The sequence below is a fragment of the Arvicola amphibius genome, chromosome 1 (assembly GCF_903992535.2).
Source record: "Arvicola amphibius chromosome 1, mArvAmp1.2, whole genome shotgun sequence".
NCBI lineage: Eukaryota > Metazoa > Chordata > Mammalia > Rodentia > Cricetidae > Arvicola > Arvicola amphibius.
Genome location: NC_052047.1, coordinates 138828740 through 138972918, shown reverse-complemented (window position 1 = coordinate 138972918; position 144179 = coordinate 138828740).

Below are 144179 nucleotides of genomic sequence, written 5' to 3'. Positions count from 1 at the left end.
ATAAATTAATCTCAATAAGCATTTATTGGACTTTCATTAAATTACTAAGGAACTTGAAATATGGGATTCATAGGCATTATGAATAGTTGGAAATTATCAATGACTTATTGAGTGGCAATCCTCGATCATGCTTTGTGTTCAAGGTCTTCTGGAGTCCTCACAACAGCTCAGTGAGGTGGTTGCCTTATCAATGTGCAGTGAGTAAGCAAGAAGAGTGGTCCAGTGACTGCCAAGATCACACAGTAGACTTCCAGCTCACCGCCTTTTGGTGTGTAGGAGCTGCAAGATGAGTGAGACTTGACATTTTCTGAGCCTCACTGGGGACTGTGTGACTCCCCCACAAATATTCATACATGGTAAAATATTTTATCAGCTGGCAGTAACCCATGGAGAGCTTTTGCTTGGATGTATGTACCATTACTATAGAGATTCCTATTTCTACTGGGCACAAAGCAAGCACCATGTGACTCGAGCTTCTGTCTGTCTGTCTGTCTATATCCATTTACCATTTATCCGTAAATCCATCATTCATCTCCCATCTATCTATCCAGTTACCTACATCTATCATCTACCCATCTGCCATTTCTCCACCTGTATATCCATCATGCATCTATCCATCCACCATCTATCATCCATTATCCATGCACCTAGCATCTATCCACCCATCTATCTATTCATCTATTCAGTTATCATTCATTTCCATCTATCAATCATTCATTTATCTATCCACCCATCCTTCCTTCCTTCTATCCATGTATCTACTCAAATACCCAGTTATCATTCACTTATTTCCATCTATCTATCAGCCATCCGTCCATCAACCATCCATCCATCCATCTACCCATCCATCATCTATTTATTTCTATCCACCCATCTATTTTATTGATGAGGTGAGATCCAGGACATCATACATGATAAGCGTTCACTTTGCTGTGGAGAAACGCCCACATCCATGTCTATGGGTGGCTTTTCAGTGAGGGGAGAATCTTAGGGAGAGAGTTGGCTGAGTCCAGGAGTTCCACTGTGCATTTAGAGCTCTGATTCTTGTCAAATGTAAACCCAGTTACGAATACTACAAGGATTTCCTGTCTACAGACACCGTGCTTTATGTGTCTTTATATGACTATCTTTTGAAAACTCACAAATTTGAGAGTTGAGTGTGACAACACCCATTCTACAGGTGAGCAAAGTGAGGATGGAGGCTCCAAGGCTACCCAACTTGCAAATAACTGAACCAGGACTTACAAGTTGTTGATCCCCAAACATCGATATGTCTGAGAATATCCTCAGTTCCTAAAAGTACAAATTTATGGGTAGGGAAGGATAGGAGGAAAGATGGAAGAGAAGGAGGAAGGAAGAAGGGGGCAGGAGTGAGGGGGAAATGGGATGAGAAAGAAAGAAAGGAAAAAGACTATGTTAGCATTTTTGAATTGGAGAATTTAAAATCTTTTGGTGGCAAGCTACGACGGTGTATTGCTAAGGCTTAGGAATTTTACCCTGATATTTGTTCTTCAAATAAAAGAATCAGAGTTGCTGACTTAGTTTAAACCAACTCCAAAGACTGCAGAGTTGACTGCTGATTAAAAACGTGTCTTTCTTGCTCGGAGAAGGAAATAGCGAGTCTAGTTTCCCGGAAAGTGTTGCATCTTGCAAATTTGATTTTCATTTGCAACAGATGAGAATGTCAATGACTGAGAAAATATTACTTGATTATTAACAAGCTAGAAATAGTAACGGAGTCCTTGCTTTGGCATCCACCCACACATGAGAGATAAAAATAGATTAGAAGAAGTCTAAATATGAATTTAAAGGTGACTGTGGAATCATTACTCTTGCTGTTTTTCTGGCCTCCCCCTGCCAGAAATTCTGCGGACTAATTCCATGGTTTGATAGGTGCCTAGATGAATAGATTCTCTGGGTTCTAGTAATAAAAAGGGCGATTTAGACTTAGTGTGCTCTCCATTTATGCATGGAACCAGAATGTCCTAAGGAACAAACAGTGCAGCCACCACTCTCTTTTGGATACAGGCAAACATTTTGAATGGTCAGACCTGTAGTAACTTGTATCTTTCAGATCCTCATTACTTCATTTCCTCTCAGTTCTGCTATCTAGAATTTTTTTTACACCTAAATTTTCTTGATCGTTTGTTGCTTTGTACATATTCTAGAGCTGAAGACTTCTGGTGACTGAGTACTCAGGAGAACTGATAGCAGGCTGTTGGGGAAAGGAGGAGTCGGCCCATACTAACCTTGTTAGCCACAAAAAATGTTCAGACTCCACGCACTTCACAATGAAACTATCAGAATTCATTCGACTCCAGGCTACATCTGGCATCAGTGGAAATGGGGACTGGGGTTGCTGCATACACTCCAGGCTCAGACTTCCACAAAGATTAGATCAGAACATTTCTAAAATGGGATGAACATTTCTAAAATAAGATACACTGCACCAGTCAACACAATCGGGCAGGGCAGATACGGGATGAAGGATTGGGGAGGAGGCTAGAGATTCTGTTTCCATTGCCAGGGTCCACAGTGAGGTGACTTTACTGCTTGAATTCCTGTATGGCATCAAGAGGAATTCTCAGTGGACTTCCTTGTGCTATATTCCAGTGAGGGCTCAAATCTAGGAACTCAGCGTGCTGAGGTTTATGAAAGTGTTCACAAAAGGATCTCTTCTAGAATCTAAAAGGAGTCCAGCTCTCAATGGTTCAGGATAATGGTAGGGAGGTGCTGGTGGCCTCCGGTTGGAGGCACTGCCGTTCTGGGTGTCGTTTCCCTCCTCAGAGTTCCACCAGCCTGGAATACTCATCTGAAACTTCTGCCTCTCGAAAGGATGCCTTCACTCCGAATCAGCAAGCGAAGGTCACATTACGAGTGTGTTTCGGGGACGACAACATTTTGATTAGTTACGCAAGAGTCCCCCGGCTTTCCCCAGGATGTCATAGTCTAACATTTTCCATTATTTTAAGAAAACCATGTAAGTCGACACTGTTCTGCAATAAGAACTTGAATTTTGTGGCTTATTTTCTTTGCCGTTATGTGCCAGCACCGTGGGCATCGTTGCAGGGAATAAATGACTCTTCCCCAATAAACCAAATGCCTAAAGAAGCCCCTGGAGGAGGCAGGGATGTCCATAAAAGTTGAAATGGATTTCATAATATGGCATTCAATTTAGTGCAATCAGTAGAATTCAAAAATGCTCCAATCTTCCAAAAGAAAATACCTTTGCTGCTAATCAGGGAGGTGAGGTCAAGTTCTTACTAGAGGCAGATGCACATGGCTTCGTCTGTGCCCGGCAGTATTTATCAAATTATCTCCTCGCTTCCATTTAAGTCATTAGTTACCTGGAACATTGAAGAGCTCTTTTCTTTTCTTCTCACTCTCTCTTTAAGTTTGAAAAATTAGCCCCTTAAAGACAACTCCCAGAAAGCATTTATCAAAAGGCCAATTCTCTTTCGGTAGCTTATTGAGAAAAGGCACGTGCGCGCGCCCTTTTCTAGTCCTACCTCCAAGAGTGTCTGTAACAGAAGATAGTTCATAAGCGATGCCAGCCAGCTGACACCATTAATTGTTCTGCGGTGCTGGCGCCTCTGCGAGAATTAAAGCACCCGTGTTCAGCTCTAGGACGCAGAGCGAAGGGCTGCAAGGAGGCTTGATGGATCACATCCCGATGTGCAGATGCGACAGTTGGTGCTGTGTGAGAGGGAGAAATACCCAGAGAACGACCACACCTGCTCTGGGTCCCACGAAAAATCAGGCTAAAGACAAGCCCGGGTGAAGAACAGTGAAGGGACCCTCAACTCACACAAGCATTAGACTCAGAATTTCCACACAGGCTGTGTTTTCTAAGTGGTGTCCCTAGAAAGCCAGACACTCACACCAATGCTGGAAAGCACAGATTTGCCAACATAAAACTTAAAATCTTGACGATGTAAACCGAAGATTTGAGAGTTTATTTTAAATTGTGTGTGTGTGTGTGCTCACACATGCATGTTTTATTTTATACTTAAACTTTTAATAACATAGCCATGAAAATAACGGGCACATACCCATTGCAGCTCAATGGTTGCTCCCTTAACACATTTGCTGGATTTACATTTTGTTGCCTTCTTAAGCCAAATGGAGCCTTAAATAATTTTTTTAAAAAAGATTTGAATGTCCAGCTCCAAAGATTTTTTTTTTCATGATAAGTTGTGTTTTGATGAATGAGCAAGTGCCATTGTTTGGAGAAGCAACTCTTCCTCTCTCCCCACCCATGGTCCATCCCAGAGTCTTTGTGCAATGCCCGGAAGGGATGGCTTGTAGCTTCCCTTCAGCCAGACTCATCCAAAACTTTCAATTTGCACTTGTTACTGAGCCAAAACCAACCCTCAAGGATGTTCCTTAGCTTGTTTTGGTGTCACAGGAAGGCAGTGTAGTACCATGCGGTCATTTTCAGAGCCAACTTCGATACCCTCATTGACCAGAGTTCCCCAAACCTCCATTGTATTGTCTGTAAAACAGAGATAGTAAGACACAATTCACCACTGAATGCCTGGGATGGGATGCGATCATAGAAATAGACCCCCACATACACACACACCTTATCTTGGGCCTCCAACTTTTACCTTAATTTTGGAGAGGACTCCAAGGTGCCAGACAGAATCATCAGAGCTTGTATGGCCCTCACAGTCATTCAGAATACTCTTCCACTTAGGCATTGACCTCTTCATAAGAGCATTGACGCCATTCATCTCTCTTGCCTGCAGGACTGAAATCTGATTGTCTTAGTCTAGTCCCTGACTAGCCTTCCTCCAAAGCTCTAGGTCTCTGCAAAACATCTTCAGCACCCCAGTTCCACACTGTCTTTCTTCCAGCTTGTAAGGCATGCCATGAAAGTTCCACACTGCCACAGGGGGTTCCTAGAATGCACCTCCATTGAGGGTAGCAATGGACTTATTAATATTTTTCTTATTATGTAGCCTTTGCTGGTCCATTACTCACTATGTAGAGCAAGCTGACCTTGAACTCACAGAGATATGTTTCGCTCTGCTTCCTCATTGCCAGGATTAAAAGTGTATGCCAACACGAATTGAGCTTATTGATAAAGATCTCTACTCTGGTCTCTGATATGTAGCAGGTAGCAAGAACAAATATGAATGATTTATCAAGGAATTTTTTTAAGGTTTATTTATTTATTATGCATACAACATTCTGTCTCCATGTATCCCTGCACGCCAGAAGAGAGCACCAGATCTCATTACAGGTGGTTGTGAGCCACCATGTGGTTGTTGGGAATTGAACTCAGGACCTCTGGGAGAGCAGCCAGTGCTCTTCACCTCTGAGCCATCTCTCCAGCTCCTCAAGGAATTGTTTTTAAAAATTAATCAGCACTTGGGGCTTGGGAGAGGATAAAATGCCCGCTACACAAACATGGGGACCTGAATTCAGGTCATTGAACAGCCTCTCTCTCTCTCTCTCTCTCTCTCTCTCTCTCACACACACACACACACACACACACACACACACACACACACGAGTGCTGAATAAGACTGAATAAGATGTCACAAGCACGGAGCTGCGACACAATTCAGAAATGTTGCTGTAACACAGCCCAGGTGGAACTCATGGGGAGGATTGTCAGAAATGCTTCCTGAAGGGATTGGAATTCAAGCTGGGATAGAAGAAGGAGCAAGGCTGAGAATGGAGAAGCAGGAAACCAACCTAAGAAGAAAGTGGAAAGCTAGGAGGATGTCTTAGTTAGGGTTTCTACTGCTGCAACAAAACCCCGTGACAAAGGCATGTTGTGGGGGGAAGGGTTCGTTTGGCTTACACTCCCACATCACTGTTCACCACGGAAGGAAGTCAGGACAGGAACTCAAACAGGGCAGGAACCTAAAGGCAGGAGCAGATGCAGAGGCCATGGAGGGATGCTGCTTACTGGCTTGCTTCCCCTGGCTTGCTCAGCCTGCTTTCTTATAGAACCCAGGACCACCTGCCCAGGGTTGGAACCATTCACAATGAATTTATTCCATTATTGATGGTCCTCCCCCATCGATAACTAATTAAGAAAATGCCTTAGCGCCAGATCTTATGGAAGCGTTTTCTCAAACAAGGGTTCCTCCTTTCAAGTAACTCCAGCTTGTGTTCAAGTTAACATGAGACCAGCCAGAACAGAAGGAATGTTTGCAGATAGGAGGCCGTGGTTGTACCTGAGCCTCATGTGGAGGTTAAAGGTGAGTCAGAAAAGGTTCCTGAGGAAGGGAAGTTTGAAGACCGTAAGTCCAGGGATTGTTTCCATACAAGCTATTCATCTATGTTCAACCTAGACAGGACAGTTCTCCAGAACACAGAGAACACAGACAATGGCCAGCTCATTTTCGTTGGCAAGGGTAACCTTTAGATTAAGGCTGCAAAGAATGAGTATTGTTTGTGTGAACTATCTATGCATGTGTGTATCCATATATGCATGTTTGTGTGTTTGTATATGGTATATGTATGTGTGCAGATGTGTAGTGTGTTAGTATGTGTGAATATGAACATATATGTATCTGTACACACACATATACACACACACATATGGTACTTTAGACCATACCCACTGCAAGTGAGAGGATGCACCCCTCTTTCTACTCAGCATTCTCCCCTCTTATCTCTGTGTTCCCTTAAAGTTCCCCTCAGTGTCTCCCCTTCCATTAAAAAATACATATAAATTCCTAACCCTGTCAGCTCCATGCCTGAGCATTTGACTGTATTTGGGGATAGTATCTTTAAGTGATGGCTCTTCTAATGCTCCCTAACTAGCATGACAGGTGGGCTTATAGGAAGTGGACATCTGAACCCAGATGTGTGCAAAGCAGGTACTGTAAGACCCCCCCCTTCAAAAAAAGATCCCCCCAAAAGCACCCTCTACAAGCTAGAGGAGAAGCCCCCTGGAAGCCTATGTGACGCACTTATATTAAAACTGCGACAGGGCAGTGAGTATAGGCCTTCGTTAATTTACCTTTAATTTGCTTACTGTTGGAAATCAGACTCCACCTGCAAGCAGCCATTGCACCACACACAGGAGAAGTTCCATGGGAAATAGCCTCTGCTGTGACTCTACTGCCCACACTTGAGGACCACCTAGGGAGAAGAATCTCTCAGGAGGATGTCCTGGAGATTCTGGCAATGTCAGGGCAGCAACCACCTCGACACCTGGGTTTTCTCTTTTGGCTCCATTTGATCCTCCTTAACTGGGCAAGTGTGTTAAAAAGGGCCTTGGGCTGTCTATAAATGCAGCATTGGCAATTTCTGCCTTTTAAAGGAATCCAGTCTTTCCCCACGATCAAATCAGTCCCATCCTCCAGCCTCCAAGTCTTCACATGGATTTTGTAAATGTGCACACGCTCAAAGCAAATCTGCTTTTAAAAGCATCCGGCTGAGAACAAGACAAATCAAAATGGAGAAGCGAAGACGGGCTGCCGGAGCTGGCCTTCGTAGCAGTCGGGGCTCAGAATAAACTGCTCCATCTCCACAGTCTCCAGGTCACTCTCTCCTTCCTGGGAGTTTGTAAGCCAGACAGTTGCTAAGGGGGCAACTCGTCCCTATCACTATCACTGCACAATTTCACAGCTGAAAGTCAAATAGTAATGATTTTGCTTTGCCAGCCTGACACCACCTTGACCATAGGGAAGAAGTCCCTGGGCAGTGGAGGTGCCCTGCAGGGGATCGGGAGCAGTGTGGGTGCAGGAGACAGTGCAGCTGAGATGCACTCCGACACGGTCATAGAGGGCATCCAGGCACTCTTTTTCAATCAAAATTCCATACATTATGGTAACTAGAGAATTAAACACCACCACACAACCCCCACAGAATGTTCTCTGTATTTGCCTGCCTTCCCCAGAGACACAAAGCCAATGCATGCCTTATTTTGTCATAAACACACACACACACACATATGTGTTGCATACTCACATTATGTACATGCATACAAGATATTTATTAACAACAATAGTACATGCACATAAGCTAAATTATAAGCAGTTGGCTCTTACAATCCGAGAGGCACAGGGCCATGGGAGTCCCAGGGAACTGGCAATGTAGCTCCAGTCTGAGGCCAAGTTGAGCACAGGAGACCAACATCTCAGCAGTGTTACAGGTCTGTAGTCACAGCTATGTAGAAGATTGAGGCCGGAGGATGGCTAATATGAGATCACAGTGGGCAACATCGTGTGTGACTCCAGCTGGAGCCACAGAGTGAGATCCAATTATGAAAGAAATTTTATGTTCTTCAGTCTCTGTGTTTTATTTCCTCATGGGTAGAGGGCAGCCAAGGTCAGGGAAGGCCATCAAGGGCCTCTGTCTACCAGTCCAGTGTTAGTCTGCTCAGAAACACCCTCACAGACACAGCTAGAGTCTTGTTTAAGCAAATGATTGGTCTATCTGTGTCCAAATCGGGTTGGTTCAGGAAATAAGCCCAAGTGCTGGTATCCAACCAGTGTGCGGCACTTCTCAGCCCCAGCAGTCACACAATACCATGTGAGCCAGGGTTGGACCCCAGCTCTGAGACTGTTTCTTAAGTTCTACCCCGTAAACCCAGGCACACAGTATGCATGTTTACTGTCGCTCCCTCAAGAGAACTAGCTATTGTTTATGTCCCAACATTAGCATAGTCCTCACAGATGAGCAACCCGCAGACACTGAGTGGTACCCTAAGATCCCTCGCTAGGCTTCATAATGTTACAGAATCCTAGCCACACATGGATAGCTGTTGCATATCTGTTCTTTTCCTTTGCTTCTGATGTCTCTGCTTCAAGGTGATCCCACTCACCCTCTCATGGTAACACTGATGGCTAGTCAAGACTCTCAGCTCTCACACTGTGGCCCAGTACCCAGACTCTGAACCAAGCCACACTGTCTCTTGGTGGTGCCATCTAGCCAGTGGGCATCACAAAACACTCACGTGTAAAGGTGTTCCAGGTTTGTACAAGTAGTCAAGATTCCTGTCTCCAAGGTCAAGAACGCTCCCTCTGTACAGGCAGGAACCATCTCAAACTCAACAGTTTAGAGCCCCAATTTCTGACTTTCCCACTGTAAACTTAAAAGACTCCACTCACTGTAGCAGAATATTTTTTTTTACTATGCAAAGATGTGTTGCATTTATTTAACTTTGTAAAGATGTGTTGCATTGTGTTTATGCTGTGGAATAGTTGTTTAACTGTGTAAAGGTGTGTTTCATTTGTTTATGCTGCAGTTGTTTAATTATGTAAAGATGTGTTGCTGTGTTTTTTTTTTTTTTTTTTTACCTTGCTTGCCTAAGGCACCTGATTGGTCTAATAAAAAGCTAAATGACCAATAGTGAGGGAGGAAGTACAGGCAGGGAATCTGGGTAGAGAGAGTAAGGAGGAGGAGGAAATTAGGCTCAGGGAGAAAGTAAAAGAGACACCAGAGGCCAGACACCCAGATACAGAGGCAGCAGGAAAGGGGGATATTCAGAATAATAAAAAAAGGGCAAAAAGGCCTGAGGCAAACTGTGGATGGGTAGAAACAGATTAAATTAAGTTAAAATAGCTACTGTGGCAAGCCTAAGCTAAGGCTGAGCATTCATAATTAATAATACGTCTCCATGTCTTTATTTGGGAACTGGTTGGCTGCCCAAAGAAAATTGCAACTACAACCCACAGCCTCTCCTCTCAAGGGATACTCATCTTCCAGAGTGTGCTGTCCTATAACTTCAGGCATCTTTCCCCCAGAGACCCGTTCATACGGACCTTCCTTTCATTGTACATACAGCAGAGTCAAGAACAAGTGTGTTTCCACGTCTCTGTCATGGGAGATTGGCACTGACGGGACAGGACCCCAGGTCACACACATTCAGACCACGAGTCCTACCATCACCCCACAGACGTATAGAGTAGAGTTTTTAGGAGCTTATTGTCACCTGTCACCAGGTCATAGGGTGGGTGTCATGAATTCCATTCCTTCCTCTCCTAAGAGTCAGGGGCAGAATCTCACTTCTCCTCTTCTTGCCCAGCGTCCTCTACTCTGTACATCTAGCCTCAACTAACCTGGCCGCTGTCCTTTTCTCTCCCAATCTGCCAGGCCCGTGCCTATCTTAGGGCTTATCTCCAAATGCACCGGTACTCTCACTTCTCCCTGAACCCCATCCATTTTTTCCTATAGCCAATTTCACCTTCTAAAGGGTGCCCAAACATTCCCACTGATAGACAAGCTTCACCAGGGCAAAGATTTGTATCTGCTTCCTTTGCTGGGGTTACCCTGGCCAAATGTCACCTCTGCAAGGGTTACCCGGGCTTACTAAGTATGTACTGAGGTAGAGAAGGCGTTCTTCATCAGAAAGGGACATTGCAGCCATGGAGTGGGCAACTGTGGAATTTGTATTTTTTAGGACACAGGTCCCATTAGAGTCTAACGGAGGTATCCAGAGTTTGAAGTCCACCTGTCAGCAGGCCCCGCAGGGCTGAACTAAAGAGTAATGACAGTGGCATCAAGCAAGGCTGGTCCAGTAACGAGGGTGGCATCATGCCAGACTGGTCCAGATTCCCAGGGACTTGAAGCCTAGGGCTTTCTAGGCTGCTGGCAAAGAGCCCTTTGGACATTTTGTGTGTCTATGAATGCAGTTCTTCCCATTCTCCTTTGGGGAGACTCCAGGGCTCCAAATAGGAACAGAGATACAGCCTGCCTAGTACCAGCTTGGACTTTGTACAGGATACCAAAGAAGCCACTTTAGGATATCAGGGAGTGATTGGAACAGGGGAAATGATTGACCTAGGAATCCCTAACCTTGCCCTTTGAGGGGAGAAAATATGACTAGGGTTCCTCTCTATCTCTCTCATTCTGTGTCTCTATCTCTGTCTCTCTTGTCCGCAGCAGCAGACAATGGCAATCAGCCCTATTACAGTACGTTTTAAAGGACTGGGCTAGCCCCAAACCTTCCCAAGTGAAGTCTAAACTAAGCTCAGCTCAGCCTTAGCTGACTCTAAACACAGGGTGTGGCAAACTTGTAGGTCAGGTTTGTCACTTTTCCTCAGAGAAGAAGGCCAGGGCTTGCTTGCTCTGCCAGGGACATCTCTGGGTCAGATGGCTTGTGTTTGAAGTGCACCAATGGGGACAAGTGGTTTCTTTCTGATTGTTTCTTGAGAGAGGGAGGAAAAAAATGCATTCTGCTAATCAGAAGTAAGCTGATGTCGCACAGCAAGGGTGCTTTGTCTCTCTCCCCTGGGGCAGCTGCTGCATTTTGGTCGGGGCAACCTTGACTGCTCATGCTTCCTCTCAAGGTGTGGCCTACTTAGCCGAATGAGCCAAGCACAACTATAATTAGAATTATATGCAAAATGAAAAGACTGTTTAAGGAACATCTCTGGGTCCTCATAGTCCTAAGCATCTGTTGCCATGGAAGCCGGTGAGCAGCTCTGCAGTTCTGGAGTGTTAAGTGCCGGTGGCCGACCCGCTGCTATAAGGGCCCCTTTAAATAAAGTTGCCTTTTTTCTCTCTTTGGTTTCTGAATAAACATCAACCTGGGTTTTTAGTGCAAAATCCTGATTTCAAGGTTATTGATACCATACTAAATGAGTACAGTCTGTCCACGGTGCACACTGCCCGGCAAAGCCGGCAATGCTCCTGTCTCCTGAAGGCTTGACATTTGTCTTTCATCATGTTCTGAAAGGTCACGAGCTGCAGATGGATCAGGGTACCTGCCTGAGCTTACACTTACACGCAGTTTATTTTATTCCCACGCGCTTCTTAGGAGCCCCGTCGCCGGAATAAAACTGTAGCGTTTCCGTAGTCTCCAGGCTAGCTAAACTAGAGAGCTGTCAAGCTGCTCTCTCTCTCTCTCCACAATTTGAATTAAAATGAGAAGTAGATGCTGATTTGATATTTTAAAAGCAAAAGCTTTGAGTTTCGTGTTGGCTAAGGCTGACCATCTTAGAGATCACACCGCCGATGTCTTGATGGGATGATGAGATGGGGGAAAGGAGGGTGCCCAGAGAATCTAATCCTATTATGCACTTTCTATTTAAACCCAGGACTCTCACTGGCCCTGCTAACTCAAACACAATTCACCAATAACTGATTCAGAATCGATGGGACACGGGCGTGTGCTCATCTTTACCCGTCAATGTATTGTTTGTGTGTGTGTTTCTGTTGAAGAAATTCACTTATGTGTCTGAGTTTCTCTCATATCCCTCCTTTTTCTGTGATAGATACTAAATATATTTTTTTAAAAAACTAAAATACCTGTGGAGCTGACAGAGCGGGATGCATTCATTTTCCTTGATTTTGAAGTGAGGGAGAAGGCTAGCATGAATAATTCAAAATAATGCTGAGGCTGTTAGGATTTCGTATGGGAGAGGTCATCACAGTTGGGAGAAGTGAGCTGGGAAACCATTACTATTCCACGATCTTTGAATCTCAAGGTGACATCGTTATTATTTCTCTGTATCTATAATGCGGTGCCTCAATAGCTTATTGCTGTGTTTCCCATGTAGGGGAGAAAGATCAATTATATACAGACCTCAAAATGTGAACCATAAGCAGAGTGCCCAATAAAACTGTCATTAACAGTCCTCACCATCTCAGATGTGTGCTTCCGGGTCAAGTGGTTTAAAAAAAAAAAAAAAGATAGCTGGTTCGTTGAAAGTAGGAATGAGGAAGATTTGTCTCAAAGGGAGCTATTTCTTAGCCCAATAACAGGAATTCTCTAATCACATGTGTTAATTTCAGTATGTAACACGAAAAGCAGCCTCGTGATCAGCTTTGCTCCAGTGACCCTTATACAGAGGTTCCAGCATGCACCCCTGAAAGACAAGCTTGTTATAGGTCTGATATAAGCTGCAAGCATTCGAGTCAGCATAGAGCAGTCCCGTGCAATCATATCTAATTTATCCTCTTCTATCCGGACTCAGAAGGGTACCACAAAACAGCGCATGCTCAAGGGGTGTTTGTGGCACTTCCCTCACCGTTTGCTACCACTACCTCATCAGCAATGAATTTTGCTTTCTCTGGAATGGGATTAAAAGAACTACATCTACATTAAAAAAAATATTAAAATGGACCAGAACTATTAATACTGCAGGATCTCCCTTTTTCCTAACCCCATAGTGTCCTTACATGTTTAAAACATCTTTCTGACTTCACAGAGTTTTACAAGCCTTCCCACCAACTTTTAGCTTTTAATTAAAATGTTCCTGTTGAAGTCAGGGACATCACATTCAATTTGAAAGTGTAACAGTTCCCAGCATTTGTGATTATTTGTTTTTGTAAGATAGATACAAAAGCACTATAAATCTTTTCAGTTATGCAAAACTACTTTGACTTGACACCCACCCTGCTTACCCAATGGGTCCCACTCATTCCATGTTCTGCTCAGTGCTGGGACAATCTGGCTTCTAGAGGTGGTAGCTGAGGAAAGGTACTATTTTGCTTCCAGGTGATATGATAATGGTTCATTATCATCTGTCATCCACTGGCTAGTGACTTTCTGATTTGTCTCCCAAAATTTTATTTTAAAACGTATGATTTGGTATTTATTGTGAAATGGTGTTTTAGCCAGTACATGAAATATGCCGGTTGCAGATATGGTTGGCTGACTTCCGAAAAAGCATCTTTCTTCTCCCTCCTTTGTGTGCTTTTTCTTGCTTTTCTCTCTCTGTCCCTTGCTCCTTCTCCCTGCCCCACCCTGCTCTCTGTTCTCACAGCTTGTCTAGAGTTCTGAGGCTCCAGCTATCACCCTTTTTTTTCGAAAAATTCTTCTTTCATATATTACATCCCTGACTGCAGTTTCCCCTCCCTCCCCTTCCTCCAGTCTCTCTTCCCCACCTCCCCTCTTCCTCAGATTCACCCACTTCTGCCTTCCCTCAGAAAAGAGCAGGCTTCCCAGGGACAACTGAACACAGCATAACATGCTACAATAAGACCAGGCATATACCATCACATCAAGGCTGGATAAAGCAACTCAGTAGGAGGAAGAAGGTGCCACAAATAGGCAAAAGAGTCAGAGGTAACCCTTTCCCCCACCGCCACTGTTTGAAATCCCACAAGAACACCAAGCTACTCAGCAGAGGACCTAGGTCAGACCGGTAAAGGCTCCCTGATCTCTTTGAGCCCCTATCTTCCTTTCTGAACCCCTTGAGTGGTGGGACCCTGTGTGTGCACACTGCTGCACTGACCCTTCATATTCTTAGAACATCCACACCGGAGTGCCAAGAGCCAGACTGGGTGTTGCCATCTAAATATACTGAGCAGGAAGAAGGAAGGACCCAAGGTCCTATAGATGCCACCTCACCATTTCCCTTCTTTGTAGAACCATCCTCCTTACAAAGTCCTTGACTCACAAGGCAAAAAAGCCCAACCAGTCAATCAAACAAACAGACAAATCCAAACAATTATGATGTGGGATGTCCTTCTGTATGCTGCGAATATGTATAGCTTTTATTGGTTGATGAATAAAGCTACTTTGGCTTTATTCATGGCGGGGCAGAATATAGGTAGGTGGGAAAACCAAACTGAATACAGGGAGAAGGAAAATGGGGTAGAGGGGGAGAGAGGGGGGCAGCCCCTGAAGGAGCAAGATGCCAGATCATGAATAAGCCATGGGCCATGTGGCAATACACAGATTAATAGAAATGAGTTAATTTAAATGTAAGAGCTAAAAAAAATTAAAAATAAAAAAATGTAAGAGCTAGCTAGTAATAAGTCTGAGCCGTCAGCCAAATATTTATAATTAATATTGAGCCTCAGAGTGGTTATTTGGGCACTGGTAAGTGGGAGAGAAACTTCCAGATGCACAGGTAGCACTGGCAGAAGGGTCTCTAGAAGAAGGCCTGGCTAGAACTACCAAGTTCTGTGCTTAAAGCAGCACCCAGCTGCTGAAGGATGGGAGACTCAATGAGGCAACGTTCTCCACAAACTCATCTCTGGATGAGTCAAACATGCCAACGGTGGGCACTGCTTCCTGAAAAGAAACACAGAATCCTTTTGTTAAAAAAAAAAAAAAAAAAAAAAAAAAAAAAAACTTTATAGGAAATTAATGGTGTGGTACTCAGAGTCGAGACGATTTAAATCACAGATTATAAGCCCATCACTCACCTCATATAAGCACTTGTCTCATATAAGCCTCAGTGCCCCATCCCTGGGCACCCAGATGATCAGAAACTACCGCATCTCTGAGAATGAGCCTTTCAGGGAAGGTGGGTATCTTCCACTGAGCCTCACAAGCCTATATTAGGCTTCTATGGCTGTCATAGAAGATTACCACAAACTATGCTGCTTGAACCATGGAAAATGGTGGGTTTTTTTTCCACAGTTCTGAAGGCCAGAGTATGTGGTCAGGATGTGACAGGGCAGGAGAGAGATGTTTTTTCTCAGCTCTCAGTTGTTGATGGTGGCTCTGTAGTCCTAAGTATCCTCCGGCTTGGAGCACTGTCACCCCACAACCTAGGCTTGTTCTCACAGACTGTCCTTCCTGTTCTACAGAGAACATCCTCTTTTCAAGTCTCTGGGTGTAGATAATCTTGGCATCTAGCCAGATAAGGCCTAAGATACTGCCCTCGGGGCCCTCCAATTCTCTCCTCCCATTGGCTCTCATCTTATACTACAGAGAACATATTTTCAAGTAAAGCTAGAGAGGTGCCATGAGTTAAGGCTTGGGCATAACTTTTGGGGAACACAGGTCAAACTACCGTAGTCTCTTCTTGTCAGGCAACTGTAGGGTTCTTAGACAGTGAGGTGGTCACAGGCCCTGGTAAACCTGCCTCACCAGGCTTTTGAATGCCCATGGCTGTGTCCAATTGTCCAACAGCCCAGAGAGAGTTTCTAGAACACTTGATAGAGTCTGCACTTCCCCTGATCCTTTTCCAGGAGTGGCTATGAATCCCAGCTCCATTTGGAGCACAGTCAAGGGGAGGGGTAGCTGCAGGCCTGGGAGGGACAGCCAGGAGTCAGGTCCTGTTCCCACCCTGGGGGCTGCCTTTGAAGTTGGCAGTAACTCTCAGAGCAGAGGGACAGAGCTGTGGAGGGAGGCCCTGGCACACTCTGCTCTTCCTCTCTGTTCAAAGAGAATAGTCTGAGCAAATGGCTTAGCAAATAATGAATGAATGGCAGACTCTGGGCCAGCCCAACAGGAGACCTGCTTACAAGGGTCAGTCTTTCTACAGACTGAACCCCCTGCCTGAGGCATGCTGAGCCCGGGCATGAAACAGAGAGGCGAGGTGGCCCTTTCCTTCTTTTTTGTTCTTTATTTTTTTAACATTTAATTTCTACCTTGCTGCCCCGAGGATGCTCAGTGGAGGCACAGGTGGTGCACCAATGGTCAGTGCCAGCCATTGTCTTTTTTACTCACTGGTGCCTGCAAGAAACAGGAGGGAACGGTGCTGCAGGAGCCGGGATTTTCATGGATAGGGAAGGCATTAACACCCTGAAGGCTTCTGTTTCCAAGCTTTCAGAGCCTGTATCCCCCTTTGGTCCATAATCACAGCTAATGGGCTGGCCACAGAGGCATCAGGGGCATAAAATGGTCTAACACTACATTGACTATAAATAGCAAAGCCATAAGTGACATTACTTTGCAGATAAGAAACAATCACATCATTAAGCAAAGGTGTTTAGTGTATCAGTCACCCTAACTTTGATGGATTGCAAGGCATTTGTCTGTCACCAGCACAATGGAAGCTATAATGCAACTCAAGGGTTTAAAGAGAAAATTAAGATGAATATTGCTGCTAGCTCTTCAGTTTGCACAGATGCAAAAAGGGGTGGGCTTCCCTTGCTGCCTGCAGGGCTGGCCTTGGCCCAGCTTCCAGGCTCAGCGGGCTAACATACTGCCCTGGGGAAGTAGAGAAGGTAGCCCTGGGGGCTAGACACAGCCTGCCCAGGGCATGAGGCAGTGACAACCCTGAAGGAAAAGCTCCCTGCCCCCAACCTGTCTTTTCTAAAGGGAGTCATGCATTCCAAGCAGCAAGACTTCTTTGATTCCAGTCCTGACATCAGAATAAGCCTGGATGAGGTGACTGGCCTTATGTTGACCAGTGTTAGAGATTCAGATGCAGGCATGCTAAACGCAACTCCGCAACTCCGTAGCCAGCTCAACTTTAATCCCTTTAAGTCAGGCATCTAGCCAATTCAGGTGGTATGTGGGTTAAGTCAGGTTAAGTCACAGTCTCTGTTCTCCAGGACTGGTGACCCAACTGGGGAGACTCATGGTACCAAGTTGCCAGGAGAAGCTCCCGGATGAGGTGGCTGGAGTGCTGAGTGCGGCTTCAGACACAGCAGAACTCATAGGAAGTCCGTGTCCTTCCCTCTGGTTGGAGCAGTCAGAAAAGACATAGCAAGGTAGAAGGGGGGTCCCAAAGGACCTTCAGAGGAGAGTTTAGATCAGAGAAGTCACAGACAGAGGTTTTCCAAGAGATACTGTTGCTGTTACGTGTGCACAGGTGAACTAAGTTGTGTACAGGGAGTCCGGACATGTAACTTCTGTGAGGAAAGCCCACGGGGCTGTGGGGAGAGAAATGGCTAGTTAGAGCCAACTGAATGGACAGAACGTTTGGGCTGTATGGCTGGGACTGCACCTATTTTGACGCACAGAACTGTCACTGAGGACTTCTGACTGGATGAAGTGTGTCGTCTTAGTTGGAGGACATTGACAAGTGTCACAAGGGCAAGGAGGGCCTGGCCAGGGTGGGCATGAGGGAGGAAGATGCAACCTTTGCATCAGCTGGTGGCTGGTACACTGAGATGGTCACTGGCTGTTTGACACTTGGCTCTCAGAGGTGGGAAGTGCGTCAGGTGCTAAGAGAAAACCTAGCAAGATCCCAGCTGAGGACCTGGATATCTGTGTCTGAGAGGCACGTTTGCAAGGACAGGAATGGCACTAGCACCTTCTGTCTGTTTTGTTTTGAGAAACGATCTCTTGCAGCCCAGACAAGCTTTGAACTTACTGTGTTTTCCTGCCTCTACTTTTGAAGTGCTAAAATTACAGGCATACATCACTATGCCCCATTTTCAAAAAACAAAACAAACAACAACAACAACAACAACAAAAAACCCCCAACAAAACATGGTCCTAGTGATTGAACTCAGGGTCTTGGGCATGCTAGACAGACACTGTATCAAATAATCTATATTTCATACTTGTTGCATCTATTGAGACTGCCTTAAAGGAGACAGCAACATTCACCTGTGATGTGGGATTGCCCTCTGTATGCTGTGAATATCATTGGTGAATAAAGGAGCTGCTTTGGGTCTATAGCAGAGCTATAGGGGAACAAAGCTAGGTGGGGAAAACATACTGAATTCTGGGAGAAAGGAGGCAGAGTTAGAGAGAAGCCATGGAGCCGCCGGTGGAGACAGACATGCTAAAACTTGGCTGGTAGGCCATGACTTCATGGTGATGCTCAGATTAATGGAAATGGGTTAAATTAAGATGTAAGAGTTAGCAAATAAGAAGCTAGAGCTAATGGGCCAAGCAGTGTTTTTAAATAATATAGTTTCTGTGTGATTATTTCCGTTCTGGGCACCTGGGACAAACAAGTTGGCCTCCCAACAACTCACCCGTGCTCACCACTTACAGTTACTACTCACCTCCTTGGAGGTGAATGAAACACTAGCCAGTTGTAGAGGTATTTCACTTCATTTAACACAAAGACTGATCAATCTTGAATAATCATTAGACCAGTCAACGAAATCTTTAAAATTCATTATATGAATCAATAATCATCTAATCAATCAATCAATCAATCAGGAATAATGTCGACTCAGAGATAGAGGATTCAAGACCCCATGAAGGGTGAAAGAGCAGATGAAGTCACCAGCCCTCTTACCACAAGCTCCTTCCTGTCTGGCTCCTTGATACTGCCATTGGAGTCCCAGAAGGAGACTGGTCCTGTCCTTGCTATGTCAGCACCAAGACACTTCAGATTTTAAAGTCAGGGTGGCAGCACTATCTCAGGAAAGGATGGATGCCTCAGACTATCCTTGGTGTAGCCTGTATATTTGGATTATTATTTCTACGCCTCCACGATTTCTTAATGTCTTTCATGCCTTATGTGTATATGTGGTACTAGGTATGGAACCCAGGGCACTGTGCATGTGCTAGGAAAGCATCCTACCCCTGATTCACAGTCTCAGCACGTCTGTAGGTTATTTTATGTTGGCAACTAGTGACTTTGCCTTGGCAATTTGTGGCAATGTTTCAGCTACCATCCAGTGCTTGGACCAGTATTGCTAAGCCATTGGCTTGGCCCCAGGCCAGAGAGATCACTCTGCAAATGAGCCCAGTGTTTAAAGGATGCGTGGTGCATGCCCTGATCTCTCTACCCTGAAAGTCAAAGCTGAGTGCCAGAAATGGCTCTGCCTCTCGCAGGGAGTGTTCCACTCCTCGGTGGGGACACTGTAGTGGCTGGAGAGTGGGATCTGTGGAGGCGGTCACTACCACGCTGCCACATCTGACTTTCTCAGTTCTGGCTTCAGGATCTACAGCCGGGAAACAGTTGCTGGCTTCAAAGTCGCAGGCAAAGGTGTTTCTCACTCACACAGAGCATTGTGACCAGGATGGTGTTCCACGGCTGGGTATCTATTATTGTTTGAATGTCAAATGCCCCCTCCAGAGGCGGCTCATGGGTTTGAATACTTGGTCTCCAGCTGGTGGTACTGTATTGGGGGTTGCAGAACTTCTAGGAGGTAGATTTTTGAGTGGTAGAAGTGGGTCTCTGGGGTCAGGCCTTGAAGGTTTTATCCACCTCTTGTGGTACTGTGGTCTCATAGCCTCACCCATACAAAGGGAGCCACTCCCATTGCCCTGCATTTCCTATAGAGATGGGTAGTATGTTTTGAAACTAGGGCCCAAAATAAATCTCTCTTCCTTAAAGTACGTGTGTGTGTGTGTGTGTGTGTGTGTGAGAGAGAGAGAGAGAGAGAGAGAGAGAGAGAGAGAGAGAGTGAGATCAATGCAAAAGTATCTAAGGACGTACCCTGTAGCCTGTCTTCACTCAGCTGTCATCAATATTTGCTAGAATCTACCTCAAGAATATTCCTGGTTTTGATAACCTGAGCATTCATGTTCATCGGGAGATAAGCCAACAGGTCTAAAGAAGGGCTTGTCAGGTACACAGTCTTCAGGCTATCAGCTCTGACTAGTGGAAAGACAGTCTTAGTCTTCTGATTGTCCATGGTTCTTTGTTGTAAACCTGGTGAGAAGTCCGCCCCCAGTGCCTGGCCGAGTGCCATGCCCATGGTCTCTTGGGGTTGCCTCAACTTCGTGGTATCGAAAGGGCCAGCTGAAGGGCCTCTGGGGCCTCACCCTTCCCTCGTCTGTGCTGCCATGGGCTGGTGCCATGAGCCTCAGAGTATGGGTTTCCTTGCTAACGAGTTCCCATTAATTCATGGGGAAAAAAGTTCCACTTTTGTGACTTAAGAGGACCCTTTTCTTGGTGGGTGTCTTAGTTTCTTCTCTATTGCTGTGATAAAACATTATGACCAAGGCAACTTAGAAAAGAAAGCTTTTAATTTGGGACTCACAGTTCCAGAGGGTTAGAGTTCTTGATTATCGCCACAAGGAGCATGGCAGCAGGCAGGCAGGCATGCTCCTGGAGCAGTAGCTGAAAGCCTACATATGATCCATAAGCAGGAGGCCAAGAGAGCTGACTGGGACTGGGGTCAAAAGCCGGGCACCAGTGACACATCTCCGCTAACAAGCCATACCCGTCAGTCTTTCTCAAACTGTTCTGCCAACCACAGATAAAGCATTCAAATATATGAGCCCATGGAGACCATTCTTCTTCAAACTATAGTCATGGTGAAGGGTGAGGTAGCTGGTCACACTGTGTTCATTGACAGGAAGCAGAGAGGGAGATAAATGTTGTCACCCAGCCTACTTTCTTCTTTTTAATCAGCCCAACACTGATGCTCATAGGATGGTACCACCCACGGTAAAAGTGGATCTCCCCAGCTTAGTTACCCCAGTATGGGAACTTCTTCAGAGATGCTGATTCTGGATCAAGCTGATGGTCCAGATGAAGCATTACAATCTTGGTAAGTTAGTGCCCTGACAGATCAGAGAGCAAGGAGTCAGCTGAAGACTGAAAGGGACCCAGGAGGAGTGATGAACAATCAGGTATCCAAGGGAACTGTATTGTACTGTGTTCCAGCCCCTTAGTTCTTCCTCTGGAACTTTCCAGAGGAACTGTGGTGTGGATGCAGCACCAGCCAGTCCTCCGTTTTACAGAGAAACGGCTGATGTGAAATGCCAGATAGGAGGTTTCATCTCTCCATCTATCCCAGTGAAGGTTAGCTTTCCTTCATCCTTCTCCCTGGTTCCACAAGTTGCACTTCACATCTGGGGGAAGCTTATATTTATGTGTAATCGCACGGCTTACACTCCACTGAACAATAAAAGAACAATAAACTTAATAAAAAGCCCAAGTGATTGGGAACTGCTCTGGGAACAGCAGTCCAGTATGAAAGCTATAAATTCACTTGTGTGCTCATGACAATGTCAGCTAATTTTTATGAAAAGCCCATCACACAACATGGCACCCAACCCTGCAGTGGCTTGAGTGTCAGGCTTCAGACTTCCCCTGGTAACAAAATGGAAAATGTATCATAAGATGATGTCGCAAGCCGCAGATTCATCTTGAAACGCTCATTCCAGCCGGGGATGTCTCCTTGCTGACCTTGTCTCAGACCTGAACTTCAAATTAATCATTTCTTTTTCTATACTATTGCACAATGCCCGCTGGTACCAAGGCTGTGTGGGGGAGGGCGGACGCTAGAAAATAACAGCCAGAAATATCATCCCACGTGACAGACTTGATTGGCCCACATTAGTGAACCTAAGGTAGACATAATTAGCCCATGGAACAATAGCAGTCATCGGGAGGCTAGAAGCTTCGTCTGAAACCATTATCTCCGACAGTACACTTTTAAATAAACCATCAGGGGCCCATTTCTTACTGTACCGACCCAGCGGGAGTACACAGTTGCTCTATTGTCCCAAGAGATTATAGTGGATAAGAACTCAGGCTGCCTTTCCTTGTTTCAAAATAGACATTTGCCTAATCGTTTGTGATAGCCCCTAGCCTGTTCTTCAGACCTCACAGTATTTCTTAGAGTCTTGGAAATGAGTTTGGTTGAAAAAAAAGAAAAAAAAAAAAAAGAAAAACCTTGGCCAGATGATTGAAAGGAAAACATAGCCATCCTGGAGAATAATTCCGTGTGTAAATGAGGGAAGGCAGCAGCTATGGTAATCTAGTCCCAGACCTCAAGAGTTTGTAAACTCTATGGCCCTGAACCAAAGACTAGAGCCCATCCCTACTGGCTTCCTATGATTATAATCATTGATAGATAGCAATTTAACATTTACGGTCCACCGGGTGAGGAAGGGTGGGGCAGGGCAAAGATGAGGGAGTTCTGAACTAACCCAAAGAGACTTTCTACATGTACAGTTCCCCTGAGCAGCCTCTGCTGTTCATGACTCCGCTGAACTCAAGACCTGGGTATCTCTGGAACAGACGTTACGGAGTGAAGAGACAGTGGGGTCAGGTCCTCAAAGCAACTTTGAAACCCCTACTGGGCAACAGCCCAACCTGAAGGCCTTGCAAAATGGAGGGGATGGAAAAGAGGGGGAAAGAGGAGGACCCGGTACCCGGCACTACTTGGTGTTTGTTTGTGAAGGTTTGGCTGCGTGCATGGTCTGCAGACACCTGTGCAGCTGGGGACCTCGGCTGAGTGCCACAGACCCGGCAGCTTCATCTGCGTCATCTTGCTCTCTTCCTGTGGGAACAGAGCTATATCTGGACCTGTCTCCCAGAGCCTGCGCCCTGCCGATGACTCGTTCATAATTCTGAAACTCACAGGGCATCAGAAGAGGGCTCTACCAAGGTCGTATGGGAACCTCCCGGGGCTTCTAGAACATCGCAACAATATTCAGGGATCTGGCCTGTGGATTTCTCACCCTCTGGATCTACCAGGGCTGTGTCCAGTTTGGGGATGCCTAGGAGTATGTCTCCTAAACCCAGCCGGGATTTGTGGAAGGTGTTTCCACTCCTTCCCTGACTTTTCCTAATGCTGAAGTCTACTCCTTTCAGGAGCCACCCGAAACATCCAATTCTCTGGGACACCAACCTGGGTTCCTTCCAGGTAAAGAAGACTTGTCTACTGATTTCATAGGACTTGACTCTCGGTCACCTCAGCTCACGGAATCTCTACCAGCCCCCTACCCAAGCTGCGGGCTACCTCAGCACCTCTGCCCATTGTTTCTGGTACAGACCTTGAGGCTATCCTCAAACACGTTTTTTCTCACCGTGGAAAGAAATGCTGCTGACCACTGTGCAACAGCCTGCTGTTTTCCAAACAAGCTTTAAGTAACGAGAAGCTTGCTTCTTCTGAAAAGTAGTATGTAACTTACCAAATCAGGAGTGTGTGGCATACAATCTGATGATAAGAACACTCGGTGTTCATTTTTCTCGAAGTGCATTACCAGTGCACAAATACACATGAAACTACCCCAACTGAGGTTGAAAGTTACTACTAAATGAATCAAGTCTTGGTGTTTAGAGGTGCAGCCATTCTTCCCCCACTTTGAGGGTGTTTTAATACTTAAGGGTCGGGGTCCTTCCCATGATTAACTACCGGGATGTGCACAGACTTGAGCCTCGTTGTTGAAGGTTAGACTATAAGCATGTCTTTTCTGAGACATCGCCAGGTTCAGGACTTCTCATTCCTGTTGGGAACGCAGCTTAGTTTCCCTCCACTTGACAGTTAGCCTGATGGAGGGAGGAATCACAGGTCTCACTGTCTTCTTCAGAGCCACTTCCGTAATGTTTCCTGCGATTTTGCCAGCCCGTGGCCACTTGATCCTTGTGGGTCAGACACATATATGCTGCTTTGTTCATCTCCCAAGCTGTAGGTTTTCATAAGTCTTAATTTTAACCTAGTAAAATCTGCTTTGGTCTTTTGTTTACAAAATAGGCATTTGGCAGTAATTGTTTTAAAAACGAACATATAGAGAGAGATGGGCTCATGATTTATACCCTGTCCCCGTGTAATTAAGAGACAGCTTTTGATTTCAATGAAGTGACAATCACATAATGGATTTTGGAAGCAAGATAAATATGAGGAGGAAGTGACATTTATGAAGTACAGAGGGAGAGGAGCGGCGAGATTTATTTTGCGAGTGATAACACACTATGGGTGACAATCTTCACTTTTACGGTTACAATTTGCCAAATGATCTCAAACCTTGTTAATTAAAACAAGGGAGGGCGGGAGAGTGAGATGGCAGGAAGCCGAGGGGAGGGCTCTTGTGCTTGGAAGTAGAAAGGTGTTTGCTATTTTCTCAGGGCTGGCCCACACCTGGAGAAAAGTGATTGCACAGAAATATTCAAATGCTCAGTATTTTTACAGCTATTGTTTGCTCTTGTATCTACTGCTAGTTATTTAAAGCTGATTTATCATAGACTATCAACATATTTGCCCTTTTCTTTTTTCTTTAAGTTTCTTCTTAGTGCTTGGTTTTCTCAGATACTGAAAAAAACATATCAAACTGGTATGAAGTAGTAAGATTTTTTTTTTAACCAAAAAGAGCATAGTTAAGGGAGCCACTGCACTTCTTACCCAATGCTTGGCTCAATTTTTTTTAATTAAACTTTTTTTAAAAATCTTGCCCAGAGTAAGCACAAGGGTGAGGAGGAACAGAGACATCTATTTTGGCTCCAATCCAGACCAAACTGACCATGTGACAAGTTTCCTATAATTTGAAAATTTACAGTAAAAAAATGGAACCTATCGTATTTTGCCAGGCCTTATTTAGCTGTTCACAATAAAAAAGTTTTTATATTATTTTAAAGAAAACCATTCTTATAATTTTCAGCTCCACACGACAGTGAAATTTGTCATAGCAAATTCATGTTGAAATTCTCTATGTGATTTCTTCTGGAGTGGGAATTGCTTGTCTGCCAGAGTCTAATTGCCTACCATATTTACATCTGTGTGTATATATGTATGCATGCGTATATATGATATATAAACATATATAAATTATATAATGTATAACCATGCAATTATATAATATTACATATATTATGTATATATATATAATGTATTAAACAGACATGTATGTGCACATACATGCACCCAAACTTACTGTGGCAAAATAAAAGAAAAACATGAGTAATAATTTTGATATGGTTCTCTTAGTTGTCGCCTATCTTGTTTTAAAGCTTATTAAAGAGAACAAATCCTAATCAAGTGTGGTAGTTCATGCCTGTAATCATTGTATTTGAGAGGATGAGGCAGGAGGACTGCTACGAGTGCAAGGCCAGCTTAGTTTATGTAGTGAGCTCCAAACCAGCTTGGGTGCAGAGTGAGACCCTGTCTGCCATAAAACAAAACAAACCACAGCCAACCAAGCAACCGAAACATAACAGCAAAAAACCTGGATGCACACACATACACGTTACAGATATAGAGATATAGAATAGAGAGGGGTGTGGAACCAATCTCTGAGTAGATAGGCCTAAGGAAACTAATCACAGTACCAAGTTAGCAGGGAAAACATGACTCTTCTGACAAGTCAAAACTGCCTTGTTTATCTTTTGATTAACTGTTACGCATTGTAGAACTTGAATTCGAACATTTGACTTAGTGGTAGTGGCAAAGGCAGCTGGTTCTCTTTCAACATCTACAGCCTGAGTGCCTTAGAGGAAGGGGGCCACCCGGTAACTTCCAGCCAATAGGACAGGGAAGGTCCTTGGATGTGACGAGCAAGAGAGAAGAAGAGAAGGTAGCAGCTCCTCTCTCTATTAGCTTCCGTGTGGGCACAGCCAGGAGGTCCCTGGGCAAGTGGAAGAAGGCCACATCAATGACAGGTATTGCCGATTAGTTAGCCCTTACTATGCTCTGGGACTTCTTCCACATGCTCTACTCCTGTTATCTCAACATGGCCTATGAAATAGGTACTTCCTTTGTACCCAGGTTTCAGGAAGAAAAACTGAGGTCCACATTTATGACACATCTGGGGGACTCCCATATCATGCTAGAACTGAATGAAACTTTATTCAGGTAGCCAGGAGTCAAGGACCATGTTCTTCTGAGCTGCCACTGGATACTGTCTCTAGAGAGGGAAGGACCCTTGAGAAGAGACCTGAGTCTCTCTCTACACCATCAAACTGCCACATTAACCCTGCCTTTCCCAGCTGGGTCTTTTGTTTTGACTCTTTATTATGACAGGTAAACCCATGTCTTAACAAACAAACAAATAAAGCAATAGACAGCAATCATGATTTGTCCTTTAGGAAACTAGGCAAATATGTTGCAAATGTCTGCTTGAAACAATGCTATAAACAAGTCTCTAAATTCTTCTAAGTCTGCATTCCAGGTCTAGGGTAAGGTCCTCCAAGGAGGCACAGGTGATGGGGCTCAGCCCAGTCCCTGAAATCCAGGGCCCTCTTCAGAAGGAGACAGGGCCTGCTTGAGAGGAAGTTGTATGCCCAGTAGTTTAAAAATAATATTTATTTTTTCCTAATGGAAAGTAATGTGTTCTTCCTTTCTTGTCACTTCTGTAGATGTGGTGGGAGGGTGACTAGGTAAATTTCCATCACTGTGACTTTGTGGATATTATTTAGAGGTGTTTACTTTCATTGCATTTATTTAACTGCAATTTTTTAAAAAAATTTCCTCAAATTATGGATTGCTTTATTTAAAAAAATCTGCTGATTTTTTTTATTTGCTTCATCTTCGCTTGAGGAATAAAATTTGTGCATCAGGCCATGATTCTGTCCCAAGTTTTAGTGATAGCCACCTCCCCAGGCCCCAATTCTTCTGTATTAGTTTCCCAGGGATAAACCAGATGAGGAGAACACATGAAATAAATTGTTTATGATCCCAACTACCAGGCTTGATTTCCTCCATCACAGATGAATAACAAGCCTTAGATTTCATAGCAGTTCTTCCTACCTCAGCAGGATAAAAGTCAGACTTGTAGCTGATCTTAGAAACTAGAAGACATTTTCCATTGCCCCCGAGCTTCTCTTGTGGAGAAACCCAATTCCTTCTGGTTTTGGCTTGTTTTGTAGTATGTCTTTTTTCAGCCTTACCTGTGCAGATGTTTAGAATCTCCCCCTTGATGTCCAGTTTTCTAAATGCTGTGAAACCACACCTTGTACAGGGATAGGTGGATGTGTTTGGTGGGCAGGAACTTAGTGACCACTGGCCTTTAGCCCCAAGGACATTATTTTAAAGACAACACAACTCATTTGTTCTGCAGTCTCTTGGTCACACTGTTCCTATCCAACGTTAGACCTTGATTCAGACTCTGAAGTACCCTTTCTCTCTCCTGTTTTTCATCTCCTTCACATTTGTCCTGTTCTACTTTTCTGATTCCTTCCGTTTTTATCTTCTAAATCTGTGGTATTATTAAAAAAAAAAAACCCAAAAGACCTTTTGAAACACAATTTCAATTTTATACGATCTTTATTGTTTTCTAGCTATTCCTTTTCAAAACAATTTTGCACTATTTCATGTGGGTGCATATCTCTCATCTCTGAGAGTATTATTGTATTGTTCATATTAATGGCGTATTTGACACTGGACTCTGCTCACTCTGTTTCCTGAGAGTTCTTTCTCAAATCCTGTTTGTTTGTTTTAGCTTGAATCTTTCAAATTAGCCCCTCCAAATATGTGAGGCTTCTGGTTGGCTGGTGGGAGACGCTACCAAGCTTATTGGAAATATGGTATGTGAGAAGGACTTGTTGATGGTGACCTGGTTACCTGGCAACGTGTCCTACTGATGCTACTACTCTCTAGGCTGTACAGCTGTCTGGAGGATATCTTCTTTTGGGTGTGCCAGTATCTTTAAAGAGAACTGTCCATATAGTGGCTGGACATTCTCAGAGCATAAAAAAAGGTCAAGGAGGCATCTAGGCCCTTCTCAGTAGACTCAAATGTCCACTTTCGATCCACTAGGATTCAACCTCTCTGGAGAGTATTCTCTTCTGTGGTGGTGGAGAAGGGGCAGCTTGGTGGGAAACGGGCACATCTGGTTTAAGGAGTTTTAAAAATTCTCCCATTGCTTCCGTCTTCCTAGTTATTTACTGTACTGATGTTTTCAGCGGTAACTTGTGCCCCGAAATCTAAGCTTTTCTAGAGTCCTGCAGCATCGGGGAGCAATGTTCAGGAAAGCCAGCCTCAGCTCTGCAGCCCATCCTCTACGTTGGAACTCACCCGTCTGCGTTCTGTCGTCCACCACTTGATATCTTTTCTCATCGTCTGTCATTTCCTCTCCTGTTTTCTTTGTCCTTATTAGTTCATGACTTTCTAATTCCATTACTCTCATCTTAGTGGCATTTCAGGAAAGGACAGCGATAAACAAGGGTGTTTATTCTTCCGCAGCTGAACAGAAGTCCTGTTCTACATCTTCACTTTGATTTAGAACTAGTATTCTTAGTGAGGAAAAATGGTGATGACCTGAGCTTATTTTCAAAATCAGCTAAACATTTCTGCAAGTGGAGAGAGAATAGATAGATTGGGGTTCAACTCCCAATTTATATCTCCCCCCCCCTTTTGCTATGGATGAAAGAAATGCTTGTCTAGTGACTGAGAGTCCCTCGTTCTAGGACTAGCTGATCAGGGAGAAATGTGCATCTTTGCTGATCAACATTACATTCACACCTGTTCCAATTTGGCTTCATTTTCTGTGACTTTATCCAGATGACCCTTGACCATCAAGACCGAATCTTTAAAGAGCAGGTTTGTTTACTGGCACCACCAACCTATTCTGTGTGACTTCACACATCCGGTTTGGGACTGGTAATGTGAGTCGGGCCAAAAGTGCTCTCTACTTCAGACGGGGCTTTATTTGGAAGTCTTGGAGAAGCTTAGAATGCACAAGTGTTTCCCTGAAGCCTTTGAGACTGTTTCTTTGGTTCAGCCAGGAACAAAGGGCAGGTCCTTGCCCTCCTCATAGGGTGTGGAGGGAAAAACCAGGCTCTTCCTGGGGTGGGCATTCCTCTGTAGCCTGTTCTAGTAGCTTCCTTGGAAACAGCCCGACAAAACACACTTTGACTCAGCTAGTTGAAAGCTTTTCTCGCTGTGTCTGTGTTTGCAGGTATATTGTCACAGACCCGCTCAGTTCCAGGATCATTTTTATTCTATGAGAAAGTTCTTCAGCATTCCATGGGTGTGCGATAGTGTCTCCTGGTGGGCCTAGGGTTTAGTTGGTTCGGACAGGAAGTCTTCATTTGGATGTCCTGGAGGCTGGTGCATCTGTCGCTCCAGACACACAGCCTCAGTCACTGGCAGATCGAGGGTGGGGATGGGGGGTGAAGGGGCAGAAGTCATCTTTTCCCTGCCTGGGAACATGGGTCCCACCTGTGTCTCTCCCCACAGCAAAGGGGCTCCCAGGGCACAAAGAGCGCAGCTATGCAGACGCAAAAGAGGGAAGCGCCATTCTTCAAGTTCTCTGTAGTTGCAAAGGATTATAAATAACTTCGTTATCGCCCTGGCTGGTGGAAAGGCTGGAAGAATGGACTTCCCTCAAAACATCCATACACAACAAAGCAATGTAAGACACGAGCAGCTTCCTTTTATCAGAGGAATGTCAGAAAACAGGAAGTCTGATGTGTGTGTGTAAGCTCGGCCGCCTGTGTCACTTGGGCGTTCCTGCATCCCGAACGTCCTTCATTAGTCCTTTAATGTTGACTTAGAGTCAAGATGGCTGGGTTCTCCCATCAGAAGTTTCCTGGGCTCACTTGCCTCATCCCCGAGGACTCCTTGTCCTGACATCACTTCTTCTTTATCCTTAGCCTTATCCCTTTCATCCAGATGACTTACTTCTCCTTCTTCACAGAGTTTTCCCAGCCCAAGGCTGTTGTGAAGAGTCGACTTTACTAAACAGGAGAAAGTTAAGATGAAGTCTCTAGCTTCTGAGGTCATCAGGTTGTGAACTTCTCCTCAGATGTTGCCCTGACAGGGAATACCTCACTCTCGTGCCTCCCATGGATACTGCCTGCCACCCTGGGCTTGACCTTTTCTGCTTGATATAGCATCTTTATGCATTTTCTCTGCTCCCTCACAAAGCCCTGACCTCTAGAGACCTCTGGGCCCCTTTATGGATCAATTTAATCAAGAAATGAGTCTGTCATACTCCAGAGGGTGAAAGTCGGGCCACTGTGTTTCCTGTGACAGACTTGGAGCTTCTTACCACACTAAGTATGTGGAGAAGGCTTCTGAAGTCATGTAGAGTAGTGTCTACTGTGCCTAGGCTCTCTGGTGACGGCTTTTTCTTTTGTAGACCATGCTATAATACTATGCTATATGTGATCAGTAAACCCCAAGTCACACTCTCAAATGTGCAAGTCCGTGAAGATGCAGAACCTCTGATCTGAGAGGCTGCTATGGCTGCCATGGAAGAGCCAGGGAGACACAGCTTTAACTGAAGACTCATGCTCACCTGGACTTTGTTCTTATTGTTGTTGGTGGTGATGGCGTGTGTATGTGTGTGTGTGTGTGTGTGTGTGTGTGTGTGTGTGTGATAGAAAGAGAGAGGGAGAGGGAGGGAGGGAGGGAGGGAGGGAGGGAGGGAGGGAGAGAGAGAGAGAGACATACATACAGATAGACAGACAGACAGAGACACAGAGAGAACTCTCACTCTACGTAATTCAGGCTAGCTTTCAATTTTCCATGCTGCTGTCTTAGCCTCTGGGATCTAGTTTTGCAAGCATGTACCAACATACCTAGCTGTATCATTGTGTGAGTCTGTGTGTGCAGATGCACCACGTGTATGTTTAAAGGTTAGAGAATATTCTCGCTTTTGCTTCTCAATTGTCTTCTAGGTAGATTTTTTTTTCAAGATGGAGTCTTATTGGTCCGAAAGGCACTTGCATAGGCTAGACTGGTTGGTCAGGGAGCCCCTGGGATGTGCCTATTTGCAGCTTCCCAGTGCTGAGATAACATGCCCAGAAACCTCCTCTCCTTTTTTTTCCCTCTTGCTTAGATTCTGGGGAACTCAGGTTCTCATGCTTACAAGGCAAATGTTTTCTTTAAGGATGGAGTGATCTGCCCATGCTGTGTGCTCATCTTTTTAAGGGAAGAGTGTAATATGGCTTCCATCAAGCTGGCAACTGGCAAGCAGGCTTAGAAAGGTTACTTTTCCTCAACCAGCCTTCCAAGAGCCAATGGCTTAAGAAACAACTTGATGACACCCACATGTGAGAAACCATTCCCCATCCCAGGCTGCGTCCCCAGGCTGACCATGGTATTAGCTGTTAGCTCTTAAAATCCTCTGTGCAACCGTGGCTGGATAGGAAGAAGCCTGTAGTTCTCCTAAAGGACACACCCTTCCTACAGAGCTGAGGCTACAGGCTCAGGCTGAGCCCTGCTTGGGAGTGATTTCATTTCCTTCTTGCAACAGCTCCCCTGGATAGGCTCCACGATCCTAACACCCACGTTTACAGATGAGAGCACAGCCTGGAGAAGTCACTTGTTGAAGGCCACACACACAGTAAATGACAGGCCTGGGATTTAAAGAAGGCTCCAGATCTGTGCTGTGTCAGTTTCAAAGCCCTCTTCCACTCGGGAGAATGTCTTGTTTGCAACCCCTAATAACGAATTCATGATGGACCACAAGGGTTTACAATATTCCACTGAGTGTCTATTTGTATTCAAACTGACTCTGCTTATAGTTTGGTTTTTAGATATGTGCACCCTTGGAAGGGCAAAGATGAGAGAGAATGCTTGTCCCAGGAAAGTAGCAACAGGGCCAGTTGAACCTGTCCCAGGGAAGGCAGGAGACACCATTACTCTTTTGAAACACCTTGGCTCTCCTCCTGCCTTGTGCTTATCCCAATTTACAAACAGTATTTACTCACTGGCTTATTCTCCCACCCTGTTTCACATCAGACTGCAGGTTCCACAAAGACAGGGAGCCTGTGTACTTGATTCCTTGCCGCATTTCCAGCTTCTAGCTGTGGCAGCTTGCCAGTGGCAGTATATAATTCTGGTAGCGCGAGTCCATGAGCTAGAGACACACTGATTACAATTCATCTACTTCTCTTTATCATTGGATAAGTTGGCTAGAAGGAAAAGAGGACCTCCCGGGTCCTAGAAGTTAAACCAGAATGAGGCTATGCTTTAGGAGAAGTTGACTGGGACCTACAAGAACCATCTAGCCCAAGGCATTTTCAGTCTTAGTTCTGAAGAGTTAATTGTGGGCTGTGAGTTCATAAGTACAACAGCCATGCTCCCAGAAGACAGCAGTTCACAAACTCTTCCCCATCGTCCTGCCCTTCCTCTTCTAAGATGTTTTCCTGAACCTTGGTGTGTGTGTGAGAGAGAGGGGGGGGCAAAAGAGAGAAAGAGAGAGAGAGGGGAGAGAGAGAGAGATGTCCCCACAGAACTGAACACTCATGGTCTCTCATGGTCTGTTATCCTCATCCCATTGACTGGTTACGAGACTCTGCACTGGGGGAGAGAGATAGGGAGAGTTAGGGAGGGAAATGTGGGGATGACCGTGTTTCACTGGCTGCATGTATGAAGTTGTCAGAGAAGAAAAAAAAAACAACAAAAATATAGTAGGGAAGTACATGCAGTCATTGAATTTTGAGAATTTAAAAAAAGTTGAATCCTATTTTTCAGGTTATCAATGAAATTTTTTCACCATTTTTTTTTTTTACATTGATTGGTGAGCTTTCTCTTAGGCCGAGTTGCAAATATGATATTTTTTTAATGCCAATGAAAGCAAAATGAACTCAAACTACCAATGAAGTGTTGGGCTACCGTTTGTACCCAGAATTCCTCCTAAGTGAATTGCAATGCACAAAGCAGGTTAATAAAGCAGGAGAGAAGTGTTCTTTGTTGAGGTAATAAAAAGAAATTGTTCAGCATCAGGAGACTGACGTGTTTGTGTCACGTCTCCAGGGTTCCAATGTCATATCACAGAGTCTGTGGCCCCATGATGCCTAGACAAGGGACGGAAAGTCAGCTGAGGTCCAGGAAAGTTAACTGTTTTGAGATGTGTAAAGTCTTCATTCTGCAAAGCTGTATCCTTGGGTCTCACGGCACCCCACTCCTCAGCTTTGTTAATTAATGTGTGAAGAATAAACATCTTTGGAGTTCTCATCCCCAGATGAGGCATATACACCACTCCTCCGCAAGGCTTAGGAGCCGTCGTAGGACAGGGGAGGGAAAGATTGTAAGAGCCAGAGGTCAAAGAGGACCAAAGGGGAGCAGGACGTGGGGAACTGCTGGCTTAGCTCATAAACTCACAGGAACTGAAGTTGCCTGGACAGGATCAAGCTACTCAACACTCCAGCATGGAGTAGGGAGGGCCTCACCCGCTCCTACCCCTACCTGAGGAGCTACTGGAAGAGATGGTTTCATTGGGAAGACAGAGTCAGTTTTCTTTAAGGGTATAGTTCTTGGTAGGTCAACCTTGTTCCAGTGGAGAGCCCCACATTCTTGAGTATGTGGGTAGCAGAAACTTTACCCAGTGGGTTATTTTAAATATGTAGAAAAAAAGGACAGAGAGTTTAAAAGGGTGATGGATCTGGGAAGAGTTGGGGGAGGTGAAAATGATCAAAATATATTGTATGTATGTATGGATGGATAAAGTTTCCAGATGAGAAATAAAAATATTAAGCATATAAAAATGATCAGTGGCTAGGTGGTGGTGGTATAATCCCAGAACTTGGGAGGCAGAGGCAGGTGGATCTCTTTAAGTTTGAGACCAGGCTGGTCTACAGAGCAAATTCCACGACAGTCAGGGCTACACACAGAAACCTTGTCTTGTAAAACCAAACCAAACCAAACCAAAAAAAAAAAAGCCTTTGATACTTTAGTGTTTATTTGTTAGGAAAACACTTCAGTGCTAGGGAAATGTCTCAGTCAGCAAAATGCCAGCTGTACAAGCACAAGGACCTGATTTCAGACCCCGAGTACATACATGAAAAGTTAGGCATGGGAGCTCATATGTGTAACCCCAGTACCTGCCAGGGGCGGAGAGGCAGATCCCTGCAGCTTGCTGACCAGCCAGTCTAGACAAATTGATAAGCACCAAGTCCAGCGAGAGATTCTGTCTCAAAAAAAAATATGGTGGAAATTAACATAGATACCCACAGCCAACTTCAGGCCTTCACACATGTGAACATGCACCTGCACATGTGTGCGCACAGAGACATGAACAAATACACCGTACACAAAACAAACAAACAAACAAAACAAGCAAAAATGAGAAAATGTACTCATGTCTGAGGCCCTTCATGGTAGCAACCCAGGAAGGGGCTGGCTAAATAATTCGTACTGCTAGTGAGTGAAGTGCCCGGCCCAAGGCTGCTGATCACAGACCACTGGACTGTCCAGTGGCCTTGTCATCCAGCTCCGTCAGCTAGCTTGTTTTTTGGCATCCCCTAGAAGTTCTGTGTCCAGAGCAAATTCTTCCTCCTCCCCCTTGCAAACTTCTAGACTAGTCATGGAGGTTGAGTCCTTCAGGCCCATATCCCAGGGTTTGTCTGGGGTCAGTCTTAGTCTTGGATTGTTATTAAATGAGAGAGTTCTGTGTGTGGGGGTGGAGACTTTGCTCTTCAAAGTGTCCTCTTCTGAAAGATCTTCCCTAAACAAAGCTTTCATGATGTTATCGCCAGGGTAACCAAGAGGTGGAGGTTGCAGTTGGCATGGTTGGACACAGGTCACATAACCTTTGTGTGTCAATCTTCCTGATGAATTCTTTCCATATGGAAACAGTGATGGGAAGTGGTTGTGGGCTTTGAGTGTGCATTTGAACATCCCTGATAGAAAGATATCTATGCTTATGCCTTAGGTCCTAGACCAGGAGAGGGACCTGGGATTATGGCAGCCAGTGACTAGCAGCATCACTTATGAAGGGAGAGGATGCAGAGGAGTGATGTCATGGGACACCAGGCTCAACCCACATAGTGAGCAGGCTTGAAAAATAAGGATTTACCACATAATGGGCACTTAGCAGAGGGGTACCTGGCATTCTCCCAGTGTGTCTTGATCATGAGGAATGGGGACATCTCTTACTTCCCTTCCTGAAAGTATGTCTAGAATGCTCACGCCTGGCTCCCTGGACCACCCCAGTGGTGAATTTGCTGCTTCTTAATATAAAGCTGGTTCTTTCTGGTCATTGTGTCGTTTAATTTATGACCTGTCTTTGGGGGGCTCTTGATCAATAGACTTAGTCCCATCATATATTTCTTCCTTTCAGTTGCTCTTGGTTGTATTTTAAAATTGCACGGGGCTGCGAATGATGTCACTGCTTGGGCCAGTGAACCTGGACCCTAGCCACGGGGCTACTTGGTTTTAAAGGCCTCTCAGCCACAAATTAGTACCAGCTTCCCAGATACACTCCCTTTCTGGTCTCAGCTTCCACATGTGCATTAGGGTCAGGGATGGGCTCCTTGAAAGAGGCAGCGGTGCTGGGATGGGCAGTTTCTCTTGTGACCTCCATCTAGCCCTAGATTCAGGACAGTTAGGATTCCTGGGGTCAAGGGACTGAAGTCCGTGAGCCACTGACTCTGGCTTCCTTACCTCTCCTGGCACATGCAGGACAGACTGACGAAAACCTACAGTCCAGCATCCATGGGGTCCCTGTGCTTAGGAAACGCCCGAGAGCATCACCTTGCAAGGTCCAGACAGGATCCTGGTATCAGGAGTGTTTCTGTGACAACAGCTCAGTGACCCCTCAGGGGCCACAGAGAAGGGGTTCACAATGCCTGACAACCAAAGGCAACAAGCTAGAGCCAGTTCCTGTGATTCAATTAAATCATTGTTGGTATTTTCATGCAAATGAAGACAAGTTCTTTGGGTACACCCTCATCAGCTTTGTTGCACATTTAATAACCGCCTTGGCTCTTGGGCTGCAAACCGGATGTGTTAACTTGAATTGCTGGGGGTGGTCCCGGACCCTTTTGCTTCCAAGAGCTTCTGCTGACTGGAGCCAGGCAATTCCCACTGACTCAGTAATTCATAGGCAAGGTATTCTCACACCTCCCCTTCATTTTCCTCTCCGTATTCCACAGAGCAGACTTATCTCCTCCTATCAATTACAGCGGTATTAATTTATTTCCCTCTATCTCTCTCCCCGTGCTTGGTGGGGGTATGCTCACTTAAAATATATTTTCCCCCTCGCTGGAGGCTTTCGTGAAACACGGCTAATATTTGGCACTTGGGATTTGAGTCTCCGCATCTCACAAAGTTTGGATGTTTTGATGAACAAAAACAAGAGCGTAGAGAAACTGGGAAATTAGCAGCCGACAGAGAGTGTGCAAACAGGAAACAGTCTGATTCTGTGCACGGGAGCAAAATTAGGAAAAGAATTTGAAATTGTCTCGTGTTTGGGGGGGTGCTATTGTTTTCAAAGAATAATTCCATCTATTTTAGCATTTTCAAGTGTGATTCTGCGGGTAATGTTCTTCCTTTGATTGTGAATGATGTTAATTGAAAGGTGTGGCTTAGCCTCTGTTTTGGCATTTAGACTTACATCTTTTGTTTGAAAATTCAGAGCTCTGGTTTTCCTGCCAGCCTCCCTCCGTGGTTCTGTTTTGGAGACGTGATGACAGTCTTACAGTGTGCTTCCTTGTGTGTATGGTAACAGATGTTTACGTGAATAACAGACTTTTTTATGAAGGCATACACTTTATAGCCAAATACTAATTAAAAATAATTGCATGTAAGCATTTTTGTTTATTCCCTGTTGTGCGTCTTTAATCATTTGAAATCACCTGCAGTTGAAAATTGAGGCAAAGATTTGATACAGCAATTATAAGAGGCCATCTGACTATATATTACGTTGAAATAGACACATATTTGAGAAGGAAAAAAAATCTTAGATGAACTGTGTGTCATGCCATTCTGAAGACTTGTGTGTAGTGGGTCAAAATACTAATATATTACTTTGTCAAACTAATAGGATTTTAAGCCATCATTCGGGCACAAAAACATCGGCTGCATGAATAATATCCTATACCTGACACATTCTGTGCCTTAACAAGCTCATTACAAGTGGGTTTTAATTAGAGGCGTAACAGATGGTTCTCAATAAATATGGGCAGTGGCAACTGACTCCCTAGCTTTTTCTCCCCCCACCCCCTTTCAAAGATTTTTTTTTTTTTAAAAAAAGGCGTAGGTAATTGAGAGACTTAGAACCGTAGTTTGGGCTTAATAGTATGTGTTCAGTTAAAACAATATGCCGAGTGCCAGAAAGATGACTCAGATGATTGGCTGTGGGAAAGAACCTCTGGGTGGGAGATGCCTTTTCTGTGCCTGGTGAGTGTCCAGGCACTTAGCAGGGACAAGCTGAGGTGACCACAAGCCCTTCTCCAGGCTTTGTTTCTTGAGCCTTGCCTGTCAGCGCGTTATGAAGAATTAACAACACGTTTCGGAGTGGTCTTGAGCTGCAGCTCTGCGCGCTCGCACCGCGGTGACATTTAACAGACACATTTGAGCAGAAAATAAAGGGACGGGGAGGCTCTAAAAGCCACCTCGCCTCTTTGCACAGGCGTTTTACTGCTACGCGGGGACTCGAGAAGGAGGAGGATGAGGACACGCCGGGCAGAAGTTCCACTCCGAGAGTTTCCATTTTAAATGAAGCAGACAGGGCATTTTTGACCCAAGTGGAGTAAGAATTCGTTGAGTCTCCCACAGGAAGAATGTTGGGAGGTGAAATTCAGGTTTGAAAAGAAAGCATCTTTAGCACAGAGAAAATCTTCTCTAAAAGGAAAACACAATGAAATGGAAGTTTAGAAATGGATGTGTGAGAATTCAGAGAACCCTTTATTTCACCAAGTTTTCTTTCCTTTTTTTTTTTTTAAATTTGATTTTTAAAAAAGGACAAAAAAGAAGTATGGAAGGGAGCAAAGCAAGGAGGGAAGGGAGGAGAGCAGTTGATAGCCAGTTCAAGCTGCTAATGAATGCTGGTAGCGCTGAGGCTTCCTCCTTGTGTCTGACTCGCTAGTTCCCGGAATGATGGCATTGATTCCCTGGGAGCAGGCCTTTGCCACCTCAGAACTACAAAAGGTTTCCTAAGGAGCGGAAAAAGAACTGTAGGCTTGGGTGGAAAGTCTCCAGCTTTTCAGCATTAGAAATGTAGACGCATGGACAAGCGCTTCCATCGGAGGGCATTGTCCCTGGCCCCTTCCTGCCATCCCCCTGCCTCCTGTTCCGAGTGGCATGTCTCCAAGCTCACACAGCAGAATTGCGTTTCTTGGGATGCTCCTGCCTGGAAATAAGGCCACTTCAGGTATAAAATATTCCGCCCATATTCCCTGGGGCCAGGAACTGACATGCAGCAAGTCTTCAGACGGAAGCCGCTAGGCCAGCAGACGCGTGGAGGTAGTCACTCAGCTGCAGCCCGAAATAGCACCAGTGAGTGTGTGAGGGGTTTAATTTCATTAAGAATTTTTTTTGACAGCATGACACCCCAGAGTCTTGTTCCAGTTGTTTCTTATCACTTAAGGAGGGGTGGGGACTAAGGAGGTGGGAGATGAATCCCTAGGCTGGACTCGTAAATTTCCTTTTTTTTTTTTTTTTTAAATGTAAGGAGCATTGCTCTGTATTGCTTGGAAAAACGTGGGCACAGCCGGAATGTCAGCATTTGGGCAGGGATGGCTGCTGTCCTAACTCCAGAGATGGGGTTTGCGACTCTGGAGTGGCCTGTTGACATAGATAACGTGGAGAGACAGGCTGTGTCATTGTGTGTGAGTGTGGAATGAAAACAACCAAGCCTTCATTCAACAGATGGATTGAGGACTTGTCTGTCAATAAGCCACCGGCCGCTTTAGCTGTGGCGGGACCAGCTGGGCTAGGACATCGGTGACAGTGTAGTATTTCATCTGCTGAGCCCATCCTGGCCCCCAATCATGCCCCCTGTCCCGCTCAGGGTTGTTGACAAAGCTACATGGCTAGGGCTTGACAGATAACGACCAGTCCGTACAGCGGAGACAGACTGCCAGGCCTCTGGTGACCAGGAGGCAGAGAAGCCGCTGAAGTTATTTCTCACTCCCGAGATCCCTGCTTCGCAATGCCCGGAGGACCTGCAGTTGTCAAGGCCCCTAGGGCTCAGGGCTGTCACCCTTCATGCTTAACTAGTTCCTAGGGACTGTAGTGAAGATTAATAGATGCCATGGCCTTCATTGTCATCAGGGCAGAGATGAAACTCAGCCACACATTTGACAAGGCGACTGGCCTGGTGACTAAAGAGCGCTAGAGTGGAATTCAGGGGCCCGGACCTTTCCAGACGTCTCCACTGACTGCTAACCTTGCAACATCATTTATTTCTTCCCCATACAAGCCTGCTTCCTGCGCAGCCCTTCTGTCAAAAGGAGCTGCTTGAGCTGAGGAGGTGTACAGTAGCCCTTTGCCCACCACCAGTTCAAGCCCAGTGGTGCCCAGGAAGGACTTCTGAATTGAGTCTGAGATTTTTGTATACTTTAGTTTCCCAACCAACTACAGACACGGTTTCAGTACTAGCAGTGTGTCTGGTGACCTCATTTCCAATGTGACTGTGGTCCAAGCCAGCTTTCTAGGATACAGTTCCATTCTCCAGACCCGGGGTTCCCATGCCTGGGTGAGGTGTCTCTGAGCTCCAGTGAAAGGAAGGAAACAGAGGCTGGGAAGAGGGGGGAAGCTTCTAGGCATGTGTGCTTCACTCTTCATGAGTTCAACTTGACCACACACACACACACACACACACACACACACACACACACTTTCTCTTTTGCCCCATCACACAGAACCGCACACGTGACCTGATTTATCTCCTCAGTCAGTCCATGCAAAAGGAAGCACCAACAAATCTTTGCTTTTAAAAAAGACTATCATATTTGAGGAGGACTGAGAGTGACAGAGAAGACAGAATCCAGTCCCTGCCTGGGACAGCCTGTTTTCAGCATACACCCTTTCCCCCTTTATCCCAGACCAAGGTTATGTGATGTCACTGCCCATATGTGCTTTGTTTGGATCAGAGTTAAGTAGTGCATGTGCACACAGACAATGAACTGACAGTGGACCCCAGATCCAGAGACAAATGGAGAGCCTCTGTGTGAAGTACCATCTATCCACTCATCTATCCATCCATCCGTCCATCCATCCATTTATCCGTCTGTCCATCCATCCGTCCATCCATCCATTTATCCGTCTGTCCATCCATCCATCCATCCATCCATCCATCCATCCATCCATCCATCCATCCATGCACACCAGAAAGGAAAGCCTGTCTACATAAAACTGCGCAAGTGAGGCTGTCCCTGGGGCTGCTGAAGCATCCCACCCCCATTGCTCAGTCCCCAGCAAGGACTGCCTTTGTCTCCAGCCAGCTTATCCAAGATAGTTGTGCCTCACTTCAATTAAGCTTGAATTAATTCTCGCCGGTTTCCTTTACAAAACATTCAGGTTTTAATTGTTTCACCTAATTACCGGACGGTGACCCAGATCCGAGACCTGACACAGGTGATAGGAAACGGGGGGCTTCCTCACATCCTATTTGAGTGTTGTCTCAGGAGCGTCAGGGCGAGGGATAGTCCTCCTCTTTGCTCCCCACCAATCTGTGGGTCTGACCTTCCAGGCCCTCGAACAAAACGCAGTTTCCCTATCAGATACACACGCACCGTCTCGCTGAACAGGCCTCATGCGTAGGATCAAAATCAGCTTTAATTGTGCTCCCCAGCCTGACTGGGATAGTGTTCAAGTCAACAAAGAAAATATGTACTTAGAGTCACAACTTTTGTGTCTTTCCGAATTGTACAGGAGGCTTAAAGAATAGAGACCCACACACTGTGTGGATGCTAATTATAGCATTCATTTCTAGCTACATATTTGCATGCAAATATCAGCCTGTATAAATTTGGCATTGAAAGCACCCCAAGGCTCTAGCCTGGCAGATGGGTATTGGATCACAATGAAACTTAACAGTACCTGGGGGCCTTGGGGCCAAGCAGAGGCTCGGAGCAACAGGAGCGCATCCGTCTTCCCTCTTCCGAGACGACAGTGTAGGCTTTATACATTGTTCTGGCTAGGAAACATTTAAGAGGTGGTTTGGAAAAACACTTTGGGCAGAAAGCCAATCTCCCTAATATTCCGCAGACGGCCTGTAGACCTTGGAAAGTAGGACATCTCTAAATCACTTTATTTTGTTTTAAGTGGAGGAGCATCGACATAAGCCGGGGGGATCTTGAAGCCCACTCTGTGACTTCGTAGGGCCTCTAGTGGGAGGCAGGAGGCAGGTGCTGGAGGAGGGCTATATAAACCCAGGGATCAATTTCCCATCTTTTTGTCCAGGAGGAGGATGGCAAAGCTTTCTTGAACTTATCCTTTCTTACTTTGCAAAAGAGAAGTACTCTTGCAGAGAGCATGGTGAATCTTGTGCTTCTGAGAGATTGCGGCTGGGTAGCTCCCTGGCTGGGTAGCGCCCTGGCTGGGGCCTAGGCCATAAGGAAGCACTATAGCACCACCCCTTTGCAGAGACTGTGGGTTTGGGGAGCAGTCCAGGGCAATTGTTTTCTTGTTCAGCTGCACACAAGTACAGGGATGCAATTAAAATCAGGTGACGGGAGATTCCCAAGGAAAAAGAGCAGCAAAGGAACGAGGCTTCGGAAGACAGGAGAGTCCCCAGCCCCATGCAAAAGGCATTCATTGTGGGAGTGGTGGAGGGGGCTCTTGGACTAGAGCCTCTGAGAAAGAGAGTTGGATTATCTGCAGTCATAATTCATACACTCACACGTTTGGAAAGATTTCAATATCTGCCCCCATGTAAATGAGCTTAAAGGGTCCCTGAACCGTGAGCACAGCCTGGCTGGGCTTAGGAATCCTTATCCTTTAAGGCAGAAAAATGAGTTTAGGAAAACGAAACTCACTCCCTTACAGATATCCAAGGATGTGCGTTGTTAAGCTGCTTTTACGTTGTATTCTCTGGTTGAAAACTTCCTTGCCTTGAACTGGGTGAAAGTAAACATGTCTGGTTTTTCCCAAAGTCTTAGGTAAATGAACAAAACTGGGCAAAATATCAAACGGATATATTTTAATTTGCCACAGTTTCCAAAGAAGTTTAGGGCAGAGTGCTGAGTTCTCGCTGAGTCCACGGTGCCATGGCTGACCCGAGGTCCTTCTTCCTCTCCAGGGGCAGCCTGACCTTCCTCCCCGTGGGTCTTCTCACATTCCCATCAGTCTTCAAACCTCATCAGAAAGTGCAGAACACCCCAAAACATTTAGGGACAGTTCTCTTCTTGAGAGAACATCACACCGATCCTGAAGCCGGTTAGGTGAACGTCCCTCATTCTAAGCTGCGTTTGAATCCAGCCTGAGTATCATCCGAAGGAGAGTTGGAGTCCTAAACTCTCTTCACTAGGCATTGTCCTATCAGAGCTAGAGTGAGTGTTCTTATCTTCCTCTCATGGCAGATGAAGAAACTGAGGCCAAGAAAGGTTAAGAGGGATCCGAGCCAAGGGTTATGATGAGGTTGTGTGGGAGCGGTCGCCTTTTAGGAAGGGGACAGTACTTCTGAGATCTGGGATGACTGTGCCCTAGGCTAGCACACATGGTACCCGACCTAGCTTCCACAATCACTTCAGGATTGTTCCTGGTTCCCGGTCCCATGGTCGATGAACAGCATCAGGCTGGAAGGAGTCTAGGAGGACTTGGGAAAGACAGCGGATGACAGCAGAAGTGACGGCTGACAGCCCGACGAGAGGGATAGAGAAAAATCTCAAAGGCAAGCTGGGGACTGTGTACCAGGTAGTCCCAAAATAGACCAGGCCTGCATCGTTAAGCAGCTGGAGTTTCTCCCAGATCTTCTTTTGGAGAGGCCAAAAGCCACAGTTCAGCTAAAGCCCCCCTTTGTCTTTAAAGGCATGCACAGCACGCATACGGCAAATTAATTTCTTCGTCATCAGCACAGGAAATAGCTGGACTGTGCCTGCCAAGTGTGCCAGAAGGAAGTCTCCACCTTGGCTGCTTCCAAGGCCACAGCAATCAGTGTCACCAGCCTGTCCTCTGCTCAGGAATCTTCCTAGAGTTGCACCCCCGAATTTCATTCTTTAATTCCACAGGCCTCTCTTACACTTGGCTAGTCTCTGTGTTTCACCTTTACCTTAGTCTTCCAGGAAATTGATTTTTAGCTCTCTTTAAAACTGAAGGTAAATACAGTATTTTATTCATGCCCAAGTTGTCAAAAGATTTTCTTGGGACCCAGAACATTGGGTGTGACACAGGATCAATCATGGGTTCCTGAGGGTTTTCAAATGGTCCAATTTATTTCCTATTATAGCTCAGAAAACATATATTGTTTTGCTTGTCTATTTTTTTCCAAAGATGTGCTATAATTAAAATGGGAGTTGGGTTTGTTTTAGATCTAGTTGTGTTGCTGTTGTTGGTTTCTTTCACTCACTGCGTTGCTTTTGCACCTTAGACTCTATGCTGATGTGAGGTTACTGACTCAGTTAGTGGCCTTGGCCTACCTTTCTGAAACCCAAGTTCAGTTGCTGGAGCAGGAGGTTCTCCTGTCTTGAGTTCCATCAGTTCATGTGGCTTTTTAGGGCTTTAAGAGTAAAGTCACATAGACTCTTGGTGGACCTTGTCACTGGAGGCTCTGAGCCGTGGACACCAGCCTAGATAGGACTTGAGACCCAGGACCTGCTTGCAACAAAATTCCTCGCTCCTCCTCCGTGGTAACCTTGACTCATTCTTTCTGAAACTGAAATCATTGTCTTGGGTGAAGACAGTTCACTATACCGTCTCTTTGCCACTTATTCTAGTTTAGAAGGCAACACATATTTATTTAAAATCCCGGTTAAGAACAAATTAATTCCCACGTTTAAAACCCACTTCTCCACAGATGCTGGGTCTTTCCAGCTGTGGATATGGTAAGTAGAGTTGGCTGTACTTCAGCTCACCCATGCCATTTCTCTGCATACCCTCAGCTAAGAAGTTTCTGCCCTGTAGGACTCGGCGGTGACAGATCTGTGTTGTAGGGCTGTGTATTTTTGTTCTATCTGAGCTCTGGCTGACAATGGTTCTCCTTAGAGCCCAGACCGGTTGTTCTGGGTGACAGAGCTTTGTAATGTCTGCTTCTCACATCCATGGCAGCATTTGGTATTGTCGGGTGTATGTTTTTGTCAGTGTGGAAGGTGTATTGTTTCTCATTTTGGTTTAATTTTCGTTTCCTGTGGTATTAATGCAAATGAGTAACTTAGACCATGTTTAATTGACTTTTTGGCTTTCTTCATTTGTAAAGAACCCACTTAAGCACTTTACACATCTGTCTATTGACTTGTTTGTCTTTTTCTTATTGATTTGCAGGCCTTCTTTACATAGGTCGGCTCCTAATCGCTCTGTGCGTTAAATCCACCACCATTTGTCTTGTCTTCTGGATTTCTAAGTCTTTTTCAACCCCACAGTGCAAAAATAACTGGTTATGATTATTAACTTCTAAAACATTGTAATAATTTAAACATTTTGAATTAAATTTGATGAAAACATTGGAGACCATAAACACATGCTCTTATTTAAGTGAACAGCCAATTGCCCAATGGCATTGTCCAGGACTGTATGCTTTCCATTGATTTGAAATATTGTTGTGAAGCATTCACCAGGTAAGCACTTGCAGGCATATTTTTCTGAGTTCCGGGGCATTACCACGCTGAGTCTCTGAGACGGTATCATGACATCCCACTGTGATTTGGGTAGACATTAAACTCTTTATTGGTATACTTTCCACCTTTATTGGGGGTTTCTCTCACTAGCCAAAAACTTGCCACTTAGACTAGGCTTAGTGGGCAGGAAATTCCATATATCTTCCTGTCTCTGCCTTCTCAGTTCTGGGATTGCAAGTACACTCCACTGTGCTTGGGTTTCTGTAGGGTCTTGGGATCAAAGTCATATTTTTATGCCTTCAACAAATACCTTAGCAACTGAGTTCCTTTCCTAGCCCTGTTTTTTTAGTTTTTGAAGAATCATCAATGATGACAACTAAAGTATTTAGTATAGACAGTTTTTTCCCCAAACATTGTTAATCAGGATTTTTTCTGAAACTGCAGTTGCGAAACAGCCAATTTTCTGGGCCTGATTCTTCCTTCCTCTCTCTCTCTCTCTCTCTCTCTCTCTCTCTCTCTCTCTCTCTCTCTCTCTCTCTCTGCTTATGAAGTTAGTTTCTAGCTACTGAAGGTCAGAAGACATCTTAGTGGAGGCCTTGGTTAGGAGGGGATGTGGCCAGCCTGAACTTTGCTACCAGGATACAGTTGCTGCAGCCCCATGCCTGACTTCAGGAGAGAACAGCTGATGGATGTTAGGATGTTAGGGTGTCAGCACTCTGGTGAGAGTTTTGCATGCATCCTCTTTCCCAGGAACTCCTGTGTTATATGCCTGTCTCCCAATCTAGGAAATCCTGCAGAAGTCAAGACATTTGTTCCAGATGGGTGGCAAGAAGAGACCAGGTCTGCTTGGACAGGTGTTCGTGCTCTGATTCCACATCTAACTCTCCATCCTGACCTGCTAGCATCTTCTACTGAAGTGATTCTTGGCTGTCATTCCTGTATCTGGGCTGTATCTCTTCTCTGGTTGTAGAGGGGCAACCTCGGGGGGGGGGGGGCTGTTGGTGACTTTGATCTTCCAGCACTGCAGAAGAGATTGGAGGTGTAAACTCACAAATGCATATTATAAACTGACCAGTCTCTGCCACACTTGACTTTGCTGGAGCTCGTTGGAAACATAGCTGCAGCCATTGGTGTCTTGGGGCTTGCTATGTTTTCATAACTGACCCCCTTTCCCTCACGGCAAAGCTCTAGGTACTGCTTCTGTGGTGTCCAACTGTGAGGTGTTCATTGGGTGGCCCAGGGACAAATGTAAACTACAGCTGAACATCCTTTTGGTGTGACTGTGGCCTTCGAGACACGGTCTAGGCTATCATCTTGGTGCAACAGAATAATGGAGCAGGTCTTCTTAGTTTGTACAAAACCTCATGGCTAGTATCTACCCTTCATTTTTAAAGGAAGGTGCAGATGCTCTTTCATTCCACAGGGGTGTCTTTCCTCCAGGTTTTTTTTCAATTTTTTTTCAGGCACTTGCAGCTGTACAGGAGGAACTAATGCCTTTAACAGAAGGACACATTGGGGCAGTTGCTCCCTGATGCCCGGATGACTTCTGCTTCTATGAGGTTCCTAGTGAGGCACCTCCCTTCCCAGCTTTCCTGTACCCAGAATGGTCACTGGATTAAGTCATGACCAATGAGACACAGTCAGCATTTTGGGGGGATTTCTGGACACTTCTGCTTCTCAGAGAAGTAGAAGGTGTCTGAGGAAAATTTAACCTTTCTCCCTCTTTCCAGCAGGGGACAGGGGAGGACCTTCCCAGTCAGGGAGATGCCAGCCTCCACTCTGCAGCCCAGACTCTGCTGGAGTTGCCTTGTTCACTTTGGTGGCGCCCCAAGAACTGCTGTCCTCATCCCACCTCTGAGTGGAATGGAACTTTCCTGTCATGTGTGAAATAAGGCAGAGGGTGAGGCAGGAGGATTCTTCATGCTTCACCTGCCAAAGCCCCAAGATCTTTCCAGATGTTCTAGGCAGAAGGCACTGACCTCTCTCCAATGGTCCCCTTGCCTCCCCCACCCTGTTAGTTGTTTGGTCAACTTGACATGAGCTAAAGTCATCTAGGAAAGGGGAACCTTAATTGAGAAAATTCCTCTATCAGGCAACTGTGGGCAAAGCTATGGGGGAATTTTCTTGATTAATAATTGGTTATTGATTTGGGAGAGACCAGGCTTCTGTGGGTGGTGCCATCCCTGGTTTGGTAGTCTTGAGTGGGAGAAAGGAGCATGTTGAGAACCCAGTAATCAGTACTTCTCCATGGCCTCTACTTCAGTTCCTGCCTCCAAGTTCCTTCCTTAAGTCCCTGACTTGACTTCCCTCACTGATGAAATTGGATCTAAAATTTGTAAGATAAAATAAACACTTTCTTCCCAAGATGCTTTCAGTCAAGGAAACTACCACAAGAACAGAAGCCCTAATTACTTCACCTCCTCCTGCCTGGGACCCGTGCTGAGGAGAGCCTACAGAATCTCTCCCCTGAACGTGCTCCGTGGATACTTGTCAAATGGACAGAGACCATGAAGTGCCTCCATCTTGAAGCTCAGGCCATTTGTCCATCTCACCCATTGTCTACGCCACAGCCATTCCGCCACTGGTCCTGAGTGTGTCAGCTGCAGCTGTCAACTTCTGACACAGGAGCTCCACCCTAAGGCAGGGATCCCCACACCTGCCTCTCTGGAAAGGAACATTTAGTCTTGCCCTGAGCCTCCATCACACATGGTTGGCACAGTTATCCCCTTCAGTCATGGTCCTCAACCAACAGAGAAATGCCTGAGGGATCCTTTGGCTCTGGGATACCCTGAAGCCCAGCAAGGCAAGGATGCCATAACTCAGCTCCAAATCCTTAGTCTGTTAACATAATGTTGTGTCTCTCCTTCCTATGTACGAAGTGTGTGGTGAACACAATCTTTCTTATCCTTGTTCTCTAAGCCATGTGGTGTCACCACTCCTTACAGAGTAGGCTCATCATGTCAGCATTGAAAGTCATTAAGTGTTGGCGCGCGCGCACGCGCAAGCGCGCGCGCATGTGTGTGTGTGTGTGTGTGTGTGTGTGTGTACAAAGTTTCTCACTGACCTAGAACCTGTCAATTCAGCTAGATTGGTTGACCAGTGAGCCTGAAGGACCCTCTTGAGATCCACCTTCACGTAACACTGGGATTACAAGCATCCACCAATACAGCTGGCTTTTTACATATCTTCTAGGGGTTGAACTCAGATCCCCGTGTATGCACGGCTAACATTTTGTGGACTGAACTATGTCCCCAAATCCTGCTTATTTTTCTATAAGACGCTTGAACTTCCCCTATATTGATTTCCTCAAGGGTTCCGGCACCAGTGCCTCAGTGATTCTGAGGGACACCTGCATTAGTCAGCTCCTTAGAATAGGGCTAGGGGAAATGGAAAGACAATAAGATAAAGCTAGCAGTCATCATAGCATGGAAGCCCCATTCCTTTGATGCAGTCTCCCCTGCTCTCCTCCTGTTCCCTGTCTCTGGCTTGCATAACATGACCCCTTTCTTCTCTCTTCCCTTCCCCCATCCAGCCTCTAAAGGCTGAATTCTGGGGTCTCTGCCTCCATCCTGCTTTTATGGCTGTGTCTCCAGAGCCCCTCCTCTGAAGGAATCGACCTTTCCGCTGTCACCCTCCTTGTGGCCCGAAGACACGGTTTTCCTAATAGAGCGTTTCATAGCAGCAAAGTGGTTGTCGATAAACCCTTCAGGTCGAGCAAAGCCTGCGAGTCAAAGGCAATCCGCGCTCCTCATTGAGCACTGAATGGCTTGTTTCAAACTCCGGTGCCAGGCTGGCTCAGAGGAGATGGCTATTACGGCTATTAGGTCTTCTTGAGCTTCCTACAGTACATCTTATTAGCAGCTTGTGTAAGCACCTGCTTGTGGACCTGCCTTCGTCACTGCCCTGTTGACTGTAATCTTAGAAACCTGTACGAAGTGAATGAATTAACGGGTGTGAACCCTGCTGCGGCCCGAACCCTCAGACGCGGGCAGGCCCCGGCCTGATGTACCGTGGGACAATCACATTATAATCTCGTGATATTACTCAACACGACTTCAGATAAATGAATGAAAGAGCAGGGTGATGCTGGCTTCATCCCAGAGCTGATATGGTAGCTAATCAGTGTCCAAGCATATGCCATTACATAAATTATGAACCCAAGCTGGATGGCAATTCCCCCAGGGGTGTCAGCTGATGTCAGGCCACAGGCTAAGTTCTGAATTCTGAAAACACCAGGCCCTTTTTACTCTTCTAATTTCTGGAAATTACTCTCAGACATCTTTGGAGGCCTGGGGAATACACTTTAATCTGCTCACTCACTGTCTTCGTGGGAAACAACCTGGACTCTCTCTTTCAGAGACTTTCTCACCCTTGTCTTCTCCGTCCACTTACTGACAAGGTCTTTTCCTGGCCCTTAAAACCGGTGTGTGGTGAGTCATAAAGATTAGGAAATAGAGAGCCAGTGCAGAGGGGATCAAAGGTGCCAAGATACCAACCTTAGGACTCTATGAGTCCAGAGCCAGGAGCCAGGTCGATGGTGCCAATGGTGGCTTATTGGTCACAGTCTGAGACTGAGTGCAGAGACAGGGAAGAGTTCCCCAGAAGGGCTGACTGAGGACTGAATGGCAGATGGGTGGGTGGATAAGTGGCCAGCTGCTGACTAAGTAAATGAATGACCTCATGGTGGGAATGAGGCTTCCAGTCGTGGAACTGTCGCCTGGGGTGTTCACACCGTGTTGGCTGAGATTAGAAGTGCCTTCCCAGAGTTAGGAGCAGGTCTCAGTTTGAAACCTGCTTATTCACTTGGCAGCTCAGGCCCTGGCACAAGCGAGTGAGGCTCTTTGATTCTCAATTATTTTATATGCAGGAAGAACACATCATAGTCCTGAAGATGGATTGTGAAGACTTCACAAGCTAAGGGGGACTTTGCCAGTGACCATGACCGTCCTTAGCACTTAATGCACCTTACAAAACAGAGAACTCGTGTTCCTAGTACCATTGCCATTGCTTATCGGGAGCTTGGAGAGTTTGGGGGCTTGAGAACTTAAGAGTTTATTAAGAATTTGCTTAAGGATTGTTGTATTTCTTGCCTTAAGCTCCGGATGCAAGATACTATTAATGTCATGCTAAGATTCAGGCACAGTGGTGGTTTCTTTCTTTGGTATTCTAAGGTGGTCTAGAAAATGGTCTAGTTCATCTTTAGAGGTTGAGTGACCCTGCACTAAAAGGTTGTCCTATTCTGTGTCTGTGAGAGATGCAGACTGAAAACCCATGCATCATGCTCCAGCCAGCCCTTCAATGTCACCCATGATTGGTGTCTCCACACTTTTCCCACTCTCTGTTGAGTTGGGGGGGACGACAGATGATCTTTGAGGTGTCTTTCAGCTCCACAAACTTTAAATATTTAAACACGGGTTTTATGTTAATGGCCTCTCGGTACTGTGCACATGACTTCCCAAATTAAAAGTGTGTTTCAAAGGCCTCTCAAAAATCAAACTAGCCATTTGCTAGGAGCCGTGAGGCTGTGGGATGATGGAAGGAACAAAGCCAGTGGGGAGCTCAGAAGATTGGAAGGGGACAGAGTGCCGGAGTCACAGGGCAGAGCCCAGCGAGAAGGCAAATAAAATGGGGGACCGTAAAGAAGAGTTTGATTGAATCTGAGAAATCAAACCAGATGGGAGAAGAGACTCAACCACATTAAGTTCAAGGGAAAGAGGGAATGAAGGGAATCTGTCACGTCCAAAGACAGTAGTGACACCAGGAAGGAGCCTTAACATTGTAATGCTTTCTCTGCCTTGCCGAGGTAAATCCCTCTCACACAGGTGCGGGAAGCGGTCCTGGAGAGACCCGCATGTTCCTTGCTTGCCATGGGGCACAAATGAGACTTATGTGACACATTTTAATGTGATTTTAGAGTTTGTGTTTCATTGCTTTTTATCATACTAGGACGACGTTTAGAGCATTCACTGGTAAACTCCGTGCGTGTTGATTTCCCTTTTTCATTACAGTCAGAGAAGGCTGATGAATAGTGGAAGCCAGGAGCTGATTGGGTCCATCCTCACTTCATCCGGGTCACCACTGTTCCAGGTCTGGAGTTCAGACTGATGCTATCCAGTTGGCTTTGATTCTAAAAGTATTAGCGAATATGTAAGTCTCTGTGCATGGTCTGAAATACACCCCAAGCCAAATTAGTTTACCAAATGTATTTTGGGCATGACTTGCTAAAATACTCAAATAATGGGTTTTGGAGCTCTGGAGATTTATTAATACCCAAGAAGTAAGATTATAAAAACCATAAAGGATTGCTATTGAGAAAGACGATCATTTTAAATGCAGTCAGAGGAGAAAATTAGATCCTGCAGTTACCGCACCATCAATGAGAGTTTAACGAGGTCTAACCATTTATCGAAACACTGGGCAACCTTCAAAGAGTAAAGTGCCAATGAGCCTCCTGCCCGGGCTTACGTGGTCTAAGAGATCTTACTTGTTTAATTATGCTGACAAAAGGAATCCGTGAAGAAGTTGACCCACATTCAGGTTGAGAGCCAGGGTGACAAATTAGCATTTGTATTCTATAAACATGCTGTATCCTTGTGCCACGGTTTGTACAAATCCAATATGCTAGCCCACATGGTGCGGGGTGTGGGATCAGAACCGCCCTGTTCAGATGCTGCTGTGGGGTCCGGCTGCGGCTCTTGTCTTGGCCACAGTGCTTGATTCTAGAGGGACTTCCCTGAGCACCCCACCACCACAGGAACAGTTGGTTTCTGTTTATTTTCAGGCTGTGGCTAAGCACAGATAATTATATTCCCCAAAGATATTTTTTCTCAGATTTTGATAAAGTCAAAACAGAAATTAAACTGGAATTCTGTAGCTGATGGCATTTATAGTAGTTTTTGCTAACATAAATGTTATGATATTTTTAAAATGAAGAAAATTGGCCTTTCTCCCAGAAAGGCGATACTGGGAGGAATTGGCAGATCTGTTGAAGTGCATACGTATATACAATAAAAACAAGCGAGATGGCGGGCTCCCTTCTCCTGCTGCCTCTTCCTAACACACACACACACACACACACACACGCACGCACCCACACACACTCATTCATATAACACATGTACTACATAGACTGTACCACACTAAATATAACACGCCACATGTCACATACATACACATAACACACACCATATCACACATATGACACATTTTACTGTGGATGCTCAACACTGAAAAAGATCTCTCTCTCTCTCTCTCTCTCTCTCTCTCTCTCTCTCTCTCTCTCTCTCTCTCCAAAGTTCAATTTAACAGAATTTCTTGAATCATTGTCAAAGCCAACTCTGGCATCTGAAAATATGGAGTAGAAACATCTCCCAGTGATCACTGAGACCTCAGTTGTTGATTTACTTGGACATGGCTATGCTTGTTGCTGGTGTCTTTTCAGCAACCTCAGACTGATTTTTTTTTTGGATCTTGTTACTGTATGTTCATACAGCCTTAATTCCCCTGAGAATTCAGACCAAGGAGACAAGCAGCTTGAGTCATTCTGATGAGTTTGAAACTTGCTGAGAATAGAGCTGACTTGTTCTTGCCTTGCACACGTGTAACTGTGTGTGCTGTTGGATATCTAATTACCTTGATGGTGGCAATCATCTCCCGATGTACACTTACATCACCGTGTGTACTGGAGGCACAGGTGATGTATACTTGTGGATTGCACTCCAAAAAGCTAAAGGAGAAGAAAATGAAGTTCTAGCAACTATTTAGAGAAACATTTAAGCTAAATTATCTGACTGCATTCATGAAGACCAAGCAGATCATACACATCAATTCATCAACCCTGAAGCTATCCTGGGGCACTTGCCAGGCTCCCTGGCAGGGCTGGGAAGAAACCGGCATAAATCTGCTCTCTGGGAACTCATTGCCTGGCATGGACACCTATTGAGAAGCTAGATTTCAGTGGGCTCTGGGAAAGGGATGCTAGGACTACGTGGGAGCTTCCTGAAGGAAGTGGCCTTCGGCTTAGAGCTGAAAGGAGGTGACACACCCAGCTCGGGAGGCAGATGGCAGTTGGGGAAGGAAAGCAAGATCCACACACAACAAAGAGGCTAGAGAGAGCAAGTGCAGGGAGGGCCGAGGGCCACAGCGATAGGCTGCACAAAACCTGTGGGACAATTCACGTTCTGCAAAGACCTGGGTAAAGACTAAAGCAGCCAGTAATTGCGATTAGGAGACCCCATTTGCAGAGTTGATAGTTTCTCTTCAGCTCTCCTTCTAGAGATCCCAGAGCCCAGCATCCTGTCCTGCCAGCAGTATTTCCACCCCATTCTCCCATTGCTGGCTGGAGGAGCTGAACCTGTTACGTGACAGGTTTCTCCTTCTCCTCTTCTCCACCCTGCTCTTTCTCTCTTTCCCCTTCCCTTTCCCTTCTCCCCTCCATGACACACCTGAGCATGAGTCATATTGTTGGGCCTGGTGCATTCTTTCCTCCCTGGAACACGCTTTAAAAGGAAGGATTAGGCTAAAGGATGTGGGAGTGAGCCATGTCAAGGCTCTATACAGCAAAGATCCTTCTCTGTTGACCACATGCTGGATGGCAGCTTGGGAGGGGGTGAGAAGCAGGAAGACCAAGGTGGGGGACTAGGGCCATCCATCCAGAGGACAATTCAAACCTGGGCCCTCCACTCCCTAACTGTGCAACCTCAGGCAAATTCATTTTGAGAGGTCTGTTCCCACTCTCCCTCGCCCCACATGTAATATATAAATATATAAATATACATATGTGTGTATGTATATGTATAATGCTTTCTAGATCATAAAATAATCCTCACTATTAAAAGAAACAGAGCCAGTACAATATCAAATATATGCATGTAAGTAACATGATGTAATATAATAGTACTGACTTTATTATTTAAGTTAGAAAATATAGAATAAGCATGTTGAACAGTAAAAACATATACATGCTCTTTTACACAGAGATACACAGAGCAAAATAAGCTTACCAATAGAAAATAAAAAATGAAAATACATCTCACAATTATTTTAACAATAGCAATGTCTTAACACGCATTAGGCAATGAAGGATGGTATAGTCTTGGGAGTGTTTCCTATTTGTGCCCTCTCTGGATGATAATGAAGTGTGTATGCTTCTATGGAGATGGACCACAGTTTCAATAATACATTGTAAATACTCAGTAAAATACAACTAGAACTTTGGTTCCCAGCCCTGTGTGGGTTATGCTGCCCAATGGAACCCCGGGGAAACTCGAGTGGCAAAAAAATTCAGGAGGGGAACGCCCAGCTCCCATTGAATAATTGTCGCTGTCTCTAACCTGTTTTCTTCGCGCGACTTCCATTATGCTGATTGCCATAAACAGGCATTACGCGTGAGTACAACGTGGGGAATAGAGTCTGGGGAAAACCATGTTTGAATATTTGTTTCTGCGTTTACATGCTCCACTGATGAATGAAATGGTAAATATTTAAAGCCTGAAACTCTTTTCATTTCCTCTTCAAAGACCCACTCTGAGCCTCTCTGGTCGACGGGCATTGCAGCTCCCCGAGTCATTAATCACTCTTTGTTTAGGCCAGGCTTTATTGTTTGGAATTGTCCAGCTCCTGCTCTGGATGGGAGAGCACCAAGGCACGGGGCTCTTTGTTTCTTGCCTTGGTCCCGCGGACGTACCTGGAGGCCCCGGGTTTTCAGGAAGAGGGGCTCCTGGTGATTGCTGGGCATGATTTAGAAGTCACTTATGCTTTTCAAAACACAAAAGGCCAAATGTAAACAGATCACCTGCAATTAGGCAGCTTGACGGACACCTCCTCATGGCTTCTGAGAGACGGCCAAACCAATAGCCACCTCCTAGGAGCCCCTCCCAGTTAATTTTAAAACAGATATCAGAATCAAACAAGGAATGTTTTATCGGTTTACCGATTATTTCCCAAGATTTATTTATGCACTGAACAGGGGAGGGGAATCGATCTGATTGTGCCACGTGGAGAAATAAAAGAATTATCAGAAACACTTGATTTTTTTGCAATTTAATTCACAACTTATGATGATAGAGTTAACCGTGGGTCCTCAGAGGCCCTGAGATACAATCCATCATTAGGAGGTATTTAGAAGAACATTGGAAAACCTTGATAACGTATGGTTTTGTGACTATGCTAATGTGATTTAGGAATAAAAATATAATAACTTTCACCCCCAAATCATATAACGTGAAATATCTTCTGTCAGGGAGTGACTTGTGGGATGCATTCTGCACATATATATGGGTTTGGACAGTTCTTTATAAGATGTGTACATTTTTATTTCCTTTACCAGCATACAGGTACTAAAAAGGGTTTTATTTGAGGCATACACTCCAGGTTTACAATATGATATTGAAGTGTATACATCTTCTGGTAATAGCAACAACAACAAATGTTCCTCCACTATATCCACACTAGTGACAAATCTGCCAGGAAGTGACTAGTTGATACGCCTTTTTATTGCCGACGCTGCCTTGTTTTCTCTACTCAGAATAAAGAAAATCACAGGATCCTTACAATAATAGCTGGCAGCAGGTAGTTACCGGGAAACGCATGTCCCCGACTCTTCACTTTGTAGCATCCATCCGATGGCAGATTAGAGGCAGGAATCTGCAGGTCGGTGACAAATACATGGGTAATAGCATTCAGCTTGCCTAACTGTAAAAGTGAATTCACTGGTGCTCTTTGTTTGATTGTCGACCTGACATGTCAGATGAGAAGGGCCCCTTGGATAACCTGCCAAAACAACAGCACAAATAAACGCCAGACACCACGGCTGCTTGATGTAGAATTACAAACATCGGGCCCATCATGGATTCAAATGGAGCGGCTATGTAAAAGCCCAGTGGCACCCTTGGGGTGGGGCTAGTGGGAACAGAGTGCCTCTGGATACCAAGGCTGCTCTGTTTTCCTTGGGTGAGATGGGAGCCCGGGCTCTGCAAGCACGACGGCAATATTTAGCATTCATTGGTTTTCTTATAAAATTTGTCTGATCGTCTGACGTGACGGGCTCCGACGCGGGAGAGACCGCTTCTCAAATTGCCTCCTGTAGCACTGCTTGATTCCAGCGAGCGGCAGTTCTGGGCAGGAAATCTGTCCGAGGCGTGCATCCTGCCGTGTGGCTCTTTCTTGATGTGAGCCCTTTGCGTTGAGACCGAGCCCCAGCTTACAAGATAGGAACTGTGGGAAAGGGGTGATATTTATCTCCTACGTTGTTTTTAGGTTCAAAGGCAGACTTACCGGGGTACTCATTACACGTCCGTCTTGTGATAAAAATCTCTACCACCAGTGATAAGCTTCCCTGGGCTGGAGTTCATTTTGTCTCACAGGCTGCCCAGACTACATTTCCTTCCCTATCCCGGTTCCCCGTCCCCCTGCAAAAAACCCCCACTCAAACACATTATTTCTTTAAGTACTGAAAAATAGTCTTCTATGATGCTTTTGGAAATTTTGTGCCAACCCGTGTGTGGTTTTGAGCACCCACTTCAGCATAGGTAAGCTAATTAAATTTATTAAATTTATTTTTATTGTTTATTGTTTGGCACAGATGCGCAGGTATGAAAGCTGCAGTGAGAATGGGTCGAGCTGGCTTGTCCTTGAAATGTCGCATTTCTGCACCTGCCTGACATCCTGCAGGCGGGACGCTGGGCCACATCACTGTGCAGACAGATTGTGAGCTGGTGTTTCACGCTGTCCACATGCCCCCTGCGCTAGCAGCTACAGTGTGCTCCAAATGACCTGCGCACTAAATGTGAGTGGCGCCTTCATCTAAGCAGTCTAAATGACGTTTTACAGGAAACCCAACCAACCGGGAACACACTTAGAGAGACCCTATCCACAACTGTTTGCCCCCCCCCCCCCATTCCTGTTCTGTGGTTTTGGAAATATACTGGATATTTACATTTTTGTCTTCTCTGTTCTTAGCCCCTCAATGAAATCGCCCCCTCCACGAAGTTTTAAGTGGTTGGAGGAAATTGTGTGCACCTGACTTCTTTAAAAGTGCAGCAGGAGGCTGCAGATTTCTGGGTCAGCAATCATCCCAGGTTACGTGCGTGGGTTAGTGATTTTTCCAAAAGAACACAGGTGGGGGGGGGCGCATGTCGAACATCTCTACAAATTTCAGTTATTTTAATACAAGTAGTGGAATGTCAGAGTATTTCCGTATGAATGGAGGCGTCTCTCGGCATCCCAGTGACTTCCTTGTTTAGCGAACACGCAGCTCATTGGTCGGAGAACTATGTTTAGGTCTCTGCAAGGAGGTTATGAGAGCTAATTTTTCCATTGCCAGTACTGGTGATTAAATCACCTTGTTTTTGCATCATCTGAGCCAATCATAGGATGAAGTATTTACTTTCCCCGAGCACAGGAAATAGATGGCAACAATTAAGCTTATTTTAACTGTAGTTATTAGAAGCATAGTCAATGGCAAACATAGCGGAGTTGCGGCGTGCTGGGGGTTGGGGGGGGGCGACACTCTCTACTGATCTGAGCAGCCCAGGAGCTGGCAGAGCAGGTGCCGCTGTCCTCTTTCTAAATTACATTTCAGCAAGTGAACGTAACAAATCCTCCTGTGTTACACATTTCGCTGGTAGCGACTTATACTGGCATTATTCTGTTCGACCTCATTCCTGCTAATCACCCTCCTACTTTTAATAGCTGCCACCATGGGTGAAACAGCTTACTGCAGTATTTCTTGCTGAAAGAATGCCTGTCAGCCTATTGATGACAAATTAAAATTAATAAAGAAGATCGGTGTTGAATTTGAGGGAACGGAGGAGCCATGGCATCCACGTGATGCCCGTGGCCTCTGGGGCGCTCTGTGGAGAATAATGTTTTTGGTGTGCGTGTGTTGTCTTGAAAGGAACGCTAAAACTGCCAAATCTCTGCCTGGAAGACTTCCTGAAATAGGAGCTGTATTCTTTTAGCCCTCATCACATGTAATTTATCCCTCAGAGAGGCATTTCCCATTCCGCACACCTTAGCTCTTGCTGTAATAATAGCGTGTTTCCAAGGTTCTACAATTTTATTTACCTCGGTGAGAACCTTTGCAAGAACAATCACACACACATCAGAGTCCAGGAAACACAGTGGATAAGTTCAAGTTGAGCACGGCGGCGTCTGCGATCTGTCTGCCTCTGCTGCAAGAGGGCTCAGCTGCCTCCTTTAAAGAACCAGCCTTGCTGTTTGTTGAAAAAACATTTTGTGTTTTAGGGTCATTCTTCTTTCTTTCAGAAAATGCCTGAAATCGCAGTGCATTGGTCTGTTCCAGGCCCCCAAAAGGAGGAAACACAATATTTCAAAAGACTGGATATACAGTAAATAAATATGTTTCCATAGCTTACTTATGTCTCATGTCTACTTGTAAATAGCATGTTCATTTTTTTAAAAAAAGCATCTTGCTAGGAGAGCGGGAGCTAGTGGAAGGGGTGCCTGCCATCTGGGAAGGCTGATTGTAGGTACTGAGAGCTGCAGACACCGACAACAAGGAACCTCTCTGCAGCTGCCAAGACTAGTGTCTCCAAGTCAGGGGACACATTTTTTATTGGGGACACATTTCTTATTAAAACTTATTTTTAAATTAATGTGTGTGTGTGTTCGCGTGCGCGTGTGCGTGTGCATGTGTGTGTGTATGTGTGTGTGTGTATGTGTGTGTATGCACGTGTGCGTGTGTGTGTGTGTGTGTGTGTGTGTGCGCGCGTGTGTCACAGACAGCTCTCAGGAGTTGTTTCTTACAGGATCTAGGACTGTAGCTGGGCTGTCAGGCTTGGTGGCAAGTGCTCTTATCCCCTGAGCCATCTCACTGACCTACAGGGCAGAATTTTGACTGTATCCAAAGTTTTTAGTAGGGGACCGAGCTGTCTTTCCCCTAAAGTGGTAGCCCCTCTAGGCAGGGTCAAGGTACAGGTAGCGGGCAAACCACTATGTGAGGGCCAAAGATAGGCCGCCCTGGGCGAATGAGGTGAAGGTAAGCTAAGGTTGCCAGATTCCTGGAGATGTCGAAGAGCCCCACAGTCATCACCACACCATCGAGGAACAGAAAGGAGGCATCATACGCCCCATTGGGTCGGGGGAGGAGCCAAGGCTCAGATCCTCTTGTGGAGGCCCATCTAACCTCTTGCGGGGCCCGGATTTCTCCATGCGTCCCCCTGAGAAGCCTCACTCACACTCCAGTTACAGGCGTGGGGTGTGAGTGACCCTAGTTCACAGCACGAGCCTCTGAGAGGCCCCTGTGCGCATGTCTTCATTGCCCCTCTCAGAGCCTTCGTTGCTCTCCTGACGCCCTGCTCTCTACCCTAGTCTCTTGACCTTCTCCCTGATGCTGAGGCCTGTGTAGCCCAGCTGTGCACGGTATCCTGCAACTCTCCCCTGGCTGTGTGTTGGTCCTGAGGATCCCCTGGCTCACTTTCCGTGGGCAATGTACACGCACCATCACGGACTGGAGTTACTTGAGAGGAGATAATTAGACAAGATCTGGCCATTCTGGAAAGGACCTGAGTACACACATGGACTTGACATCTCTGCTTTCCTTTGTCTTTTCGGGCAGGAAGGATTGGGACTGCTGCCGGCCACAATATGGCTCTAGGCACATTGGATTTAGGATACACGGACAAAGAGAGAAGGAATACAGAGTTCTGATATTCATCAGCCACGGTCTCACACAAGAATTTGAAAGCTTTGTTCCATTTCTGTGGGTGTTTGTGCAGGGGGCTAATTAGAGAGACTTGATATTGCAAAGTACAGCCCAAGACAAGCTAAGAATCGTTTGCTCTTCTCCCCCCTCAAGTGTCTAACGATGATGCAATACGCTTTCAGTGCCATGGCTGTGCACCCCTCTGCTGGGGACTGGGCCATCCATTGAACAGGTGTGCCGTTGATGCCACCCATTCATCTCCTTCCTGAAGTGTGAACTGTTGTAATGCAGGATTAAGAGGGCTGATGCCTTGAATAATTGAGAGGAGGGCCTCCGCAAGTCACAGGGCCGACAGCCACTAGTCAAATTGCTCTGCCTCTGAGTTGTAAAATAAAAATAGAGAAAATGAGAAATTAATTCAATTAAACATTTTCCCACCCACATTTTACCTTTCCTTACCGCTCTGGGGAATAATTTATGAAATGTATATCGCCAGAAGAGTTATTTTTTTGCCATTATTTTTAACTTAATGAGTATATCTTACATATTCGAGGGAAAGAACAAAGGTTAAATTTTACATTAACGGCACATTGCTACATGGCATGCAAATACCTCTATGCAAATATAAAGTCCCCAGAAGATAAATGTGTTATATTTTTAACCAGTTAACTATGACGGTGAAGTATCGTATGGGTACTCAGTGGCTTCATTTTTATATCTTTCTTGTAAATAATGCATAAAGTATGCAGATGGTGTCAAAATATGATTAAGCTATTAGCTTTATAGTTTCCATAGTTAAGAATGTGTTCAACGTGGAGCGCCTAATAACTCATTTCTAAAGTCGGTGACCATTATGAAATATCTCTTGTTCAAGTGAACGTTATCATGTGACATAATGATTTTGCTTAAAACCAAGTTAAATGAGGAGTAAAATTAAACAATATTGCATGAATTGTGTTTGACTAATTTTGTGTCACATTATATTAGCCAAGCTTTCAGAATTCATGTTAATGACAAATAGTGTAGGCCCCCAACATACTTTATATGTCTACACCACCGCCCTTGAGTCATTAGCTCTTGAGTTCACTTTGTAGGCAGTTTTTGTAGCCACTGGCTTTTCCTGATTATTTTTGCCTGTTAAAAAAAAGACACAATTTGGAAATAAATTTTACACACAGAGTGGGGACTCAATTTCAATAGTAAGGATTTGTTTATTTAGCTTTAAAATTTTTCATAAAAAATAAAAAAAACCAACCAATCATTTGAAGATACCATAACGCTTTTTTGAGAGGGAGGGAGGGAGAGCAAGAGAGAATGGTCTCAAAAGGACTTTCTTGTCACGTGATTTCAGGCTTAACTAAAGCCTGTTCAGAGGACAAACGCTCATCCACTTTGCAAGCCTGTGACCTCCTCCAAGGATAACAACATCTTTAAGCAGTTATTGCCAGGTTGACCTCTCAGCTTTGTGATGTCGGAGGTGGCCTGGCGCTGATATTGGTAAATTTGCTGTGATTTGGCCTGCAGGCTTCCTGATCCTACCTGCTAAGCTGGAGGGGGGGAGGGGGGTTGGGGAGAGTGATGTCAGCTGGACTCAGCTCTGCCCTTGCAGGAGCAGGACTGACTCCAGGAGCAGCGGAGGGGAGCTTGCTTGCGTAATGTTTACATGCACCGCCTGGAAGGAGAACTTGACCTTTATACGGAGCAGTGGTGACCTCCACGTAGTCATAACTAGGATCTTTGCTGTTCATATAAAGGGATTTAAAGTGTGGGGAAACACCATGTATGGAGTAATAAAACTGATCAAGTATGACACAAACATCATGTAGGTGTCGAGGCTATTTCCCCAAATGTTTGCAAACGCACAGGCCTTTGCAACACTCGGGCTGGAGGGATGGAAGGCAGGCTATTTGTAGGGAATGTGGGCTGCTGAATCAAGCCCCAGCTGCAGGTTCTGCGAGGGCTTGCATGCCTCGTCTTTAATGATGCAGCACCTAACAGGCACAGTAGCGGGAAAAGGCATTGACATTCCCCCGGGGCCTTAGTGCCTCCTCAAACCATTAGAAAACTCTGGAATGGAGGAGTTCTACAGTGTCTGGATGGATTTCACTTGCAGCTGGGCTCTAAAGCATTACGCTCAGACTTGTTTTTGTTGCCGAGCGAGGTGCATTGTCTTTGGGTGCTGAGGGATTGGAGTGACAACCAGACAGTGGGGTTAGGAAGCAGGTGCTTGAATGAGCTCAGCTGCTTAGGTAGCAGAGGTGCTCCCTCAGGCAGAGGTGTGCCCTGTGCCCTGCAGAATCTCTGGCTCCATGCGGGCTGAGGGCAGCACTGTTGAGTGGCTGATGAAGGATTTGAGGAGTTGAAGGAGAATCATTGTGACAACTGTATCTCCTGCTCAGGATTCAGTGTCCTGTGTGCATCGGAACAAAACCTGACTACTTGCTATAGACTGGAAGACGACAATGTGGGCCCCTACAGACAGGGAGTTTGTGCGTTTGTGATGGCCAACCACTGTCACACACTGGCTCGCTCTAGAATTACCCTAAAACGTATCTCTGTTGAGTGTGTCTGAGTGTGTTTCTAGAGAGGTTTCACTGAGAAGGGAAGACTCTAATGTGGGCATCATCATCCCACAGGATGGGATTCAAGACCAGCAAAGGAAGAAGAAATGGAAGTGGGGGAGGGTCTTGCCCATCTGTTTCTGTTTCCTGACTGGATGAACTGTAGCCAGCCGCCTCAAGTTTCTGCCACACGCCATGGCGGTCTTTGTCTTCAAACTGAGCCACGGCAGGTTCCTTTTTCTTTATAGTGTTGTCTTGCCAGCTTCTGTGCCACAGCAAGGAGAATGCCACTGCCCCACGGTGGCATGGAGAAGGGTCTGAGGAGGAAGAGTTGTTGCATTTGTTTGGATTGTCCGCCATTTCTGTTTACTTCTTCCTGCACACCTCACTTTTGCATAATTTCTTCAGTGGGCCCCCAGATTTAACCTGGCTTTGATTTTTTACAGTTTATATCTAAAAATTGAGACCAACAGCAGAAAAACAAAATATTCCCTTAGCTAAGCGCTCATACAAACACTAACATCAGTTAACATGAAAGAAATAGCTTAAAATCATATGCATGATTATATATGTATATATAGATATACACACACATATATTTGAGTGACTTACTTGGACATATAAGAAATTTTGACATGGAAGATTTCTTTTATTTGTTGCTCCTAAATGTAATGGATGCTTTAAAAAAAAAACACTTGTAAAAATATGAAGGTTATATATGGCCTACAGTGTGCATTTATGATTTATACATAAGGAACTCTGATAGAAACCAGTATGTTTTTCACGTAATATACCTTAGGATAGCTTCTCCTCTCGGCATGAATACATGCATGCCTCTAATTTTAGAAGTCTGTCTTTGTTATTATTTTCTTAGCCAGCCCTGGATTGTTAGCATGCCCTTCCTCCGTGTTGGCCTGGGGTTTCACTCAGTGGCAGAACACTTGCCTAGGCATGTGCAATGGGCTTGACCCCAGAGCTGCAACAAACAAAAAATATGAATTGTTTCTAAAGCTGCTGGAGGTTATGAGTTCAGACTCTTCTGGTATGTGGGTATACAGAGATCATAATTGCTCTAGTTGTGACTTGATCCATCAATTCCACGTCCTCTGCCTCCTGGGGGTGGGTCCGTCCATGCCGCAGACCCCTAGGACTCATGAATAGAGTACAGCCTTCACTGCAGCCCAGATCAGGCATGCCCACTAATGTGGGTATTGTAGACAAAGGAACCCTTCCTTCTTCAAGCTGCTTCTTCTCCGGTATGTTGTTATAGCAAAAAAGTAAAGTAACTCCTACGTCGTTAGACATAGAAGCATCTAGAAGGGATTGGTGGATGGCATATATTCAAGTCTTGGAGAGATGACCTTGGGCAAAGCACTTAACTTTACAGGTTGTAGAAGTCTCCTCTAGAAAGGAAAGAACTTTAGAAGAAGCCATGTGTGCTCACCAGAAGGCTTGGAGGAGTCTGACAATTCCTCCATCCTGAGATTTCTAATCTTGGTCCACTTAAGAAGTCCTGTGTCTGTTTTGTGCCCCAAAGAACATTTACAACTATGGCCACTGAATGTCACCTTAAGACAGAGTCCTGGAAACCTAATCTGGGGTCCATCTCAGGTGACTAAATTTCTCATTGTTACTGCCCCCCACAGCTAGATTTGCTCGACACAGGAGCTTCCCAGTTCTATTTTATTAAAGAGATCATTTTTAATGTTAAAAAGTCGTGTGTTCACTGTGAGACAGTGGGCCAAATGAGGTAAAGGGTGAGATGCCTCTGACCCTGTACCCATTCTCTGGAGTGATGGCCAAGAACAGCTCAACATGTCTTTTCAAGCATCCCCATACATCCACGAGTCTCACTTAACTATCCACCTGCATTCCTAAGAGCTTTTGCTAGCCTGGATGGGCCCTTTAGGCTTGCTGCCATTTTCTCCTCTCTCCTTGGAATGCTTACTGCTCTCATGAAGCTCACAGGTATGCAACTATTCAGTCCACTGTATGGGAATCTAGAGGAACTTTGACTTTCTACCAACATTGACATCACTGGAACCAATCCACCCAAGCTCACCCGAGATTGTTTATTTTCTTGTGAGGGTTCCTGTCACCTGATGTGGGATTATATCAGGAGAGCGTAAACCTTCAGCATTTTGTGAATGTTACAGAACATCCTCCAACATAGCATCTACTCAGAGCACAAGGGAACAAAAATTCTAGATCTCTGAACATTTACCAACATTAAATTTGATTGATCTTCAACTCCCTGACAACATGGTGCACACACTGGGATGTAGCTTGTGGCTCTGCCAACCTCGTTCTGCTATGTGGGTCCCTAAGGTGATGATGTCTGTCTTTTTAATTGTTTTTGTTGATCTATACATTTTTCTCTGCTCCCCTTTCCTCTTCTCCCCTCCCCTCATACCCTCTCCCATGGTCCCCATGTTTTGAATTTACTCAGGAGATCTTGTCTTTTTCTATTTTCCATGTACTTTAGATCCATGTATGTCTTTCTTAGGGTCCTCTTTGTTGCTTAGTTTCTCTGGGATTGTGAATTGTAGGCTGGTTTATTTATTTATTTTTGATTTATGTCTAAAAGCCACTTATGAATGAGTGCATATTATATTTGTCTTTCTGGGTCTGAGTTACCTCACTCAATATGTTGTTTTCTAGATTCATCCATTTGCCAGCAAATTTCAAGATGTCGTTATTTTTTTCTGCTGTGTAGTACTCCATTGTGTAAATGTACCACATTTTCCTTATCCATTTTTCAGTTGGGGGGCATTTGGGTTGTTTCCAGGTTCTGACTATGACAAACAATGCTGCTATGAACATAGTTGAGCACATGTCCTTCTGGTATAATTGAGCATCCTTTGGATATATACCCAAAAGTGGTATTGCTGGGTCTTGAGGAATGTTGTTTCCTAATTTTCTGAGAAATCGCCACACTGACATCCAAAGGGGCTGTACCAGTTTGTACTCCCATAAGCAATGCAGGAGTGTTCCCTTTACCCCACAATCTCTCCAGAATAAGTGTTTTTGATCTTGGCCATTCTTACAGGTGTAAAATAGAATCTCAGAGTTCTTTTGATTTGCACTTCTCTGATGGTTAAGGATGTTGAACATTTCCTTAAGTTTCTTTCAGCCATTTTAGATTCCTCGGTTCTCTGTTTAGGTCTGTACCCCATTTTTTAAAATGGATTATGTGTTCTTTTGGTGACCAATTTCTTGACTTCTTTGTATATTTTGGAGATCAGTCCTTTGTCTAATGTGGGATTGATAAAGATCTTTTCCCATTCTGTAGGCTGCCGTTTTGTCTTGTTGACCATGTCCTTTGCTTTACAGAAGCTTTTCAGTTTTAGGAGGTCCCATTTATTAATTGTTTCTCTCAGTGTCTATGCTCTTGGGATTATATTTAGAAAGTGGTCTTGGGCTGGAGAGATGGCTCAGAGGTTAAGAGCACTGGCTGCTCTTCCAGAGGTCCTGAGTTCAATTCCCAGCAACCACATGGTGGCTCACAACCATCTGTACTGAGATCTGGCATCCTCCTCTGGCGTGCAGGCCTCTGGCGTGCGGGCATACATCAAGGCAAAATGTTGTAACAAAATAAATAAATAAATCTTTAAAAAAAAAAAAGGAAGTGGTCTTCTGTGCCAATGTGTTCAAGTGTACTTCCCACTTTTTCTTCTATGAGGTTCAGTGTGGTTGGTTTTATGTTGAGGTCTTTGATCCATGTGGACTTGAGTTTTGTGTATGGTGATAGACATGGATCTATTTTCATTCTTCTACATGTTGATATCCAGTTGTGCCAGTACTATTTGTTGAATATGCTTTCTTTTGTCCATTTTATAGTTTTTGGTGTCTGTCCTTTTCACACTTTGGTCTGAGATCTTTTGGGCTTCACGCCAGTTCTCCTGTCACTGTTCCTCTCTCCTCACTCCTCACAGTTCTGACTTCATTTTCTGGGCTCCACTTCTGACCTGCACGTGTGCCTCAGCATCACACTCTTTTTTTTTTTTTTTTTTTTTTTTTTTTTTTTTTTTTTTTTTTTTTTTTTTTTTTTTGGTTTTTCGAGACAGGGTTTCTCTGTGGCTTTGGAGCCTGTCCTGGAACTAGCTCTTGTAGACCAGGCTGGTCTCGAACTCACAGAGATCCGCCTGCCTCTGCCTCCCGAGTGCTGGGATTAAAGGCGTGCGCCACCACCGCCCGGCAGCATCACACTCTTGCACGACTGGGAACCTGTCATCCACTTGCCCGGTCTTGCCTTGTAATACTGGCACTTAGTAGTGTTGTAGTTTGCTTTCCTTTGGCTGAGATTAATGTCACAACCCAAAGCAACATGAGGGAAGAGGGGTTTATTTCAACTTACAGCTTACAGTCCTTTATCAAGGGAAGTCCTGGCAGGAGCTCAAGGCAGGAACCCGGAGACAGGAACTGAAGTAGAGACCATGGAGGAGTGCTGCTTACTCAGTTCTCAGCCTACTTTCTTATATATCTCAGGCCCACCTGCCCAGGGATGACAGTGCCAATAATTGATATGGGAGGCTGGGGCCTCCTGTACCAATCTGCAATCCAGAAAATGCCCCATAGGTATGGCCACAGGCCAATCTGATGGAGACTGTTCCTCAGTTGACATTCCCTCTTCCTCAGGTACGTCTAGGCTTGTGTCAGATTGACAAAAGTAACTATGAAAATACTTATTTGTTAAAGGAGTACACAAAGAGATGCAAAACTATCAGGACACAGATGAGACAAGACTTGAAGCCTTTGACTGTTGTGACCACTTGGTTCCACATGCATTCCGATATAACCAAAAGGATGAACTATTTCCCTTCCCTCTTATAGAACCAGACTGACGTTTTGGAACATACCTGACCTCACTTAAAAATTCATATGTATTGATATTTATAAACAATCCACACAAACTAAAACTTTGATTTAACGGATGGACTTTCTTTGGTTTACAAAAAAAAAATTGTTTATTGTGTGCCAATAAAGTTAATTTCCAAGGGAAGCTGTGTTGTTTTCTAAGACTATAGATACTGGGCTAAGAAGATGGTTCAGAGGTTAGGAGCATCTGCTGCTCTTGCAAAGGACTGGAGTTGGGTTGAGTTTCCAGAAGCTTCGTGGCAACTCACAATGGTCTGTAACTACAGTTCTAGGGACCCAATGCCCTCTTCTGGCTTCCAGGCACATTGCGCACACATGGTGCGCATGTCTACATGCTGCCAAACATTCATACACACAAACTGATAATTTAATACGTAAGAAAAAGACAGCAGATGCTCTGCATAGCTTCCCATCCTATGTGGACAGGAGAGTGCACAGGAGCCGCCTCCAGGCAATCTGGGAGCCTTGCATCTGCTCTTCTGCAGGATCCCCTGGATTTGAGATAAACTCAGAGGATTTGAATAAGACTTTAACTTTAGGAAGCTGGATAAATGTGTAAGAAAAGGCAGTAACTGTGATACCTCTTGACTCAGCAATTCAAACTAAAAACCCGTCAGACTAATGCGTGCACTAAAGAGTGCACTGTAAAAAGTCATGCTCACGAGCAGAGGGTCAAGGGCTACAGAGATGGCTGGGTGTATAAACCACTTGCCACCCAAGTGTGAGGACCAGGGTTTGGATTCCCCAGAACCTATGGGAAGACAGATGTGAATTACCTCTGTAGCGGCAGCACCCCTACAGTGAGATGGGAGGCTTAGACAGGAGAAGTTTAGGAACAGCTAGCCTGAATTATAAGCAACAAACATCAAAGAGACTCCATCTCAAAGAAGGCATAGGGTAAAACCAAGAAGGATACCAAGGTTGTCTCCTGGCCTCCATGGGTTTGCCTTGACATATGTTAACCCACACTTGCTCACCTATAAAATATGAAAAAATCAGATGACTGGTTTATTAAATTGTGATATAGGCCTCATGGAATTAATGAACTCAATATAAACGTGTATACGAATGCATGTGAGTATAGTAGACATTATTACTATATACATATAATATATAGTCACGTGCATATATTAGCATAAAGCATACACATGTAGCGTAAAAAACAAGTTATAAGCCATTATACAGCATGTGACTCACTTATCTAAAGCCCATACCAGTTTGTATCAAATCATATTAAGTCTTAATATGCAGATTGGCATATAAAAAAATCTCAATCATAGTTACCGGTTAGCATTTTTTTTTCTTATCTAGATTTTATAGCCTTTCTATTAGAACATTCTGTTAACTGCAAAATATTAAGATTGGAATGCTAAGTGTTCACCTGGTCCATTACCAGCAAACGACTCCACGTGTTGGCAGCTGTGGGGTTGGAGTAAGGTCAAGGGCCATTGGCTCCCCAGGGTGGCACGCATGGAAAGAACTGCAGGTATCTCTCTCCTTAGTCTTCCACTTTCCAGCCAGCGTGGTGTCTTAACATCTTCCTTTGCTGTACAGTGAGTGTCTCAACAGAACACCTCTGCAGCCTCCCTGCCAATGGCTCCATCCTGACCTGAACTCTGCCCCTCTTGGGGGCCCAGCAAAACCCTGCCCCTTGACCTAGCTGCCATACCCCAAATCTCTATTGCCTCACCCTATTCTGTCCTCCTAGCCACAGTGGGTAAAGGTGGAAACAGGACAAGGGAGGCAGGAAGGACCCACAGGGAAAGCAGGCTGGAGCTGGGATTGGGCTCTATCCTATGTTCCAGGAGCTGGGGCACATCATGTTGGGCCCAGAAACAATGGTTACTAACCAAGAGTCTCAGGATGCACTTTAACCCTGCTGCAGACTCACCTTCCAAAGAACAAAGTCCTTTGGGGGTTGTTATTGTCTCATTTGTCACTGTGCCCCGAGGTTCATCCTTCAGAGCTGCCATGAGCAACGTCAGGAGCACAGACCTGATTCAGTACTGCTCTGGTCAACACCTCTTTGCAATAGACCTCCAGGTGACGCTACCATGACTGTCAGAATGACAGCTACTTCACAGCCGAAGCTTGACTTTTCAGTGTTGTAGCCCGTGTCTTGAGAAGTGCCTCATGTAGCCCTGGCTGACTTTGAACTCTCTATAGATCTGGGGATGGCCTGAGACTCCTGATTCTCCTGCTTCTACCTCCCTAATACTGGGATTATAAATGAATGTCACTATTACAGACTGAATTTCGCTTAAAAAAATCTTTCTTACTCTTTTTCTTCTTCCCTCCCTTTCTTTTTTTCTTTCTTTTTTCCTTCCATCACCTATCCCGTCCTTCTTCTTCCCTCCCCTCCCATCTTCTCCTTCCTTTCTTCCTTACTTCCTTTCTTGCTTCCTTCCCTTCTTTCCTTCCTTCCCTCCTCCCTCCCACCCTCCCTCCATCCGTCCTCTTCTCCCACCTGTCCTCCTTGTATGTAGATGTGTGAGCGGGTACATGTAGGCTATGGTCCATGAGTGAAGATCAGAGGACAATTTGGGGATGTCCATTCTTTCTTTCCACCATGTGGGTCCCAGAGCCTGAACTTAGAATGTTGGACTTGGTGGCAAATTCCTTATCCACTGAGCCATCTCCCTGGCTCCTGCATTTCAAACTTGCAATTTGAATGTTGCAGAAAAGTACCAAGAGGTCCAAGTTCCCCAGGTGCCAGTGGATAGCAACCGTGGTGCCTGAGGGCATCTTCATGGCATTGCCTAACCACAAAGTGTTCCCTGATCTAAACTTGCCCCCCTTTACACTCTGCACAGTACCTGCCCTTGAGTGTGATGGGTTGCTTTTATAGTCTGCTCACACTGTGAGCTAGAGATAGCAGAAACTTGGCTTTGTTTTGTTTTGCCATTGTTTTGCAGTTAGAATCAAGAAAGGCACATGGCCTTGGCCATTCTTACAGGTGTAAGTGGAATCTCAGAGTTGTTTTGATTTGCTTTTCTCTGATGACTATGGATGTTGAACATTTCCTTAAGTGTCTTTCAGCCATTTTAGATTTCTCTGTTGAGAGTTCTCTGATGACAACTTATGCTGGAGTGGGAAAGGGAGCACTCCTGCATTGCTGGTGGGAATGAAAGCTGGTATAGCCCCTTTGAATGTTAGTAGAGTGATTTCTCAGAAAATTAGGAAAAAACCTTCCTCAAGACCCAGTAATACCACTGTTGGGTATATAGCCAAAGGATGTCCTATCATGCCACAAAGACATGTCCTCAACTATGTTCATAGCAACATTGTTTGTCATAGCCAGAAACTAGAAACAACCTAAATGCCCCCCTGATCAAAGCATGGATAAGGAAAATGTGGTACATTTACACAATGGAGTACTATATAGCAGAAAAAAATAACGACATCTTGAATTTTGCAGGAAAATGGATAGAGCTAGAAAACATCATTTTAAGTGAGGTAACTCAGACCCAAAAAGATAATTATCACATGTACTCACTCGTAAGTAGTTTTTAAACATAAAGCAAAGAAAACCACTCACAAATCACAATTCCAGAGAACCTAGACTACAATGAGGACTCTAAGAGAGACATACATGGATCTAATCTACATGGGAAGTAGAAAAAGACAAGATCTCTGAGTAAACTGAGAGCATGGGGACCTTGGGAGAGGGTTGAAGAGGAGGGGAGAAGTAGGGAGGGGAGCAGAGAAAAATGTAGAGTTCAAGAAAAATCAATAAAAAAAAGAAAAGAGAAAGGTACATGGTACAGAGGCTTTGAAAATCTGCTCTAGGGATCCTAGGTGTTCTCATATCCCTTTTAGGGGTCCATGAGATCAAGTCTTTTTTCTTCACATCAGGTCAAAGCTATTTTTTATTGATTCTTCCTTTCTCTGCTATGAGTCTGTGGTAGAATTTCCGGTAGTCTCCACAGTGTGAGGTCACAGGAAACTGAATGTGGAAGTGGATACAAGGACCTGCGTGCCTCTCTGTGATATGCCGTATATTAACATGTCAATTTGCGCTTTTACTTATTCTAAAAATTTACTTATTTTAAAAGGAACTAACGTGGAAGCATTCTTTAAAGTGTCAGTAAATGTGAGTAGACATAACCACCAGACAAAGGTTCTCTGTAGTTCTGGAAGATTTTGAAGTACATGAAGTGATACTAGGAAGCCAGGAACTTTGAGAGCCGCTGGTCTGGGCGGCACTGAAAAGGCTTGGTAAATAGAGAAGTCTGTAGCTCACCTGAAATTATGGCTATTCTAGACGCATCTACCTTCTTACGTTGTCGATACCTTTTTTAATATATAATTTTGTCTTTTGCTTTTTTTTAAAATTTTCATTGAGCACGTGAACAGTTTGCCAGATCTCAAGGAGGGCTGCATTCAGGAAATACTTTTGGGAGAGAATTCTGCCAAGCAGAAAGAGCAAAAGCAGTCAGGGAGGCTGAAAGGACAGAGAGCATGACCTGAGCAGCCAGGGAGGAAGTGTGTTTCAGAAGAAGGCACACAGGTGTATGCACTGCAGGATGTCACTCATGAGGGTGGCGGGGAGGAGGGGGCATGGCATGTCCGTAGACTCCATAGCAGGAGATTATTCCTGCATTAGGGAGACTCGAATTGACTAGCTAGTGAACCCCTACCCCACCCTCACCAGCAGCGATGGTTACTCATTATTATCAACTGGATGGGATCTCATCACGTAGGGGACACATCTTTCAACCGGTTTGTCTGTGAGGTTATTTACAGAGAGTTTCAACAGAGGAGGGACACCCCAGGGAGTTCCAGACAGAATAAGAAGGAAAAAAAGAAAAGAAAAAAAAGGAGAAAGCCAGTTGAGTAGCAGGATTCATCTATCTGCTTCCTTACTATAGATGTCATGTTACCAGCTACCTCATGTCCCCACCACGATGGATGAACTTGTAGTTCCTCCAACCATGTATCAAAACAATTTTTCTTCCTTAATTTGCATCTGTCAGGTATTTTGGTCTTGGCCATTTAAAAAGACCCCCACACCAGTTTTGTCTCCAAATCACTGGTCAGCAGGCCTCCTAAGGCTGACGGCTCAGCTTAAGCCCTGAAACCTCTGGAGACTTTGCCAGTGTTAGCTGCAACTCCACTGGAGTCTGGCCAGGGCTGGCTCTGTCAGAAGGTACGGGGTAGGCTGCTTTCCAGGAATAAAACGAGAGCCTTTGAACTGGGATCAGGCCCGATGGACAGCACATCTTGCTAAAACAGGAACATCCTGTGTTTACACTGTCTGATAGGGCAGCAGCAGGCCCGGAGCAGCTTCTGAGCTCTGGAATGGCTTCTAGTACAAGTTAGGACCTAAATTTTATTGTGGATTGCCAGTTCATTAGCATTAAATTTCAAGTATGTGGGACTAATGGCCTTCCTGTATTGGAGGGCATGGTGCCCTGAGTGTAGAAACAGTTTTCAGACTTGCTTCAGTACAATAAGAACATGTAAATTTGATACTGGCTTCCTGTGACCACTCTTGCGTGTGTGTTTGTACATGTGCTCATGCGTGTGTCTGCTGAGAAATCAGCATGTGTCATCTTCAGTTGCTCTCTACCTTATGGTCCTTATGGTTTGAGACCAGGTTCTCTCTCTCTCTCTCTCTCTCTCTCTCTGTCTCTCTCTCTCTCTCTCTCTCTCTCTCTCTGAATCTGGAGCTCACTGATTTGGCCAGCCAGCTCAGCTACAGTGACTTCTCTTTCAACAGCCTTCCTTCACAGTGCTGGGGGATGTGTTCCCAAGCCTGACTTTCGGACACATTGTCACACTAAAGTGGTTGTGTCCGTCTGTTTCTCCAGCAGACTATTGAGACAAAGTCCAGCAGTGAGGGGTTCACAAGGAAGGCTGTGTCTATTAAGTAAAGTTTTACTCTTGTTCCTTCCGTGAGCAGTCTATGTCACTCCAAGAGGATGCCTGGTGAGCTGGGCCCCTGCACTGGGGTGCTGGATAAAGGCACATCGGGACTACCACAATGACCTCTCAGATCTTTTGGATACAATGAGTTTGTTAGGTTGGAGCCTCTGGCTCACTCCTACACAGTCTAGATAACACCCTCTTCAAACGCCACCCACTCAGAGAGCCTCCCTGGTTCCGAATTCAGTCTAGATAACACCCTCTTCAAATGCCACCCACTCAGAGAGCCTCCCTGGTTCTGAATTCTTAGCCTACTGTAGCTTATTCTACTGTAGCTTCCTCCCGTATAAGTTGCCAACTGCCCGTTTCCACCTAAACATTAGGTTTTTGACAATATTTGGACACAAACCAGCTTCTGATGGGCACGTTATCATCCCTTGCCTACAACACACAAAATCTCCCTGCTTTCATGTGTGTTGCTTTCGATTATTTCAATTATTTCAACTATTATTATATTATATTTTGGCTTGATCTGGCTTACCGTACCATTGAAGAAAATTATTGGAGGGTGGGGGGGAACCTATTACCATAGCATTGGGTGGTGGACAGGTAGGCCCTCCTTCCTCAGACACAGGCCAGTGAGCAGTGTTGCTCAGTCCCATTCTTTTGCCTGATGCTACTCTGGAGCCCAGTGGATATTTGTGTAATAGGTAACGGTGTACTACTAATTGGTAGTAGGCTACTAATGATCTATTACATATAATGTCATATCAGTATACTTTACATAACTTGAGGAATATGCACAACACTGTTTTTACAAAACCTGAAAAATTTGAATTTCCGAATATATCTCACCAGAGAGGTGCCAGGAAGGGTTTGGTTTGTGCACTTGGGTAAGCTCTACCCATTTGACCTGCAACTTCATGCCCATCATTCTTGAGCATGACACAGCACCCAGCACCTGGCAAATGCTTGCCTGCTAGTGTTTAGCCCATTTGGTCTGATATCACATGTCTGACCAGTGTCTAGCAGATAGGATAGCATGACCTGCTGGAGAGAGCTCTCAGCTGAGGCCGCTGTGGAGAGAGGCCAAGGCACTTGGATCAGAGGAGCATTGTGGCCCCACTCTACTAGGGAGGCATCAGTAGGAAGTATTCATAACAAATTCATTAATAATCAATGCCATGCTTCAAAAGATTCAACCTAGTTGGTGCCTATATAAAGGTGCATGCGCACGGGCGCGTATGCATGCGTTTATGTGTGTGTGTGTATGAAAGCAATGCTCATGGGAACCAGAAAAGGGCATCTGATCCCCTGGAACTGGAGTTGTCAGCAGTTGTGAGCCACTGTGTGGGGGTTGGGAATAAACCTAGGTTCTCTTTAAGAGTATCTAATGCTCTTAACTCCTGGGCCATCTCTCCAGCCCCCAAGAATATTTAAGAAGGCTGATCAGGAGCCAGTATGGAAACCAGAATAAAGGGGCTGGCTGCTGGAAGAGATGCATGGTATAGGACTCCCAGATGATTCAGGACAGAATCAAAACAAGATGGTTATGTTCAACTTCAATTCAATGAGAATTTTTTAAGTGTAAGAACACCCTAGATTTTGACTTATTAAAATAAAGTACTGGGATATTCTTATGATAGAATGATCTATATTTTAGTTGAGATTCAGATATAGTAGCTCTCTCCTTTTTTTTCCTGTCCTTTTTTGGGTTATGAAGAGTTGGCAAAGGAAGCCAGTTCCTTGACCCTTCATGAATAGCAGAAGACAAGAGGTAGCAATTCTGAAGGATCCCAGTGTCTAAATACGTGAGGGAGGAGCCTTGGATGAGGATACCAGGGCTCTGTTCACTCTAAGATTCCCCAATGTCTACTCTTCCCGAGGCACAATTTTTTTTTGGTAGAGGATTCCTTATTATACTCATGTAGAGAGGACTCAGATGCATTAGGCATACACCATGCTGGTCCAAGGCCTGTGTGGCCAACTAGGTCCATGTACGTCATCATGAAGGCAAATTCTAGGGGTGGAAACACCTGCAGAACAGGTGGCAGACTTGCCGCAGATCCAAAGTTGCTGTGAGCTCTGCCTAGGTTGAGAGACTGGGCCCATTACTCACAGACAGCAGGGGTGCAGTTGCTGGAATTGTTGCTGTCCCCTCTGCCCAAAGCACCTGTGCATCAGGCTTAGTCTGCACCAAAGCCATGCCAAGCCTGTAGAGGCTGTCTCTGCTCCATTGATTTAGCATGGTGATTGTTTCCTTTGCCCTTGTTCTAGAGAAATCTGTACAACCGATATCATTTGTCTGAGACCTGAGTTTGGCTTGCCTTTTTTTGTGGCAGAATGTAATTGCAATGTTAAGTCAAAACTAAACCCTTGGCAGAGGGTGTCGCCTGTCAACCCGTTCTAAGGCTGTCCTCAGAGTCAATTTAAATGTTTTTGCAAGTTACAAGTGATGAGTCTAGGTTGATTTTGCATTTGGTGGTAATATCTTTCAGAAGTACCAATGTTAAATTGATGTCTTGTGACATGGAACAGAACCTGAGGATGTCTTCACGTGAGTTACAGAAACTCAACCCACCGTGGGGACCTGAACCCACCCAAAGCACCAGAGAGCCGACGGCCACTGTGTTTGTATGAGTCTCCCAGGCTCCATAGACAGGGCTGCTCTCTCATTCAGGGAAAGAATGTGTGCTACTGTCTCCGCCCCAGGCATGAATCTAAGACAAATGAACAAAAATCTCATCTTGTATCTTTTGGTGATGCTCAGGTCCATCGAAAGCCACCTCCGAGACACCCCCAATGCAGCATCCTCTCCTGACCTACGCATTTGTCACCTGAGGGCTCAGACTGGCCCTACCCATACAATGGAGAAAAGAGCGTCATCCTTTGCTTCCTTAGATATGTAGGCTGTTGTCCCTGTCCGCGACTACCCAGCCCAGGATGGTAAATGTGGCTCCCAGGGATAAATTACTGTGCATCCTGCACATCCACAACCATGAAGGGGATGGAGATGCCTCCGACGTGTGGTTTTAAAGCATTGAAGCACTTCGCACGTGTCCAGAACCTGGCGGCAGTGTTCCCCCATTGGGATGTGGTGACATTATGATTGAATGGCCATGCCGGTGTGAATAGGAAGTAAAATGCCTTTGGAGGAGATGCTCACCATCTGAAGTGTCTCGGGGCACAGTTTCTCTGAAAAAAAAAGAAAGAAAGAAAGAAAAAAGAAGAAGGAAAAAAACCAGGCCAGGCTTGGAGAAGTAAGAAGTAGGGAAGCCCAAGCTCCCTCCCACTTACTATCCCCTCCTCTGGCTGTCCTTCTGGCGGTATGGTGCCTACATGCAGGGGTCCAGGATGTCTGCCATACTTCACAGTCCATTTTGTTAGCAACCAAACACACACCTTTGTACCAGGGACCACCACGAGGGTGTACAACCTGAACTTGATTCTCAGTCCATATCCAGCTAAGCTCATCTTCTCGCAGTCAGTGCCAGCCATTTCTGAGGGGGCAGGGGGTTCTGCTCATCCTTCCTCGTAGCGGTTCTGCTATGTAGCTATTGATATTCTCTTTAAATCAATATTTTTGTAACTAAAAAATAAAGTAGAAAGGACAGCGGGCCCATGTAAGTTTTCTTCCCTTTACTGAGTTGCTTCTGCAATGAACATCTGGCCTTGTGCTGGGGGAGGGGGAACACACGTGGGTATGCATTCATCACAATCCTGTACTATTGTTACTATGCAGATATTAACCAGTGTAGTTGACAGGAGACCTCAGTCGTGATGCACATCCTACAAGTTTAGACAACTGTGTGTCTTCTTCTATCCATGTTTTCAAGTCGGACATGGTGATTTCATTGCCGGGTGGCTGGGTGGTGGTGGCACACGCCTTTAATCTCGGCACTTGGGAGGCAAAGACAGGTGGATCTCCGTGTAGGCTTGAGGCTAGGCTGGCCTACAGAGTGAGTTCCAGGACGGGCTCCAAAGCTATTGAGAAACCCTGTCTCAGAAAACCAATAAATGAATACATAAATAAAATAGAAATATAATAAAAAGAATCTGTGGTACATGGTCCAGTCATTCTGCCTTCCCCTACCTAGGCAGCCTCTGAAGGTTTTCTGTCTCGCTCACTTTGTCTTCTCCTGAATGACGTGGATAGGACTGAAAAAAACTCATTCGGTCTGGATTGGATCACATGCACTCAAGGCTTCCTACTATCTTGGGTCTCACTACTGCTAATTTCTTCTCATTGCTGAATCTCTCACTGCGGGGATAGACCCCAGGTGACCGGAAGTAGGCTTTTTCATTTTTTATTTTACGGGTGAGATGGATGGATTGTCTCAGTCCTGGAGAAAATAGAAAATGGAATTTGAACCTAATGCCCAGGCCTTGACCCCAAATTACCATTGTATTTCAGTGTGTCATTTCTTGGAAAAATCCAAATTGTCATTTGCTGTTTATTTTCAGTACAATGGTTGAGTGTCATTCAGTGGCCATTGTGGGTCTTGGCTTTTGAGACAGTGTCTCTGGTATCCCAAGCTGGCCTCAAAATTGCTATGTAGCTGTGGATGACTTTAAACTTCTGATCTTTCTGCCTCCATCTCCTAGGATTACAGACATGCACCAGCTGTATGCAGTGCGGGGAATGGAACCCAAGGCTTCATGGGTGCTAGCCAAGCACTTTACCAACTAAGCTATGTCCCAGCCCTTGTATGACTTTTGACACCATATCTCCATGTCAGACCAGAAATCTCTAGGCAAAGACTGGCCTTTTCTGCAGGGCAAAGGTGCACAGCCACTGTGCATGACAGGGTAAAAGTGGGGAGACATGGTGCGTGACCAAGAGATTTTAGTTTAAGGGAAAGACCTTCCGCTTCACCACCACATCCCTGGGACCTGTGCCGTCTGTGAATACCTGGACAGCAATGACACAGTAGTGATGACTTAGTGGGGACAAACAGCCCATCTAAGAACAGTGCGTGGTTTCCTATTGCTCCCATGTGAAGTATCTAGGCAGAGACTGCTTCTGCTTGCTAAACCCTGAGAGGGGAGAAGTGGCTTGGGAATACTCCCTCTCCCTTCTCAGAAGAGTTACAGAAATCTTTCTCCAGCGCATCCTCTCTCTTCATCCTGCCTAAGGCTGACGTGTCTATCACTTCGGGTGTCCATATCAGTGTCTTGGATTTCATAACCCAGGATAGACACAAACACTTCTCTTTCTCTGCCTCCCCTAGCCTGGGCTAAGCCTCATATTGCTCATACTGGTAGCTGCTTGTGAATGTCTTATGGTGTGCGTTTCCCTTGCTTTGCTCAGCCACCCAGATTTAGCTATTTAAGTTTCCCTCATAAATCAGCCTCTCTGAGCATCTTAATCACTGCCTTCCATTTGTCTGTAGCTCCCTGCCCTCCAAGAAATAAATTACCCGCAATTACTTAAAGTTAGTAATTGAATTTATTTTAGTGGTCGAGAGAAAATTTATCCATTTTGCTAGTAATTTGTAGTCATTTTTAAGTAATTGATAGTAATTTTCTAGTAAATACTAATTAAATGTTTCACTAAGTAAAAGAAGTATAGAGTAATGTATTCACTAAGCATTAGTTTTTCCAATTTATCTTTATACCAGCAAGTGATTTAGGTTGAGTTGATAGAATCCACTGGAAATTATCTCACATGTTAAGCTTTTTTAAAAAAATGCAGTTGACATGGAGAAATACAGGATACCTATTCAGTAATCAGTTTCCATGGCCCAGATTGGGAAAAAGAGGCAGAACAAAACCATGCAGTTCATCTAGAACTAGAGATCTGTCAGTGGAAGTATGGGGTGGGGATACCAGACTTTAATCTTTGACTCCCTCCAGCCTCTGAGGGGATAGTGTTCAGTGCAGAGGCCTGAGCCCAGAGCCTGGAGTTCTGGCACCTTGCTGGATGCCAGGGTGGGCACAGCTCTAGTATATGCCTTCCTGCTTGTGTTGGGGGGTTATGATAGGTGGGATTGTTCATGTTTAGAACCATGTGAACTTTACTTGCATTTGGGCCACAAGGAAGAAGAGCTTATGTTTCAGGTAAAATTGGCACACTGACCACAGCACAAATGTCTGTTTCATTGAACAAACCTATTAAATCCTGCTGCTTGGCAGCGCTTAGGTTTTAGCCAGTAATTGTTGTAATTTTTTTCCTTTGAAACCAAGCTGAGCCTCAGTGAGCCCATGGATGTAGGGAATGTGATCCGTTGGGGAACCTTCACAGATACACTGACCTCTGGGGTCTGTTTTTCTGGCTGGGGGCTTGAAGCATGTTTGTTGGCTTAAAGAGAGAAGTGGTAGTTCTTCCTGGGACATGCTCCCACTTAGGAGATTATGACCCTCAAGAATTAATAAATTAGAGGGGGGTTGGTGTAATCAGCAAGCACTGAGGGCAGAGCCATACAGCACTGCAAACCTTTCTCTCTGCTTCCCAATCTGGGAAGCCAGCAGCATTATAACTTCTTGCTCGATCTTGCACTCTGGTTATTTTTAAAAGCAGGATAATGTAACTAAAATAACTTTTCATTTTTTAATGCAATACATTGTCATGAAGAATACTTTGAAATCTAAATGAACAGACAACACATCGAAAACATACACTGCTTCCAAATGTGATTAAAATATCAGTATGTTTTGTTAATTTCTTCACCCCTATAGGTTTGTTTTAATTGCACACAATAAGAATAAAAGGCTTTAGTTTGCTTCGTTTTTCCATTTGATGATGATAGGACAGTTTAGAACACTGTATAATATAGTCTATAGGTGGGAATGTAGTTTTAATGATTGCATAATATTCTGTCAAATGTAATTATTATTTGCTTTGCAATTCTACTGAGGGTTATTATTTTACATTTAGACTATTATTTTACATTTGCTTTACTATTATAAGGAACATTTCTCTGAAGGTCTTTATAAATTTATTTATATATTTGGATTTTTTTCTCTGGTTAAATTCCCAGGACAAAATTTTGAGGTCAAAGGACATAAATATTTTTAGGCTCATATTATATAATTCCACACTGTCTTGTAAGTGCCGCTCAGGTTTCTCCTGACTCCAGCAATATCTAGGGTTTCTCATTTTACCTCTCCCTCTCTGCTTTGGATAGTATCATCACAGATTTCTGCAAGTTGAATGGATAGAGAATTGGGCTGCATTTAATACTCACTTTAAAAATTAATCTTATAGCTAAATATTGCCCTCATATTAAAACTTGTGATTCTCCACCTTGGGATTTACTTGTTTCTGCCTGTTTTCCACTAATCTATAGGGCCTTCTAACTTTTTTAATGTATATATAAAACGTTATTAACCCTCAGCCACGTCTCTGCATGTCCTTTCTTCTTTACTGCATTGATTTCTCAGTTGGCTTTCAAACTCACAGCGACTCCTAAATGATTTGGGGGACAATGAAGTCCTTTAAATTTCTTCCCTTCCATCAAATACTAAGTTTAGAAGAACATGAGCCAACAAGGCAGAAACCTCTGCGTAAAGATGCTGGGTGTGTGCACACTCTTGTCAACTGGGGCTGCAGAATGCTTTCTTTCCCAGCCAAGGAATCTTTCTATGAATTAAACATGAAGCTCCCTCCCCTCACGGTGTAAACACGTGCTGATATACCTCTTGTCCCCGTCACAAACCTGAGGGGAGCTCTCTCTCTGATCTCACATAAAACAGGTGACTCTTCAATTAAACATAAACTTTCAATTATAGCAAAGCCCACTGGGGTGAGGATCTCAGGCCCCCTCCACACCCACAGCTGGGCAGAGCCTGGCTGGGGCCACTCAGTGTCCAGCTGCTGCTGGCAAGGACAGGCTCCCTGGGCTCTTGAGGGTGTAGGCTTGGTAGCTGCACATGAACCGTGGCCTGGGTAGATGGGCCCACAGCCCGCCAGGATGCCCGCTGGGCAGAACCAGAACCTTTGAAAGCCTGGGAAGAACACATTGCTCCCACCTCTGCAGCCCCAAGTCAGTTCAACTCAGCATGAGGCTCTGTGGTTACCTGAGAACATCACCTTCTAGGGAAAGATCCAAAGACTGTAGTAAACATGGGGTCACGGCTCACTCTATTCAGGCCCAGCAGCCATGGGAAGAGATACATGCTCTTCTGTATAAGAATTTTAAAAAGTATATAAATTTAAAAAGTTTCAATAGTCAGGGCTAGGATGTAGCTCATTTGGTGGAGTGCCTGCCTACATACACGAAGTCCTGGGTTCAATCCCCGGCATTGCATAAACCTGATATGGAGGTGCATGCCTTTAATCCCAACACTAGGGAGGCAGAGGGAGGAAGATCAGAAATTCAAGGTCATCCTTGGCGATGCAAAGGATTCAAAACCAATCTTAGATACATCAGAGTCTCGTAATAAAACAATAAGAACTTTCAACAGTCGAATAAAGCTAAATCTGCCTAGAATTCTTTCTACACACCATACCCCATCCCAGGGTCCTTCTCTGAGGGTATTGCTGGTGTCATTTCTGGTGTCATTTCGATGTGTCTTTCTACACGTTATGCTGTTCCTTCATGTGAAGATGTAACTGCTTGCATGAGCCAGCATTTGCACAGGAAGGTGTGTGTGCAAGCATGCACATCTGTGCTGTGTGTGAATGTGTGTTTAGCACAGGGATATGTGTTATGTAAGTGTTCGTGTGAATGCATGCTGCAACTTGCTCTTTGCAATAGCCAGCATGGACACCTTTCTCCTTCAGCACCCCCAGCTCCACCTGGCCTTGCTGTGGCTTCCACAACAAGGAGGTACCTGGATGGGAAGGGGAATGAACATGTTTTGGTAAAAACAGATGCATAAGAGCCCGTACTCAGACAGTAGAATCCATGATCGAGTGTTCTCTTCCCTCGTGCATTCTTCTTGTCTCTCCTCGTGAGTCTAAGGTCCCTTCTAGCTGTGTGAGTATAAGGAAGACTTCTGTACAGTGTGGAATAAACTTCATTAGCTGTTCAGCACTTTGTCTTACTGTGGGCTCTTGGATGAAATCAGTGACATCCCATGCCATGCACCCAAGGAAAGAAGCAAATAGGCCAGAGGCTGGAACCTGATGGAAGAAAGACCAAGGGGAAGGTGATACTGTACTAACCCATTTCCTTCCCTGACTCCTCTGACTCAGTTTCCTCGTCCTGGTGATGGGAAAACCTCATGTCATTGTGAGAACCTGTTATGAAAATCATGTCAAAATGTGATGACAGTAGTTCCTGAGATGAAGTCATCAAGTTTAAATGCCCGAAGTGAGGAGAAGATGAAATTGACTAGTGACCCCCACAAAGCTTCCCCTACTCTTGCTGCCGGAAACCGTTCTTCAAAGCACTTTGAGTTTTTCTTAACCTGCTCATTTAGCCATGTAGAAAGTTCCAGAAGACATACCTGTTCACAGTGTTCTCAGGAAGTCACCTTCATTTCGAGGTGAGGAGTTGGGCTGGATGAGTCCTATAGACCTTCAGCCAACTCTGAGAGGTCCTGATGATACAAAAGAGATTTCACAAGGGAGACAGGGTGAAACCTCACCTGTGGCTCGGTGTGTCACCCCAGATATTCTGGGGCAGCTGTGGGTGTGTTCTTAAGACAGTGGGGTCCCCTGTGGGTGCTCTCAGTCTCATTAATGAAAGCATTGAGAAATGGATCAAGAGAAGCTCAAGGACAATTTTATAAGGTTTAAGAGAAAAGCACAGAACAACATATAAAATCCTTGGCATCTACTAGGAAAAGAGATGGAGCGAAAGCCATGTCTTTCGAGTTAGGCATGGCACAGAAAGAAAGATGGCTGGTTCAGAAGGGAAGCACTTCCAAGAGTGGAAGCAAGCTGGTGAGCTGGGGGAAAGAACTCCTGAAACACCCAACCTGCTTCACATCCCATTCTAGGCTTAGTCTTTGGTTTGCTCGTGTTCTGTTGGAGGATGCCTGTGGAAGCGAAGGATTTCCAGTCTTCCCCTCAAAGTGGCTTTTTTCCACACATAAATCTTTATTCATGTATTATATGTAATTTGTATGTACACCTTCATGACAGAAGAAGGCATCAGGGTTGTGTGCCTCCATGTGGGTGCTGGGAATTGAACTCAGGACCTTTGGAAGAGCAGCCAGCGTGCTTAACTGCTGAGCCAGCTCTGCATCCCTCACATGTGAATCTTGATGAAGAATTTTTAGTTCCCATTCTCATATCACAGGCAGGCTTCACCCAGCAGCCCTGGATGGGTCAAGCACCTTGGGGACCTCTGCCTTTAGTGTAGAACCTGGGAAGGAGCAGAAGAGCCACCTTCTTCTTGGGGTTTCTGCAGACATGTCATACTCAAGCAGGCTCCTTCTATGTACCTCACAGCTTGCTCTTGCCCTGTCAAAGTTTGCCTGTCTCCTGGCCCATCAGCCAGGGAGCCTTAGAAAGGTAGGGCTGAGGGTGGGGGTGGGGAGCACTTGCTGAAATGTGTAGTACCTGCTGTTCCCATTGGAGGCACTCTTACTCCAGTACTCTTGGTGTTCTTATGGTAATACAGAATTTTAAAGAACTATGGTGTGTGTGTATGATGTTCACATTTTCTTCAAAATATTCTGTCAATTTTAAAGGAAATTCTCTTAGTTACCACACCATGACAAAGGCGACTTAGGAAAGGAAGCTTTTAATTTGGGGCTCACAGTTCTAGAGCAGAGTCAGACCCACCCTGGTGTCATGCCTCCCCCAACAAGGTCACACCTCCTAATCCTTCCTAAACAGTTCCACCAACTGCAGACCAAACGTTCAAAGACACGAGCCTAGGGGAGCCATTCTCCATTCAGATCACCCCAGAAATCAAATCAGAGTCAAGGAGAGCTGGTGAAATTTCTAAAGGGAAAGATGTTGAAAATCCAAATCCACGAATGTGACATATTCCCCAAGTTTAATAGACAAATATACAGCCTGAACTCCCACGAAGGCAATTTTTTTTTTTTTACAAAAAATGACATCATAGCAGGAAGTCTAGAACAAAAGCCTGAATAAGACTTCAGCGTTTAAAATTCAGTGAAGCTCATATACTACCGCCCGACGCCTGTTTAAAAAGATCTACTTCTATAGAGAGCTCCTTTTTAATTAAGAAAGACTAATATCAAAGCAGGTTTTTTTGGGGGGCGTTTAAAATTCGTGTTTAAACTTCTCACAGATTAAGTGAGCTTAAACAGTTGCAAGTCCCGACATTAACAGCATTATAAAACACATTAGAGATTGAGAGGATAAGGTGCAACCCCGCTAGGTTAGCACCTAACTGCTATTTGCTGTTGTAAAGAGTACTAATGGCGCAGGGACAAGATTTATCGGCACAAAGACATTCTGCTTACCATTAGCTTTGTCGTTCCATTAATAATGACTGCTTATGAGCCATCTCCCTGGCATCTTTGTTGTCCTGAAAACTTAAAACTCACAGCACAATTCTTTACGACGTGTTACATTGCCCCCTCTGGGTACTCCTGACCATTATCCCATTTGGTTATATTCAAAACTGCGGCCTCCAGAGAGAGCATTAGGGCGACCTTTCACCTTCCAATATTCCTGGTTCAAATGGCGTAATAACATGTAGTGAATATTTACAAGCACACTTATACTATAATAGAGTACTGCTGTGAACATTAGCACATATTTTCTGCTCAATCAGGCTTTGATGTAGAGCTTGCCGTGCACCCCAGAGAACAGGCAGTCCCCAGTAAGCCATGCTAAGGAAACACCCTTGAAAGGAACAGAACATAGCTGACTACAACAGATCAGCAAGGCCCTAGCCCCGGCCCCAGCTGAGGCTCCAAGCTCCAGGGGAGGGGGGAGATGGCCCACGTCCTCTCAGACCACTCTTGCCTGGAATTCTGGGTGGGGCTGCCCAGGCTTCTCCAGAAAAAGGGAATTAAAGGCCATATTACCCTGGCACCAGGTGGTCTGGTGACCTGAGCTTGGGCTTTTACATTTTTTTAATTAATTGTTTTCAGAACTGGGGACTGAACCCAGGGCCCTGTGTGTTGTAGGCGAGAGCCTTACCACTGAACTGCACCCCGAGACTAATTAAAAATTTTATATTAAAAAACAAATGAGAATCCCCTGATCACAGGATAAGTGGTAAGGTCCCCCTCCCCTCCTTCCCACATCAATACAGTCTCTTTCTTTAGCTACATCGCCTCCCCAGCCTTATACCTCCGTATCCAGCTTTCCTTTGATTTTTTTTTAAAAAACTTATTTTGTGTGCACATGTGTGGGAGGTCACAGGATAACTTGCGGGGAACAGAAAAGTTCTCTACCACGTGGTTCCCGGTCATTGAACTTAGGCTTCAGGCTCGATGGTAGAGTTTTGCCAATGGAGCCATCTTGAGGGGGCCCTGTCCTCCCTTAGTTATAATAGTCTGCTTTCTCTTAGCCACTCTCCTTTTCCAGATAGTTTATAAACATCCCAAGGGACTTCCTAGTTCCACCCCTGCATACCTGTTTCTCCTCATCTCATCTAGCTCCGGTTGGCTCTTTCCATGAAACCTCCCACCCTCTCCTGTTTGTCTCCCAGAAGCCCTGACTGACCCATTCTAGATGCTTTTCCAAGGCCACAGGATTCTCTGCAATTAGAAAACAAGACATGATTTGGCGACAGGGAGCTTTGTCTGGCTGGTTCTGTTATGGGCAGCCCTCACACTGGAAAAGTGAAGTAATTGGGTTCCTGGACACAGCAGTGTATGTACAGTCTGTCTGTCTGTCTGTCTGCTTATAACCTACTCTCCCTTTGTTGCAGAGCAAGCACAAATAAGAGTATGGGAGTTTGGGGTGATTTCTGCCTCTCAGATTCAAGAGGTTGCGGCTGCCAAGCAGACTCCTGTCATTTAAAGGAGGCTTGTTTGAAGGTCAGTTACCCCCTAGTAACTGTATGGCTGTCGGGTCCTGCTTGACACGGGGCTCTTCGAGAACTATGCTGAGATTTTCAGGTGCTGCAGGGCCCACCACCCTGGTCTCAGACGTGTGCAAATCCACAGTCAGTCTCAGACTCACATGAAGATGCGGTCTCCTGCTCCTGTGGGGTTTGTAGGGTGTGTGTCCCGATTACTGCCTGAAAGAACAAGAATGTGCTACGGTCAGGGGAACCAGGTAGACATCCTTCTCGCTGGTGTCCAGCATCTCGTAGGGCGCCCATGCGTGTTTGATGAATGCCCTCATCTTGTTCATCCCAGTTGTGTGGTGAGAGTTGCCAGTGTGAATGACAGTCTAATGGGACAGACGACAACCTCCTCTCCCGGGAATGGTTATTTATGGTAGGAGAATGTTCGAATACAAGTCATTAAACAGATTTAAATTTACCACAGGTTAAGCCTGAAACAGCTACATACGATGAAAGCCCGAAATAGTCTGGTTAGTTTAGCATCCATGTGTCTTCTGGCTTTGCAGCAGGGTCAGCTGGAGTAGGGCGAGCCATCTCTACTCTGTGGGGATTAAACAAACCCTTCAGTGGTGTCTGTATTTTAGAAAAGTATTTTGTCCTCATCTGATATAGGACACTGCCTGTGTTGACACCACCCCCAACTACTGTTTATTTTAATCTTCCTAGAGAGTGAGTTTTCACTATCATCCGGTCAGTGCTTGTTTATGAGCCACAGGCTACCATTAGCACTTGGATGAAAAATGTAATGTGGATTTTCAGCAACTCAGAGAGGGGAACATCCTCTTCTGGCCTGGTTGCTGAAGAGCCAGGCGCTCAGACCCATGAAGACATGGCCTCCGGTTGCACAGTCAGCAAGCGATCCACAGAGCCATGCTTCTGATAAGGACAAGCACACTTGGTTTTTGATATCTTAAACATCATCTTTATGGCTTTTCTGTAGTTTGGTGTGTGGATGTTGAAGGGTGAGGATGTGTTTGGGTGCACATGCACACGTGAATGAACATGTGTGGAGGTCAGAGATCCATCTTAGGTGTCTTGACCTGGGAGTCTCCACTGTGATTTCTGAGACAGGGTCTCTCACTTAGACCTGGGCCCTGCTGATATGTCTAGACTGATTGGTTGGCGTGCCCGAGCCTCCTGTGCCCGCCTCCCTAGAGCAGGCATTACAGACACATGCCACCAAACCTGCCTTTTTATGTTGCTGCTGGGGATTAAACTCAGGGCCTTGTGTTTACATGGCAAGCCCTTTCTGTTTTTTCCCCTAGCTTTTCACATAACAAAGGCCCCTGAGAGTCTGCTCATGCTTTTATGAATGTCTCTACACCAATGCACATTCCATCAGCTCTAAGAAGACTCAGTGGGTTAAAAAAAAAAACAGATGAATTTGGGAGGGTACTGGGGATGAGTAGGGGAGAATCGAAGGTGGAGGGGTGGGAATGGGTGGTGAATTTGATAATTGACTTTTTAAAACCATAAACAGTAAATAAAAATTTAAAAGAAAAATATCTTGAAGTCTGAAAGAGACAATTATGGAAGTAAGTCTTTCTTTCAGCCCATTTGTATTTAAATACATAAGAAGTGTCCAATCATGCCACAAGGACACTTACTCAACTAAGTTTATAGCAGTGTTAGTCATAATAGCCAGAATCTGGAAGCAACCTAGATACCTGTCAGCTGAAGAATAGATAAAGAAAATATGGTATATTTAATTTTAAGCTTTGAAATACACACACACACACACACGCACACACACACACACACACACACACAGAGAGAGAGAGAGAGAGAGAGAGAGAGAGAGAGAGAGAAAGAGAGAGAGGATGTTGCACCTTTCCCCTCAAAACCCCTAGTCACACCTTTCTCACTTCTCCTAGGGAAAAAGGATTTCTTTGGCTACCTGTGTTCTGAGGTTTCAACCCATCCTTGCTTACTGGCTCATTGTTCTGGACCTCTGGTTGAGGGAGAGCACCAACGTACAATTGTATAATGGAGCAGCTGCTTACCTCATGGCAGTCAGAAAGCAGAAAGAAACAAGAAGAGGCTAAGGCCAAGGCATGCCTTTCAAAGGTAAAGTCCCAGCAGCCTGCATCCTCCAACACCCAACGCCCCATCACACGTCTAACCACCCACTCCAACACACGCAGCAGTGCCACAGTCCATGAATGAAGCTAGTGCCCTCGAGATCCAGAAACCACCAGCAGCTGGGAACCAAACCTTTAACACACAAGCTTTTGGGGGCTGATGTGGTATTCAGACTTTAACAGGGCACAATGGGCTTTAGAGCCGGAGTCTTGAGCATCGTGATGAAATAATATAAACTAGACATCTTTCATCTTTACGTGAGAGTTGGCTCATAATTATTCTATTTAATGTGCATGAAGGAGACTTTCTTCAGTCATGCCCGTGTGTCAATGTGAAAAGGCATTCTATCTTGGCGAGTTGCGGGAGGCATGCCTCATTGGCTGCATGCACCCTTCTCTTTCCTGCCCTGTGTTTGTTAAGAGCCAACGTAACTGCCCTCCATGCCTAGTGTTGCCAGACTCCGGCAGTATTCCATCTTCTGCAAGATTGGGGATACCCCCTCTGGAGGCTAGCTACCCTGCTGTGGTTTTGTCTTCCTGTGGGTAGCGTTGTCCTGGAAAGGGCCCTATGGTGAGTGTGTCTCCCTCCTCCTCTCAAGCTCTGCGGTCGCAGTAGCACTTAGCTCTGCCCTGCATTGGGACAATTACACGCCTGTGTGCTTGGCTGTGCTCCTACAGAACCTATTTAATGACACTGGATCGGAGTTTCATGTAATTTCCGCATCACCACAAAATAACTTCTTAAAAAATCCTTACCTCCATTTAGAAATGTAGCATGCACTCTAAATAGAAATGTTGCCGGGTCACACAGAAATGGGCAGTCGGCTGGAGTCACCGTGTGGACAGTAGCTTGCTAACTCTTCTCCTGACAGAGTCTGTGATCTGTGGCTACTTCAGGATAGCGTAAAGTCGTTCTGGTTCTGGATCCAGCACCGGTACAAGCTCTAGTATTTCCATTCTGATGATGTCCCACAGGTAGACTTCTTTTAAGATGAAAGGCAAATTGTTTTCTAGTCTTCTGTTGCTAGTTCTTGCTAGTTCCCGGAGAGAGGATGCTCTATATCCCGTACAGTAGGAAGATGTGGCTGTACTCAGAGATCAGCTTCTCCAATGTAAATGGGGCCCCAAGTAATTAAGTTCAGATATTTGCATTATGAGGGGACTAAGCATGGCACCTCCTCTAAATACCCCCCAGTAATTCTGCAGAATCAAATGGCAGGTGTTCTGTCTGGTTCTTTAACCTAGGATTCAGAAGATGTTCTTTTATGTGCATATGTGAGTGTGTTGTGCCTTTCTGAGCAAGAGAGCCTTGCCTAGCTCACATGTGGGGAGGAGAGTGGGCCTACTTCCCTAGGGAGCCCTTCTCAGAGCCAGCTGATGATGTGAGGTGGTGACCAAGCTCTGTTAGTCCTTCTGTTTCCAGGGATGACCTTGACCCACGTGTGGAGCAGACTATGGCTTTTCTCTGCTTTCTTCCCTTCCAGAGTTAAACTTGAATTCCAGTTTGAATTGTTTTTCAGTGATTAATATAATATAATATATTTTAATACTAACATATGTGTTGTTTAATCCGAATCTCTCAGCTGAGTGGGTCCTTGGGCCTTCCTTGCTGGTTCTGGGCACACTGTCAACTGTGAATGGCTGCTTATGGAGGGGGCATTTCTAGGGGCTTCCTAAGTCTCCCTTCAGATTTGAACACTTTCTCTTAGCTTCTACCTCCCCGTCTGCACTTAGACTTTGGATGCCTCTGGAAGGAACCACATAACACGCTGCCGGCATTTGCTTTGGACGATGGCACATGCTTTTGAGAGGAACTCTGGCTCACCTAGGATACACTGGTGGGAAGTGGAGGAGAAGAGAGTACCTCTCCCGTCCCACTCAATCGGCGTTTTGGACACTCTGCGGAAGCGCGTGAAGCAGTGCGCTAGAGCGCTGTGGGTCTGAACGCCTGGGACCCCTGCCCCAGGGTAGTTAGGAAAACTGCACGGGTCTGGATAACAGTGGACGTGGACTGGCTAGGATTTGAGAGCGGCACTTGGCCGGGCCATTTGTGAGAAGGAACAAAGGGGTATGAGAAAGGTTCCCTAAAGAATGCACCCTAGAAAGACCTAAGCTGCATCTTGATTCACTTTTCTCTAAGGAGGGGCTGGAGTCACCTCTGATGATGCGAGCTGAGCCCGTCAGTATTTCCAGACTCTCTTCAGGAGCCCAGCTGTGGGCTTCCACAAAGGGCAGGCAGCTAGGTGAGTCAGTCTTCCCAACCCCCTTGCCCAAGGCCTCCCCTGAGAAGTTTCTGAACACAGATCATTATTGATATATTGGAAGTGTCTTCAACCATATGAGGTGGGGGCAGGGGACCAGGACGCCAAATGGCTGATGTGTCCACGAGAGTCATCTCCATGATTGATGCCCAGGCCTGCTGCCAAGGCAAAGCTCGGCCATGCCCATTCATCTCCCCTAAATATGGATGCATATCGACGTATCCGTTAAATGACGCTGGCTGCAGAGCACAGACTTGGATTAGAGAAGACCCTAAATTTCTCCTCTTAAAATATGCAGAGAAGAGGAGTTCAAAATACCAACTGCTGATGAGGTCCGAGGGTCTAGAAGGAATTGACAAACATCTTGGAATTCAGAATGAATGCTTTAAACTTTAGGCTCCTTTAGCAATCAATATGTACACAAAACTCTCATTAATGTTCACAGGGGTTTAAACATACACATCAACAGCAGCCATTTATTTCCAAAACTTCAACACCCACTCCAGTGCAGGCCCCATTCTGGGGGAGGCAGAGAGACATACAGATGAGGGCTCTTTGCTGTGAATCGTAGCCCATCAGAGCTGAAGTGATTTAATTGCAGGCTTCCTCACGGAGCTCCGCTTTCACCTCAGGTTAGCACACTTGGATCCACCTCCTGCCACAGACGACAGCAGCGGAAGGCTGACCCCAGAGTTCTGTAAGTCCCGACACTCACTGGATCCCAGGCTGGGGTTCAGAAGGCTACGCACCCCCTCCCGACATCGCTCTGAGCCTGCCCTTCTACAGTTTACAAGTAAAGGACGGGAATGGTGACTGGCCCCCTGCCATCCCCAGACCACCGGCATGCAGCCATTAATTTATCATAAAAGGTTACCACTTTGCTTCCCCACTCTGTTATTAATCAGAGAGCTTCAGCAGCTTCGACTCTGACCTATACATATGTCTCCTGTTTGAACTGCTTCGTAAACACCGCCTTCTGGGTTACAGGGAAACGAGTCTGGTCCCTCCTCTTTGACTGTCTAGGTTGTGGCACAAAGCAAACAGCCGTCTCCATGCAGAAATCCAGGTCCATCCTCAGGGACAGCTTCTGTCTATGTTTACAAGGTGCCCATGTAGGCTCACAGGTCCCAGCGTGGCTTTCTCTATGAAAAGCCACTTTTAGAAATTATAGACTGCCTCAGATGCTCCAAAAGAAGAGAAAATACTGGCCAAATCTCCCCCTTTGCTATCTGATCAAATTCTTTCCCCGAGAAGAAGCCAATCGGTGTATTCCTCTGGAACCCAGCTCCCCCTCCTCTATCCCAGAGATCACCCTAAGAACCACTCTGAGGTCACCATTCCTTGGCAGATCTCATAGTTTACATCGTACTCATGAATGTTATCTGAGGGTGGCTTGCTGGTTTAAAGGCATGCTACTCATGCACGGGATAGCTTTGTAGGTCCAAGGATCTGCCTCGGAACCCTCAGAACCCAAGTGAAAAAAATTAGGCATAGTGACTTGCGGCTATAATCCCAGTGTTGGGGAGGCAGAGACCAATGGGTCTGTGAAGCTCATTTGCTAGCCAGCCCAACTGCAGAGACCCCTGTCTCAAAAAAAAAAAAAAAAAAAAAAAGATGGACAGCTCCTGAGGAGCAACCTCCCAGGTTGGCCTCTGATCTCCACACATGCATGTACACACACACACACAGATGCACACACACACACACACACACACACACACACACCAAACAAATAGAAAAAACTCATCTCTAGATATTGTCTCTAGTTTGGCCGTCTTAGGCAACTGTGACTCCCGATAATTGATTCTATCGCATTATGTGATGGATACCGTCTCTCCTATTTCCTACTGATGGATATCCAGCTTGGGTTCATTTCTTCCTAATAACATCATAGTGTAGACTTGGGCGTGAGTGAACTTGCTTCTTGCCGACTTTCATGCACGGAGCAGGCGTTTCTTCAGGAGCCTGCATAGGTTAAGTTGGGTGGCTCAGTGTCCTCAGCGTCGCTAGGCTGTTCTGAATCACATGTTGTCCCACATTCACACATTTCCATAGCAGCCATCAGGATTCCCGCGGCCTTGTTCCCTCTAGTAATTAGACATCAATTGTAACTCCTCCCTTTAAAAATGTTGCCAATCCAAGTCCCATCTCTTACTTCTCAGGACAGGGACATCTGGCCTTTGGTTGTTATTTTAGTTTCTTTAGCATACCAACTGCTTATATTAGGTGCTTTGGTATATTACCTTCTAGTTCTTTTTTTTTTTTTTTTGTGAAGGTGTCTACTTTTAAACTCAGAAGAGGGTTTTTTTAAAATGATCTATGTATATACGAGTATAGTAATCTATTTCTTTTTTTCTTTTTTCTCATTTTTTTTATTAAAAATTTCCATCTCCTCCCCTCCTCCTCCCTAGTAATCTATTTCTAATGAGTATTGCATACATTTTATCCAAGCCTATGGGTTTTCCTTCTACTTGTGTGTTTTACTGTTTCTGGAGGCGCACATATTTTTAATCAATATTTTTAAATCAATTAATTAATTAGCTGTGTTGATGGAGATGGATCACTTCACATGGACAAAGTGTGTATTCTGCTTCTGAGCTATAAACCAGTCCAATGTTATCCAAATTACTTTTTTTCCTCTATATTCTGTACCTTTTGTTTAAGTACCTATCTTTCTTTCATAAGACTCTGTTAAACATGTCTATTGAATATTTTCTTAAAATCTTAAATTTTTTTCTATTTAAGTCTGAATCTATCAGTGTGGCCTTTGGAAGTATAAAGTAGTATCAAATTTATACTTTCTTAATAGTAACCGACCGCTACAACTTCATCCTTTATTTCATGACGTTCATCGTATTTTATTGTTAAATTTACCCACACAGAGCAGAACACACATGTGTACACATTCAAAAAAGGCAGTTACATAAGATCACAAACACGGCCCTACTGAACAGAACATGCCGTTTCCTCATCCCTCCCTGAACCCACTTCCTTCCCTCCTTCCTCCCAACTGTTCCAGTAACCCATCTCTTGTTCTTCACCAGAGTACCCTCATCCCGTCCCCATGTGTTCCTATGTAGCCTTTAGTTTTGCCTTCCTTTCCACTTCATATAAACAAAAGCAGACTATGTATGAGTGTTGACCCTTTCTGTCTGATGGGCCTTTTTATCTTTCCGTGCAGTGGGAAGCCCATTCTTATCTAACAGGGCTTCCTAACAGCCTTGAGGCTGGAGAGGCCAAACACCCATGGTTTATTTCAAGGCTCTCTTGACTATTCTCGACCCTTCTCTCTTTCCTTTGAATTTAAAGATAAGCCTGTAAAGTTTCATGAAAAGCTCTGTTGGTATTGTAATTATAATGACATGGACTCTGAATTCAACTTGGCAGGTTTGATGGAGATAGACATGAAGTTTCTAATTCTTATCTGTGATTATTTCCTCATTTCTTTAGGGCTTGCTTTTTATGTTCTTTGAACACATTTCACATCCCCTTAGTGGATCTCCTGCAAATATTTTTTAGATTTACTTCCAGGAAACTAGACTTTTGTTTCTATTATAATTGGGAACTTGGTATTTATGTGGTATGTGGATGTCTGGTGACGGACATGACTTTGTGTGTTGATTTGGACATGAGCTTTCTACTGCTGCTGTCAAACATATCACAGGCTTAGTGTGTGAAATCCAGGGCGGTGTATCATCTTGCAGTTTTGTAGGCTAGGAGTTTGGCAGGTGACTTATGAGGCATAAACAAAGGTTTTTGGCAGAGCTGTACTCCCTTTGTGGAGTCCCGTGAAGAAGCCCTCTCTATATCTTTTCTGCTTTCTGGAGCCACTATATCCACTGGCTCTTAGATCTCTCATCCATCCTTAAAGCCACCTCTCTTCTTCCTTCTCCCACAGGTGAAGTACTAATGGGATTAAACTGGATTGACCTTGGATGATCCCAGATAATCACCACATTTTTAAGTTCTTTACCTTGATCTTACCTACAAAGTCCCTTTGCCATAGAAGTGAGCAGACACAAGATGTAGGCAGAGACTGTTCTGTTCGTTCCCAGCTGTCCAGACCTGAAATAATCACACAGAAACTCTATTAGCTGCAATATTGTTTGGCCAATAGCTTAAGCGTATTTCTAGCTAGCTCTTACATCTTAACACATTTCTATTATTTTATATTTTATCACAAGGCTCGTAGTTTACAGTAAGGTTCCTGGTCGTCTGTCTCCTTCAGCAGGTACACGGCGTCTCTCTGACTCCGCCTTCTTTTCTCTTCTCTCTCTGCTTGGAATTCCCACCTTACTCTATTATGCCCTTCTGTAGGCCAAAACAGCTTTATTTATTAACCAATAAAAGCAACACATATACAGAAGAACTTCCCACACCAACTACAGATCTGGGAATTAGGATGTAGGCATCTTTGAGTGCATTACTATGCCCGCTACAGTCTCATAACTGGTTATTATAGATTGGAATATTTTTCTATAAGACTTTCATAAATTTACAAATGGACTATCACCATCTTTTCCCTCACTATTTCTCAAGCATCAATTATTTTCTTTTCTTATTGCATTGGCTAGACCTCCCAGAACAATTACAATATTTAAAGGTATTTTTCCTTAGATTCCTCTTATTATTATTATTGCTATGTGTGTGTGTGTGTGTGTGTGCGCGCGCACACACACACAAATAAATACACATATGTCATAGCATACATGTGGGGGCCAGAGGACAACTTGCTGTCCTTCCACTGTGGGTCCCAAGGGTTGAACTCAGGTTGTCAAGTTGGTACAGCCAGGGATTTTACTGGCCAGCCAACCCATTTGCAAACTCTTTTTCTTTGCCTCAATCAGAATTCTTAAAGTCTTATATATGTTGTAGCTTTTTAGTAAGGGGCTGTGTTATTGCTTTTAGTTTATAAGTTATAAATTGTGATTATGGATTTAAAAATCATATTTTTGATGGTGGCAGTTTGAAATTAATATTACATTTTGAGGCTACATATTATTAAATTTTTTTGAAGACTTTTACCATATGACAGTGTCAGTAGGAGTGCTAATACTTTTGTATTAACTAGCATTTTTGTTATAATAAAGTAGGTATCATACCTTTCTTTCAAATAAAATATGCAAGTAATAACTTGTTCTTTATTACCAAGTTTTGGGGTGGTTTTGACATTGAACCTCGTTAAGTTAAATATATCTAGATTTCTTAAAAATTCCCAACATCAGCCAGATAACATGCTTTTATAATGTGTAAGATTTAACTCATTAGTATCGACTAATTAATTAACATTTCTATTTTTTGTGTACCTTGTTATCTTATTTTTGTTAATACTATATTTCCTAGTTTATTTTCTCTTTATCCCTAGGCCACACCATATTTATTTTCATTCTTTTTATCCTTTTCATTGTTTTCAAAATCAACAAAATATTTACATAGTTTATGTTTATTTTCATTCCTTTAGACATAGATTACAGCTCTATTCTTTTGGCAATTATCCTTAAAAATTTTAAGATATTGTAGCTAAATATTTTTTAGCAAGGTCTATGATTGCTTAATATCTGTATTTAATTCCCTTCCCTTCCTTCTCCCTATGCTTTTTCAAAGAGTTTTCGACTATGTAGCTCTGACTGTCTTTGAACTCACAGGGATCTGCCAGCCTCTGTTTCCTGAGTGCTGGGATTGAAGGTGTGACTACCATACCTAGCCAATATAGTTCCTCTCTTCTGACCAGAGTTGAGACCTTGGCAGGTGTAGAATATGCCCTTACCCTGTGTATTGGTGTTTAGATTTTGTTTTACAACTTTTATAAATTAAATATTAAAAATTCTCATTTTAAATTATTGACTGAATTTACTATTATGTTTTATTAGCTTCCATGTTGACTTTTGCTTTTTACCCCCTATGAGCCTCTTCCACACCCTTTTTCCTTCCTGAAATAGTGTAGTTTTAAAGCATTTTAAATCAACTTATTTTTAAGTGAGGGTGTGTGTGTTTGTGTGTGTGGTGTGTAACAAGCACATGTGCACAAACATGTTGGGTGCAGGTGCCTTTAGAAGCCAAAAGATGATGTCTGACCTCCTAAAACCAATCCTCTATAAGAAATAGAAGCAGTCTTTACCACTGAGTCATCTCCCTGATATCCCCAGATTTCAATTTTTATTTTCTTGCTTTTGCTCTTGACTGAGAGTTGTGCTGTTTGGTTATAGTTGGCACACGCTTGTTCTGGGCACTCTACGGAGATCTCCTGTTGTCTGTGACGAGTGCATTGTCTCAGTAACTATCATTGTTTTATGGGCATCTCCTTGTCTGTCTGCTGTGGCAGTTGCTTGTTTGGGGTGTGCGCCTGTGTGTCTTCTTTGCTCTCTAGACATAAATAGTTTTATTTGTTCTGATGGGTTACTATTGAAGCTGTCTTTCTTCAGTTCTGTGAACTTCTTAGGTACTACTTATTTAAAATCACCTAATACCTGGAGTAATTTCAACTCTTCTATGAAATCCCTTCTATACTCAGGACCACATTCCTGTTGGTGTTCATCTCTTGCTACGTATTAAGAGCATTTTTAGTGACAAGGAATCTCCTCTTACTCGGCGTCTTTCATAGGCTTCTCTTAGTTGATAGGCTTTATCTTTTTGACATTTTTAACTGTACGGAATTTGTGCAGACTTTTATCTTGTCGCCATTTCTTTCTTAAAATTATTTCTTTTACGTGTATAGGTCTTTTGTCCCTCTGTATATCTGTACACCACGTGTGTGTGCTTGCTGCCATGGAGGTGAGAAGAGGGTGCCAGGTCTCTTGGGAATGGAGCTACAGATGATTGTGAAGCCACTATGGGGATGCTGGGACTTGAATCTTGGTTCAAAGATTTAACTATGGAGCCATCTTTCCAGCCCTCAACATACTTGTTTGAAAGCTCCTTTTACATTCCTCTACAGATGCTACATTAATTTCTCTTTCTTTGAGGGTGCTTTGTTTAATGTGTTTAAGGGTTTTAGTGTATCAGCTTCTTTTGAGGGGAAAGTTCTCTCTCCCGTCCCTCTCTCTTTGAGTGTGTGTATGGGGGGTGGTATATGTATTCGTATGTATGTGTTCATGTCTGAATGCAGACACAATTACTGCATGCATGTGGAGCTCTGTTCTCACATTCCACCTTGGCTGAGTTGGGGGTCTCTCATGGTTCCCTGATATGTACTCCAAGCTCACTGGCTTCGAGATTCGAAAGCTGCTTTGGTCTGTATTTTCTGTCTTGCCATACGTATGCTGTGATTTCAGATATATCATAAATAGATTTCATCATATTCAGCTTTACATAGTTTCTAGCAATTTGAACTCTGGTCCTCATGCTTGAGTGGCAAGTACTTCGTCCACTGAGATATCTCCCCACTCTGGAATGATTGGCTTTTGTGGCTTGCATGCACAGTCTGTTCCTCCCCTCCCCTCCCCTCCCCTCCCCTCCCTCCTGTCTTCTTCTCTCCCCTCCCCTCCCCTCCCCTCCCTCCTGTCTTCTTCTCTCCCCTCCCCCTCCCTTCCCTCTTCTTCCCTTTCCTTCCCTTCCCTTCTCTTCCCCTCCCCTCCCCTCTCTCCTGTCTTCTACTCTCCCCTCCCCCTCCCTTCCCTCTTCTTCCCTTTCCTTCTCTTCCCCTCCCCTCCTCTCCCTTCTCTCCTCCCCTTCTCCTCTCTCTGTTGTGTTTTGACTGTTACCCCATCACGGCCCACATATCTATGCAGAAGTGAATCTTATACTCTTCTTTACTTATACCGGGTATTTTGCTGATATACGCAGGAGGTTACGAAGTCCGTTTGATCTCGCTCTCCTCTCAGCCAACTCTTAAGGGTGACATCAGTCTCACCAGACCCTCTTTCAGTAGTGGGGGTCTTGGGACTGCTCTTGATTTTCAGGACGCTCTGGAAGGCCTTAATTGTTTCTAGTCTCTGTCTGGCCTCAGGAATTTTACTCTGGAGGTCTCTGCTTGTTTGTAGGCTAGGAATATGCTGTCCTGCAGCCTCAGCACCTCCTTCATATTCCCGTGTTGTGCACACTAGCACCTCAGGCTGACTGTGCCCTTGTGGTTTTGTCTGGAGTTGTAAATGTTATTGGCTTTAGCTCCGTAAGGAAGGTAGAGCTAGCTCCCTCAGCACAGAACATCTCCTCAGTTCTCCTTCCGTTGTCATCCTCCTGGTGAAGTCTGATATTAACGTTGTCATTTCTGTAGGGAAAAATGGCATAATTTTAGCCTCTGCCATTGCTACATTCCTGATGACTGCCTACACCTGTCTGTATTTAACTGGGTCTGATTTCTAGAAGAAGCATGTGTGAATATGTTGCATGAACCCTACACCATCCTGATTTAGGCTTCAATCATTGTCAACTATTCACGGGTAGATCCACTCCAGACGCCTCGGGAGGCCACTGAAAACACACTTCCTGGATCTCCAGTCTCTCTGCAGAGTAGTGGGCCAGTATGGGACTAGAGCAGTTTTACAAGGAGTTAAAAAAAAAATAAAAAGCAGAAGCTGAGTATGGTGGCAGATACTTCTAATTCTAGCATTCAGGAGCTCGAGGCAGGAGGATTGCCTTAAATTCCAAGGCAGCTTGAGGTACAAGGCAAGACCCCGCCTTAAAACAACAACCCGAAAAGCAGAAAGGTCTTGGGATAACTACCTGGACTCAGCTTTCTCTCTTCCAGAGACTTTGCCAACCGCTCAGCCCGTGGCCTCCACACTGGGGAGAACGGGGCTTGTCAAAGACTACAACTGGGTCTTTGAGTAGGCAGGTATGTGCCATGCCAGTCACAGCATATTGTCTGCTTCCAGAGATTTTTCCTACTGTAGGTCTGAGTGAAGTGTCCTGTGACTGCCATGACAAGCCACCACAAGCTGAGGCTCAAAAGGAAGCGACTTCAGTTTATGGTCAATGCTACCATCTTTACCGACCTGCACTAACATAGGCAGCGTTTTCCTGTGCTGACAGCTGCTCCCAAAAGATCTCTCAGAAACTTAGTATTAATTGTAAATACCCAGCGAATAGCTCAGGCTTATTACTACCTAGCTCTTATATTTGAATTAACCCATATTTCTTATCTACCCTCTGTCATTCGATTTATGACTTGTTACCTCATTTTCTACATGTCCTGCTTCCTCTGCATCTGCCGTTGCCTCTTCTGACTCTTCCAATCTGCATCCCAGTTCTTAGTTTGGTTGTTCCACCTATACTTCTTGCCTGGCTCCTGGACAGTGAGTATTTTATTAAACCAATTCTTTACAGTGTTGAAAGGGTTATTTCATAGTCTACTGAGGCAAAATACCATGGCGTGAAGGAAAGTGCTACTGACCTTCTGGCGACCAGGGAGCAGAGAGCTGACAGACAGGAAGAGATCTGACTAAGTGTACCTTTCAAGGGAGTACTCCCAGGCTCTGTGTCCTCCACACAGATACACTTCCCCGTAGCTCCTTCAGCCAGAAATCCACCAATGGACTGATCCATTGAAGAAGTCAGAATCAACACGATCCAGTCTCTACTGTAAATCTACACAGTGGAGACCGAGTTTTTGCCACCCTGGCCTTCAAGAGTCATTTTTCAATTCAAACAACAACCCTATCTTAAGGTATCTTTGCAGGAAGAGGCCTGGGTCTCTTAGGGAGCTCTTAACCACCACAGGCTTTTAGGGTCTGCATGCATTCCAGACAGGATTCTGTTGACTGCTATGATCCATTCATGCCAGATTAGTGATCCCACTGCTTTGGGTCTTCAAGTAGGACATCTTGATGCTTAAACCCTATTTCCCCCTCTCTTAGAATGTGGGGTTTTAAAGGTTTTCTCTGTTCTCCTGCTCCTGGCTTATAGCAATCCAGTGAAAGCTGGAACTATGGCCGATGAATTTGGGGATGCTTGCAAGGCACATTGCAGGGGTGTCCGGGTGTATCCTTGGAGCAGATGTGTGGCTACCACTCAGTGAACATGACTCCTTGTTTTCTAGTTGTGGTGTTGTTGGCTGTTGAGGATGAACACTAAGTCAGAAAGTTTAAGGTTTCTGATAGAATGTCCTTTACAAATGGAGGTTCTGCTACATTTATCCACCTGGGTGGGTACCATGGAAGCATAGAGTCTTCTCTTGTCAGGAAGAAGTGAGGGCAGCAGGACCCCTCTGAAATCCCTTTGAGATGTGTGCCACAGCCCCCTGCACCCTTGGACGTCCCCCTGGAGATACAGCCTGTTCTCCGAGCTTCAGTGACCAGAGCAAGCCTGTTCCTTGAGCTTTCAGTGACAGAAAGCAGCACAGGGTCAAGGGTCAGGGTGCACCCTTTGCTTGGTCCCCCTTTTCCTTCTTCCCACAGCATAGACCTCTGAGGGCAAGGTCCCCACCTATGAACAGCAAGTGTGTGTGTTACTGCAATCCATTCCTTCCAGAGACACTAAACTTCTTAGAGCCTTCTCTTCGGAAGCCAGGCAGTAGCGGCTCCTCCTCTGAGGATGGTGTGGGTTATTCATTGTGTAACCCTAGAGAAGGGTTCATTTGATCGCTGTGTTTTACACTTTTCTCTGCCGAACGCCGGTGACTTAATTAACCTACTTGCAGATGTAGAGGTGGGAAGATACTTTCCCTGCTGCATCTCCATCTCCTCTTCAAGTCATCATGCGCTTAAATTGCAAATCCCCGTGAACTGTAACCCGGCGTCTTTTGGCTCTTGGTTCTACATTTCCCTGTAGATCATCACTCTTCCGATGTGTCAAACTTAGAGTGCGAGTCTGCTCAGAGAGAATATAGCTATATTAAACCACACAGAAACTGTTCAAATGCTCTTCAGGCTATGGCTGAATATTCCTAAGAATGGCCAGACTGAGCTTGTGGTTAAAGTCAGGGATGCTATACCCAGGTGTTGGAAAATGTGTGTGTCCACTCAGGGGACCCTTCTCAAGCACTGTAAGGACACTTCCCTAGTCCCACATGCCATGCTTTTTCTGTCTCCTAGAAAACTTCTACCCATAGCTTTAGAAAGGATTCTCTTACAACCTAGAAATCGCTTGGGGAAAGGAAGTAAGTCACTGGGTTATGATCAGAAACAGGAATGGCTGATTTGTGTATGATTGTTTCCCTGAAGACAGCTCAAAAGACATCTGCAGATTCTTCCCTGCCCCCCCAAATGGGTTCTTTTGAGCTCAAAAAACTTGTATCATAAGCACTTTTTTTATGACTGGAAATTGGGGCTTGTGAAGGGAACATGACAAGCCTGTAATTGGCGTGCGCGGTATGCGAGTCCGCTTGCTTACGAGATTCATGTTTGCAATTTTGTTTTAGGAAAACATCTGAAGCATCCGAGAAGCCACAGGGGGGCCCTGGCTGTGGGACTCCTTCCAGAACCACCTGGCTTCAGCTTCGCCCATAAAAGCGGAGCCACATGGAGCTCCAGTCTAGCTCTCAGGAACACGGACGTTCTCGCCCAACTGGAGACGAGCCCCTAAGTGCAAACACTTGGCAGCTGATGCTCCGTGAAGAGAGAGAGCCGCCATTGTGTGATGTTGTTGTTACTACTTTTTGGTCTTTATTCCGAGTCAATCGATGCCTGTGGCATGCTTGCCTCTCTCTCTCTCTCTCTCTCTCTCTCTCTCTCTCTCTCTCTCTCTCTCTCTCTCTCTCTCTCTTGTTTGTGTGTGCTCGATTTTTGTGGGGCTCAGCCATGGCCTGGAACAGCTCAGGGATCAAAGAAGACAGCAGTATGATTAACCATGTCTTATCTCTGTGTGCACACGTGGCATCAAGAATGTTTTCTTTTTCAATCTGAACTAGCCTCATGACATCCTCCCACCCTTACAGTAAACCTGTTCAGTTACCTGAGGGGCAGGTGCAAAGCTTTTATTTTTTATTGTAGGTAATTGTCTCTTGGCTTTGAAGTGTGTGTGTGTGTGTGTGTGTGTGTGTGTGTATGACAGAAAGAGAGTATGTATGTGAGTGTGTGTGTGTGTGTGTGTGTGTGTGCACATGTGGAGGCCAGAGGCTGATGTGTGTCTTCTTCTTTTTCTCTCCACTTTACTCCTTTTTATGAGACACCATCTCTCTCTCTGAACTTGGAGCCCACAAACCCAACTAGACTGTCTGGCCATCAAGTCCCAGGGGATCTTCCTGTTCCTGCCTTCCCAGCGCTGGGATTATAGGCTGTGCTGATGCATCTAACTTTTTGCATGGGTTCTGAGAATCCAGATCTTGATCCTCATGACTACAGATAGCATGCCAAGCACTTTACCCACTGAGCCATCTCCCCAGCCCCCAACTGACTTTAAATCTTAAGTGGAACACTGAAACCAAGACAAATGTCATAAAATGAAAACAAGAGCTTATTTTGTATCCGCAGTGTCTGGGTCTGCTTTTGTGTTCTGTTTGCCCATCTGTCTCTGCCTCCTTTTATCTCTCGGAACAGCCAGGCACTCCATACATGTTTGCAAACTGCCCCCTCCCTATTTGGTCACTGTTGTTCACAAGCTCATTTTCCTGGCAGCTGGATGCTCAGTGTGCTCTTGTGAGTTCTGGATGGCTGTTCCTCTTCCAGGCTTCTCTTGAGCGTGCATAGACGGTGCTATCCCTCACATCCATGTTGATTATCCATGCGAGCTTGTAAGATTGTGTTTGAAGGATGTCCTTACAGACAGGGAGCCACCTCATTAAAGTGACACAGCAGGGACCCTTTCGGTGCTCAGGCAGTAAGGGGAGATCTGCCTCGAGAGTCTGAGGAGCTGGACACAAGAGCATATTCCCCACATCTCATTTAATCCTGACTGTGCTCCCAGGCATGCTAGGTGTGATTTGCTTCTTGTGGTGGGCGACGCTAGGATTATCTTACTTGTCACAGGAATAAAACTAGAAACTAGCTGTTCTAGATCTGGATTCAGACTCACCATCACCCATTTAAATGTTCTCTCACTTAAAAACCATGTATTTGTGTGTAAGTGTGTTGCTGCATATATGTAAGCTTGTGTTTTGTGCACCTGTGTGCTTGTGTGGGCAAAGAGGCCAAAGGTCAATGTCAGATGTCTTTCTCAATCACTTACCACCTTGTTATTTGAAACGGGGTTCCTAACTGAACCCAGAGCACACTGACCTCTGGGGATCTGGTTGACTTTGGCCTCAGCCGGAGGAAGATGCCACCACATCCCCGGGATATCACTGCCAGCTGATGTAGACATTGCAACCCTCTAGTGCCAAGCTATGTCTCCTGCCCAGACCAACCCATCCATCTACCTGCACAGTACAAGTTCTCGGCCGGGAAGATGGCTGTCCCAATCCAGCTTGCAGCCTGGTGGCCAGAGCCTCAGGCCAGGTCCTCTTACCTTATGGTTATTCTAGCAGCAGGGCTGCCTATGGCACCTATACCTGCCTCAGTTTCGTCTGGAATGATGGCGTCACGGGAGTAAAACTCTATCTCTTAGGATGCAAAGCCAAGAGCAGATACCGCGTAGATATGGATGTTGGTGCATGCACAGTAAGTACCATACACTGGCCTCTGCCTCTCTTCTCTATGCAGATTCAATGTCCCTAGATGTCAGAGGCCAAAGGATTCCTTTTTACAGGATTTCAATGAGCTGCCACTTGGTATCTACTTTTTGCTGGGTTTGGGATGTGCCTATCAGTGACACGAGAGTATGACAGGGTCACATATCAGGACAGTGTGCAATCTACGGAGTGTGGCTACTGCTCTCGCAGGGCTTCTGGTAGTGTGGGAGGAGTCCGTCATGCTCGCCAGAGGGTAGTTTCCTGAGCAGGTGGTCTCTGGGCTAGAATCCAAAGATTAAGTAGAAGGTTATAGTTAACATGATGCCCGCAGTGCTGAAGACTCGGCAAAAGATGCTCTTCAAGAAACTTCTCAGATCTGAGAGCTTCCAACACTAGGAAGCAGCACTAGACAAACAACTGGCTAACTAGATGGATCTGGGGCTCAGTTGACATGAGTGTATACTAGCTAGGCTCGCTTCAGGCTCCATGGGTGGGACGGAGGTGATAGGTGTCTGATAGGACCAGGAAGCTATTTGTGCATTGAGACCCTGGTTCAGCAACTCCAGGGAGCCTAGGAGACTGTCCCAGTGGCTTGTTACTTTCCCGGATGTGGGCAAGTCAGTTCCTGTGCCAGAGAGCACAGACTGGAGACCTATTTTGTGGACACAGTGAATTTGCCGTTTCCTGCGCTGTCTCCGTCTTCCAGGTTCACCGTCATCAAGTGCGCATGCGTCTCTTGTCTCGGTGTTAGAACCATTAAGTCTCTATGTTTTTACTTTCATACTGTCATTTCAAAGAATCAAACCATTTTTAGTTTCTGTTTTTACTTTCGTACTGTTATTTCAAAGGATCAAATGCTTTTTAGTCATGAGTATTGGGAGCTCTGGGTTAAGAGGCTTGACTTTTTCACATTCAGAAGCAAGTTTTAACCTTTAATTTGCACCAGACTTCGATTACTCTGTTTCCTCTTTCAGGATGTGAAGGTGTGCGGAAACATTTTCTCTGTCCTGTGCCCTCGCCCACCAGTCCTTTAAGGGACAAGTTTCAGTTAGTGGTTCGTAGATTCCCACTTCGTTAAAGCTTGCACATGGGTGGCTTCTTGTTCTAGAAATGACTGTTTATTATTAGTTTGATGAAAGTACTTATTCACTCTTCGGAATCCCTTTATGACTCGTAATTAAAGTCTTTGTCTGAACACAAAATAATTACTACATGAAACAAAGCTACGGGAAGAAGCAACCTCGAGACAACCGCTTGTTTGTGTGTAGAGCAGTATTTAATCATTAGAGTAACACAGGGTTTGCACTTTTGGAAAAGACACATGAAGCGAGCCTCATGTTTATTTAACACTTTGACTGGCTCTTCTTGGGGCTTTGAAATGAGTCCTACGAACTGTCACAACACTAAATCAGAGCTTCTGGAAATTACAGGGTGTTAAACAGTAGTGTCATTTTAAAACCAAGTAGTTTGGCGCTGCTCTGGCATATAAAACCAGCCTCTTGCAACATCACGGGCGGCTCACCCTGAAGACAAGGAACAGAATAAAACCAAGACAGAAACTCAAAGCTTCTGGAGGGCCATTTATTTTGTTTTGGTTTCAACTTGAGACCCGATGCTGTTAGGAGCCATGGGACTGGTTAGGGATGCCAGATGCGGGGTCCACCCCCACCCTCACCCTCCCCAGCACTTGAGCTTCTGTCTTACAAAGACTTTTCTGAATGGGCTGAGAAATGCCTAGTCCCTGAACAGGTGCAAGTGTGTGATGTTAAAGAGTCCTCATTAGTGGGTGACTCAGTGAGGGTAGAGTGGAAATTCATAGCGGCCGCTGTGTGCAGGACTCATAAATAAGAAGCCTGGCTGGCTCGGGGGAGGGATTGGTCCCAAGATAAGGGATTTTCACCTCTGGGTCACTGCTTCAGGCTGGACCCCAGCACAAGCATTCAGTTCTCAAGATTGGGGGGTATGGGTGAGAGAGAGCCAAGGTGTGCAGTGAGGAGACAGGCTGGGCCTGGTGGCTGCTGAAGACTGCAGACTGCTTCAAGGTCATGCCCCAAGAGAGAAGTCAGACAGGGGAGGAAGTTATAGGTGACGGTGGAGGGTCTGTCCCATGAGAGACTCCTGCTGTGACTTCTGATTCACTCAGGAGAGCTAAGGAGACCAGAGCTGAAGAACAGCAAAGAGAGGAGGGAGGCCTGGAGAATCTGGCCCCTGCTCCTTCCTTTGATTCTTCTGCAACACTCCACGTCTTCCCCGCATGCTCTCCCCTCTGCATTGCTGACTGCCAGTGCATTTGTACTCAGAGCATGCTGTCCCTTGAGATGTCACCGTGCTCCCCTTGTTGGGTTATAGCTCAGGGCAGAGCCTCCCATACTTTCCCCCTTACCCTCCCGTATCACAGATTTATTTTAGAAAATCTGGAACACATGGTAGAGTGGAGGTTGTTAACTAAAAGTTATTTGGACCGGCGAGATGGCTTAGTGGGAAAGAGTGCTTCCTGTACAAGCATGAGGACGTGGGTTCGGATCCCCCACACCTAGGTAACAAGATAGGTGTGGCCGTGCCAGTCTGTAACCCTGGTGATGGAGGGAGGGGCAGGAATAAGAGGCTTGCTGGGGCTTGCGGGCCACCGGCCTCACTCTAAACACTAAATTCTAAGTTCAGAGAGAGCCTGTCTCCAGGGAACAAGATGGAAAGCCGTAGAGGACATGTGAGGCCTTCCTGTATCTATATGAACACCTGCACGCGTGCACGTGCAAGCACACACACACATATGCACACTGACACACACACATACATGCACACAGACAGATACACACACATACATACACACAGATAGACACACACACATACGTACACACAGACATACAGACACACACATACATACACACAGACAGACAGACACGCACACATACACATACACACACACACAGAGACACACACACACACGCGCGCGGCCATCTACAGTCTCCTTACCCCTCGGAACCTCCATGTGCATTCCTTTTAAGTGCTCTCCCGTCTTCTCTGTCTTTAGCCCTCACTGCTCTTTAGCGCTCCATGAGTTTCCACACGGTTTCACCAAGGGATCAAGTAATCAGTGCCTGGCCCCTACAGTTGGATGCTTAGGCTGTTTCCAGTGCCACGCATCCTGCAGTTCTGAGTCTTTTGTGACACCCCAATAGACACCTCTCTTGTTGATTCCTCGCAGGGAAGGCTGCCCATGTTTCCCGCTGTCCGTTCTCTCCTCATTCAAAGACTCTTATCCACCATGGGCTCAGGCATGCTATATCCAACCCACCATGTCCCATCCTTCTTAGTCTCCACTGGTCCACCAACATAGTAGGTGTTTCTTCTTATTTACGGGATGCTGGGCTGGGCATGTAGAGAGGGAAGGGCATCAGCCAGACTGTGAAGAGTTCCCAGGCTCCAGAGGCAGAAAGAAGGGGAGCTCACATCTATATTCAAGATGGTTGCCTTACCTGACTAGTAAGACATGTGTACTGTTGCAGAGTAGGTTGGAGGAGTGTGGCTGAGACCGGGCTAGAGGGTTGTATACCAAGTGCTGGTTTAACATGAACTCTTGTTGAACTATGGGCCATGTACCCATATGGGACTTAAATCATACTGAACCCTGTTTCAGGCCTGCCATCCCGAAGCTCCCAAGACCATCTGGAAGGAGTCTCTAGAAGTGCAGAGTGATGATGGCCTGGAAGTGTGGCGGGACCACCTTCACTGGTCAAGTCAAGGGTGGTCTTACCAACTCTCCTCAGAGAGACTCCTCAGGGACTCCATCTCAGCAGGGAACCATTCTTTCTAAGGTCCATAGCTCTTCAAATACAATAGGAACTCAAGTGCCCAGGTTCTGAAGTCCAGGAACCCCCAAAGGGGCCTCTTTTGGCATTTATCAAAGCGCCAATGCACAGGCCACTGGACGTCTAATTATTAATCTTTGGGAAACTTGACCCTTCAATTAACTGAGTAATGATTGCATTGAGGACCATCAAAAACCCTGCATTCTTAATGAGCACTTAAGGTCAATATTCCTTTGCTCCACTTTACTGTCTGTGATATTTATCACTTGTAATATGACTTCCTTGTTAATTATACAGAATCAAGCAGCCTCCACTCTTGATTGATGTGAAAGTTCATAGAGACTTCGTTAAGAACACATTTATTATGTGTGATGTATTATAAGAAGCCTTTTTTTCTCCTCGAGCTTTGTCCTATGTACATATGTTTTCAATATCTGGAAAATTTTCCTGTGGGGAGGAACTTCCTAATACACAAAATTGAGAAAATTTAATAAATCATGTTAGCCACCTGCACGATGTGTGCTTTTTTTTTTTATTGTGATCTGATCTTCGTGTGAAAGTCAGGGTCATAACTTATGCGAGATGATAAACGTATTGTAAGCTGAAGGAACTGCTGTGAAATCGTATTCTGGGCATCCCCTCATTGCACAGGGGACAGCAAGGGGGACTAGAAGGAGTATGTTCTCGTCGTCGCAAGACGTGGGCTGTAATTAGCCGTGTGACCTTGGGCGACTTGCTCTGCATCTTCTCGTCTCATAAATTAATCTGTATTCATTGATTAATACCTCCCAAGCCTCTCATACGGAGTCTGTTCCGGGATCAAAGACTCCAGCACTGGTGTGAGAGGTATGTGACGTGAAATATGCCTACAGGTTTGCCTGTGCTCGTCTGCGCTGGCGCCCCTTCTGATCCCGCTCACAGCTGAGGTGTTATCGCTTGTCATTTCCAGACAGATGTTTCCAGCGGAGAAAGACAATTTGATGATGAACTTTCTGTGATAGAAAGAAGCCAGAGAAAGCTGCTGGGGTGGTGCGTGCTTGGAAATTCAGTGTTTGGGAGGCTGAAGCAGAAGGATGGCCGCACATTGGCTTGGGGGTCTCTGGAAAGAGAAGATTCTGATTCATAAAAACAAAACCCAACAACCAACCAAGCAATAGCCTAAGAGAGGGAGCAGGAAGGCAGGATGTAGCATAACACAGGTAATTGTGCATTAATATTACCTAAATTAATATGGTGAAGTCCTCTCATTACTGCAGGGTGTGGTTGTTTTTGGAAGTAGAGCTAACCAAGAAGTCTTTAAGACAAAACAAGGTCACAGAAGTGGGCTCAAGTCCACGCTGAGTGTTAATGGGTGAGGACCCAAGTCAAAGAATCCCAGGTTAACTCCAAAATATTTTAATTATATTTTCTTTATTATAAGGGGCAAACTCACGAAACAGGAACGAGAAGTCCAACCTCAGCTGTGTAGCGCTGAAATCAGAAAGCGAGCCCTGGGCGGGCTGGTAGTTTTCTCTGGGTACCCAAAGGTCATGCCCTAACCTGGTCCAACCTCTTAAAGATCATTGACTAACAGAGGTTCCCCATCAGCTGAGTGGTCTTTTCTGAAGACAAGATTCAGATAGACATATGGGTGGCCACCTACCATCTAAGGAAACCCAAGAATCAGTCAACCCAGGTGACCCCATGACTCTGATGTCTAGAGCATGAAGAAGTAGATTTTTGCTGCTTAGACTGCCCTGTCTCTGGTAATTGTGATGATGGTCCTGTTGAGGAGCATAGGACACATTAGAAAGACCTGTTAAGGCTGCTGTGCCAGCCACTGTCTGGAGCTTAGCTGTGCCTGGCTTTCCTGGCATGGTAGGAAGACTCAGTAGGAAGCAGAGCCAAGCCGGGTCCCATTGGGTATGGGGTGCAGAAAATAATTCAGAGTGTCCCCTGAGCACCTGTTGCATATAAGGAGGAGTGATGGGAGGTGCTTTCGGACACACTTGGAAGAGATGAGGTCTACCAAGGGTTGTATGCTGTGCCATAGACAGCGGCCTGGTCAGGGCTGGCCACAGGGTCAGACCCAAGCCTGTGTTAAACACGCACATAGTTAAAAAGGTGAATTCTTCACTTAGGCTATGTTGGCCTTGGGTACTGGAGCCCATGTGAGTATCAAGGACTGAGAGCATAGCAGTGTTCACAGGACTGCTATGTCCAGACACCCCAGCCAACGGATTTGCTCAGAGCCCTGACAGACAACAGCAGAATATCCACGTGCTGATTGTTGGGGCAGTGCTGACAGAGAAACCAAGTTAGCCATGTCCAGCCAGTGGCTTCTAGGCAGCTGACCCCAGCTCCAGGCTCCCCGCTACTGCTTATTCCTTCCACTACAATATATGGTATGTGAGTGGGACATATCTTTGGGAAAATCTTTGACCTTGGGAACTCATGTGCCAAGAGCAGGCTGAGGTAAACATAAAAAAACAACACCATTTCCAAGATTCTTGGGGAAGAAAGAAGACTCTAGAGCATTGTGTCCACTCATCTGTTTTACAGTGGGAGGGGTAGATACCTCACAATTCCATAGGAAGGATGGGGGGGCGGGTTGCTGCTTTGGGACCATGGTGCTCCGTGTTCCTGGTCAAGAAACTTGACCTCACATTCTGGAGCACAAGGGCGGATCGATAATTTCCCGAGTTACTGTACCTTAAGAAAATGCTGTTATTTAAAATATTTTTGACAAATTATCTGTCAGCAGTAATGAAGTTATTGTTTCTTTTGATCAATAGGCTAAATATTGAGGCTATGAACTAAAAACTGCCCATGTTTCTAAGGACTTTTGGAGGTTCTGGTGTGGTCCGTCCTAGTCCATCTGTTTTGACCAACTTTATCAGGGCTGTTAAAATTGTCGTTTGTGATCTACAATGTGTTTGTGGGTCTCTCTGTTTGAGACCTATTGCATATTCACACAATAGAGTTGGTTGCTTAGTTATGCACCAGGAGAGGTGAAAGGTCATAACTATGTCTTTGGTTTGTATTTGTCAAGTCCATAAGTGCATTAAAAGTTTTTTTTTCCTAATGTTTATAAAAATTTGTGTATAACTTTGACCCAGACAGCTTGTATCAAAGCAGAAAGTCTCTTCTTCTTGTTTCAGGTAAACTACAAATATTAGCCAATTTATAATAAAAAAAATAGTAGAAAGAGCTTCCAGAAAACATTTATTTGTATGTGCACTAACAGGCACTTTCATTTTTTTTTTCCTGTAGCCCAGAATCCACTTTGAAATTCATGTTTGATAAATTCCCTGGCTTTCTGAGTAATTTAACTGTCTATAGGGCTGTTGATCCTGTGAGTGTATCATTGACCCTTGGGGACTTGTACACCATTTCTGCATATCCAAGTTCAAATATATGCTTAAGATTGGTTTAAATTTTAAGTTGTTGATCTTACTTCTGATAGATTTGTTAGCTTAGCCTCCATTTCATTTCTCAAACCTACCCTAATCCTCAGATACTCTCTTCTTAAACACATCTTTGCTAAATTCATTGATTGTGTTAGTAAAATGTATATTGAATAGTCGCTCTGCATGCAGGCACTATCACGGCACTGCCAGGATTGTCTCTCAAAGACCAGAAGACGTCTGATAACCTGCTGCCAATTATCACTTGCTTTCTGACTTTTTCTTAACATTAAGATTTTTGAGTCTTTCTAAGAATTTTTTTAAAACCTTCATCACCTTTAATAGATTTTTGATAGCTTTCAACCTATTCATTATACAGTTAAAGTGTAAGCCTGTTCTATCTAAAATAATTTTATTATATTTATTCTTAGGATTATTGGTTTTTTAATTTGATAAATGTTAATTTTTAATGAGTTTTTAAGGATGGTAAAATTAGCGAATTTTACTCACAGTCCTCTTTAATGGAAATTTGTACATTAATAGACATCAAGTTAATGCTACAAACAAATTTAGAGGTTTGTGTGTTCATAAACTATTGTGCCACAGGCATGTCAGGATACCCAATGTACATTAGCATGCATGAACTTTCTGAAGTTGAAATTGGCTCATGTGGTTAGTGGCCTATGTACCTAAAAGGTAGAGAAAATTCTAGAAGAGTGTCATACTTCATCTAAGGCCTTTTGAAAGGTATTTGTTTCTTCCCAGCTGAACTACTCTCCTATTTTTTAAGCTTTTAATTTATTTTTATTTTTGTATGCATGTGTGTACATGTATGTGTGTGTGTGCGTGTGTATGTATGTATGTGTTTGCCACATGTATGTAGGTCTTGCAGAGGCCCAAGGAATCCGTCTTAGCCCCTAAAACTAAAGTTAAGGGCAGTTGTGGGCCATCTGATGTGGACGCTGGGAACTAAACCCACAAACTCTTCTGTAAGAGTATCAAGCCCTCTTAACCACTAAGCCATCCCTCCAGCCCCATGATTCCTTCTTCTGAAAGCATCTATTACAACCCAGGACATTTTCATATGGGCATGTTCCCTGTGCCAACATTGAGTTTTATGTGTTTGCATGTGTGCAGGAAGGTGTGAATACAGGGGTCCCCACAGGTCACATTGTAGTGTCTTCCTCAGTTGCTCTCCCCATTGTCGTCGTCGGCATCATCATCATCATCATCATCATCATCATCATCATCACCCATGTCTCTCACTAAACCACTAGCTCAGTGATTTGAATGGCCTGGCTGGTTCCAAGTCCTAGCTAGGGATTTTCCTGTGTTCACCTCCCTAGCCCTGGGATTGCAGACTTGTGTGACAAGTATTTGGCTGACCAAATCATCCCTCCCGCTCCAGGGCTGTAGAGTTGGACCCAGATCACAGGATGCCACCGTGTGTCTTCCCTTTTCCTGTCCTGTCCTGAGCTAGTTGGCAAGGGCCGAGTAACACTGCCAGCTCCTGCTCTGTCTCCCTCGGCTCACTGCTTCTCTTAAGTCAGTTTGGGATTCCGATTCCTTTATTCCTCCTTTTCCCTCCTCTTTTCCATGAGGAAATTAGTCTAAAGTTAAAATAAAATAAAATAAATAAAACCCATCGGTGTGACCTGCTCAGCAAGACTTAGGAAGTTCTGCTTCTCAGTTTTCAGGCCCAACCGGACTTGTAGGGCTAGCATTCAAATTCCCTGTCTCTGGGGCAACATTTTAATAGAGTTTTTTGCTGGTGTTAAAGCTTAACTCTGGTGTTATATTCATACTCTACTATGGAGGTTTAACCACCCAATTTTATTAGCAGCAAAATAAAAGTATCGGGGAAAATGAAACCTTGGTGTTTGTGCCTTGGGAGGGAGCTGTCTGCCCCTTCTCCCAATGGCAATTTATATCTTCTTGGATCATGGGGCATGCAAACTTGGAGAGCACTAAAAGAAAAAAAAAGAAAGAAAGAAAAGAAAAGAAAAAAAGAGGCCTTTTGAGAACATTTCTGACTTAAATGAATTATATGTTGGGAAGGAATACCCAGTCCATATTATCTCTGCCTTTCACAGAAATAATGCCTTGATGGCAGGAGAGTTCCTTGTAGCCATGCACCCCAAACAAAGACTACTTCATTAGCTCAATTAATAGAACTGGAAGATGGCAGTGTGGGTAACTGGTCTACCTCGTTGGAAAATTTCCTTGCAAATTATTTATAGTCTCAGTGATTTGGCCTTCAGAAGGGATTTGGGCCCCGTGCTTTCTGGGTTGTCCTGAGCATCTTTTGGCTACAACAGCCTGTGAGTTTTGTAGTCTGTGTCCAGTAAGCTTAAAGAAGGGGCTGGTATCCTTTGAACTCTTCACCATTTCATGCTGCTGAGCCCCGGATTTAAACGGGAATTGCAGCCCTTGCTCTTAAGAGAGGAACTGGGCATGATTAGCTTGACTCATGAAGACTGTTCCCAGCATAATCTGTCCTTTTCAACCCAGAGTGCCCGCCTGCAACCCGAGGCCCTTGCCCTGGGTCTGTCATTCACTTCTCCAAGTCACTTCAAACTCAGTGGCAGTTCCCTGGGCAGTGATCTGGGGATAATGATGGCTGTGCCCTAGTTCTGTAGGGAGGAGCCCTAGAGATAATAGGAGTAAAAATGCTGAAGGAAAGATGAGAAGCCACAGAGCCTGCCCTCTGGGCATGACACGGCATCAGACTTCTCTGGGTTGGAAGACAGAGAGGGAGAGTTAAGGTCCACCTTCTTCAGGTGCTCCAAGAAACTCAGCAGATCGCAAGTTAGTCTTGCCTTTGAGATAAGCAATCGTTGCCTTTAGCACAAGCTTCTGCTACCCATTGCACGGGCTATACTAAGATTGACCAGCTGTCTGTCATCATCAACTCCAGCTGTCAACCCGACACAAACCTAGAGTGGGCGGGGGAGAGGGAAAGTCAACAGAGGAATTAACTAGATCAGACTTGCCTGGGATCATGTCTGTGGGGCATTTCCTTAATTGCTAGTTGATGAGGGAAGACTCAGCCCGCTGTGGGCAATGCCATCCCTAGGCAGTTGGGCCTGGTCTGTCTGAGAAAGGTAGCTGAGCAGGAGCCAGGGAGCAAACTTGTCAGCACCCACCTGTGATTTCTGCTTTTATATTCCTGCCGTGAGTTCTTGTCCTGTTTTTACTGGATGATGGAATGTAACAAGCAAGCCAAACCAACCCTTTCTTCCCCAAGTTGATAAGTACCCCAACAGAAGCTAGCTAGGATAATGCTTATCTGAGATGGCGATTTTACTGGGTGTCCTATAGTCTGATGACAGATTTGGCAGCCCTGGTTTTCTTGACTTTGCTCTAGCAGGGCAGCTCATCTTTCCTTTTCTGTTCCAGCAGGGCAGTGATACAGCGTGGAGGCATCTGGAATCGGATGTCAGATGATGGATACAGATTTCTTCTAACACGGTTTTTGTCTTGTGCATGTGGGCAAGTCACTGAACCAAAGGGGCCTCAGTGTTCTACCTCAGAGAACTACTTCAGGTTTCACCATTGCAGAGTGTTGTGAGGACACATGGGACTGAACTTTGAAGAGCTGGTGGCTGGCAGAATTTCTGTGCAGTTTATTCTGGAAAGCACAGCCATACATACATTTGACGTCTGTCTTATCAAGGGAGGTCAGGTGCAGCGGTGTGCTAGTTTGATCCAGGATCTTTCCCAGTCAAATGTATTAAAATGTCCCAATTTCTTCCAGTTTAAGTTCTTAATGTCTCTCACTGACTGGCTTTACATGCATTATCAGTGTTCATGTGTGCTTGTGCTTGTGTGTGTGTATATGTGTGTGTGTGTTTGTAAAAGCCAAATTTCTGTTTCCAGGGCTAGAGTGGTCATTGTCCCTAGTGGTCACAGAAATGAAGGAGCCATGCAGGTGTTTCTGAACAATGGTGTCAGGGATCCCAAGGATGGCAGGAGAAAACTCTGGGTACACAGTAGCAGCTGGCTCAGTGATAGGGTCCACAGCAAACCAGGAGTAGGGCTGGCTGGTTGGTGAATATGTCTCTCAGACACTTTGGTTTCTCTCTGGCTTCATCTTGGAGCCAAATGTGACCCTTCCCAGGTTTTTTTTTTTTTTTTTTTTTTTTTTTTTTTTTTTTGTAGCGAAGGTGGAGCAAGTCCCCTTCACTTCCTGGGAAAGCTAAGCTCAATCTGTCTTCTCCCAATGCAGCATCCTCCTATCGAGCTGGGAGCCCTCTGTATCCATCCCGCCAGGCCCATATGGATCAGCTCCTTGTTGACTTTCTCATTGGCTCTTCCTCTCAGCTGCACTTGGCCTTCTGATGCTCTGGCTTCCTTCTGCTCTGATGGAGCCATTTGTAAGGCTTCCCCTGGGTCCTCTGAAGCGCCTGCTGCCTTTCTCCAGCCGGCTCCATTTCCCTTCCTGTTCTTTGTTTTTCATTGTTACAGCAGGCTTTGGTTGATAGCTTGCAAGTTTTCTCTTTTTTCCCTTCCTTTCTTTTCTTTCCAAATTTTGCATTATACTCACTGAAAATGGAGTTTTACCATCCCCTGCCTCCCAGTGACTTATGGGTAGGAACATTGTACCAATTGATAGAGATGGACATGAATACATTAATGCACCACTAATGAGAAGTCAAATTAATCATCAGAAGCTGGTGTAGAGTATATTTTAGTGTAATTCTTGCGGCACAAACCCTTATTATACGCAGTTATATGTGGTTTGATACCAGAAAAATGTGTGAGTAGGTGATTGATGACTTCCTTCTGTCCTGCCTTGATGTACTGGTCGATTCTTTTATAAGGACAATTCCTAAATTCCTGTGCGTGTGTGTGTGTGTGTGTGTGTGTGTCTGTGTCTCTGTGTGTGTGTTAGAATGTGGCTCAGAATTTCAGGGGGAGAGAAAGAAAGAAAGAAAGAAAGAAAGAAAGAAAGAAAGAAAGAAAGACAAAATAGAACAATTGTAGGATTTTAGTCAAAATGCCCAAGACAAGACCTCAAAACAGCCCAAAGAACCCTTCCCACCCAGACAGTGTCACTCAGCACAGGCAATCAATTCTCTAAGCCCTCTCACAGAAGGAAAAAAATGCTAATTTTACACTGTTGAGAGCAAATGATTATTAGTAAGAAATATTTTTGACAGGGACTCATTTGTTCTTGCTTTAAAAACATAGAAACACATTCTGTTCCCATCCTCCATTACACACCCTGTCTACATCGCTTAGGAATTTGCTCTTGGAGAGTTCTGCAGTCTAACCTAAACCTTTGTAACACAGCTCTCTGCTTCTTCCTGCCTGAAAGCACTGTCGTAAACCACGTCAGCGGTAAAGGTTAGGCTTAGTGGAGATTTGGTCTCTTGAGCTCCTACTTTCAAAATAAGGACTTTGTTGGGCGCTTCCCCTGGCGAAAGCAATTTTACATAGACACAGCAGAGCACACAGGTACCCTGAATTCATCATGCCACCTAGCAAACAGAGAATGGGACCGCATGAGAGCAGATCTCCCATCTCCCGCACATCACAGAAGGCCGGCCCCTGGAGCTAGTTACCCCTGGAGCTAGTCACCCCTGTAGTTAGTGGAAGAACATACAGCATTGTACACACCTTTCCTCTCCCTGGTGCTAATTTACAAATGCATGTGTGAAATCTAACTACAGACCCCCACTGGTGGCCAGAAGAAATCTCCCGACAACCCAAACGTGGCAGGTCAGTCCTGCTCTGAAGGTGACTGACTTTGCCTTATTAGAAAGTTAGATGTGTGTCACATTCCCTTTCTGAAGGAGCTTCAGCAAATAGACACACTTGCTATTTTCCCTAATCTGTTAATCAAGCTTGCAGATTAAACTAATCATCTATTTCTTTGTTTTTTGATTGCTCTGATAACTTCCCCAATCCCATTCTCTCCTTTCAGGTTAGAAAAAGCCCTAGGTATAAAGAGCTTCCTCTTTAGCTCCCTGGTCCTCATGCCCCCACCCCCCAACCCCATTTTGGAAGAAAGGGTACTGCTTGCCACAAGATGGAGCTCTGTAGATGACTTTTTTTTGTTTTGTTTTGTTTTGAGTTTTGAGTTTCGTTGGAAAGGAATAGAAATTTCCTTTTCAGCCTGTGGGACACGAAAGGCCCTGTTATTTTGCAGGTCTTCCTTTTGTATGCTGTCTGTCAGGACTCCCGGCTGTGCTGGTTAACATATCTGCACACAGGTATATATAAAGCAGACCTGTGGAGGGAACAGGCTAAGGATGCAAGGACTTCCCGGCTCTTTAAGCATCTCCACCTGGATGCTTCTGCTGTCCCTGCGAGGTTTACATTGCAGGAGGCCCGCTTCTCTGGGGACTGGAGTGTCCTTATTCTTCGTGGACAGTTGTGAGCAAGAATAACATTTGTTAGCGTGTGTTTAGCCAGAAATTACGCAGTGCGCCATGGAGTCAGAGAAGGAGAAATAAGGTCTGTTCAGCTGCGCATGCTCACTCTTCCTGGGCATGGTTAGCTGAATACTGGACACCACCTCCAGGGACTCCTGACTTCCCTGCCCACAGTATCCTGAACCGAGGAGGAGTGGTCAGCCAGTCAGGGCTGCTCTAGGCACAAGTTGCCTAGTGATTTCCTGGGTCTGAGAGTGCTGCCTTCAGGTGGGAGGAAAGCGGCTTCACACCCGCCTACTATGGAAATAAGTTCATCCCCAAGTGGAGGAGGCAGCAGGTGCCCAGTGCTGTCCTTGCAGACCCCAAGTTCTTTTTCTCATTCCCCTTAGGTGGGTAGCAGAGGGAAGTGCTCTGTGCTGGGCGTGGCTCTTCCTTGGGGGTATGTTTTTAGCTACAGGGTTTATGAGCTGTACATTTACTTGATTGGGCTGTTGGTTATTTTTATTTTCTCCTCTTGTCAACTTGACAACCTGAGGGCAGAGGATGCCATGCCTGCAGAAGAGGCAGTAAACAGCGCTCCCAGATAGAGCTCCTCCACCAAGGCCTTGGAGGCTCGCCTCCTCCTCCTCTGCTCCCCCTCTATTTCCAGCCCTTCCTCTGTCTCCTCTCTATTGCCCGCTCTGCAAGGATCATGCAACCAGAACATTCCACTCTAAATAAATAAATCCCGAAATAAATATGGATGTGAGCCTCATTAACATTACCTGTCAAATCCCTAAGCACTGAACCCCCAAATGGCCCCCTGGGCCTCTCAGTAATTTCTGGAAAGCACATTAGAAAAAAAAGATGATTGGGGGTGTATTTGTGGAAATCATTAGTGGGGTGGGGGAAGATATGGTTATAAGTCAATAATTCTTTCTGACACGACCTTAGCTCTGTTGTGTGACGACTCTCCTTATTGGAGGGAAAGACATATGGCCTGAGGTTTACAGCAGATGTCAGGAACCCTGGGAGGTGGCGCGGGGAATATCTTGGTTATATTTTTTCTTTTTAACTGACATGGATGTATGGGACATTTTGTCAACCTAATGACCATTTCCTTTGGTTCTTCTGGTCATGGCATGTCGGGTTGGAGTGACCTACTTTGCAAAGGGTAGTAAATATCATTGAAGGCAAAAAAAATTATGTTAGAAAAGGTCCAATGAGAAGACATCAGCTTACATTCTTAGGATACAGCGTTGGATTTATACCACATGTCCCATGCAGGGTGTGTATCCAAGAGCTTGAAGCCACAAGGGTAGGTGTCTGTGTGATTCTCAACTACGGAAATTCCTGTGCCTCGGACCTTGTTTGTTCTGGAGATGGGGAGCTGGAATTAGTGGTTGGCTCTGAAGAGCTTTGTGGCTTTGCCTTTAGGAATTCTCAAATAGCCCCAGCATGGTTTAGCAAAGATGTAGTCACTGGGATCCAAGAGTCAATTGAACTGCAGAGGTGGTAGACCAGCGTGGGCTTAAGGGCTTCAATACTTATTTGAAGAGGGTGGGACCAAGCCAAGTGAGCAAATTGAATTCATCAGGGAGCTGCCTGAAGGGAGTGGGCAGGTGATAGGGAGTCCTCATTAGAACACAACTCCAAGGCCTTGCTGAGGGTTGAGACTCTGGAGGAGGGAAAGGTGGGGCATCCTAAAGTACCACTCAACTTGAATGGCAATAGACAACAATGATTGCTATAAACCAGGCCATCAGCACACAAAGTGCTCCTAGTGGTGGTACCCTGTGTTTGATTAGGAGTGGCTGTTTCTGCCCCTGGCCTTGGCCTATAAGTAGTAAAGACTCAGCTGAACACTCTGTCTTCCCTCTTCTCCTCTCTTCTCTCTCTTCTTCCTCACACCCGTCCTCTCTCTCCAGTCCCTGCTCCTCTTTCTCTTTGCTCTCCCTCCTCCCTCCCTTTCTCCTCCAGCACGGTTCCAGCACCAGCCATATTCCCCTTCCACCTTCTTGCCTTGTCAGAGTGACCACGGCCAGAGAAAGTCCATCAGATGACTGACAGCTAACCATGTGGAGTTGCAAGCAGGCTTGAAACCAGTCATATCCAACATCTTGATCTCGGAGCTGCCTTCTCTCCACCTTGGACTCAATCCTTTCTCTGGCTCTGGAGTCCGCAGCCTTCTTGAGATGGTTGATTTGCCACACATCTGCAGCCCCTCTCCCTGGAGTTGAGGGTTCTTCGTCTTTGCCTCTCTTTCCTTCTTCTATTGTTCCCATTCTTGCCTCTCCTTCACCTTAACAGTACCACGGAGAATGGAAAGATGGACACCGACTCTTGCTCAGAGCCATGGGGAGATGTCAACAGGAGGTGTGCCCCCTCCTCAGGTCTTTGGAGCCTCAATGGAAGCCTCCTGCCTTGCCTGGCTGCCCTCAGTGGCACCAGCAACTCTTTGCCACAACTGGCTGTGCCAAGCTAGACATCTACAGCGAAGATCAACAGAAAAGTCTCCAGGTGATTTTGAACCTCCCTGAAGTTGTCCATGATCTGATTGGTTTTCACAGTCACCCTTGGCCTTGTATGACAGCAGCACCCTAAAACACAGAAAGAGCCCATTGGTGTCTCAGTTTAGGCCTCCAACTTTTGGGATCTGGTATAAGTGGCCAGTAGACTCAGTTGAAGCTGTCTGCTTTTAGGGGTCATTTCACACAAAGAAAAGCAGTAAGTCATAACCCAAAGTAGGGAATGGCCTTGAAAAATCAATTTTCTAGAAAGGTAGCTTTGGCTCGCTTGTTTTTCTTTTGGTTGTAGTTGTCTGGTGTGGAACTTAGCACTCACATGTGCTAGGAAAGTATACGATAGATCTCTGGGCTTCTAGAATGTTTTCAATTTACTTGTTTTCAGTGCCATTCATTTCCTCCCCTTTTGAATGCATATATATATATATATATATGTATATATATACATACACATATATATATATACATATATATGTGTGTGTGTGTGTATGTGTTTGTATGTATGTAGGCACACATGCATATGGAGAACAGATGCATCTTCCTCGATGCTCTCCACATTGTATGCTGAGGCAGAGTCTTCCCGCTGAGCCCAGATCTCACTTATTCTACTGGCTTTGTCCTGAGGGTCCCTTGTCTTCAACTCTCAAGGGCTTCCACGTGCTGGGATTATAGGCAGCTGCCACGCTGGTACTGAGGATCTGAACGTGGGTCTTGGTCCTTGTGTGGCAAGCACTTTACCCATCGAGTCACCTTCCCAGCCCTCAGTATGTTTTTTTAAATTAGTCTTCCCTCTAATGGATTTTTTTAAATAAAAACGTTAAGAAACAGTGACAGATGTAAGTCAAAGGATCAGTTTACACGGGTCTGAGAAAGTTTCCCAGGTCCCAGGCTGATTCATTCATTTGCCATCCTATGCTCTGGCAGTGAAGAATAAATCATGTGATCTGCTTTCTTCCCTGCTCAATTGTATTATTTTACTGTTCCCCTAAAACTCTGACACAAGGCAAATTTATATTATTGTGCTCCTAATTAGGCAACAGCCCTCGAGGAGTCCAGTGGTACATACTCTAAGCAATGTCCTTCTTCAACAATGTGGATTTCCTCCTGTCGGGCTAAGAAGATGGAACAATGACAGAAGGCAGCCTGGTGATGACAGCCCTCAACAGGTCTGTCTCCTGAGTCAAGCAGTGTTAAGAGCTACACAAGGTTTCGGTAGCGTAGTAAAGCATGTCACGGGGAATCAATAAATAAATGTGGTGTTGGCTGGGAAGAGCTTTCTTGCTCATCAGAAGGTAAAAAGTATTGTAGATGCAGTTTCTAGTCTTTAAGTGAAACCAGCTGTTTGTCTGTCTGCTTCTAACCCACATTCTGTCATGCCCGGTTCATACTTCTGATGTCACCCAAGGTGGGGTGTGCAGGCAGATTATAGGCACCTTGAACTGCCATGTACCCTGTAAAGTCAAGCTCTGAACATTTTTGCTTTCTGGGGCATCTTCATTTTCTTCTTGTGGTGGCTTCTAAGCTATCAACTTTCAGTTACTTCTTCTTCCTCCTCCTCCTCCTCTTTTCTTTAATCTGCTTTTCTGAGTTATGGCCTTCCTACGGAACCTAGGCTGGCTGTAATCCTCATACCGTGGCCTCTTGGGTACCTCTGTTATAGATGTGTGTTGCTATAACTGGGCTATCCCTGCATTTTCCTTTCTAACAAGTTCCTGTTTAGTCCAGATTAATATTTGGTTGTGCATGGCCATGTGGTTTTCAACAGTGGACTGTGTTGTCTTCTTTAAATCAGAGCTTCTCAGCAGCTGATCGGAACTCCATCCCGTATCACAGCATCCACAGAGGTAGGTACCCACATAAGTGTTCATGATCATATCTACAGATGCTGCTCAGCTGATGTTGTTCCTTTCTGTTCACATGCACAGCACTAGACAGCCACCGTTGCTCCACTCTCCTCGCTTGTTGAGGCAAAAGTATATGAAACAGTTCTGGTCAGTAAGAAGATTGGGGCTTCTGTGAAAGTATTTATGAATGACAAAATAACAGGGACAACTGTCCCTTCCTGGCCTGTGACCTAGTTGGCTGTATGAGATCCCTAAGACCAAGCAGAAGGGCTCCGTTGCCAGCCTGGCCCCTGCCTCACTTCAGGGAAGCAGCACTCTAAGAGATAGTTTTGGAGTTTGGTTGTGAGGTAAAGGTTCCCATTGTTAGTCAGTTCCCTTGGAGTGAGCTGTGGCCTTCAGTCAGAACACTCTTCAGATGCTGCTTCTCAGTGGGTGGGAATGAAATGGTCTGAGCAGGGACCTATGGAAATGGTTGTACTTCATTTAAAAGAACAAAGTCAACTGTCATAAATCAAATGCACATTCATGGCTTCAGTGGCCTATGGAACTGGCTTAGGGAGACCTGATTCAGCTTCTGGAATCTGTGAGTTGATCTTTGTGGCTTTGGTTATTTGTATGTGACCTAGAAAATCTTTGACATACCTGCAGTTTTGTGGGGACTCCCATGTAGATATTGTATGATATTAATACTCCTTTTCTCATGTCTTTGTGGACTCATAAATTCTTGTGAATGGGGTAGAATCCTACTTCACACACACATACAAGCACATATGTACACACATGTAAAAATGCACACTTATACAAGCATGCACATCTAAAACCTGCACACACCTATACATAATTATGTATATGCATATAAACACACGTGTGATGTGGGATTTCCTTGTATGCTGTGATTACCATTGATTAACAAAGGAACTGCTTTGGGCCTATAGCAGAGTTATAGGGGGACAGAGCTAGGTGGGGAAAACTAAACTGAATGATGGGATAAAAAAGGGCAGGGTCATAGAGAAGCCATGTAGACCCCTGAAACACCTGTGCATGCATATACATGCTCACATTCACAAACACACACATCATACACACACACACACCACACACACACACACACACACAGATAAACACCTGAGACTGAAAATAAAGAAAAAGAATGCAAAATGGGGGTGAGTGGGAGTCAGGAACTAGCTCTCTGGACATGACGGGAGTGAAATGCTGGGTGATGGCACAAGGAAAAGTGACCTCTGAGGTCATGGTGACCATATTTTGTCTGGGCAGACCACTTGCTGGTTAGGTCTGAGTGTGGTTGAAATTGGGAGTGTGCTCTATGTCTGATATGGACTTGATGAAAATAACATTTATACCTGGATGTTTCCTGAGTGGGGGTGCCTGAAAAGGGCTTAGGACCTGTCTATATACCTGTCAAGTGCTTTCTACATGTGCTGTATATGAGGGTCCTGTTGACTGAAGGATGGCAAAAGGCTCTGCTTTATAAGTGACTTAGTCACCCCCGTGTTGGAAACTGGCAAGTGGCTTAACTTACACAGTCCTGTAGAGTTTGTGCCCTCTTGGGCTCATATGGGCCATCAACTTGATCTCCTGGTGTAGTCAGACCAAAAAGTTCCCACAATAGCCTGAAATGGATTATAACAAAGGTGTATTTACTTGGGGATAATCTCACAGTAAGGGTAGTGATCCATAGTCCTCTGTGTATGCTGGGAACTGGAACTGAATCTAGCAGCAAAGAGGGCCATATATGCTTTTTTTTAATCTGCCTTTTAAATACATAGAACCATGCCCAAAGTGGGCTGGTACCTTAAAGGCTATTTGCTGAAGGAATTCCCACAACACTTTTCCCTTTTTCTAGCTCAGTTGGTAGAGCATGAGACTCAACCTCAGGGTCATGGATTTGGGCCCCATGTTGGGTGCCAATTTGTAGTCATAACAAAGAGTTCCACAATAACCTGGAATGAACTATAAGAAAGGCTTATTTATTTGTTTGGGAATAAACTCACAGTAAGGGTAGTGATCCACAGTCCTCTGTAAGTGGATGGGACTGGAACTGAATCCAGCAGCAAAGAGGACCATGGACACTTTTTGTCTGCCTTTATAGAACATGAGACCATGCCCAAAGTGGGCTGATACCTTAAAGGTTATTGTCTGAAGGAGTGCCCATAACATCCTGTGGCTCTTTCTTCTTTGCTCAGGGACAGAGTCTGAAGTCTGTCAACATACGCCAACATATACTTGGGGAGGATGGAGCTACAGCTCCCTACAGCTCCAGCAAAATTTATCTCTCCAGAGCCCATGTTGGATTGTGTTTGCCATGCGATAAGTATGAGAGATGGAGTCCTCACTACAAAGCATTGGTGTCTTTTTCATGGGGGTCCGGGTCTGTTCTGTTGGTAGTGAGTTTTCACTCTCTAGGGATGAAATCGGTGACCTCAAGGATGGATAGAAATGAAGGGCACTCCTCAGTTTTGCCTCTTCTTGTGCATAAGCTCACTTGCTCTTCTGCTTTCTGCCATGTTAGGAATCACAGGGAACCATTACCAGACACAGCGGCCCAATGCTAGCCTTCTGCTGAAAATAAGCTCTGTCTTTCAGAAGTTACTTACTTGCTCTTGGGGTATTATGTTCCAGACCCAGAAGATGAAGATAGTATTTTAATCACTTTGGATAACTTCCACATTATAAATCTAGGATTTATCAGCTGATTATCAGCAGAGGTGAGTGATGCTTTGTTATCATGGTCGAGTTAATTCAACTCAATTAGAAACTGGTGGTTTGGGTTTGAATTGAAAGATTGGCAGTCACTCCTGATGAAAGGTAATCTATTCCTAGAAGAGAATGATTGGCTCCCCAGAGCACCAACTCCCTCCCACCACACCTGTGGGACCGTAAGAACGCTTGTATTTTCTTAGGCTCCAACACAGAGATGTTGTGTCAGGGTACCTCATTCCGTTTCCGCCTTTCAAGGGGTAGCTCCTGGGCTGCTGGCAGCTACAGGAGACTCTCTCATTATAGTTTAGGCACCAACAATTTGAGGTGTGTTGAAAACTGCTTTTCTCTGATGTCTGCATTTTGAAGTCTGGGTGAAGACCCGAGGATCCCCCTTGAGGTGCCACTTAAGCTGTGGAATCATTTGCTTTGGGGAGTCTCATTTCATTCATTCATCTTCCAAAACTGAATTGCTGGAATCCAGACTAACAGTTGAACAGAAAGCATTTTGTAAGGACTTTTGACGGAAACTTAAAAAAGCCTAAATTAAACAAACAAACAAACAAACAAACAAACGAAAATAAAGCAAAACAAAACATAAGTGAAAACAAAAAGTGCAGAGGAGCCAGCCACCTATTAGGAGCTGAAGTCAACCCCACAGTACTGTTTGAAGTTGTCTTCCCTTCGGCTCAGCAAAACTTGAGCCCTAAGAAGATGCCTTCTCTCCAGGGTAAAATTCTTAAGTGTCTTTAGGACAGGAAAGGCTTAGGAATTCTTTGGGGACATTCCCTTGGGTTCTAGAATACTCTATACCGTTTGATGATTGTTAAAAACAGTGACGGTGGGACCTGATGTTTACAACACATATTCTTGGTCATTTCTGAATGCCGAGAGGGCTTAAACTGTACCCCAGTTCCAACCCTTGCCAAGTTTCAGCCCCGCCCCCAACAACCTTGCACTTAGATAGTTAAGTTTATTGCAGAAGACAGCAACTTACCTGAACTAAACTTTCCAAATTAAAGCTGGTGAGGCAAATGCTATTGAGTGATGTGGAGAACGAGCTGTAATTTGTAGCTCCATTATTTGCCAGCAATGCTGGTGCCGTACTTCAAGTGTGGAGGCTGTACAGTCGGCTTCCACATTGGCTTGCTAAGAACAGAGGCTTTTAGCATCCTTTGGAAGTGCTCTAAGGAGTTTTCGTGACATATTTGAAAGCTTTCACAGCCAATGGGTAGTCAATGTGCAAAATAAAAAAAAGATGAGTCTGAGGGCTGGAAGCAGATGAGCGTGGTTCAGGAAGAGATTTAAACCATATGAGTGCAGCCCCACAGACAGAGATTATGATTTTTTATTCAAAATGTAGGCAGACGGTGGGCAAGATGCAATCAGTCTTTAGCTCTGCCGCACTGTGTAAGCATATTAGAAAGTCTCTGTGATGGTAATCACGAAGTGAACTTGAAACCACCCCTAATTAAACTGTCTGCATCCCCCAGCCTCTTCCCATAATGATGTCAAACCATGTAGCAATTAGCCTCACCTCTATGGATATAAACACTGTTTGTAAATCATATAAACTTAACCTGGCTTGCTTATTGAAAATCTCCTAAAAAGGAATTAATTAGCTGTGTATGTTTTGGAATGGGAATTTATGGGATCATTTTGGAATCTTTCACTGAAGTAAATTAATTTTTTTCCCTGAGACTTATCAAATTGGATCTCTTGTAGAGAGGATGGCCAAGGAAGATGGAGCCCAATTTTCTGCATTTTCCTTTTCTTTCTGCAGAGGGTACTGAAGTGTGGAGTTCTATTGAGTTAACCCAGTTGAAGATGTGTTTCTTGGGGAAGGTAAGCACCACCTGAAGTCTGCAGCCTTTCTGGTGTGTTTCAGGTTCACCGGAATACAAAGTTTGGCCCTAGCAAAAACCTCTCCCCAGCTATGAGTTGTCTCAATAAGCCATTAGTCCCAAACTGTATAGCCACAACCTGGGATAGGTTACCAGTAACTGGGTAAGAGTCCAATTCCAGACAAAGAAACCAAACAACCAAAACGAACACTCCACTGTTTTAACTCAGAGATTTTCCCCCCTGCTCACAGGGAGCACAAAAGAAAAGCGAGCCAAGTTCATGATCCAGCCTGCTTTGTTTCTGTTTTCTCTCCGGAACCTGGGCTCTTGGTGGCCGGTGGCTTACCTGAACATCAGCCACATAGCACATTTATGGTTATTGTGTTTTACAGGTTGATAGATTTTTATATTCTGTCCAAGTCAGGATCTTACACCACCTGGTTTATTATTCAGTAATTTACAGTGTAGCCAGGCATGCTTGGCTTAATGTAGGATAAACTTATAAATCTATTGTTCCACCCGTTGCCAGGGTTGGTGTGAAATGAACTACAGAGAGGCGTCCATACATTGCGGCTCTGCCGTTTTTTTCTCTTTGATAGGGAAGCAGGCAATAGATAACCCAGTGACAGTGGTGTCCCCAGGGGCGGCAGAATGGGAGAGCAGCACTACGTCAGCTTAGTCAGTCATTATTGCCTGAGCCGTGAACCATTAATGGACTGCTACGCCCAGCTCAATCTGCGTCCGATTATGGCTTTTGGCAGTAGAAGTGTTATCTAATAGCTAACTTTGCTTCCTCACTACTATCTCATTAGTTTCTCGGATAGAAATGTGCACAGGTACATATTGATAGGGGCCTTCATTGAGAAAAGGCAAGATCTTGGCTGCCCCCACCCCCATTTCTGGAAACAATGTGTGTTGATGCTGCCTGGGCTGATCTGACAGGAGAGGCATTCTTTCTCAGGTGCTTCTGGGCCTGATATACACAGAGCTAAGCGTGCAAGTGTGTTAAATACAGCAACCACACTGGGATACACAGAACTGAGTGTGTTAAATACAGCGACAATGCTGGTATACACAGAACTAAGTGTAAAAGTGTGTGAAATCCAGAGACAATGCTGGGATACACAGAGCCAAGTATGCAAGCGTGTTCAATACAACAACAATGCTGGGATGCACAGAGCCAAGTGTGTTAAATGCAGCAGCAATGCTGGAATTCACTTGTCACACAGCTTCTGTACAAGGGAGAACTAGCATGGAGGAGAGAAAGGAGAAATAGAGGAGCTCTATTTCACCCCAACTCGTTATACAGGTACAGCAACTCACTTTGAGATCCTGAGAATTAAAGCTTGTCTTTCTTGACATAATACTAAAAACAAGGAATCTGAGGTGCTGTATAATTTCCGTTACTTGTAACAAAGGAAATCATGTTGCTTATACGTGGCTTCAGATCTTCAAAGAGAAATAATTTCGGAGGGAAGACCATATGGAATTCTTAGCTCTATAGTTCTCGCGGTAAGAACTTTATTTTGCATATTTTGCGTCTCTTAAGCATCAAAGTTTTCTCAGCATCCTCCTTTGTAAGGTGTGAGCCTTTTTGCCCCCGTGCACCTGCCCAAGTGGAACTGCTGAACCCCAGCATTCTCCCAGGAAGGATGTCTGTGTAGGTGAATTCAGACTGTGACCATAGCTGCCCATCCCTACATGTGGCTGAGCCGACCATTGTTGAAAATTCTCTGTGATGTCGAGAAGCAGAAAGGATTCGAACAACGCTAGCCAGAGAGGCAGAATGCTGAGGAGCAGGGCTGACGGCGCAGAGGGAGACAGGGTGAGCACTGAGAAGGCAGACTGTCTGGCCTCGGGCCCGGGCCAGCTGCTGCAGCTGCCCCTTAACACTCAGCTGGAGCGTGCCAAGGAGGGGGAGCCCAGGCACCACATCTGGCTTGTCACCCCATCTGGCTTGCCACAGTCATCACTTCCCAACAGCAGCCAGAGACAAGGCTACTGAAGGAAAGCCTGATTTGAGCCTGCTGAGCACCGAGCGCACGGAACGTGCCTGAGAGAGCTGCTGGCATGGGGCCTTCGTGAGTGTCCCCATTTGAGAAAACACTTATAGAATAAAGTCAAGTAGTAAATGACTACCCAAATCCCCCAATCCAGATGCAGTTCCTCACTCTTGCGCACACATGTGCCCACATGTTCATGTTTCTATGTGAGGACATACTGCTCCTGCCAAGGCACACAGACACAGGCTGGGGCAGTCCAGGCCACACACACGTCTACACAGGCCTATAACCCAGCTCAGATTCTCTGGTTCTTTATAGCCTTTTGACCTGGCCATGGTTTGAGTTTAGCAAAGCAAACCACACAGAGTACCCTGGAAATGTCACAGGCCTTTCTAGTCCCAAACTCCTTTGTCTTCCTTGATTTTACTTTGTCACCACCTTAACAAAAGACATGGGCCACATTGCCTGAGTGACAGCTCCTCCTTGCTTTCTTATACAGAAGTTTCTCCAACCATTATGGCTCCTCATACAATCTTAACTCCACCTTAAATTTTTCACTGAAAGCATGGCAAGCATAAGCCAGGCATCAACATGTAATCACACCTGTAATCCCAACATCTGGGAGACGGATGCTGGACGATTTCTGGGAGTTTGCCCTCAGTCTGTGCCATGGAGTGAGATCCCATGGCAAATGCAAAACAAAAATCAGAAAACAAAAATACACATTAAAAGCAATGACAAGTACCAGGAGGCTTATCATTTGGGATCACCTCATCAGAAACTATAATCTATTTTATTACCAGATGAAATAAATTTTAAGGGTAAAAATTTTGTTTCTAGGAAAGCTAATTTGAATTGGGATACTTAGAAAGAAATTCCCAGAAGAGATAAGACAGAACCAATAGCTACCTACTTTAATGACTTGAAATTTGAAAACTGAAAATTCTATACATTGGCAAAAACAAGGAACAACTGGAAAACTCATCCACTGCCAGTGGGAATGGAAAAAGGTGCACCTGTACTACCAAACAGTGTGGCAATGCTTACCAGGTTACATATACAACACGGTAATCGTATTCTTTGTTATTAACCCTCCAGATGAAATCATATAGTTACACAAATAGTCTGAATACAGCAGTCACAGAAGGATTATTTCTATGTGTCCCCCAATCACATTAAAAGAATCTGTAAATAACCAACATCACTAGAAACTATCAAGAGGTAAATGGATAAACAAATCCCTGGCTTTTACACACCAGGAATATTACTCTGCCATATAAAGGAAAGTATTGCTCAAAGGATACAGAGAACAAATCTCAAAATTCTTGCAGTAAGTCACAGAAGCCAGGCACCATAGAAAGAATGTATGTTTTATATGAAATCATTTACCTGCCATTCTACAAAAAGAAAGCCCTCCAGAAAATAGGTACGGAGCTGCCAGAACAGGGTGGGGGAGGGTGTAAAAAAACTTTGGGGGCCTATGGTAATACAGAAATAGTTGTGTGGCTGCATAAAACTGTCTAAACACACCCAATGCCACACTGAAGACAGGATCATACCTTTATAGATCAGTCATCCTCCAGCGGAGCAAGCAGCAGAGATGGAGCAAATCAAATTCATCCTTTATAAAGCATGATACAAAAGACCAGAATGTCCTGGGGGGGACCCATAGGGTGCCAATAGCACAGCTATGGCACCAAGGCAAAGTCGAATGACCAACAAAGGCAGGAGGAAATGTTTGTAATTATTATTTGTTGGTTTTCTTCATTTTAGAAGTGCTCTTGTGGTAGTTCGTGCCCATAATCCTAACAGGTAGGAGGCTAGATCAAGGGCGTTGCGCTCAGTTTGAGGCTAACCTGGTCTTCTTCGTGAGTTATAGGCTATCCTAAGCTACAGAGTGAGATCCTGTTTTAAATCCAACTGCCACCTTAAAAAGGGTATTTATAAAGAATCTAAGCCAGTGGGTGATTGATTAAATAAGGTGGATTATCCCAGGGGAAGAACAGCTAGTAAGAAAATAGCTATAGCGGTAGTTAGAACCCCTTACAGTCCTTCCCTCACTCTTCAGGGTGATTGGAATTGTTGGTCAAGATAGGGTTAATGCACTAAATGGTGCCTATTTAAAGGGTGAAGTTTGATCAGCTTTGATTTGCTGAATTCTCAAAGGTAACGGAGAGTTCTTACATCCTTCTGTGTTTCTTCTCTCTTCCTTCTTCCTGGGGAGGGTCATCTGCTCCCGGGCTACCAGCGGTCTGCTTCTAGCTGCTAGATACCAGTTCACATCATTACAGTTTCATGTCACCAGGACCCTGTCACGCTGTTGTGTTGCTGGCTTCTTTTGCAGCATGTTTTTTGGATGTTCATCTCTGTTGGGTATACATCCTATTGATTGAACAGTTTACACTTTGTGATTGTTGGGTGATATTCTATAAGTTGTGTGCTACAGTTTGTTCACCCATTCACTCAGAATTGAAATTTTGGGTTGTTTCTCATTCTTACAGTTATAAATAACTGGCTGGGAATCACGATGCACTCTTATTATGTGGATGGCTGCCTACTTGTAGTGGCATTTCATTTGTATTTTAATAAATAAAGTTTGCCCAAGGATCAGAAAATTAAAACAGTCATACTGGCCAGCCTTACAGACCAGGCAGCAATGACACACACCTTTAATCCCAGTAGCCACACTAGCTTGTCATAGAAACCAGGCGGTAGTGGTGCACGCCCTGAATCCCAGAACTAGAGAGGACTGTAAAATGGGAGGAGATAGCTCTCAGTCTTAGTCTTATTCTGAGGTTTCTTGGAGGCAGGATCACCATTTTAGGATTGAGGTTGAGGTAAGAGCCAGTGTCTGGCTGCTTTGCTCTTCTGGTCTTTAGGTTGAATCCCAATATCTGTCTCTGAGTTCTTATCAATTGTGCTTCACCTACTTCTGGAAACTAGCTATCTTAGAGTTTCTATTGCTGTGAAGAGACACCATGAGCACAGTGACTCTCATAAAGGAAAGCATTTAATTGGGGCTTGGCTTATAGTTCATTGTCATCATGGTGGAAAGAATGGTCACACGCAAAAAGACATGGTACTAGAGAAGGGGCTGAGAGTTCTACATCCAGATCCAGAGGCAGCAGATAGAGTGCTACAGATAGAGAGTGCCCACTGGGCTTTGCTTGATCATCTGAGACCTCAAAGCCCCCCCCCCCAGTGACACACTTCCACCACCAAGGCCACACCTACTCCAAGACAGTCACGTATCCTAATAGTGCCACTCTATAGGCCTATGGGAACGACTTTTTTTTCAAACCACCATACTACTTGAATGGACTTGCTAAGTCGCATGGTAGGTGTCAGTTAAACCTTTGTTCTAAATTAATTAATTAACTAATTTATTTATTTATTTTACATCCTGACCAGAGTTTCCCTTCCCTCCTCTGCTCCCAGACCTTCCCCACAAATCCCCCATCCACTCCTCCTCTGTTTCTATTCAGAAAAGGGCGGGCCTCCCAAGGATCTTGAAAAAGCATGGCATAACAAGTTGTTGTAAGACTAAGACTAAGTACCTTGCCTTGTATTAAGGCTGGGCAAGGCAACCCAGTAGAAGGAAAAGGGCCCAAAAGCGAGCGCCAGAGTCAGAATCAACCCCTGCTTCCACTGTCAGGAGTCCCACAAGAAGACCAAGAAGCTACACAACTGTCACATATATGCAGAGGGCTTAAGTCAGTTCCAAGCAGGCTCCCTGGTTGTCAGTTCAGGCTCTCTGAGCCCTGATGAGCCCATGTTATCTGATTATGTGGGTTTTCTTGTGATATCCTTTCCCCTTCTGTCTCCTACAATCGCTTTCTTCAGTAGGATTCCTTGAGCTTGGTCTAATATTTGACTGTGGAACTTTGCATCTGTTGCTACCCCTCTGAAGACTGTTGGACTATGGGTCTAGTCCAACACATCTATGGGTATAGCAGAATACCATAGGCATCATTACATTGACATTGTTTCTTCCTTAAGCCATGTTTAGTTCTATCCTAGGTCTCTGGGACATCCTAGCCTCTGGGTCCTGGCATTCCAGGCAGTGTCAGGGGCGGACTCACTCTCGTGGTATGTGTCCAGTCATTCCCACAATTTCTGTGCTACCCTTACCCCGGCACATCCCATACGTAGGACAGACTGTAGATCTAGGGTTGTGTGACTGAATTAGTGTCCCAATCACTCCACTGAAGGCCTGCCTGATCACAAGAGATGACTAGTTCAGGCTACATATCCACAATTGCTAGGACTCTTAGCTGGAGTCATCTGTACAGGTACACAATGGAGTATTACTCAGCTGTTAAAAACAATAACATCATGAAATTCAAAGGGAAATGGATAGAACTAGAAAAAAATCACCTTGAGTGAGGTAACTCAGACCCAGAAAGATAAACATAGTATGTTGTAGTTGTACTTTCCTTTGTGCCGACAGTTCACAAATAACAACATGGAGACTTATTATTAATTACGAAAGTTTGACTTTAGCTAAGGCTTGTTCTCAGTTACCTCACCTCTGTACTGTATGTCCGACTTCTTCTGCATCTCGCTGGCATCCCCCCATCTCTCTACTTCTCAGAGGTCTCTCTCTACCCAGAAGTCTAGCCTATATTCTCTTGTCTAGCTCCTGGCTGTTCAGCTTTTTGTTAAACCAATCTGAGGACACCCCAGGAAGAGTAAATAAATATAAATAAATATAAAAAATGTAAATAAATGTAAAAACAATGTAAATAAATATTCTGAAGCAGTATGTAGTCAGCTAGAAGTGGATATTATCTTTAAGGAAAGGATAATCATGCTACAGTCCACAGACCCAGAGAGGTTAGGTAACAAGGAAGACCTAAGTGGTGCATTCTGATCTCCCTGGGAAGGGAAAATAGAAGATATTCTGTGGGTGGACTAGGGAAGGGTTGGAGTGGGAAGAGGAGAGATCAGGTGGGGTGGGATGGAGGTAGTAGTGAAAGCACCAACTAGAAAGGGGGAACATTTTAGGATCAGGTAGAAACCTGGTACAAGGGAAACTCCCAGGAATCTACAGGGATGAATTCGGATAAACTCCCTTTTAAAAAAATATTCTCTCTCTCTCTCTCTCTCTCTCTCTCTCTCTCTCTCTCTCCCCCCCCCCCTCTCTCTCTGTGTGTGTGTGTGTATGTGTGTGTTCCTATGGAGGCTAGAGGATGATATCAGGTGTCTTTGTCAATCTCTCCTTGCCTTATGGATTGAAGCAAGGTTTCTCAGTTGAGCCCAGACTTAACTGATAGAGCTGATCTCTCTAAAATAGCTTACTTTTTGTATCCCATCTGCTCCTTCTCCAGTACTTGTGGAGATGGCTGCATGACCAACTGGCATGTATGTGGGTACTGGGGTACTGGGGTGATGTGAGATGACCTTCTGCATTTGTATTGTTTTTATTGGTTTATGAATAAAGATGTTTCAGCCAATAGCTTTGCAGAGTAAAGCCAGGTGGGAAATCCAGAGATTTAGAGAAAGAGTAGTCAGAGTCAGAAGATGCCATGTAGCTGCCAAAGGAGACAGATGCCAGGTCCTTAACAGTAAGCCACAGCCTTGAGTTGATATACAGATTAATAAATGGGTTAATTTAAGCTGTAAGAGTTAGTTAATAAGAAGCCTGAGGGTTTTCTTTGATTCACAGTTCAAGGTAACAGTCCATCATGGCAGGGAAGGCCTGATGTTAGGAGCATGAAGCAGCAGGTCACATGGATAGGCAGCAGGTCACATGGATCTGCAGTCAGGAAGCAGAGAGTGATGAACGATGTTGTTTAGTTTGCTTCTCCTTTTGTCCAAGACTCCAGCACATGTGGTGGTGCTGCCCACATTTAATCTTCCCACTTGAATTAAAGTAATCAAAAAATCCCCTCTTAGGTGTGCCCAGAGGCTCATTTCTATGGTGACCGCAAATCCCAGCAAACTGATAGATTAACCATTGAAGTCTTTCAAGATGCCGGGGCTGCAGGTGTGCACCAGCACACCTACCCATTAGTCTCTTCCCACTTCATCTTTCCAGTCCAGCACCGGAGACATCTTTGCACCGTACAAGCTCACACATTTTTTCCCATCTCATTTTATTCCAGAGTTGAAATTTTCTCCAGTTTGAGTCAGTTTCATTGTGTGGTCCAGGTTTGGAAGAACATATTTTGCATGAGTGCAGTGGGGACTCCTAAGAATGTCCTGTCCCCATAGGTCATCTTGTACATGTGTGCTAAGTTGATTTTCCATGTATGAGTGGGTGTGTATCAGACTCTTATTTGAATCTACCGGTCAATCTCTTAGCTGATTCCACGTGACCATGAGGATTACAATTTTTGACTACCTCTTTAATTAATCCCTAGGCCTCCAGCTTTGCCAAGTGTCTAGATGCTCTAGACATTATGGGTCCTTTTCACGGTCATGTGTATTTTACCGTTTTGTTTCATTACCGTAGCCCATAATGTATTTGCTTTGGTCTGTGTTGGCTCTGTAGATTCGCTTGGAGACAATGGATCCTGGGAGAACATCATAGATTCCGAGTCATGGATGTACTCTGTCTCTGTTTATTTAGTTTTTTTCTTGGTTTCTTTTGGCACTGATTTTTGATTGCCAAAGTTCAGATCCTGCACGTTTTTTTTTCTTGATTTACCCCTCACTATTTCTTATCTCTCAATGCTGCTGTAAATGTCACTAATGTTTCTCATTTTAAAACCTGATTGTTACTAGGTGGTAGAAAGGAATATAATTGATTGTGTGTATATGTCTATGTATGTACACATATGTATGTATAAGTATGTGTGTGCACGTGTTCATGTATTCGCGTGTGCTTGCCTCTGCATGCATGTGTAGATGCCAGTGGTCTGCTTTGGTATTTTCCTCTATTGTTGCTACCTTACTTTCTGAGATGGGTTGTACTTTTGACTAGCTTGGCTGATTAATAAGACCACAGACTGCCCGTTCTGGCACTGTCCTCACCCCCAGGGTTGTGGTTATAGGTGAATACTGCCATGTCTGGCTTTATTGGTGCTAGGAATCCAAGCACAGGTACCTATGCTTTCACAAGTACTGAAACCCACTGGACCATCTCAGTGTCTCTTTGATATTTTAGGAACTGTGAATGCTGAAACCTCGTTAAACTCGTGTATTCATTTCAGGACTTTTGTTCATCCGGTCATTGAACAAAGACATATTTTCTTCTTCCTGTCAAACTGGATGCTTTTAGCTAGTGTCCTTCATCTTACTACCCTGGATGGAGTCTCTGGTATACACTGGGACAGAAGCTTCAGGAAACATACCCTCTGCCCTGATGACAGGGCAGAGGATGGTGCTAGCTGTAGGTTTCTCCGGGTGTTGTATTACAGGCTGAGGATCTCTTGTCACTTATGCCTAGTGTTTTTATTACTCAGTATGCTGATTTTTGTGAAACAATTCCTGTGATTTGATGAACCTTGTGTTTCCCCCTTTGAGCTTATTTGTATGGTGAGATGATTTTCACATGGCGAGCCAACTTTGAATTCCAGAGATAACCACATTTTCTTATTCTGTATTGCCCTCCTTTCAAAATTAAAAATTTGATACATACATATCATATATAGTTACAGCTTTCAGTAAGATTTTTATTCAAATATATCACATAGTTTGGCCCTATTCAGCCCCTTCCTTATCCTTTCCCCCTTCCATTTCCTGTTTGAACTTTTTTTCAGTCATTCTTCTCAGACTGACTTTAGTAGGCAGAAGTTTCTGTCCTTCATGTTCCCAAATAACTGACACAGAGACTCAATATTAATTATAAATGTTCAACTGATCACTCAGGCTTGTTACTAGTTAAATCTTACATTTTAAATTGACCCATATTTCTTATCTACCCTCTGCCATGTGGCTCATGGCTTGTTACCTTATTTTCTACATGCCCTGCTTCCTTTACATTTGTTGATGTCTCCACTGACTCCTCCCTTCTTTCTCCCAGCATTCTCAGTTTGACTCTCCTGCCTAATAGTATCCTGCTCAGCTATTGTCCAGTCAACTTCTTTATTAAGACAATCACCATGCCAAATATTCACACAGTGTAAAGGAATATTCCACAGACTTCTGCTTTCATGATATATTTGAATTTATTTATCTATATAAAACCTAGGACTCACAAATGCAAGAAAATATAAGGCATTTCTATTTCAGGAGTTGACATAAGTTACTTGATATAATGATTTCCACTTGTATCTATTTTACTGAAAATAGCACCACTTCATTACTGATTTACTAAATTCTACAAAAGTCAAATGTATAAGAGATTGTATGTAGTATGAATCCTTTCAGATAGATATATCTATCTATGTCAGTGGAGTTAGGAGAAGACCTGGAAAGATGCCCCAATCCATCAGGTAAAAAATACTATTTTTCTGCATGGTGTATGGGAGTAGGAAGGGAGGAAATGTGGCCAGCCTGGAAAGACAGAGTGAAGGGTGCAGCAGCATGACCCTGTGCATCAGAGACTGTTTCTTCTTTGTAGCATCCATTCTGACTCTTGGGGATTGCAGCTCATCAGCCCAAGGGGCCCAGTCCACAGCAACTGAGGGTGTAGCGTGAAACTCTAATATGCTTCCACTACTTAAGAAGAAGAGCAGAATGGCCTAGTTAGGCTGATGTTTGTCCTGGAAAAGCAGGAGACAAGCTTAATGAAAAAGCATGCATTCTGGTTTGTTGTGGTTGGACTCCTTCTCCTCATGATGAACTGTCGCCCCAAATTGTGAGCCAAAGAAAACGTTTCTTCCATGAGCTGCTTCTTGACAGTTCACATCTCTGAGAAAAGTTACTGCTACAAGTAGAGGCTTGACAATGTTATATTTGTACCAAATGTGTGAGACAAATACCAAAACTTTTACGAGAATCTAGTTATGTAGATTTAATCCCTCTATGGGAGTGGGGAAAACCCTTCACTGTAGCAGATGTTCTAACCCTACTTGTGACAGACCAAATGATTCTAAGACAAGTGAATTAAAGTATCTGAAATTAAACTATGTATAGATTACTCAAAGCGCCCCCGTTCATGGCATACATAGACATTTTAGAGGTATATTTTTCATGGTTCCAAAAGGAAAATGAATATCAAATTCCTGAATAGCTGTAGTCATGAGGAGCGTTCAGGCATCACCATGTCCTCTCTGAGCCACCTTCACCAACTAGGAAAAGTAGCCCATCATGGACAAGGGGTGGAAAGATTGTAAGATTCGGAGAGCAGGAAAGAGAATGGTGAGACTCTCCTATGTGTAATATGACCATTGCAATCATGAACACCCAGCACATTTGGCCACCTGCACAAGACTGGATCCTTCAGTGTCTCATCCTGGATTGAGGATAGTCTCAGTTTCTGGGAGAGAGAAAGCTGTTTTCTTCAGTTGTATAACCACCGGTAAGTTGCCCATGCTTCAGCGAATGACCCACATTCATTTACGTGGCCCTAAGTAAACTCAGTGAAGAAGGGTTTAAGTGGGAGGGGAGAGGGAAGAGATAGGAGAATGAGGTCATCCTCATGCTTGGATGAAATTGTGAAAAACATTAAGACTGAAAACCAGCAGCTCTTCAGAGAATGCATGAGACAAGAGTGTCTGTGCTCAGGGCTACATAGAAACAGAGCTCTTTCAAAGAAGAAAAGAAGGAAAACGTGTTCCCTATTGTAAACAGGAAGAAGGAAATGATGCTAGCAGAGGAAGAGAACTCAGTGATGTCATGAGTCCTCCTGCTGCCGAACAGGTGCAGAAGGGCAGGACCTGTCCTTGAATAACTTCACCTTCTTGGTTGACAGGTATTTAAGTCCTCCCTGCTTGGACGTTATTTGGACTTGAGGTTAGGATAGTGTGCTAACCCTGGCCGTTGATATGCCCTTATTAAGAAAAAAAAAACTTTGTTTGAAAATAACCGTGTTCATTTGCTTTCCTAGAATGTGAGGCTCCTTGTGTGCTACAACAGCAGATCTGTACAGTTATGGCAAAATTTGCATGGACTGAAGATCTTAAAATAATATTTTTACAGGCCCCAATGGAAATTTACCTATCTGGGGTCTCAGAGTGGCCAGTGTTCTATCTACTCTTTCAGATGTGTGACCCACTCAAGTAATCCAGATATTTAGAAATATTTAGAGAGGAACAAAGGCTTTCAGTTCACCCCAGTTCCCCAGGGGAATTGGTTGCTTTTTATTTACAAAGTTAGACAGCAGATAAGGCAAAGGGGCTAGGGAGGTTAGGGGAAGCCTACGAAGCGGCCAACAAAAAGTGAAAGTGGAGGTTGTTCATGGCTTTCCCTGTGGTTGAAAAAGACTCATGTCTTGAAGCAGCCCATGGTTCTGCACCTGAGATGCTGCCAGGCTAACTGAAGGAAGAACTGGCTAAGGGTGAAAGTGTCTGAGCACACTGAGGGCAGAATTTTGTCCTGTGTGCACAAAGCAAGGGCTCTGTGATGGCTGGGGAAGGTCTCAAGTGGGCCTTTGGCTATGTTTTCACAGATTCTGTTTAGGTCGGGGACTAGATAGGGCTCAGTCAAAAGTCAGGGACTATGCAGGAGTGATCACGTGGTGCTGCATCAGCATAGAAGGGTTAAGTGAGACCAGTCATAGGCAAGAGCCAAGATTCAAGTTCAATACAACTTGAGCAACAAGGTCACACTTGAATGCTTTGGTACAGGAGACCACTTCCTAAATATAACTCCAGGAGCGCAGACACTGAGAGAAACAATTCATACATGGGACCTCCTGAAACTGAAAAGCTTCTGTAAGCAAAGGAGACGGTCAACAAGACAAAAGACAGCCTACAGAATGGGAAAAAATCTTCATTAACCCCACATCAGACTGAAGAATAGATAAAGAAAATATGGTACATTTACACAGCAGAAAATAACAATGACACCTTGAATTTTGCAGGCAAATGGATGGATCTAGAAAACATCATATTGAGTGAGGTAACCCAGACCCAGTAAGACAATTATCATATGTACTCACTCATAAGTGGCTTCTAGACATAAAGCAAAGGAAACCAGCCTACAAGTCACAATCCCAGAGAGCTTAGACAACAATGAGGACCCCAAGAGAGAAATACATGGATCTAATCTACATGGGAAGTAGAAAAAGACATGATCTCCTGAGTAAACTGGAAGCATGGAGACCATGGAAGAGGCAGGGAGGGGAGCAGAGAAAATGTATAGCTCAATAAAATCAATAAAAAGTAAAATAAATAAAAAACAAAAAATTGAAAATGGCAATTGAAATATGAGTTAGAGATTCACAATGTTTTCTGTTTGATTCTGGACACTAGTGGCTCAGGACCACCACGATCACATTTAGAATAACACATTAAGCTGGTGCCATGGGGAGACCTCTTCATCCTGGGACTTGTTGCAGCCTGTCTGGCAGCTGCACAGAACCTTGTCTTTCATGAATGGGCCTACCAAAGCTTAGCCTGGTGATTGCATAAGACTTTGGGACACACCGGTTTACATGGGTTCATTGTATTCAATGATCACTAAACAGGGCCTGATCTTGTGTAACTTGGCCCACATTATCCACATATCAAACCACAACAAACCTGAGCCCCTGCCTCTGCCATAGAGACCCCATACGGTCAGAGTGCCTGCTGTCTCGGGTACAGACATGACCCAATTTGGCTTACAGCTCACACACCCATACACTATGCACGCACATATCTGTAACTATCTCCCTTAAGAATTCAGTGCCATGATCCACAAATTTCCACAGCACACCCTCTAAGTTGCTCTTTGAGTTAGCTTCTACGGATCCTGCCATAAGGACTTCTCTTCTGAGCATAACCACCATGCCCCATTTCATCTACTTTATAACTTCTGGCTTTCGAGGTAGTAGTGGATCCGTGCATGTGCCTGCCACTGTATTAGCTTCTTCCAGTCTGTTCTAGAGGGTTCATGTTGGTGAGACTGAGATCACAGACCTTCATCCTTTTAGGATAAGCTCACTACCATCCCCTTGGCTGGCATCACTTTCTGAACTTTTCATGTGGTTAGAACTGCCTCTTGCCTTTAAGCCACAGCCCTGCAGTTACGGAGATGGCCTAGTGGTCCACACTGCTTAGGTAAGTCTTCTTGGTCAGGACTGGTCACACCTTCTGAACGGTTCAATACACATTTGCCAGAGAGACATCAAGGTGATCCCGGGCCTCCCAGACCTCCTTGGTGTTCACTCTTGCCTTTTCTCATGGTCTCCTAGCTCTCCGTTCTGCTCACTAACTTGGGTGCCCAGGTACCCAGGGAGTTTCTATGGTGATGGATTTTGAAAGAATGTGTCTTCATATGGCACATGTGTGTTGTGTGCCCTGAGCCCAAAGGATGGGTGCTATTGGGGGCTCTTAGTCCGCTCAACAGGAAGAGGAGAGGGACTCTTAGAACATTTTCTCTTCCTCCTGTCTTTAATATCCTTTAAGTTGTTTAAAGAAATGAGGTAGAGTCACCCTTTTGAATAAGGTTATAGCAACACCGTCATTAAAGGCTGAACAAGAGCTGGCTCCACTCGGATTCTACATGCATTAAAACAAGCTTTGAAGTCAATCATCTGAGTTTCTGTTTTCATAAATTACAGTGGTAACATGTAAATTTCCCCATTCGGCTATCAGAAACATAAGTCCTTTTGTGCTTCCTGTTCCCAAACTATGAACCTTGCGAGATATTTTCAAATACACAGCAAATGTGCTTCGTTCTCTTTCAAAGCAGTGCCAAAAATACATTTGCTGCATATAGCTAATACACTCGGGGGGTCCTCCAAATGCACACTACCTAATCTTGGCTGGAAAAAAAACCAAAAATAATAAAGAAGTGACTGGTTCCCCTACCTTTCCTTTTTTAAAAAAGACTACATTAACTGTTTCACAAAAAGGTATTTGTTTCCTGGGGAAGGCCTGCCAGTGAGTGCCGGGAGACTGTGGATGTGTTTCACCTACAGGTTACATAAGCTTTTGTTGTTTGTTTTCATACAAAACAAACCGCAAAGCTTTTGCTAATGGACAATGGTGCAGAGTTTTGGTGGGAAGATTTCAAAAACTATGTGTTTTTTTCCCTTGATTATTTCCCCAGATCCTCGGGGATGCAATTCAGTAGTGGGACATTCCCTTAGGAAAACACATCTCATTTATAAACTTCTTTCCCCCTATGCAATGAAAACAGTTTGGGCTTAGTATGCTGTTCTGGTCAAATGATGGAGCCAAGTTCTGTGGCAATGAAGAGGCCCACGCTCATCCAAAGCATGGCTGGGTGCCGAAGAGCCTGAGGGTAAGGAGAGGAGGAGGATTCCCACAGACTTTTAGCCTGATCCCTCTTGTACCAATATTTAAATCTGGAGTGTATCAGATTGAGCATGTAACATATAAAGATACATAAAGTTGCAATGAGCAGGGTCTAATAGCTTTTTTAGACTCCAGAGAGATAAAAAAGACACAAATATAGATAAATGATCAAAAAGGAATAATTGCGCTAACAGCCCTTTGCCGTGCAGTATTTAACATATATTCTTTTTTGCTGCACCGCACGTGGTTCTAGACTGTAAAAAGTGATTGCATTTCCCATTTTTCTTCCCTCTTCAATATACAAGCACCTCTACAAACCTACTTGTAGAATATTATGTAGGTTTCTCTGCTTCATTTAGCTGCTTTTCTCTCAGGAAAACACATTATGACTTAGTACAAGCCTTGATCGATTTCTTAAGAGGCCTTATCTGATTGCTTTTATATTCTATTGATTTTTCTGAATTAAGTTTTATGGCCCTCAATTATTTTCTTGTATGATTGTTCACATCTACGTATGGTGTACCATATAATTATACACTGGCACGATTATGTTCTGGTTGGTAATCCCGTTTTAATATACGGCACTTTCCCTTTTTATGGAGATTATCTTCCATATGCAGACCGATCTGTCGAATTCCGGGCAGTGCAGATAAACCCAAGTCACAGAAGCACTCGCTCACTGTAGAGGCCACGATCGCGCATTCATGACATCTTGACAGGAGCGTTTATTACACAGTGTTGTGATCATCAGGTTCATTAGGAAAGCGTTTAACAATCATAGGAGATGATTTTTATAAACCCGCTGTTCTGCTGACTGGGGGATACCACCATCACAGCACAATTAAGTTTCAAATGGGTTTTGAACGCTGATGGCTAATATAATTCAGCCGTAGCAGTAGACTGTTGCAGTCTACCGTCATTTATCATTTGAGGGGAGATTCTGACAGTGCTCAAACGTCGAGGCCTCGATTAAACTGTCTCCTTTCACGCGGTCTCTCGGAAACGAGCGGAGTCTCCTCCAGGTGATGTCTGTGGAAGAAGTTAAGACAAAAACAATCGGGTGAAGAGAAGTTTAATCAATTTATTAAAGGAGTCGAGCACTAGGAGATACTTTTCTTATATAGTACATGTCTATCAAAGCTGTCATAAGTGACACAGCGAATGTCGGAATGCTTTATGGCAAATAGATCGCAGCTATTGTTCTAGGCGTTTGGAACTCTTTATGAATATAAATGTATGGAGGGAGGCATCAGAGGGTCTGTTTGCGCTCCTAAAATAATTTATATTCCGCACACCGCATGGCTGACTGATTTCCTCCTAACGTTACAAAGTGGTTGTGTTATTTCATATTGCTGAAATTTGTATTATTATTTTTTACATAAGAGAAGTCTTTGGATCTGCATTTATTAAGGAGAAAGAGATGCCCAGGCTTAAGCCGCTATGACATAAATGCTGTAATATGTTCATTTTCATCCACTACAAATTCAATACATTCATATTCAGAACCCTTTATCTAATAGTGCTTATTAGATTGTTTTGGCTACAGCTGCAAAGCAATATATCACTGGAAAATAATAGGTATGTCTTTTTCAGAAGGTGATGTGATTTGCCTGAGCCAGGCTAGCATGAAAATCTGTGCCATTTATTAATAAAAGACTGTGTTAGATGAACTAACCTGCTTGGCAGTCCTGAGAACAAAAGAGCTAATTTCTCTTTTGTTTGTTAGAACACTTTGGTGCTTTCCTGGTTTGGTTTGCAAAGAGTGTGCTGAGAGGGTGCTGAGGTTCAAAACTGCTCCTGGCTTAATGATTTGTTTTACAGCGCCTAATAAATTTTCAAACCCGCATCAACATATCACTGACAAAGAACCTGGGAATGCAAACACAGATGATTTTGATTTTAAGATGTGATCAAATTTTTATTATTGAGTCAATAATCTGATCCTTTAATTTTTTTTTTTTTTAACAAGCAGGGCTGGATAGGTCATCTTGTGTCAAGTTCAAGGATTCTCCAAGTCTGTTGGCTTCCAAACAGTCGAAGGTGAATGGTTGCATGAATTCTTCCATCGTTGTTCAAATACCCAGGAAGCCTCCTGCATAATGACACTCTACTGCTTTGTATTGCGATTTTCCAGAGGGGCAAACAGAGGGCTTGTTTATTTTATCATAGGTAGAATAAGCTTTAAAACATTTTTTTCTTGACCTTCTTGGTCTTTCCACCATAAGAATCTGTCCCCAAAGTTCCAGAACTGTGACTTCTCAGGGTACACAGATGTGTGACATCTGGGGTGTCCCATCCTGGGTGATTGTTAAGAGGACCTCAGGGTGGGTAATCCCCAGACTCAGAGCAGTCCTAGGCTGCACACCTTACTCAGCCATGATATCCTCCCTCTTCTTTGTGGGCTTGGAGAAAATTCCTACTGGCAGAAAAACTTTTACCATGGCTTTTCCCAGCTGTCTGTGGTTGGGTTTGGAGACTGCTGTGCCAGAGAGCTGAATCAATGGTCTGCTAGTGAGCCGGCTTTGCTTACATGAGAGGAAGGCTTGCTGATGCTTAGAGGAAGGCTGCCCTGAGAATTTTCTTTTCCAAATGTCTGAGAAACAAAAGTGAAAGTCTTGGAAGGAAATTCTTTTTGAATTAGGCTTGGAAACCAAATCCGATGCCTCTTCTATGTGACCCCAAGGTTTTATGGCTCTGAGTTCGAATGGCTTACCGGAGGCCAATGAAAACAAGTGGAAGCCTCCAATAAAAGCTGTGTCAGATGGCGTTAATATTAAATACACTTAGGCAATACTGATAACAAAATTCTAAGTAAGGGAAATGGTTGCTTAAATATACATCCTTTCTGTGAATGACGGCTGTATAACTTCCTTTAAAAATATTGAATGCAACACCTTGCCAGCTCTCCAAGGAAACTGTAGAGTGCTGGATATGCCTCCCCATGAGATGTGGAGATGGAAGAACGGTGCTGGAGTTCCACCCTGGCCAGATGTTGGCACACGTGGATGGCAAGCACACCAGCTTCTGCTCCTATGTGTTTTCTTTTGATAAAGGGTTAGTTTCCTTGCATCTTGGGAGCATGGCTGAACTGGAAATGTGATCCAATGAAGATTTCGCCTTCCTGAATCTGCATCGC